Source organism: Megascapheus bottae, chromosome 3 (genome assembly GCF_031878675.1).
Source record: "Megascapheus bottae isolate mThoBot1 chromosome 3, mThoBot2.hap1, whole genome shotgun sequence".
Lineage (NCBI taxonomy): Eukaryota > Metazoa > Chordata > Mammalia > Rodentia > Geomyidae > Megascapheus > Megascapheus bottae.
Genome location: NC_143511.1, coordinates 53,309,723 through 53,453,901, shown reverse-complemented (window position 1 = coordinate 53,453,901; position 144,179 = coordinate 53,309,723). Strand labels below are relative to the sequence as shown.

The window sequence follows — 144,179 nt, the reverse complement described above, 5'->3', positions numbered from 1 at the left end:
CTGGTGTCCGCTCTGTTCCCAAGGGTGGGGCCCAGTGGAGTATGTGGGCTCCAAGGACGGAGCTGTGCCTTTCTGATTCTCAGAAGGCGAGCTTGGCTGCTGGTCTGCCCTTCAGTTCCCTGCTGTGTTTCCACTTTGGCCGAGAGACTGTGACTGTGTGGGGCCCCTTGGTTCTGTCTTGCTGGGGATTCCCAGCTGGAGGGTGCCCGGATCAAGATTTGAGGGGGACAGATGCTGGCTCCCAGACTCCCACACACCCCACCCACTGTTGGAAGGCAGGATCTCAGTGCCCCCAGTCTCCAGACCCAGTCGCCTGGGAGAGGAACCTGTTGGGTGGGTGAGCTGGGACACCTCTGCCCCCTTTGGTGGGGTGCTGGGTCTTAGCACCCGTCTGCCTGTCAGAGTCCAGTCAGAGGCCTGGGAAAGGGGGCTGTTGAGGGAAGGGACAGGATTCTAAATTCCTTGCCCCCATGTCCTTGCCAGTCTTTCTCATGAGGGGTGGAGGGTCTGAGTTAAGTTCTATAGCTTGCCACCAGCTCTGCTTTCCCGATGGGTTTGGGGTCACGCTGGGCTAACCGCTGGGCAACTCAGTCCTCTGCATTTGGCTGTGGGTGCTCCATGGTGTTGGAGAATCATTTACTCCCCCTGGATCTCAGCTGCCGCCTATGATACGCGTCTGGGTTCCGCTGCTTGCTGTTCTGGTCTGCGTTGGTTCCTGCGTCTGATTCTGCTGCTTGCTGGCCCAGTCTATGCTGGTTTCTGCAGTGGTCAGGGCTGTCCAGCCCGGCGCCCTCTGCGACCGCTTTTCCCGGCTTGGAGTTGGCAGAAAGGGGCAGGGGAGGAGTCTTCGTGTTTCGAATTCTTTGAGAAAGTTGGACACAAGCTTTATCTGGATTTCTTTTCCAGTTTGAGTCCTTCTCCTTTGCTTCTTGAGATTGTTGTGGATTTCTTAAGGTAGTTGGCTCGTGGGATTCCCTGGTTCTCTCTTTTTGTGGGAGAGAGCTAGGTTAGTCCTTATTGTCATGGCGCCAACTTTTGCCCCAGTTCCTACCATTTTTAAAAGATTTCATTAGGGACTGTGTCTTGACCATTCTTGTAGTAGTTAGATGATATGAGTTTAAGGGCCATTTCTTTCTCTGTAGTACATATGTGTTGGTTTTCTATGTGTAGAACATCTTTAAGAATTTTCTGTAATGTTGGTTTGGTTGCTACATAATGTTGTAGCTTTTCCCTAGAATGGAATGTTTTTATTGTTCCCTCAGTTATGAATGAGAGCTTAGCTGGGTACAGTATTCTTGGTTGGTAGTTATTTGACTTCAGGGCCTGACATATTTGCTTCCAATCCCTTCTTGCTTGCATGGTCTCTGCTGAGAAATCTGGGGTTATTCTGATTGGTTTGCCTTTATAGGTGATTGTTCTCTTCTCCCTGGCTGCTTTTAGGATCCTTTCTTTGGTCACTATTGATCCTGTATGGATTATAATGTGGCGGTGGGATGTCCTTTTTTGGTCAGGTCTGTTTGGGGTTCTAAAAGCTTCTTGTATCTGGATGGTCCTGCCCTTCTGGATATTTGGGAAATTCTCTCAGACGATTCCCTGAAGTATATTTCCAATATCATTGACCTCTTACTCCAGACCCTCCTCAATACCAATTAGCCTTAAATTAGGCTTCCTAATTGTATCTTGGACCTCCTGAAGCATTTTCTCATATTTCCTACATTTGAATTGACTCATTTTTTCTGTTCTTTCTCTATAACAACTAAATTATCTTCAACCCCAGAAATTCTCTTTTCTGCATTGTCTAATATGCTATCAAGCATTCTACTTTATTTTTCAATCCCCTTGCTTCTAATTGCTCATTTTTGATGCCTTGCATCACTTGTTTCAGATCATGTATGAATTTCTTTAACTCCTTGATTTCCATTTGAGTGGTTAGCTCAGCAGCTTTATTCTCTTTGGACATTTGTTGGAGTTCAGTCATCTTTTTGTTTGTGGATTCTATGAATTTGTCCATTTTTCTTTGAAAAACCTTTATTATGCCTCCTTTATGGCTTCCCCTTTTCCACAAATAACCTTGTTTATGGTTTCCTCTTGTTTAGCTATGGCTTTCTCCCTTATCTCTTTCTTTATGTTTTCATACTTTTCATTAATGATGTATATCAATTGCATTTGTATAGCACTTGGAAGGCTCTCCTCTAGATTTGCCACTGACCGCTCCATTGCCTGTTTATCTTGGGTGGGAGATGCTATTCCTTGATTTGACATTTTTCTTGAGTTTCTTGTTCTGCCCATTTGAAAATGGGAGCAAGGTTAATACTAAACAAGATTATAATTTTTCAGATATAACCGACCTAGACCATTTTAGTTGGCTGACAATAGATGTTCACATTTTTAGATTGGTAATATCACTCTCTCTTTCTTTTTGTGCACTTACATACAAATCTAATATAACCACAGATTACCGATTTGTGACCAAAACAATAAGCCCTTCAATCCAATCTCTATTGTATTGAATCCCTCTGGACCTAGAGTATAATTGAACTCCTAGATACACAGCATTGCTCAACAACCATCAAATGTAGATCCATGCATTTTAAGAGTTGAAGGATGAACAGAGGACCAAAGATAGAAAAATAATATGAAAGACAACAAGGGAGTAGGAAAAGAATAATGCAGGAGTATAAGATTATTATAGTAATGAAGAAAAGGTATAGTGTAAGGATAACTGACCTAAGGTGATAGACAGGTAAAATATTTGAGTATAAAGTTTAGAAGAACTTAGATAAAACTTATGAAAATAAGAAGAGTAATAAGAATATATAGAGAAAAGAGGGAGGTAGATATAGGATATAAATTTTAAAAAGAAAAAAAACAACAACAAAATAAAACACACCAAAAAAAAATGTTGGGGGTGCAATTCCTCACTATTGTGAGTTCTTACCCAAGAGATACTAGGGTTGAGAACCAGGAGATTAAAAACCAGGTGACTGTATCAATATAGATATCATTTTTATTCAGACTGTACCCAGAGCTGTCACTGTGTTTCTAGGAACGACCACAGTGACAGAAGGAATGTGGGAAAAGAGAGGAGAAAAAAAAAAAGGAATGAATCATGACATTTAAAAAAAAGGTGTAGGTAAAACTGCAAAGAGAAAATCAGAACACCTAAAAATGCAAATGAAAAGGGGTAGAAGAACAACAAAAAAGGGTATTCTTCACTTATTTTGGTAGGGGGCAGGATAGGAAACTTGTGTCTCCAATAAATTCCGGATCCAAGCACTTCACAAAATCTTTTTCTCCTGTGATTTGGCTCTGCGGTTTTTCAGATCAGATTGCTTATTTGGTAAAACAAAGCTGAAAGATCCGTAGGCGGCTTTGTTTACCAGGTCTGTGGCTGGCACAGGGGACGGACTTCAGCAGCACTGGGGCCTGATATCCATCTAAGGGATCTCTGGGAAATCCTTTGCCAGTTAGAATGATGGCACCACCTCTCAGGCTCCAATTGCTTTGGCCTGGGTTGTTGCCAGCAGTCAAGATGGCGCTGCTTGCAGCTTGTGGGGGAGGGGCTTCCTCCCAATGCTGTTCTGCAAGCAGAAGTGGAAACTTCTCCTCGGAGGTACTCACAAATTGCTGGATTCTCCGGTTCTGTGAAACTGGCAGGTCCATGCACGGCCAGGTGTCGGCTCTGGGCTGGCGCAGGCTCTGTGTGGCTCCATCTGCAGCCGGCAGGTCTGCACCGCCATGAAGCGCTATCTATTCTGCAGCTGGCAGGGCTCCAACTATCTTCTCATGCTGGTATTCTGCCTTTTTCCTCTGTGACTGAGATCTCTGTGTCATTAAAGCTTACTTAGGATCAAAGAACTGTCCCATATGCTGCCAGAACTTGAATCTTGACGGGAGCTCAGAGCGACTCACACTGAACTGCCACCATAGTTTGTACATTTTTCTGGTCATCATTTTTAAACTCAGAGTTGGAGCATCCCTTTGGATCAGGGGTGCATTTATAGATATATGAAATACTGGGATTCTCAGATTGTTAGTGGGAATCAGAGCATAAATATTTAATATGAGGATTATAGCATAATAAAGACAGCTTTGCAATTCTGGAGGCTCAAAGCCATTTCTGGAAGAAAAGTCTCCATGGTACTCTTATCTCCAATTAAACACCCCAAAACTGGAAATGGAGGTATGGCTCAAAGTGGTAGAGCACTATCCTTGAGCAAAAGAGCTCAGCAACAATGACTAGGCCCTGGGTTCAAGCCCCATGATCAACAACAAAAAATTAAAATAATCCTATCAATAGATTGAAATGCTAGATCTGATATATTTTGCATCTAAGCTATGGGATACATGTTCCTCCTTGAGTGGTTAATATCTTATGCAGGGAAAGTGATGATATGATTCAACCTAGTATATGGCAAGAAGATCCAAGAAGTAAAGTGGCCCTATGGATTTTGATAGAGGAATTTTAAATAAGGAATTTTTTCATAGGAAGAATTAGAACAAGAGTTAGAAAGTGAATACAGAACAATGAAGATATGCTCTGAAAATTATCATGAAACATGATACTTTTTCTTAAGGAAAATTGAAAATATGTTATCTTTCTACCTACCAGGTAGTCAATATTCCTCACATGTCTAAAATAGTAATGCTTAACACAGGACGTGAAGCTAAAGAGAATCAGAACTTTAGGTCCATTACAATCCTATGCTGACTTTTGCTATATATTGAGTTTATGTTGAATTCAAACCCTACATTGAGGGTACACTTAATTTTTTACATAAAAATTGATCTGCCCATTATTAGTCACTAAAAGCACTTCATCCACAAATTTATTACACATGATTTTGACTAAGTGTAGTGGTCAAAAAAAAAAAAACAAAGCAGACAGCTGGGCATAGTGGCTCATGCCTCTAATCCTAGCTACTCAGGAGGCTAAGATCTGAGCATAGAAGTTCAAAGCTAGACTTGGCACTAGAGAATGTGAGACTCTTATCTCCAATTATCCAGTAGAAATGGGAGGTGGGCTGAGGCTCAGGGGGTAGCGTAGTAATCTTGAGCTAAAGAGCTCAGGGACAGCACCCAGGCCCAGAGTTCAAGCCCCTTGACTCACACAAAAAAGGAGATAATATCAAAGAAAAGAAATTTCAAAATATATTTTGTCAATTAAGAATCTCAGTTGATTTGGAAAAACTCTTAATCAGTTCTTCAACCTACAGTTGTGTTTTAGCTATTGGGTGATATGCTGAATATTTTCGTATTCTTAATTTTGTAAAAAAATATAGTATTTCTCTTGGCCATTTTAATTCATATAATTTCCTAGCCTTTTTCTGAATTTCAGACATTCTAAACTAAATAGAAAAAAAAACATTGTGACAAAATAATAACCCACAAAATTAATTGCCTTCAGAATTTGTGGAAATGTTCTGTATATGAACTACTCTTGAGGTATGTAGGTTATTACATTTCTATAGATTTTTGTGGTATAAGATTGGAAATTTAACAAAAAATAAAAATTAGACAAATCCACAAAATATTATTTGCTTTGATTTCTCAAGGTGTAATTAGTTAGGAAAGATTACTATAACATGTAAAAATTAGAAGTAAAATAAATTATTAGAGATAAACATTTTATTATTCTGATTAGGGGAAGATTTTGTTTCACTAGAAAGTTCAAGCATAGTTCCCAGGCTCTGAGTTCATGCCTGAGGACTGGCAAATAAATAAATAAATAAATAAATAAATAAATAAATAAATAAATAAATGGCTGTTAAGTGAAATTGGTAATCAGTCAGTTTTTTAGATAATTTAAATCAAGTCAATGTTTTTGTTTGAATTATAGCGATAATATTTTTTTTGCCCGTCCTAGGCTTGAACTCAGGGCCTGAGCACTGTCCTGGGTTTTTTTCTCAAGGCTAGAGCCCTACCACTTGAGCCATAGCACCATTTCTGGATTTTTCTATGTATTTGGTACTGAGGAATCAAACCCAGGTCGTTGTGCATGCTAGGAAAGCACTCTGCCACTAAGGGCCAAACTGCTGGTCCTAGAGATAATTTCATATCATTTTAACTTCATTTTGGAGCAGAATAATGAGAGATGCCTGCAAGAAATTCACAGCAACATTGTATTTATTTGAAAACGCTGTCCCCTGGTTGAATTTTTCAGAACCTAGTTTAATAGCTACGAGGCTCTATTTTTTTCTCTCTAGGATTGGTGAAATATTGTAATACATACAAGTAGTTAGGAGTCTGAAGATGAAACAGTATGCGTTACAGTAAATAGTGATTTTCTATAACATTAGGAAAGTATTATGGCTAGGAGGCCCAACAATGTCCTCCGTTGCCTTATACTAATCACATTAACACTCCATGAGTTCCCCGTTCCCCAGAGTAGGTGGTAGAAGCAGCAGCAATAATAAATGGGGACTTGAAGTACAATTTTTAGCAATAATCATGTGAATGTCTCACACTTCAGTGAAGCCTGTTAAGAGTAAGAATATTGGTAAGATACATAAGGAAACATGTTCTATAGTCATTTGCCCAAAGTTATCAGTATGATTCTCTTCATTCTAAGTACAGATAGTTGTGCCAGGCAGCAAGTCAATTACCATACATTATTATTATTATACATTAATGTTGTGTCCTTTATCATTATTATGCAAATTTGAGAGGAGAATATTAGGAATATAATTCCGGATTGTTGGCATATAGGAAATAAATAGAAGATTGAAAGTCAGAAACAGGGGACTAGATCTTACTTTTTGTCAGTCTATACAATGTAGAATGTAGTGGTGTGTGGGGGAAGGGTTACAGATGGAGGGAGAAAAGCAAGAGCCCTGGGTTTCAAGATCAGGCCCAGATTAGCCTGGTTAGCAACGCTAATGAAGGCACATAAGTTTGCTGTCACAGGAGTGGGGAACCTGCTTAACGTCAATGCCCTCTTGGATATTTAGAACACTATTTGCAGAACTAGATATATCAAATGTTACTTTGAAAAAAAATGCTGCTAGATTTATTGAATTTTGAGTCTTGCCTATAACTAACTTGTCAGGACCACGCCAAATAATTTTACCAGCCTGATATTGTCCACAAGTGTCATTTGCCACACGTGACTATAAAATAGTCTAAAATAATGGTCATAAAAAACTGCCTAGTCAGAATTATAAATCAATTCTGAGGATAGAATGGGACAAGTGAAATTAGGGAGGAGTATCCCTCACAGCTACGAGTACAGAGTTTTCAGAATTTAATGACCACAAAGTCATTTTCAGGGAGAATTATGAAAATCTGGTTTTGGAAAAGGACTTTAAAGACTAGTATATTATTTTTGCACACTTGCCCTTAAAGCAGCTGCCTAAAAGGAGTAATAATACACAAAACCGTGATATTCCTGAGACCTGGAATTTGAAGGGAATTCCACATTGATAGACAGATGTTTTTTTTTTTTAAAGCAACTACCAATTTATTTATTTTTTTAAATTTTTTTTATTGTAATTAGTAAAAGGGTTACATGATATTTGCCAGATAGAAGGTGCATTAATTCGCATACATTGATACCCTTTCACATGTCTTGGTACCCATTTCCCTCCCCCCCCACATCCCCCTCCATCTTAGTTTTCCCCCCTTCCCTATCAAATTTCAAATATCCAAATACAAATAAATTCAATATATCAGATAACAAAGTGAGATACTATACCAATATGAGATAACCAAGGGATAGCAAAGGAGATGAGAGACAACATAGTACATTAAGGACAACAATTATTCATTATATGGCTTTTGTTTCAATATCCTGGAGGTCCTTTCAATTAGCTTCACATTATATGGCCTTATGTATCAAGATTTTGCTCTATTGCAGATCTCTGCTAGTAGAGCCCAAGGTTTCTACTGATTATGATGAATGAGGGAAACCATTGAGCCTAAGTTCCTTTGAGTCTGGCTTACTTCACTTAATATGACTTTTTCTAAGTCTTTCCATTTCCTAACAAATGGGGCGATGTCATTCTTTCTGACAGCAGCATAGAATTCCATTGTGTACAAATACCACAACTTGTTGATCCACTCATCAACTGAGGGACATCTGGGTTGGTTCCATATCTTTGCTATGGTGAATAGTGCTGCAATGAACATTGTTGTGCTAGTGGATTTAGTATGTCCTTGTTTCTGGATGGTTGGGTAAATGCCAAGTAGTGGAATTGCTGGGTCAAAGGGGAGTTCTATGTTTAGCCTTTTGAGGCACTGCCACACTGCTTTCCATAGTGGTTGAACAAGTCTGCACTCCCACCAACAGTGTAGTAGTGATCCCTCCTGGCCACATCCCCTCCAGCATCTGTTGTTATTAGTTTTCCTGATCCTGGCCATTCTAACTGGAGTGAGGTGGAATCTTAGAGTTGTTTTGATTTGCATTTCTTTTATGACCAGAGATTTTGAGCATTTCTTCATGTGTCTAAAGGCCATTTTTGTTTCTTCTTCAGAGAAGACTCTCTTTAAGTCTTTGGCCCATTTTTTGATGGGATGGTTGTTACTTTGGAGGTTAGTTTTGGAGTGATTCAATTTTTGATCAGGCAAAGTCATCTTTTAGGGAAAGTTGACAATCTAACTTTATCACCTTTGAGTCTGTGTAGATAAAGGACCTGTGGAACTAGACAAAGGATGAACCCTTACATTCAAAAGAATATGAAACCACCAATGGTTTCTTTTCTTTTTTCTTTTTTCTTTTTTCTTTTTTTTTTTGCCAGTCCTGGGCTTAAGCTCAGAGTCTGAGCACTGTCCTTGGGCTTTCCGCAAGGCTAGCATTCTACCCTGAGCCACTGCACCATTACTGCCTTTTTCTATGTATGTGGTACAGAGGATCGAATCGGGGTCTTCATGCATGCTAGGCAGGCACTCTTACCACTAGGCAAAACTTCTGGCTGTCACAAATGTTTTTGAAGCTTGGTGAAGTTATGTGAATGGGAGGGTATACTTGCATTACATGGTTTGGGTCCAATGACTGTTAGTTTTAATGTAGGAATCTCTAATTAGAGGACACTGATTTGTAATACTTATAATGTACCAGTTGTGATGGATTTAGTGTCCTGTTTGGAGCCTCTTAGAGTGAACAAAATTTGGCCATCTGGAGTTACCATCATTTCCTTTGTTGTTTATTCATAGTTTTTAAATGTTTATGGTAAAGAGCATGTCAATTAACTCTCAAATTCCCTGAATTTGAGAATTGCAGGAATAACTACAATAAATACATTAGCTTTTTGTTTTATTTTTGTTTTGTTATGCACCTGAAGGCAAGCTGACCTTGTGAATATTTTGTCTGTATCACTTTTTTATTCCCTTGGAGTTCAAGATAACCTTCCATAGCACATTCCTTAAAAAGAGCTTGTTGGGCTCCTGTCTTATGTAGGGAAATGACTTGTTAACATATTGTTTCTGAAGCACAATTTGCATTTCTGTGAACCAGGGATTAGGCATTGTGTGTAGATTAGGAATAATTTATGTCTAATGAATAATTGATGTTTTTCATAATTCTGACATTTTGCTCTGCATCATATAAAGAGAAGAGCAGAATACTCTAGTGATAATAAGGAAAACATTCAAAAGCATATAACACTGAAAACATTGAACTTAGCTATAGTGAGGTGTCTGACCACTTTGCAGTTAAATAACAGATTCAAGATTTTCCCCCTTTTATTCTTGTCTTCTAAAATTAGAAAATGTATGCATATCATTTAACCCTATTGTTTCCAAGCTTTCTGACCTCAAGTATTTAAAAGGTACTGATAAGCTGAAAAAGGACACTCAGAAGACCTCTGGGTAGGCAGAAAAGAAGCCAATAAAGCTTGCACACTAATATTTGCTAATTTTTTCAAAGGGAGTCCCTTAGGAGGACTTTTCTGCACTCTAAAAGAGTTGTAGATTTATTGTTATGAATTCAAAGAATTCAAAAGTATTTACAGTAAAAGCTAACTTTTTTTCTTTCAACCCCCACCACTCTTACTTTTACTTCCCAGCAGCAATAAATATTAATTATATCCAGTTGCCTTAAAATTCAACTATCAGGACTATTGTATTAAACAGCCAGTTTAGAAAAGCTGAGAAAGGCAATTGGAAAAAGTTCAAAGCTGTGTCTTTAAAAAATAAGACAAAAATAAAAATGCACTAATCACATGACTGTAATAGTACAGTACTTCATCAGCACATCTGTATATGATCAGAAAAAGTTAGAAATATATACATATAATTAGTACAAAAGTATTTTTTCTCTTCATTTTAACTGTTTGCATAGGAATTTTCCCTAGATTTTACAACTCTCCCGCATCCAATCAGCATTCAACTACTAATGTCAGATGCTTCCATGGGAAGGTAAATGGGAGGTCTTCATCAGATAATTTAATAATTTAGCAGATACTTTAAATCATTTTATTTATTTATTTATTTTCTTCCACAGTACTGTCACTGTAATCTCTATAAAGCCTGTAATGCTTCTCTTCTAAGACTTTTGCATGGTTTTCATTGTCTTTCTGCCTGCTAGTATGATCTGCATTCCAGCCAAAATGAATTGGTTAATAACTCACTAAATTGCAAAGAGTTTTACATATCTTTGATTTTATAAAACCACTTCCATTCCTTCATATATACACTCATCTCATTTTACTTCTTCACTTAGACAGCTACCTAAAAATGTTATATCTATTTTACATAATGACAATGTCTACCTTCATAAGAGTCAGCTTATCAAAAGCAATATTTTGTGTGTGTGTGTGTGTGTGTGTGTGTGTGTGTGTGCACATTCTTGCGTGTGTGCACCCCAATTCTGGGGCTTGAGCTCAGGGCCTGAGCACTGTCCTTGGGCTCTCTCAAGGCTAGAGCTCTACCATCTGAGCCACAACAGCATTCCAACTTTTTTTCTATGGGGTACTGAGGAATTGAACCCAGATCTTCGTTCATGCAAGCTAAGCACTCTACCACTAGGCCAAAATCCCAGCCACAAAAACAGTATTTTAAATCTTTTGTGTCAGATGGAACTTAGCAACTTTTTCCTTGGTGGCTAAAACTACTCTGTTACTTTTTTCTATTAAGAGTACATTCCATCTTCAAAACTTGGTTGTACATTTATTTTATAACTAAAGAGCCAGAAACCACTTTGATTGTGACAGGCATTGTTTTGGAGGAACAAAACGTCTACTTTCAGCTGAATATGAGTAGTAGTTTTCTTCCTTTTATGATATAAATGCATGAATCTATATGACATGACCCATCTGTGTCTTTCTGTGTGTCACTAGACCTGATATATGCTCTGGGAGGCATGGCCTTATCCCCTAGTTAGTGACTCTGTTGAACCATCTGTCCCATCTATAAAGTCCTGGTGCATGATCTTTCTGTCATAAGGTAGTCTGTTGAGAAGTACACCTGTTGAGGTGTTTAGATTAACCTGTTAATCTTTAAAACAATGATATCTGCAAAATAATTACCAACATTTTTTTGTGAACGCATCATTTTAAGTCAGATTCTCTAATAGAGTAGCATGTTAAGGACTCCAGCTTTAAAATTTTATTAAGATTATGCCATTGGTTTTTAATCACGATATATAAATTACATTGAACAGCTTTTTACTGTTTTGTTTTTTTTTAAACCGGAAAGTAATCCCTTTACATAGCCTGTGATAGATGATTTGAGGCAGCCAGGAACAAGTTTTAGAACTGTAAGCCTCCTGGCCACTGTTTGAATGCTCTTCTTCTCACCATATACTCTCATTTTTACAGGTGTTCTATAAAATCATGGAAAGACCATACTGTCTGGGCCTCGGATCATCTTGTTTTGGAAAGAAATACCATTTTAGCCAACAGAATCTATGGAAGAATTTCCTAACAAAAAGTAAAATGTAAAAAGACAGAGAGAGAGAGAGAGAGAGAGAGAGAGAGAGAGAGAGAGAGAGAGAGAGAGAGAGAGAGAGAGAGGGAGGGAGGGAGGGAGGGAGGGAGGGAGGGAGGGAGGGAGGGAGGGAGGGAGGGAGAGAGAGAGAGAGAGAGAGAGAGAGAGAGAGAGAGAGAGAGAGAGAGAGAGAGAGAGAGAGAGAGAGGCAGAATAAGGAAGGGAGAGAGGGAGGAAGAGAAGGAGGAAAAGTGAGGATGAAGCAAGGCAAGGAAAGAGGGATAAAAGAAAGATAAAAAGGAGGGAAACAAAGAAGAAAGAAAAGAGAAAGCTTAGCTTATTTTTTTAAGATTTCACATGGTTTAATTTTGTGGATAGTTGGGCAATAGATTAACAGGTACAGATGTTTCGTGATCTGACTAAGATTGGAAGTTCCTTTCAGCAATTTCGAATCAAACTAGATAAACAGTGTTCAGACTAGGAGAACATTATTATATATGAAATTAAGGCAATGCATTTTTCAAAGATTTTTATGCTTAACCTCAATTCAGTTTATTGAAAATCGAAAATTGAAATTTGAACCCGTTTCCTTATTGCACATAGGCCTTGTCTATCTTGGTTGTGTCTTCAAAAGATAGATAGATTGATTGATTTCATTCTTTCAATTTTGTCCTATTGGTTTGGAAACTTGGAAATTTTGCCCAATGACAATATCTTATTCACTTTTACAATTAACCATGATTTGGTTAATGAAGAAAAATAAGTAGTTGATGTTATTATTAATTTTATCAATTCTAAATGTAAATTAATCAGAAAATGATTATTTCCCAATTCTTCATAATGAGTTCTATATAATGGTAAGAAAGACATCCAACAAAACATCATTTCCTTAAAGTTGACATGTCAGATGAGATGGCTTCTTGACAAGTTGTACCTGGGTAAGGACAGAACAATAGAGTTGGGTGCTCAGAGACACTTTGTAAGGCTTCTGTAGATAACTTGTCTTCCTGTCATTAGTGTACCTAATACTGGAAATTGTAGTTGAATGAAGAATCCTGATAGAGGAATGACTGACTTTTTTGACTGCCTGTTGTTGGAAGAAAAACAATATAGAAGTACAAAAATCAAGTGTTAATGAAAAGAGAGATGGGATTATACTTTATCATCTTTTCAATTGAAGCACTAGAACTAATACATGCTAATATATAGTGAGAATTGCAGAAATATATGTATACACATGCACATTTATTAATATATATGCATAAATATACATATATAAATAATAAAAATATAAATAAATACAAATATATCACTAGAAAACAAGGCATCTATGAATGGACTTCCATAAAGAAATCTTTCACTCATTGTTTATTTTTCCTTATTTTTCTTCATATTCTGCTCTGCCTCTAGACTGAAGAATAGATAATTTACTTTCTGCCTCTTTTGATTTCTCCATTGGAGATATTACATACAAGAACTATTTTTGCAACCACTTTATGTAATAAAAGAGCTTCCTTTTTGAAGCTTAAAATTATTTTATCACCAAGATTTTTTAAAAGGTGTACCTACGTTTACATTGTTTCTTTGATACATGTTTTTGGAATCTATTCTTCTTTGTAACATGGAGTATTAAATATGTTCCATAACTAATCTTAAAATAAAATATATAGAGCTATAGACTGATACTTCCATTGTTTGCTTCTGAGATAGCAACACTATATGTTCTGACTCAAAAGTAGCATTTAAAAACTATACCACACCATATAAACACACCATTTAAACATACATGTTGCATAAGCTTATCCTGTCCAAGTTGTATTTACTTTTGTCTGCAGTAGCACTTAGGGGCTATGATAGTAATTAGTAATTGTTTATTGAAGAAACACAATAATGTATATAGATAGATGAATAAGTGAATGAATCATTTTATATTATAAACATAAAATGCTGGGTTGATTGAAGTTCAAAATCATTTTGATTTGAATTTAAAAAATCATTTCAATATCATCACTCCTTTATATGATTTGTAATCAAGACATTTCAAATTTAAAATTCTAGCTGTTTTACTGTCTTCATCAAGGAATTTAATCATATAGGTAAGCCTAGATCACTTCACATCTTTGTTGTGCAGATTTTGTGGAATGATGTACTTTGTGAGTGGTGGAGGAAATTGTAGTATATGACAGGCTGCAATTTGGGAGCTCCATTTTCATATATTGTTATAAAATAGTTGTGACCACGGTTAATGCATTCCATGTGATTCTATGGAGTAGCCAAGCAGTAATAAATAGAGGAATTTACTTGGGTGGTGTAAACTCTTCTTAGACTTAGCTGGCCCAGATGGGTCCTAAAGAAGTTACTCTCCATTGAGGAATTTTCCTTGGCACCTCTGAATTCCCATTGATGTCAAAGCAAATATCAACCAAGAAAAGAAGCTCTTAAACTGTGTTACATTTCAGATGTCTAGTGAAAAGATTCATAGGGAAGAAGAACAGTATCTTAGAAACAAGTAGAGAGAATACAAAGGAAAATCAGAAAAAATACTATCTGCCATGAATCAGAATTACAAGTGAAATGAAAGTAAAAGATCAGCAGCAAAGATAGGTCATTTTATCTCCAATTATTATTAAAGCAAAGTTCAAATCATCCAAAAAGCAGACCAGCCAGAGTGTTACTAGGGTTTCCTAGAATGGAAGAAAACAAAGAAAATAGCATAGGACAACAAACTATCTACACTTAAATAATATAATAAAAGAATAAACATTTATTATTTACTCACACACGTGCATGGTTGAGAATTTGGATGAAGTAAATGAGGGCAGAATAAAAGGAAATGGCAAAAGATAAATAAAAAATAAAACAAAATGGATTTTCAGTATTATACGATGTTCTTTATATATCTAAGTAATATTTTATATTGCATTGAAGTATATATAATGTACAATAAACTATATATTATATATTATATTACATAACTACATGCTATATACTATAAACTATTATCTAGGATATAGAGCCAAATGACCCTGTAGGCAAATAAAAAGGCATGATGTAGGTAAGACAAAGGTTATTTATTACATAGCAGCCACAGGACAGAACATCAGTACATCTTAAGTCATCTTTAGGTAACAGGCTAAGATTTAAATGAAACTGGGGCATGGTATGCATCATAATGAAACATTTCTAGTCGCTAGAGTGGCCTGGTCAATCATTATTTCAGTCCTGGCCTCTGGAGAGGTCTGTAAAGAACTTGTTTTCCTCCACCCCTCCAGTGAAGCAGGAACAAGCTGCCTAACAGGTGTCAACTGAGCTTATGGTTGTCCTCCATTTTCTTTGAGTCATTTTCTCCTTTTTGCCACAAGATGATATGATATGATGGCATTGCCTGTCTGAGGGGCAGTTTGCCTTTTTCATCAGATGCTGATCAGTAAATCCTAAAGCCCAGTATGATTGCAAAGTGATTGAAGGATATCAAAGGACATTCCTGTGAAGTTAAAGGGACAGAGAGCTGGATACCTAGTTCTTATGCTTTCAGTTAATTCACACACCCAGCAAAAGTAATTTTTAAATTGCTACTATAAACAGGTGTTTGCTTAATTGTATGAATACAGGGAAACTGAAGCCTAGTGATAAGGAGAGGATTAGGCTATTATCCATCAGGAAATTCAGAGAAAAAATTACTATCCAGTATTGCTAACTTCAAAATATTGTATCTATTTAGAAATGGCTTGGAAGAGGCAACCACTGGTTGGAAATAGTTGCTTAGAAGGCTCTAGAGACCTTGTTTCAAACCATATTTACATGATTACCATAGTGTTTTTTTCTATGTTTATTTTGTGTGGCTGGGTGTCAAATTTTGACATAGAGGACTCAAGCTCTCATCCCCAAGACAATCATTGCTGTTTACAATACAAAAGGTCTGGAAGAAATGTCAGCAAAAAACAGAATAGGTATCTGTATAAAACAAAGTAGAAGGAAATGATTGATAATTGAATGTGAAGTTTCAGAGCTATAAAGTAAATAGAAGCAAAAAAGGATTAGGAATATTTATATGTGACAAGAAATTTTAGGGACATCATAGATGAAGTAAGAATGACCTCAATTAAGGATTAAAATTTAGATTAAACTGGAAAAAGAAGATAGAAATGTTGCTTTAAGAAATAGAGGTCCCTTTAGACAGCCAAATACTAGAAATAGTTATCGGGATATAAGGCTCTAATTACATTTTTGAGTTATAAAAATATTCATCTGTAGTGTTTGAATATTACATTAATAATATGCAGAATGGCCTTTATAGTCTTTTTTAAAACTTATAAGCCAGGGTTGCTCATGCCTGATCCTAGCTACTCAGGAGGCTGAGATCTGAGGATCAAGGTTCAAAGCCAGCCAAGGCACAAAAGGTCCTGAGACTCTTATCTCCAATTAACTTCTAGAAAATGGGAAGTGGGGCTTGGCTCAAGGGTGGGGCTGTAGCCTTGAGCTGAAGAGCTTAGGGACAATACCCAGGCTGAGTTTAAGCCCCATGAACCACAAACACACACACACACACACACACACACACACACACACAAACGAACACACACACACATTAAAATATAAACATATATACGTGTATGCATGCATGGGTATGTTATTGCATAGAATTTTGTACAGAAACTCAGGTGTTATGACACATGTAAAATCCAGTCTGGTAGATTGCCAATGTCTAATTGATTTCTGTGAGCCATGACCTAGTGTAGCAAGAGAGACATGTTTGAATACGTTTGAATTTTTCTACCCCATGGAAAATAGACACTGAACACTAATCCTATAATCTGAAATTCAGATATAATGAAATGAACATTGTACTTTTAAGATGAGATGTAGGATTGAGTATAAAAACTCTATCACTTTTGCCTGGGTGACTCTGGGTAAGTTATATAATCATGTTCTACAAAATTTGCACATCAAGCCAGATGCCATGGTTCATGCCTATAATCCTAGCTACTCAGGGGGCTAAGGTCTGAGGATCATAGTTCAAAGCCAGCCAGGGCACTAAATTCTGTGAGACTTTTATTTCCAATTAATCACTAGAAAACGGGAAGTGGGGCTTGACTCAAGGGTAGGGCAGTAGCCTTGAGCCTTGAAGAGCTCAGGGACAATGCTCAGGCCCAGAATTCAAGTCCCACAACTGACCAAACAAACAAACAAACAAACAAAATAAAACTTGCACATCAGTGGAATGAAGTTATTCTTGTTATTTTTGGAGCTCTTCTAGAAATTAAATGATAATTTACATGCTGGTCTTTGAGTAAAGCTTTGCTTAGCACCTGAAATATTATAGGAGCACAATATGTACTGGATAATTTTCTAAAGCATTTATTGTATGTATGTCAGTCCTGACACACAAACTTAGTGCTTGTGTGCTATACCTGAGAAGTTTTGCTCAAGGTTTACATTCGAACATTTAAGCCCCAGCTCCATTTCCAGATTTTTGCTGATTAAATTTGATATATGTATCTCATGTATCTTCCTGCTCAAATTGTCTTCAAACCATTATTTTCAGATCTCAGTCTCCTGAGTACCTAAGATTATAGGTTTGAGCTACAGGAACTCGGCTTTACTTTATAACATTTACCAAACACTTTACATCAGCTGTTAAGGAGAACATGAAACTTTGTTTATTAAGGAGTCATATATAAATAGTACATGCAGTAGGATAACTTCTCAAGTTTTCACACATTATCATAGGAAATAGTTACACTGGCTTTCATAAAATGTCCTGTTAACACCAATACAGAAACAACTAATTGAGCTAGTACACCATTTATCTGAATATATTTTTATGATTTATATAAACACAAAGATCAATTTCAGGGATGACCAATTTGCCATAAGTGTTTAATGCAGCATTGCGGAAATATGAATGCATGTTTTTCTTGATATTTCATGTTTTACTCCAATTTGTTAGAGCTGTAAAATTCATTAAAAATTACTAATTTGCTTTGCCTTCTGAAGAACTGTTTAGATTTTATATACCTTAAGACATCAGTCATTAAGTGAAATGAACTCTAGGATATGGAAACAAGAGATTTATCTTTGTGATTTTTCTTAATGTAATATGTGAAGTTATCGCTTTTCTCTTTCTTCCCCTTATGGTTAATCACATGTGATTACTGTATCTGACTTTGTTATGTGGTACATTGTATATACATTTGTTTATATGAAATAGGGAAGGGAAGGGGAAACAAGATGATTGGGAGAGGGTGGGGAGAGGTAAACAGGGACAAAAACATGAGACAGGGCATCAAAATGTTAGAAGTAGTGCACCTACTATCTGGCAAATGTAACTGTAACTCCTCTCCACATTACCCTGACAATAAAATTTAAAAGAAAACAGACATCAGTCATGACCCAAAGCTTCTTCTCACGACTTCATGGCTGACCTCGGACAATACACTCCATGTACACATGTTTGATTTTCCTGTTTGCAATATGGTGTCCTTATTTGTCTAACATAGTATCAGACCTAGAGACGACAATAACCTGACATATTTTTTGTACATAATGATGGGCTGTTTCTTTGTCACTGACATTAATCTCTTTGGGGTCCTTACGGTTTTATTTTACTAGATGATATCAGTGCCAACAGCCAGTTACAAAGGTGAAATGTAAACAAACAATGAAACTAGCCTCAGAAAGTCTGGAATACTGTTGCATTTGCATCATGATTAAAACTGAGAAACCAACTTATTTTAGTTTTTATGTCCTCCACTATTTTTTAAAGAAAAAAAAGAACTACAAATACGTTGTGTTTATTTTTGAAACTTTATGTTGTGACTACACTACTGTATATTTTCCAATCTAGGGAATTTAATGATTTTCAACTAGGAGGAACTAGACAAATGTGTAGTAATGATGACTTTATATAATTAATGGTCTAAAGTTAGTGTAGTAGACTAATGATAGCCTTATTCCTTCTGTGTCTAAAAAAGAGAAGGATTCCTCTGGTGGACAAAGTGATTAATTCTGAAAGCAAAACAGCATGGATAGAAATAGCTTGATAAAGAAATATTTAAAAAAGTAGGGTTTGAGAGTTACTGAAAAGTCAGTTTTTTCTGAGAGGACACAAAAGAGCCCATAAGATTTCAGTGTGGCCTGACAGCAGTGGCTCACACCTGTAATCCTAGCTACTCAGGAGGCTGATATCTGAGGATCAAGGTTCAAGGCCGCCAGCCCAGGCACAAAAGAACCTGAAACTCTTATCTCTAATTAATCTCTAGAAAACAGGAAGTGAGGCTTGGCTCAAGGTTAGGGCAGTAGCCTTGAGCTGCAGAGCTCAAGGACACCCCCCAGGCTCAGGGGTAGTGTGGTAGCCTGGAGATGAAGAGCTCAGTGACAGCACCCAGGCCAAATTCAAGCCCCATGACCCACAAAAAAATGATTTCAGTGTGGAGTCCAGGTGTCTGCACAAGACACACACACAAGAGCCACTGAACAAACCAACTACTGCGAGAAAGGGAAGATTTCCCAGTGAAGAAATGACTAAACCAAATTGATTACTGGTGTCAAAAAGTTACTCACAAGAGGTAATAACTAAGAAAAAAATGAGTTAGCATATTTAGTTTAATGGTTAGCTCTCAGATGTAACTCAACCCAAAGAAAGTAGCCAAGCGTGTGTGTTTTGCCAAAGCTGGAGCAGTTAATGATACCATGGGGTACATCAATGAACATACAAATTCCTGAAGACCACATGGTAATGGCTTAGGAGTCAACAATAAAAGCTTTTTGGGGAGTGATGGAAATCTTAGTAGATGGAGTCTCCTTCACTTGTGACTTAGAAAGGGTGCTGAGACTTTTCCATGTTCCTGTTTGCTAAACAGCTATCGTCCAGTAAGCTACTCTGTCCTGCCATGCCCCCCTTGCCTCAACACAGCACACAGCAAGGGGATCAGCTGAACCTCTGAAACTGAGCCAGAAGAGAGAGCTTTCTTCTCTGTAAGAGGTTTAACCTTCATATTTTGTTATTGTGATGGCATGCCAACTAACACATCAAAAGATCCTACATTTTCTTTTTTTTTTTTTTTTTTGCCAGTCCTGGGCTTGGGCTCAGGGCCTGAGCACTGTCCTTGGACTTTCTCAAGGCTAGAGCTCTACCACTTGAGCCTCAGCACCATTTCCAGCTTTTTTCTATGTATATAGTACCGAGGAATTGAACCCAGGTCTTTGTGCATGCTAGGCAAGCACTCTACCACTAGGCCAAACTCCCAGCCTCCTACATTTTCTTTTTTAAAGAGGAAACCGAGGTCAATATGCTTAGGAAATTTGAAGCAAGTAGTATAAATTATTCACATAGTTCCCAGCTTTTGACTAGCTTATTCCCCTCAAATTTTGTTCACAATTTGGAGTGGTTTTACTCTCATAAAATTATAATTAACTAACTGCGCATTCATAATCATCATTTTTTCTACAACACCCAAGGTATGGAATTAACCTGGGTGCCCATCAGTGGGTAAGCAAATAGAGAAGATGTGACTGAAATTTTATTCAGCCATAAAAAAGAAGAAATAGAGATATACTGGAAATCATCATGTTAATGAAATTTTATATGAAGTATATAACTTTTAAAAATCCATGAAAGTAGAAGGGAAATATATAGTAATGATGGAGATAGGTGGAAGGGAAAAGGAAGACCAGAGAAGATAAGGTATGTGTACATATGTGTGTGTATATGTGTGTGTGCGTGTGTGTCTGTATGAACTTACATTATTATGTTAGCATGAAACCCATTTACACGTACCAAAAATTCATATTTAGTAATATTTAACAGCACCAGTATATCTTATCTGCAAAATGAGAGATTACTCGAATGCATAAACCTATGAGAACAAGTAATGATGGAAAACATCTTTATTATACCAGCAGTGCTTTCTGCTCAGTGTCAAAATCCCCTTTTTGGAGGGGGCTAGTTGTCATTCTTCAAAGCAGAGGAATGTCTTTGTAAACGGACCCCCTACTGAATCAAAGATTGTATAATGCAGGAGGGGAAGTGCCTCTTTCAATTTCCTCTGGTGCTGCCAAGAATTTAGTCTGAGGCTGTTTACACTTTCTTGGATATAAATGATTTTATCTCCATTGCTGACAATGTTGAATTCAATGTCATTCTTTTTGATACAGTATTTGCTGAAGAAATTGTATTGATTTACAGAGTCTCTCTGTAATTCCCCTAACATCTCAAGGCCTTTTAGGTTAACCAGTTTCTTTCAAACACCCTTCAAGACAAAAACATATTGGTTTTCAAAATCTCAGCAGGCTCTAGCAATATGGGAATAAGGGTTGGCCTTAGTAATTAATAATTTATATTTATATAGCTAGCTTTAAAGATTCTGGTTCCAATAGCATTTAAGTTTTTAATACCTCAATAGGTTAGCCTTTTTTCATGATGTATTTTCTTCAGATATATAGGTGAAAGCCATGATTTATTTGTGTGAGGTAAAGAAGAAGCAAGGGAAATTAACTCCCTCCTCCCACTCCCCCTTTAGACAATCAATAATTCCTTTTCTCATCCAGACTTTAATCATTGCCTGTCTAGATTACTGCAGACTGCTTAGGCTTCCTATCTATGACCTCCGTCCTCACTAGAGAGTTCAAAAACTTTGGTTAAATTCATCTTCCTCTCCCTGAAACCATATTACTACTCTTCAAGTGTCTTCCTTACTTTCAGAGTTAAGTTGGAATTTCTTGATTGTGGCCAACCTAGTGGAAACCAATTTAATTTTGTTCTACCTCAAAGTCAGAGTACTTTCAGACCATCCATTTTCTTGAAGTCATCAAAAGTTCTTTTAGAGCCTTTTCTAGATGGTTTGTGGACTGTGAGAAGGGGCTTTTCAATCATATTCTGGTGATAAAATGGGAATCTTAACTGTGAATTTAGCATAGAAACTAGGCAATATTTTTCAGTGTGTATATACTGTGCTTAATAACACAAGTAGCTCCCAGCAAACATCTTATTGGTATTATAAGATGCTTTTCCACATTCATCATTTGCGTTGACATAACTCACATGGTTATGATGACAGCTTGTTGTCTAAAATCATTGAAGATGTGCTGTTTTGAATTTAAACAGCTTTCACCCTGTTTGTGTTCTTTTCAGAGTCCTCTTACATGAAATTTTCTTGTTCAAAGACCAGGAGCAAGAGTAAAGGAGGCTGGAAAAATGAATTAGGAAGGGTCAAAATGAAATAAAAGAAAGAAGCCAGACAATCTCTGATGTTGCAGAGATTGTCACTGCCTGACACTCTTCTTTAGTTTATTGCTATAGTTTGAACTCAGGATATTAAATTTTGTCACCAAGGCCAGGAGTTATATCTCCACTTGTGGAGTTTAAGTAGTTTATTGGAGATAAGAGTCCCACCATTCACCACACACACATATCATGGTGCTTGAACTCAGGGCCTGGGCACTGTCCCTGAACTTTTCACTTAATACTAGCACTCTAGCTCTATGAGCCACCCTGCTACTTCTGGTTCTCTGGTGCTTAACTGGAGAGAAGAGTCTCATAGACTTTTCTGTCTTAGATGACTGAGAAGCACTATCCTCAGATCTCATCCTCCTGACTATCTAGGATTACAGACATGAAAACCTAGTGCCTGGTTATACTTCTTTCCTCTTACAAAGCCACAGGTCGTATCATGGAGCCCCGCCTTTAGGACCTCACTTAGTACTAACTACATTGTAAAGACACAAATTTCTTAACTACGTTCTAAAGGCTCAGATTTCTTATGTTTTCAACCTAATTGTTGGAGTATTAATTTTTAATCGCATGAACTTTTGCCAAACACAATCAAACCATAACATAGACTTCCATTCATATTTAGTTTATGTATAGTTCCTTCCTCATGCCATTTGTCTTTCTCAGCTTATGATCTGATGAATGCATATATTTAAATATTTAGTCTTTCAGTGATTTAATGTACTTTTGGAGGGCCTTTTCTAAAGATATCACTTCACTGTAATCTGCATCCTGTTATTCCACATAGTTGACATTTCAGCACTAACTTGATTGATTTGTTTCCTTTCCAACTGACTCCAGTTTGTTTTAATGACAGGAGATATTTCTGAAATTCTCTCTTGTCTTTCCATTACTGTGTAAGACACACACTCACTATTTACCAATGTGGAAAAGTATTTCAACATTTAAAAGTCTCCTGGGCATAGATCTTGAGATTATCAATATTGTAGTATGTTTAGCTCTTGGCGAGTTAGATGTTTGTCTGAAATAGAAGAAACCATAGGTGATATTGCCAGCTTATGAGAAGGAGAGTTGGGATGATCAAGTGTTCAAATCAGCCTAGTCTTAGTAAGCTGGAAAACAGTCTGCGCTTTAGAGAAAGACCCTGTGGAAACTAGTGTAAAATTGTGTAAATTGAATTTAACTAATCCAGTGCCTTCACCCAGGAGAACAGAAGAGAAAAGGAATCAAAACTTTCAAATAAAACACAATGGGGCTAATTGTAACCATCAGGCAGGACTGAGCTGTTCACTTTCTGGAGGGCCATTAATTCTTGTAGTCACTAGAGTGTCATTTAGTGCACTGAAGCTAGCAGCTAATAAACAATTTGAGCACCAGAATCGTGGCTTCCTTACTGATTGGTAAGCTCTGGCTGGTTCCCAGGGATCAGAGAAAGGAACAGATAGGATTCCAGGTATGTCAAGTAAAATCTTCCTGTACAATTCTAATTGGGCAGGTCTGCCTGCATAGAAGCTTATGAGCTTCATGTGCACAGTTATAAGATTTGCATATGATGATTTGAGGTTGGTCATTGTTCCAGTAGGAAGATTGGAATAAGAATAAGTTCTATTATCAGCAGCCATTTTTGATACTTTTGTTGAATTCTCATTGTATTTTGTTACATATGGCATTTCTATTTTTTCTTTTTTTTTAACTTGACAAACACATCATAAATACTACTGAGGTACTGTGCAACAATCCTTTGGGTACATGAAAATGAATGTTTCAAGATTTCTCTGATCACAGTTTTAAATCAGATTGAAAATATGATCCCTAGTACCAATAACTACATTACAAACCCATACATTTTTGATAGATACTTAGTGCGAAGAATTCAGAGATGTTAGTAAGTAGGAATGGAACTTATAGGACAGAAAGAAACAGATGGATCTATATTTCGAATCAAGGTACAGAGAAGGATGTGCTGGGAAATGTCATTTTGACCTTACTGAAGAAAATGGGAAATCATGATTTCTCAGAGTTAATATTAAAATAAGCCAAAACCTACAAACATTTTCCTGAGGAGTAGTCACATTATCTTATTTCAAGATAAACAGAAACCATGGCTACTGCTTAGAACCTTGACTAGAATAACAATAGAAGAATGCTAGGGTTCCTAGCTACAAGATAAAATTGAAGAGGAATCTACAAGTAGCAATTGCCACAGCCCCCACACACTTTTAAGCCCTTTGAGGAAACTGAGTCATTTTTTAAATATTCTATTTCAAAGCCTAGTTATTGGTATTTTATTTGAAAAGTGTGTCATATTTATCAAATCTCTAAGAGGTGGTAAGGGAGGTAATATATACAGTTAGTTACTCAATGGATTAATAAGAAAATACACTGAGCATGCTGTTACATTTGAAGGAGACACCCAAAAGTAATAAAGCAAAAGTTAGAGGACTTGCATCTCCTGAAAATGGAGGATAAAAAGATAAAGTGTCATTATTTTCAATAGCAGGTCTTTCCCTGTCTTCCAGCCCAGCATTGCTTAATCTTGCCTTTATTTTTAGAAAATCTTTGGGAAGGTTGCTGTAATTTCTTCTAGCATTTGAATATAGACATTATCTAAGAGTTATTACAAATAGCTGAATTGGCTACCAGTTTGATTAATGTGTTTTTACTCATGATATGGCTTTGAAGGATTTTAGATACTTTTTCCCCCACTACTCCATGGTAGTAATGTTTCAATGCAGCATAAGATGACAACAAACACTCAGTTTTCCTTATCTCCTAGTCCTTAGTTGAATGATACTATTAGTCATGTGTAAAACCTTAATGTCATTGAAATTCTTGAATTCAATGATCTGTTTCTAGGAAGAAAAATAGTTATATGTTTAACCGTAGTTGAATGAAAGGTGAGTTATTATGATATTAAAATTCTCCTTGGAGTAGTTATGTTTTTGTTTGTTAATAGAATATCCTTTATTCTTCTCTCTTGTTAAAGTGTCAGGATAAAAACAATTCAGAATTGTGAGCCATCCCTAGGGAACAATTAATCCACTGTTTCATCAGAGGTGTGTACTTTGCTGTTACCTCTAGAAGAGTCAATAGGCACTCAGAGGCAAGAGGAAATTGAACTGTGTCAATATGTTAGCTATCTGTTACTGTAACAAATACTTAAGCTAAAAGAAAATCACATTACAAGGAGAAAAGGTTTTATTTAACTCACAGTTTTGAAGGTTTCAATCCTTGGTCAGTTGATAATATTTCTTTAGATCCGAGGTGAGAGAGCATTTCATAGCTACCAAGACAATTGCTCAACTTATGCCTACAGTGGAAGGGGGATAGGAGAGACAGAAACAGCAACAGAAAGAGATAAACAGATACAGAGATAGAGACAGACAGAGGCTCAGGGAGAGAGAGAGAGAGAGAGAGAGAGAGAGAGAGAGAGAGAGAGAGAGAGAGAGAGAGAGAGAGAGAGAGAGAGAGAGAGAGAGAGAGAGAGAGAGAGAGAGACAGAGAGAGACAGAGAGACAGAGAGAGAGAGACAGAGAGAGAGAGAGAGAGAGAGAGAGAGAGAGAGAGAGAGAGAGAGAGAGAGAGAGAGAGAGAGAGAGAGAAGATCCTACAATCCCCTTCAAAGTACCTCACACCCAGAAGTTCTCCTACTAGGCCTTCACTATAGAATATTCCCTTACCTACCAATAGCACTGACCTGTGGACAAATCCCTTTAACACCTGAGCCTCTGGGAGACCTTTAAATTCCAAACCATAGTAATCTAAAAGAATGCATGACAGACAGACTAAAACACAATGTATAAAAAGGATCAGAAAAATGACAGGGTCTGAAATGTTGGATGAAAGGCCAGACATTATAGGAAGGAAATACTAGAATTTTTAAATTAAAAAGCACAAGCATATTGTTAGCATATTACATGCCTCACTTATATATTGGGAATTTATTTTACAGTCACTTGTGATACAATATTTGTAACTGACAACAGGATTAGGCTTATATTTAAGAATTATATGCATAATGCCAATGAACTAGTAGATTGAAATGCCTACTCACAGAAGAGATCAGGAAGATAGGTAGGACGATGATAATCCTTTGAAGAAGAGGAGAGCAAGTCCAGGTAAAAGAGAAAAGGAACTATTATAAAACTACCTAGAACAGATGAAATGAAACATTCTACACATGAAAGTGAAAAGAGGGAAACTTTGGGAAGAGAGGGAGGGAGGGAGGAGGAGAAGGGAGAGAGGAAGGGATGGAGGGAAGAGAAAAGGAAGGAAAGAAGGAAGGAAAGGAAGGAAGGAAGGAAGGAAGAGAAGTTTTCTAGTAGCATAAAATTCTACAACTGTGCCTGTTGTGATGATTTCAGAGATAGAAAATATTTTTGCTAAAAAATGAAGCAATTCTCTTGTATTTCTAGTTTAATTCCATTTCACTCAGTTCTGAAAGGAAGAAAGTGGTAAGGAGCCACACACCATAAACCCTCACTCTACTGTTCCATTATTCCAAAATTGTATGAATACTTCATGATATAAGGAAGGGATGTAGAGTCCCTTCCTCAAGGATCAAAAATGTCACTGGAAGGAAGGGACATATCATATAACCACCCTTAGTGATTAGATGAGAAGTCTTTCTCAAGAGGTCACTTTTTTTTTTTTGCCAATCCTGAGCTTGAAGCTCAGGGTCTGAGCACTGTCCTTGGGTTTTTTCAAGGCTAGACCCCTACCATTTGAACCACAGCATCACTTCTGGCTTTTTCTATGTGTATGTGCCGAGGAATCGAAACTGGGTCTTTGTGCATGCTAGGCAAGCGCTCTGTAACTAGCTAGGTCACATTCCTGGGCCCCCAAAGGACACATTTTATATAAAAGTGCAGCAGTGTTTATAGTGGAGTCTTTCAAAGATTATTTGACCAAGGGGGCTCTAACCTACTGATAGATTTATCTATTGATGGAATCATAGCTTAATGAAAGATGGGGAAATAGTAGAATACTTTAGAAAATACGACTCAGTTGAGACAAGACACTGACAATGAGCCTTTGAAGGGTGTTTTCTGCTCCTCTCCTTCTTTATATCCTGCCTGTCATGAAGTGAGTGATAAGCTTTGTTCTACTACATGTTCCCAGCCACCGTGATCTATTTCATCACAGGCCCAGAAAAAAATAAACAAAAAAACAAACAAACAAGGTATCTTAATTGAAACCTCAGAATCGGTGACAAAAAGTAAAACTTTCTTTTGATTTTCTTAGGAATTTTGTCATAGCCCTGGAAAGCTAGCACCAAAACTGGTACCAAGAGTAGGGTTGTGGCTGAGACTCCTCCTTATAATGTGGCTCAGAACTTTGGAAGCTGGCAGGCAGGTGGAATTTTGAACCGTTAGAAAAGCCAGCTCAACAAAATAGAGAATGCTGTGGCCGAGTCTAGGAAGCTGGCAGTATATTTGAAAGACAAGGGAGCCAGAGAGCTGCTTTCCCTGTCTCCTCTTCTCCAAGTGTTGATTGAGTCATGGAGTCTGCCAATGCTCCCTCACTGGTGAAGATGACAGAATCCTGTAACAATGGGGCCTAAAATTTGCCACTTAAAACTCCTATGACACTGTAGAGTCATGCTTCTCTCCTTGAACTGATGAGAAGATAGATGAATCACCCAATTACAAAGCAAGCATTTTTGTTGTAACTTTGATTTAAAAAACTCTCAGAACTTACATTCTATTCTATAATTCTTAATAGCATTGTTTTATTCAACTAGGATCATATTATTTAACTCAATAGATTTGAATAAAATTAATGTTCTAGGGAGAGGGTAGTTGTTTTGCAATTCCACACATCCTCTTGGAAACTCAAGATTGCAGAACAACAACTCCAGGTCTAGGTCAAAATGATGTTTGAGTAACAACCTTGAGTAAAAGAGCTCAGGAACAGCAACCAGGGCCTGAGTTCAAGTCCTAGAACTGACCAAAACAACAACAACAGCAAAAGATATTATTATACTGCATCTTATTGAGAAGCTTAATATTGAACTACTGAGGACCTTTAGCACGTTGTCTCACCACTGCTGTGTTCACACACCCAGGGTCACCTGTGTATGCCCTGATATATTAATGAGCAGCTGAATGATATACCCAGTTCACATGACTATATCATTCCTTAATGATATCAGGAAAGGAGAGGAGAGGAAAAGACAGAAGAGGGAAAGGGAGGGAAAGAAAGAGAAGGGAAGGGGAAAGTGCCTACTGAGGGAAAAATAAAACAAAAGAAGGAAACCCACACTTGAACACCTGCTGGCAATGTAAGGAAGCTGCACCTGTTCACTAGCTTTGTGTCTCTTCCTTTGTCATTATCCCCTTCTGTAGGAACCCAGTCCAATTTAGTGATCACTCTTACACAGTGACAAACCAATCATCATATGCTATCGGTTTGTTCAGTACCTTCTAAGTTAAAACACTCAAGGTCCAGTTTTCTTGATTGAGTAGCTATTTGAAGTTCTAGACTGGATCAGACACCAAATTTACTGGAACTTAGCATTTAGCTCTATAAGATTTAAAAAATGTAACACATTTTCCACTTTGTTTAGAGTAATACAAAACTAGAGTATTCCGAAAAGAAAGAAAATATAAATAGTATTTTTACCAATAAGGGCCGTATCTTTTTAACCTAAGATATGTAGACACATTACAACACAACGAAAGTGTGCTCAAGGAAGATTTTAGAAGGGTACATGTTTATGAGTGGGATAAATTCCTTTTTGACCTTTCAGAGGGATACTATGGTAGATCCTTTTTAGAGATCTCAGCTTGATGGTGAAGAAAACTGACAAATCGTAGACTCAGTGATTGGAAGTGGTGATTGGTTTTATAGAGTAAGTTGTGCATACCAGGGGTCAGAAGACCACACCAAAGTTTCATACCACCTTTTAAAGATTTAAAATGCCTTTCACATGCTTAAAAAATTAGATTAAAAAACAAGGTATAGGAATAATTGGTGATGTGAAAATTATAAGTATTTCTTAATTCTTTGTCATAAATACAGCTTCATTAGAACAGAGCCACACCCACTCATACATGTAACTCCAGTTGAGGTAACAGAGGCCTTATAGCATCTATAGCTAAAATATTTACTTTAGCCCTGGAGAGAAATAATTTGCTTACTCCAGAATATGTGATTTGGGGAACAGGGAAGAGGAGTACAGAGTTTGACCTCCCAATACAGTTTGAAAAGATCCTTTAGATCCAAAGCAACTTTGAAAAGGAATGAAACAATAAACTGAAGAGATTCAGTCCTTTCCCACATTTCAAAGGGCCCTGTCAGTGAGACAGGTGCTGTCTTTTCAGATGCAGCTGAAAATACTACTTTGACATGTGTTCTTTTGTCTCCTCTCCCTGCGCCAAGGAGTGAGTGTCTTGTTTGTCTTCTTAGCATCCAAATACAGAAGGAAAACATGAAAATGTGAAGCCTATCACTGGGCGGATTCTTGAAAGAGGTACAAGTAAAGAGTGCACAGGAAACCTCAATTTAGCACCCACATCTGTCATTATGGAAAACGATGCCCCAGGCATCAAATCTGACAGTTGTTGTGTCTGACATTGCTATTTTTATCTGTGCACATGCAGGAAGAATATGTCACCAATAAGGCCTAAAGGAGTTTTATCATTCTATATTATGCTTAGAAATACATTTGGTTAATGACCCTTGGTAACACTGTCAGGAATCTAAACTAAAGGCAAAATCCTACTGTGACCATAGGATATTCTGCTTTCCAGTTGGCTTAGTCAAGTTCCTGGAAGTACCACTGTGGTCAGAGAAGGAGAGCTGTCATGCACACTAAAGTGTTTAAACAGATGTTCTACTTCTAGTTAATTATGCTACATAGTCCATTTTTATTCCAGTGTACAGAGGAATCGGAACAATGACAATAGCATTAAAAAAAGGGAGATAGAGTCTCTTGGAATAAGTGGAACTTTTGAGGGATATTTATAATTTTATATACCTGGAATGACTGAGCTGAGATTACAGGTGTTCACTAACATGTATGGCCTTGAGCATTTGTTTGAAGAACAAGAAGGAGCTATGGAAATAGAAAAAGAACTCCTTTGTAATGTAATAGATTTGAAGCCAGAGAGGAAAGAATGAGAGATGTCATTTTGAGATTTAGCCTTTTGAATAACTGATTTATCCTTAAATTTATGATGATTATGATTTTTAAATAGTAAATGACAAAGGGGAAAACAAGGTGGCTAATTGACTCTAAGAGTGGAAAAATGAAAAGAGGAAAAGCAACAAGAGAAGCAGAAGAAAAGTTATAGTCCTGACTCTAGAATGAATTTTAAGGCTAGTTACTTGAGTGGTAGATACATAGATAGAGATGTCGATTTCTTGTTTTCAAAATGGAGAAAAATACATGATTGCGAACCAAAGACATTTATAATTTCTTTGACATTATACATTTTTAAATTGGGTAAGTAATTAGCTTTTCAATTTTTGTTGAAACAAGATCTCAAAGCAGGCCTCAGAATTAAGATCAGTTTGCTTCTGCCTTCTGCATGCTAGGAATACAGGTGTACAGTACCACACTTGGATCCTTATTGGCATTTTTTTCCTAGTAGTCTATCACACTGATAATAAAATCTTCCATTTCTTTAACTGTATGCTGAGGAGAAAGCAGTAATAGCTTATGTTAGGGAAAAGGATGGATTCGAAAGGCAGAAAGAATAGAAACAAAGACACCAGCCTCAACAGACCAGATAAATTTAATGAAAGTCAAAAATGGATGCAGGGTGGGCTGAGGAGCCAGGAGACAAGAAGAGTCACAGGGGCAGGGATGGAGGAAACTTTAAATAGGTTCACGGGTGGAGGTGGGGTTGCAGGTAGCTGGAAAGTTCAGAGAGATTTAGGACATGCCTTGGGAGTTTATGATACAGGCCTGGATCTGGATGGCAATTGTATAGGTTCCTGGTTCAGCACGGCCTGCTTTGGAGAACTCAGGCGTCGGTTGGGGGTAGAGCAGAGGGCTTTCACATTCGAGAGTAGAGATCACAGATTCACATTAGTTTCCATCATCTGTTTCTGCCCAATTTGAATAGAAAAGGCAGGAGTGCTTGGTCCTGTTTGTAATCCAATCTACCTGGAAAGTCCCAACAGGAGGATCATCCTTTGAGGCCCCTGTGGTCATAAAATTAGTGAGATCTTTTCCCAAAGAAGATATAGGGTATGGCGGAGCATGCCTAAAATCCTAGCTTCTCAGGCAGTATAATTAGGAGGATCATGGTACAAGGTCAGGCCTGGAAAAGTGTGAGACCCTACATGAAAAATAATCAAAGCCACAGGGTTTGGGGGGTATTTTTTCTAGGGATAGGGTTGTTACTAGAGCTTGAGCTCCAAACCCATTATTGCAGAATGAATGACTGAATGAATGAAAAGATGAATTAATTGTGTAGATATTAGAACTGCTTGGTAGAGGTCATGATCAATAGCTTGCCTAGGAGAGAAAGAAAGAATTAATGAAGTAAGAAATGTAATTTGGGTGCTGGGAGTTTATACTTGTAATCCTAGCTACTCAGGAGGTTGAAATTTTAGGCTCAACCCAAAGAAGAAATGTTTGTGAGACTCTTATTACTAGTTAAACACACACACACACACACACACACACACACACACACACACACACACACACACAGAAACATAAAGAAAATCAGTGCTCAATTCAGTAATGAACTCAGAGGAAAGGAAATGTATAAAGGGATACAATGTTTCAAGTTCAAGCCAGAGATATTTCTTAAAGTTGCTGACAAAACACCTTGTCTTGTAGTTGCTCACATTTTAGTGTATCATCCTATACTTACTTCTTTTTGCTAAGCAACTAAAATTTGAGCTGGTCTTCCATTTTTCACCTAGTTTCAGATCATGGTCCTGTCCTTGTTTAGTTATTGAGGTTCGGGCACTCCATGGCCTATTTCTTGATGGTATTGCTCAGCCTTGTTCTTTTTGCATTCAATATTTCAGTGGACTCAGACATTTGTATGCAGTGAATATCAGTGTTAAATTGCCATCTTTCTTATCTTTTTCCCTTCTTTGAACAAAAGCTTATTTTATGGCCAAATCAATTAGAAATCTTTGAGTATAAAACTGTTATCACTGACATGAACATAAAAGGTATTATGGAAATATTCATTGTTTCTATTACAGTTGCTTAGAGGGTAGAAATTTTAAAAATCTGTGCTAATAATAGTTTTTATTAGGTTAAGAATGTGGACTGAATTTGACCAATTTTAAAGTATGTTTTTTTTAAATCTCATGGAGTTATGTTGTTTTCACCTTTATTCTCTTTTTTCAAAGTTATTTTGTATATTAAAATCATTTGTTATTTCATTCATATCTATCTATCTATAATACCCACTCAAAAATGAGGAAAAATTAAATCTAAAAGTAAGTGCAGCTTTGAAATACCTCCTCATAAATTTTGAGAGATACATTGAGTTTGGAGAGAAGTTGTTTAAATGTCTTACTTCTAAATAAGACTGGAGAATAGTAACAGGGATAAATATTCACAAGGTTGATGGGAATGAAGAGGGGATACAATTACAGCCTCTAATTTTCAGCTAAGTGACTTCCATCTTCCTTGTTTGCTTACTTTAAAATATTCTCTCTATAAGTAGTTGTACCACTTAATTGTATTATCATTCATCATGCCAGTTTATGAGCACAACACTTCCTGATCAGTCACCCCTTTCATCATTCTCCCCAATCTCTCCCAACTACACTCATTCCATCAGTTTTCCTAGTCCCATTTACATGTATTAAATATATTCATATGCGTAATATACATTAAATACCATGACTGCATTCTCTTGCTCTTCTTCTCTTCATTGGTCTGTCCCCTCTCCTTGACCTCACACTCCTCTCCGCTCATCTCCAGTACCAACTCCTTTTTATTCATTTTGTTAAACTGTAGGTTAGTTGTTCAAAGGAGTTACACCATGGAATTCTCCCATACACATACCATACTTTAATTTATGTTTGTTTATATATATATATCCCTATATATGATTATATATGTGTTTGTAAATTAGATCTAACTTTCCCATATGAGAGAAAATGTGCATCCTTTATCAATCTGGGCCTAACTTAACAATATTTTTCCAAGTCTATACATTTCTCTGCAAATGATAAAGTGTTCTTATCACAAAAATCACAATAGCTCCCAGGATCATGCCTGTCATTCTAGCTACTCAAGAGGATAAGATCTGAGGATCTTGGTTCAAAGCCAGCCTGGGCAAGAAAGTCCATTAGCTCTTATCTTCAATTAATTATCAGAAAACCAGAAGAGGTGCTGTGGCTCAAGAGTGGTAACCTTGAGCTGAAGAGCTCAGGGATAGAGTGCAGGCACAGAGTTCAAGCCCATGGTTGAGTAGCATATGTGCACATTCTACATACATACTTGGCTGAGTTCATAGTCATTTCTATTATCCTCTCATTTACTTTGAGTTATGTTATTTACTTCTTTATTTATTTTTTGCCAGTCCTGGGCTTGAGCTCAGGGCTTGAGCACTGTCTTTGGACTAGGCTAGAGCTCTACCACCTGAGTCTCAGCACCACTTCTGGCTTTTCTCTATGTACATGGTACCGAGGAATTGAACCCGTGTCTTCATGCATGCTAGGCAAGCACTCTACCACTAGGCCAAACTCCCAGCCCCGATTTATGCTATTTTTAAAATAAAATTGTTCTCAATATTATAGTTTACCTTATGACAATTTGGCTTTGACTCTTTTGAGGTTGTTTGCAATTATCCTATATTTTGTTAAGTTAGCCAAACTTATAAATTGACTGAGAAAGCTGAACTCATCCTTAGAAGCAGGTAGATGTCTAGGTGCCAGTGATGAATGCCTGTGATCTTGGCTACTCAGGAGGCTGTGATCTGGAGAATCACAGTTCAAACTAGGAAGGAAGTCTGAAACTCAGTCTCCAAAGTAACAAGCCAAATACCAAACAGTAGGTGTGGCTCAGGTGTTAGCTTACCAGCAAGTGAGGCCCTGATTAAAACTTAGTAAACACAATTTTATTCTTTCCAGTGTGTTGTCACATTATTTAAAATAAACTTTAATTGTTATTTAAATATCCTATCAGCTCTCTTATGTTTTAAAAAGGTTTATTAGAATTGTATGCATTCATTTCTAATTAGTAACATTTGGGTTGGAATAAAACTTTTTTTAACACAGAGAAATATATTTCATATGAAATATATTTTAATTAGCTTTGAATATATAGAGACTATCAGCTTGAAAATGGCAGATTAAATATTTGAATAGAACATCCAACAGAAGTAGACTTTGAAAAAGTAAATTCTACTAATAAAAGTATAAAAATTTGTAATATAATAATACAAAATAAATAATGATAATAAAATACATGGTAATAATTGAATCCAGAAAATAGTAACAACCCAGAGAACTTGCCTTTTCTAGGAGCAATTTTTGCCTTGATGTCATTTACAGTTGAGAGCTCAAGTGAGTTTGATGAAGTTAAGACTGCAGGACCAAGTGGAAGGTGTGAAATTCTTGGTTTTAGTTGGATTCTATTAGTAAGAAACTTCATACCTGTTTCATATCTGTTCACTGTTAGAATAATTCAGTTCCTGAATTTAGATAGAGATGAAATGAGAATGATTATGTCTTAAGAAGCAATAAGGGGCATTCTTTTCGTGTCATCTTTGTTATCAAGTTATAGCTATGAATAACTTTTCAAATACATCATCCAATATATAATAGGTGATGTATTAGACTTCATGGTTAAAAACCAGCCAAAATAACAGATTATACAAAGAGACCTATAACTTTGTCAAATACCAGAATAATCAAACACCAATTATGAGCTAATATTCAAGGTGAAAATTGAAAGGCTTAAAATATATGTCAAGGGTCGGGAGTCTGGCCTAGTGGTAGAGTGCTTGCCTAGCATGCTCGAAGACCCAGGTTCGATTCCTCGGTACCACATACATAGAAAAAAAAGCCGGGAGTGGCGCTGAGGCTCAAGTGGTAGAGTTCTAGCCTTGAGAAAAGTCCAAGGACAGTACTCAGGCCCTGAGCTCAAGCCCAGGAATGGCAATATATATATATATATATATATATATGTCAAAAGTTGAGACATTAGAAGTTACCTAGAAAAGCTGAAATAAAGCAAAATAAAAATTCAAGAACTAAAAAGTGCAAAAAATATAGAGCTCTGTAACTAGGCTAATAACTGAAGAGAGAATTAAGAAAAGAAGCAAGGGACAAAATTCCTTCTATCTTGTTATGTTTCCATTGGGGACTACAGTGAGGCTTTCTGATATCTATCGCAGTGTAATCTAACCAGTATGAAGGCAAAAGCTAGGAGTATAGGTAGATAAAAATCATAGAGGATGCAAAAGTTGAATAAGAATAAGGAAAGAAAAGAAAAAGGACAACAAATGGTATTAGGAATAAAAATTTTTCCCAGACAAATGAAAACATCTGTGAAGTACTCCATTAAATAAATATAAATAAACAAATAAATAGTAAATAAATTCAGGCCTAAAGGCCAGTTTTGCCTATTAATAGAGTACTTGCCTAGCATGTACAAAGACCAGGGTTTGATTCCACATACCTAGAAAAAGCTGGAAGTGGTGCTATGAATCAAGTGGTAGAGCACCTAGCCTTCAGAGAGCCCAAAGACAGTGCTCAAGCCCTAAGTTCAAGCAGGCAAAAAATTAATTGATTGTATCCACAAAAATCACAGAATATCAAATTTCTTATAAATAGCTTATGAAGAAAGTATGATACTGCTTTTAAAGTATCTTAGAATACATATGAACTACCAAAATATAAAAACGCAATTTTTGAAATTTTCACTCACTCTTTAAGTCTTCAAGTAAACAAAATACATGTATATTTTTTTTCCTGCCCAAGTTAGTTTGAATCATAATGCTCCAGGGCTTGCCTCCTGAGTAGCTAGGATTTTTGGCAAGAGCCGTGACACCCCTATATGTATTTTTAAAGTAATAGGTGGATGCAAGTATTATTTGAAAGGTTGTGTCATATTTTTCATTTAGGAAAGCCCATAAAGAAGTTTCTAAAGCATAGTATATTTATATCAATCTGTTTAAATAAAAAATAATCAGGAAACTCAGAATATCTTTTATATATCTTAAAAATATTAAAAAATAAAACTTTCCTTTGGTTAGACATAAAGATACATCGGCTGTCATTTTTTATTGTAATGTATAGAGGGGTCCCAGTTACATTCACCAGACAGATGGTACATCACTTCTCACATATTTATATCCCCTCTCATGTTTTTGTCTCCATTTCCCTCCCCTCACCTCTCCCAATCATCTTGTTTTCCCCCCTTTGCTTTCCTATTTCAAATAAATAAATAAACATATATACAATATACCAGGTAACAAAGTCAGATACTGTTGTGCTAGTGGCTGGCTGCCATTTTTTTAATCTCATCTTTTCTCTTTGTATACTTTTATTTAGTAAATCCATTTAAAGTTGAGAATCAGTGTAATTTAGTAGGCCCAATAATATATTAAGGATAAAAATAATATCTAGAAGATGTTTTGTCCTTTTGTTTATAAAAACTGTAAACACATACACATGCACATACAATAGGAAATACTTATACTAAATACCTACAGTCTAAAATGCAGTCTTCATTGGTCAGCTGTATTTTATCTGGTAGCCAATCTTCAGGTTCATAAAATCCTTAGAACTAATTTGATCACAGCTAGCCTTTAATCATAACTTCAAGACAACACCACTGGATTTGACTGAAGTAAAATTGCATTTGCCCACAACTTTTGTATTTCTGCAGAGACATCAGAACTTTTCAGATAGATCTACTGACTCTGATTTGGTTTGTCTAAGTAGATAAATCTTTGGTATTGAACTTGTCTCCATCAGCACGACAGTATTTCCCCCTTATTTAATTTATAGTCCCCTCCAAACCCTAAGGGAAAGAATGTTTAAGCAGAGAAAGTATGAAGGTAATTCAGAATATTTTTTAAAGAAGGACTTCAGGAACAAGGTTTTGCAAAACTGTTTTCCTAATTTAACCACTTTTTTCTTTCCCCTGATTTAAAAAATTACTTGACTTCTACAGACTTTGGAATAATGGATAGAGAGATGGTATTTTCTGGGAAAACCTACCAGGTGATTTTATTTTATTTAAGGCAGTCTTCTCTTCGAGAATACCAAACTTTTGTCACTATTTTCTTTTCTCTTATAAATTGCTTACTATATTCTTAGATTATTCCTTAAAAAGGGCTAAAATATATGTCTGTCAATATGGATAGGATCATAGTACAATTATTTAAACATGATTATGTGCCTTGAGTTAGTACTATTGCAATATTTGAAAAAAAATCTGTATTAGTTGGAAATTTGAGCTTGATAGAACTCAACACTGAATTAGGAATTTGATAGTCTAGGCTTTGGTTGTGAGTTTCCATAGTGCATCGTAGAAAATGCCATTCAAATAATTGTTTAAATCTGTGTAACTTGTTTTCAAATATCTTTATCTATCTATTGGCTATATTGGAAAGCTGAAGAAGTGGATAATCATCCTTATTTTGTCTTTGATTTCTACTATGACCATGTTGAATCCCTTTTATTGCCTGAAAGGTGTTTTTTTGTGTGAGTGATTTTTTTCCCCCAATAGTACTGGGATTGAACCAGGGTCTTACAGATGACAAACAAAACTGAGTCTACATCTCCAGCACTTGTCTGATCACTTTAAATACATTTTTTTCAGAACTTATTCCACACTTTTGCAAATGAGGAAATGAGATGGCAAAACTAACATTTTTTTCCACATTATCCGCTCTAACTCATCTGAACTGAAACACTAAGGATTTATTCATGTCCATGTATGTAACTGAAGATAACCACTTTTTGTCCTAGGGCTCCTGGATTCTATTTAGGTCTTTGTTTTACACCAATTGTGATTTATGATACACTACAGGATATTAGAAAATTTAGGAAAATATAGATTCAAGAAAATAAAGAAACGTAACAATGCCTAATAAATGTTCCCAAACAATGTCTTGAATAGAGATTTTCCAAATTTATATATGAATTACTTTCACATGAATGCTCCTAAGGCACAGGAAGATTGTCCTTTTATGTAAGTTAACCATCCCTCCATGATTCTCTTGCATTGCATGGAGTTGAGTCTCTGGGCTTCACAGCAGGTGGTCATTGTGAGACCTGGAACCTTCCAGGGAATCATTCAATCTCTGAGGGATTCATAAACTTGTCTGAAAAAGAAAACTATTCCTAAATTAAGTGTTCCACATGGAAACTTTTATTTAAATACAACATTAGAGAAATTTTTTAAAAAAATCAACCAATAACCATTGAACATTTGCAGATTAAATGTTTTCATGGGCCTGAAGGCTTGAACTTCATCCACTTTCAGGTTCTTCTATACACACACACACACACACACGCACACACACACACACACACACACAAACTATCAAGAAAAAGTGCTAAATACAATTAAGTAGGCAAAGAAGACTTTGTTCAAGACTATTTCAGTAATCAAGACTACTAGAGGAGAGAGATTGAACTCAGGCTTGAGAAGAATTAAACACTGGGGCCAGCTAGTAGCAAAGTACTAGAAACTTAGTCGTGTGAGTAACGCATCTGTACTTGCTGATTGCTGCTTATAAAAAAATTACATGCTTCATAAAATTCAATATATACTGCAAAAGTAGGAACACTGAAGAAGTTAGGAGGGATGGGGGAGAATGATGAAAGAGGTGACACTGGTCAGGTGGTCAGGAATCATTATATTCATAGACTGCTCTTGGTGAATGAAAACTCTTTTGTAGGACTACTTAAAGACAATATTAAAAAATAGAATACCACTGAGGAGAAAAGGCTGAGCTTGTTATGGAGTATTCCAGGAGGGATGGAACTACAGCTTTTAGGCAGGGCTTAGTTTTGCCCTACTCCATTTTGTAAAGCAATCGTTTTAACCTCAGCTACTCTACCTTGAGTACAAATGCCAAAGCTGAGTGCCTTACATCTTGTTTATGCAAACAACTACCATCTGTCATAAACTGATAGCTAGTTTATTGGTGCCAATAAACCTTTACATCAGCAAATATTTCAAAGCATATCAGAAGCAGCATGCATGAAGTTTATTGGACACATAAGACTTTGTGATTTAGGCAACTCCCTAGCTTGAATTAAATAAAATGAGAGACATCTAGCATTGGAATACAATGGCATAGTCACCTCATCCAAGGAAGGATTCTCAGGTCCTTGAGAAAAACACCCCTGGGATTATAGAAGATTTGTATATTAGAGCCCCAAGATCTAAGAATGTGTACGTGCACTTTCCTGAAGTAAATAACTGAAGAGAAAGGAGAGCTGATCTATTGTCTTGTCACGCTCAGAATAACGTCAAGGCCGTGGTGGTCTCCTTCACTTTACCTCTCTTTCTCTTTCTCCACTGAACAACCCTAATGGTCTCAAAAGCCTTCTCCTGCCAACTACCTGATAATTTCTTCTTCTATATTGTCATAAATGACAAGTTAATGAGTTATTAATGAGTTTGTGTGTCACCTGTACTCTGACTACTTGAAGGTCCATATATAGGTTCAGTAATTGGTTTTGTCCACTTTAAATAAAACTATAAATACCCTCATCTAAACACATTTTAATTGATTAATCCTTTATTTAAATTGATTCCATGCTATAAATAAAGTACAGTGAACTGTTTGCTCCTAACATGACTTACTTAGATTTAGGATATAGTCACTCTATGGCCCACGGATGTTTTCTTTTTACTTTAGTGTTTCAGAAAGAATTTAAATTCTAAGCAGTGTGAAATCCTAAATCTATGATTCCCATGTCAATTATAATTTAGTCCCTTGGCACACCTGTTTGTGGTATTGTCTATTACTGTGTAGACTCTTATATTTATGCCTTAATATATACTTGCCTTACAGCCCAGTTATGATTCCTAAGAGAGACATAACTTTGCATTTCATGATGCTTGTTTTAAAATTCTCAGCCATAAAATCACATTAATATATTTTCAGCTGCTGTTTGTTCCCTTTGTTTTAAAGACTATGTAATGGTTATATGCTTCTCTTTTCCTCATGTTTATCATAATGTACTCCAGAATGTGATTCAGAGCTATATTTGAAATTCTCACCTTCCTAAGTAAATACATGTGATTAATCCTGAGTGACAGAAGGACCAACTTGCAGGAATAATTTTGCATAGGTCACACATAGGGCAACAGTTTCATTCACTCAAAAAAATCTGTTGTCAAAGAAAATATCTGGGAAGAGAGGGAACAAAAATCTCTCTTAACTCTAAGTGCTGCTGTGTGGATAAGGTATTGTAAATGCTGACATTTGTGAGTCCCAACTTTAATATGTGATCTAACTCTTTACTGTCCTGCTGAAATGCAGTTTCTTATTCTGAAAGTGTTGGTGGACTCAAGACTGTGTTTGTAACAAGTCTTGGAATTATTCTCAAATTCATTTTACACTTCAGTAGTCCTAGGTATGTTACAGTGGTTGGTGAACTCAAATGACTACTCGGCTTATATAACCAGACAGCATCACTGATAAATTTTTCAGATCTATATGCGCAATACCACACAGCTTAGTTTACTACCTTTTTTCCCCCTGGCTAGCACAGCAGGCAGGTTCCTTCTTTCTTTTGTAATAGCCTCAACTTTAGATACCCCTGTCCCCAGAGGCATCTGATGATGACCTTCCTCCTTCACCATCAGGGACCCATCCATCTTACCTGCCTTGACCTGTTCCCAGCTCCATAAGTACTGATCAAGTTGGTCTTAACAGTAACTTAGACTTTGCTCAACTTTTAGTTAGGCTTTATGTTGATAATACAGTTTTCTTTTTTTGTGGGTCATGGGGCTTGAACTCTGGGCTGGGCACTGACCCCAAGCTCTTCAGCTCAAAGTTACCATCCTACCCTTGAGCCATGCCCCACTTCCCATTTTCTAGGGATTAACTGGAGATAAGAGCCTCAGGTCCCTTTTGCCTGGGCTGGCCTTGAACCTTGATCCTCAGATCTCAGCTAGGATTACAGGTGTGAGCCACTGCACCTGGCACAGTTTCCTTTTTCTGAGAATTTATTCTGAAAATTTGCATATCTCTTTCCTGGCCCTTTGAGATGTTAATCTTTCCCACCCCAGGAAAGTCTTTACCAAGGATTGAACCATCCTTTTAAAAGTCATCATTATGCAAAGAAGGACCATCAGAAATTTAGGACAGCTAAGCTGACCTAGGTCCTTGCATCTGACATGAGAAGAAATCAGGTAAGAGGAAAACATAGTAAAGTCGACAAAAAGTTTACTAGATAAGAAATATGGCAGATAAAGGGAGTACATGGCATAATATGCCTTGCAACAGGAAGGTCATGCATCAGCCCATCTCAGCCATCTGCTGCATTATATACATTGGCCTTGAGTTAGATAGGGAGAATTGGAGTCCTTAAAAGAAACTTTCTGACTGGTGAGTCTTTCCTATATGGTTGTGATTGGTGCCAAACATTTATTACCCTGATCATATTTTTGTCCTTTTTCTGTGGTAGACTCCTGCCCACATTTTATCCTCAGGCCAGTATTGGTTTATCAGCTTAACCTGCTATATGCAAGTTTTAGAAGCCACAATTTCCTGATTGCTTGCTTTGTTACTAACTTTATCAGTAAAGCCTTCATTTCCCAGGGCTTCATTTCCAACATGCCAAAGTGACAAATAGCAAATGCAACACTGCTGTGCACATTTTCAGATCTTGGCTTTGATAGCTCTGATTTGACCCTGGCTCTCTCATTTTTAGTGTGGGTGGTGAATTATTAGGCAAACCAGGAATGACACTGTTTGCAAAGCACATAGGCAAAAGCCGGGGAAGTACAGATATAGTTTCCATGTATCAGATGTGAAACATTCTATCTATAGAGAGGTTAGAATATGAACAGCAATGCTCTTTGTACCATTGCTACAGACATTAAATCACATCAAGAAAATATCCCAAAGCAGTTAAACTCCTCTACTAGTTTATATTAAAGATTTGATCAATAGCAGCTGGTGTCAGTTGGTACAGGATATAAAAATTGTACGATATTCCAATAAGAGATATCTGTTCATTTTCCCCCAAAGACTATCTCCATGAGTCTAGATCTTATTTCTGTTTTTTAATTTAATATAATTTTGTTGTAAAGGTGATGTGCAGAGGTGTTACAGTTACGTAAATAAGGTAGTGAGTATATTTTTTGTCTAAAACTGTTACCCACTCCTGCCCTATTACCCGCCCCAAGTTGTAGAGTTAATTTTCAACCTAGTGTTCGTGGGTATCACTGTTGCATTACTTTTGTACTGTCATAGGGTAATTCGATTATGAGAAATAGAGAAGCTACATCTTGAAATTCTAAATTGGGAGTCCTTATTAGAAAGCCAGGTGGACTACTGTCTCAAAGACCTGTAGCCCAGAATCTCACCTGCAGCAAGCTTTGAAAAATGTAATCCACACACTTGGAGTGGGGAGCAGTCAGGTGTGAGCATTCTCCAGAGAAATATTTCCTGGGGTAAACATCATGATATCTGCATATTCTCTGAAACAGAGTTCTTCTAGCTCTCTTGGAGCTAAACACCTGAAATTCAAAGAATGGCTTTTCTCACCTCTAAGCTTTTCATAGCGGGGTAGAAAGCCCCTGTCACCCAGATAGGCACCAGGATGGCTGGGAGGAGAAGGCCTGTTTCTTGTATCCAATATCCTTATTATAGAACAGCATCCCAGTTCCCAGAACATAAAATCAAGATTCATGAAGTCTTCTTGAAGACGGTGTGAGGCTGCAGGCTCACCTCTCTCCTCAAAAAAAATAATTCAGGAAATGACTGTGAGGAAGTCTGTTCTAAGTTGCAGTTATGTAGGCCACAGAAATATGTCAAGATCTATTTTTGAAAGTTTACCTGTCCTTGAATAAGTGTGCTTCATATATTTTTAAAACCCTCTGTTCTTTTTATTATCAATATTTTCCTGGTGTCTATAATGATGTTTTATAAGAAGGATTATTAACATTCTTGGTGAAATTTGCCTGAAGGCAAACTCCTAATTCAAGAATAATTAAAGTGACAGTTTAAGAGCAAATTATGTTGAGCCAGAGATGTACCTTGCATTTATTGTCACTCTCATCTCTCTTCTTTGCAAAAAGAACGAGATTCAACTTAATTTTTTATCACCTAGTATCTTCCCAGGAGGAATTGTGGCAGAGTGGACTATGAAAACAGCACACATAGCATATGGCATTCATATTGAGCATATGCCAAAAAGAACAGACAATGCTCACTTTAATTGCTACTTTGACAAAATTTGTAATGCTCCTATTGTCTGTTTTAACTAAAATAGTGTTTGATATAGAAGATATTTTTTCCTTCTGAATAGCACCTCTTTATATTTTGTAGTTTCAAGATTCTAAAATGTAACTGCTTTGCAACTTGATAACTAAACTGGTAAAGTTTTCTTTTTCATTTTTAATACTCTTGCAATCACACTCTTTGGTAGAAATGTCAGCACTACTGAAATGTTATTTTACTTGAATTATATGCTTAGATAATTGATCTTTTTTTAAAAAATTGCAATAGAAATTTAAAAGGAAGAATCATTATTTTTCCCTGAATATTCTGATAATATTTAATGTATGTTTCTATATTTTTGGTTAATGTAAATATTTTGTATGAACACATTTACAATGCTAATGGTCAGTCCTGATGATAGATCTGCTGTTTCATAATAAAATTTTATTCATTCTATCCATTTCATAGACTCAGGGACTGGATTCAATCAATAGTAGCTGATGTTAGTTGATATAGTTTATAATATTTGGCTGTAATCCTTTTCAGTCATGGAAAAGCAATGACTCCCTTCGGGTTTAAATAAGATTTTTTCGCTGTGGCATTCAATGTTTAATCAGTTTGGGAGTTTAATGACAGTAAAAGTCAGAACCTATGAGTGTTTCCTCTGTGCCAGGCACTTTATTCATTTTTTAACTTATCAGCTCTCATAGAATGTGAGCAACTCTCTCAGTATATAAAATTATCATCCCTACTGTGTAGATGAACAAAGTGAAGGAAGAACAAAAACAGATGGCTTCCTTCCACATAGTAGACTGGGAATGTCAAGCTCATTTTTAAAATTATATTTTCATTATCTTTTTAGTAGTGTACAAAGGAGTTGTTATTCAACAGACCAGTTAATAAATACAATGCCTCTTGGTCAATGTAAATCTTTTCATCATCCTCCCCCTTCCCTCTCAATCCTACTCATCCCCTCAGTTTTCTTAATTTCATAATATATTTGTTGAATATTATCACTGTATTACTCCTCTTTCTTCACTCCTCTGCTCCCTCCCTTTGTCCTCCCCTCCACATGTTTCATCAAGAAAATGTGGTATACATGCACAGTGGAACTCTACTCACCCACTAGAATGATATTATATCATTTTCAAAGGAATGGCAGGACCAGGAAAAATTATCTTAAAGTGAAATTGTTGGGCCCAGAGAGACAAAGGACACATTTTCTCTCATATATGGAAGCTAAGACTACTTTACAAATGTGCAAGTAAGTATATGGGATTGCATTCAAGTACAAACAAATCTATTAACCAAAATGTCATGTTTGCAAGGGAAAATTTCTTTCCTCTGTCAGATCAAAAATAGACATTCTTATGATATGTGGAGAGGAATTTTTTGTGTTTATTGTGATTATAATGGTGATGTACAGGTGGGTTATAATCAGGTAATAAGTACATTTCCTTTTTGAACACCGTCACTCCTCTCAGACTCTCCTGTCAAGGCTTGCTTTGAGCTGAGATCTTCAGATCTCAGCCTCCTGAGTAGCTAGGATTATAGGAATGAACCAGAGATTTCTGGCTTTAAGCTCACTTGTTAAAGAATAGATTCGTAGTCATTAAATGTATATGTGTATATAAATATGTATGTATATCATATACAATGTACACACTTTTCTAGAAAAAAAGGCCTGATTGCTTTTTAATCTCTCCTGAAGTTTCAAAATTAGATTAAAAAGAAAACATTTTCTAATTTTAAAACATGTGGGCAAATATTTTCTATGTTACTGCTATTGTCTTTCTTTTTGATATTCTTTAAAGCCTGGCTCTACACACACCAAATAATTTGACAGTTTTAAATATCTTGGCCTGTAAAGCATATAAACAAATGAATACTGAAATAATAGTAGAACAGACATGAATAAGCTTTTTTTTTTTTGCCAGTCCTGGGCTTGAGCTCAGGGCCTGAGCACTCTCCTTGGACTTTCTCAAGGCTAGCACTCTACCACTTGAGCCTCAGCACCACTTCTGGCTTTTTGCTATGTATGTGGTACCGAGGAATCGAACCCGGGTCTTCGTGCATGCTAGGCAAGCACTCTACCACTAGGCCAAACTCCTGGCCCATGAATAAGCTTTCTATTGGTGGTTGGTTGCTTTACTGTCTGTGCTGTCAACACCTAGATAAATTGCACTGGAGAGAGAACAGACCTCCCTGATTATCTAACAAGAGAATTGCTATTAAAATCAGAATAATCTAGAAGAATATGCAGAAATTAGCCAGATTTAATAGTAAATTCAGTTGTATTTGTGTTAAACCTACAATTTTCTTGTCATTAAGCATCACAAGATTACTCTTTTAACACATCTCAGAGAACGGAAGGAACAAAATTCAAAAACTAGTCTTTGTGGATTCTTTGAAAATTGAAAAAGAGTATGCCCTCAATGGGAAATAAAGAAGTTTATTCTTTATTTAGAAAACAATTATTTTCTAAGTATCATTGAATGTGGGGATAGAATTACATTTAAGTAGATTATGCTACAGGCTATTTTGGATTTAGAAGGTATTGCTCAAAAATTAGAACATAGTCAAACATTTCCTTCTAGATAATACTTAAAGGAGTGTACTCAAGTCTAATCAGCACTTTTTCTTTCAGAATACTGAACAGAGAACATTTAATTTTACAGATGTTCATGAGTAAGAAACACTTTATTAGATAGATAGATAGATAGATAGATAGATAGATAGATAGATAGATAGATAGATAGGTAGATAGATATCTCACTTGAATCCATTTGAAATAAGAGGCTTTGGAAAATTTCTTTTCTCTGTCAGATCAAAAATAAAGACATTCTTCTGATATGTGGAGAGGAATTGTTTGTGTTTATTATGATTACAATGGTGATGTACAGGTGGGTTATAATCAGGTAATGAGTACATTTTTTTTTGGATACTGTCACCCCTCCCTTCTCTCTTTCCTAGTTTTTTTTCTTTTCAGAATTAGTTGTTCAAGTTATCCTTATACAAGATTCAAGCACAAGCAATGGTGATGAGAGGATGTGGACTTTATTGATTTACATATTTTACTCTGTGCCTGGTATTTTATATGATGTTTATGTAATGTCTCCGTATAATAGCCTTTTATAATAACATTTTTATATGAATAGAAATCAATCCTGCACCAATTTCCAACCTTTTCTCCCACTGAACCCTGTTGGCTGCTTGTCACCTTACTTAGGGGGGAAATATTCAACATAAAGATACAACCAAATTAACCCTTAGTAAACAGATGATGTCCCATGACAGCTACTATACTAACAGGAAGTAATTTGGGTACATCCTCAAAATGGACTTAGTGCTTCACTCTCCTCTGTTACTGACACCAAGAAATAGGAATTGCTCAACACCTGGAAGTATCCTCAAATCAATAGAGTAAAAATGAAAGGCATCTTATTAGTTTGTTCATACAGGCCTCAGAGTCAAGATGAACAAGTACACATGACGTACTCTACATTAATGTTATATTCTTAGTTACTGTTGGGCTCATAGCTTTTGTATGAAAACCCAGCTTACTCAGAGTGTGTTAGTATTTTCTTGGTTTAAAGATCCAAGTAAGTGATATATTTCTATAAAAATGTGTCTTCTCTGGGGACAAAACAGCACTAAATTCTTTGCAGGACCAATTCTCAGCAGATGGGTACATTCCTGATTTTGTGAATCCCAAATGGTACAATTCGTATTGTTCAGCACTGTAGGCACATGCATGGTTGGATTAATGAACATTGATGACTTTACTAATAAACATCCATCACAGGTCTGGAAAGGATGTCATTTCACCCTTACAAATCATCTTGGCAAATTTACTATACTTTTTGGAGCTTTGCTTCTCTCACTGAGGAATCAAATCCATCCTTTTCATGATCATTTTGTTATCAATCTAACTATGTGATTACTAGAATTTACATCCATGTGTACACCACACTCCAAGAGAATTGAAGATTATTAAGATGGCTGTATACTACCCTGTCAAATTGTGTTTGCTTTGAATGTACAGCTTTTTAAAATTTTTGCAAGCTTGCACTAATATTTCTGAAGGGAAATGTCTCGCTGATTGTATTGGAAGAATATGCACACATTTCTTTTTGTAGAGTACTACGATGTTTTACATGTATGTCCTGACCTCTATTATTACTAATGATTACTACTGTTTACTTTCCCTAAGCATCTTGACCTTGTAATTTCAACTCAGAATTTATTTCAAATAAGCAAATAAGCATATATACAATATACCAGGTAATAAAGTCAGATACTATAACAATATGAGATCAACCAAAGGACAACAAAAGAGAAGAGAAATAGCATAGTATATTAAGAACAACAATCACACAAGAAAAAGCTCTTGTTTCCATATCCTGAGGATCCTTTCATTTAGTCGCATCCTACATGGCCTTATTTATCTAGGTTTTGAGCAATTATAATCCTCTGCTACTAATTATTACAAATGAGAGAAACCACTGAACCTATGTAAGTTTGGATCTGGCTCTCTTCACTTAATATGATTTTTTTGTAATTAGTAAAAGGGTTACATGATATTTGCCAGATAGAAGGTGCATTAATTCACATACATTGATACTCTTTCACATGTCTTGGTACCCATTTCCCTCCCCCGCCACACCCCTTAATATGATTTTTTCCAAGTTTTTCCATTTCCTTACAAATGGGTGATGTCACTCTTTCTGATAGCAGGATAGAATTCCATTGTGTATAAATACCACATCTTGATGATCCACTCATCAACTGAGGGGCATCTGGGTTGGTTCCATACTTTCCTATGGCAAATAGTGCCACAATGAACATCGTTGCGCTAGTGGCTTTCGTATGTCCTTGTTTCTGAAAGATTGGGTAAATGTCAAGGAGTGGGGTTGCTGGGTCATAGGGGAGCTCTATATTTAGTCTTTTGATGAATTGCCATATTGCTCTCCAAAGTGGTTGAATGAGTTTGCACTTCCACCAACAGTGTAGTAGTGATCCCTCCTGGCCACATCCCCTCCAGCATCTGTTATTAGATTTCTTCATCTTACCATTCTAACTGGAGTGAGGTGGAATATCAAGGTTGTTTTCATTTGCATTTCTTGTATGGTCAGAGGTGTAGAGCATTTCTGCATGTTTCTATAGGCCGTTTTTATTTTTTCTTCAGAGAAGATTCTCTTTAAGTCTTTGGCCCATCTTTTAATGGGATGGTTGTTTCTATGAATGTTTGTTTTGAAGAGAGTCAATTTTTTTAGCTGTAGGTGTATTTTATATATGAGGCCTTTGTCAGTTGTGTGGTTAGTGAAGATCTTCTCCAACTCTGTGGGCTTACTATTTAACTTGCTAGCTATGTCCTTTGCCATACAGAAGCTCTGCAGTTTAATGCAGTCCCATTCGTCCAAACTTTCTTTAATTTGTTGTGTTTCTGGGTTTTTATTAAGAAAGTTTCAACCTGTGCCAAGGAGACCTAGTGTATCTCCTATTCCTTCTTGTAAAGTTTTCAGTATATCTGCTTTTACTTTGAGGTCTTTGATCCATCCATTTGGAATTAATCCTGGTGCAGGGTGACATAGAATAATCCAACTTATTGTTTTGTAGGTGCTTAACCAGTTCTGCCAGCACCACTTGTTGAAGAGGCTATCTTTCTTCCATTCTTTTTTTTTGGCTCCTTTATCAAAGATTAGGTGGCCATAGGTCTGTGGGTTGATTTCCAGGTCTTCAGTTCTATTCCATTGGTCCTCAAGCCTGTTCTTGTGCCAGTACTAAGCTGTTTTGGTCACTATAGTTCTGTAACAGAGTCTAAAGTTTGGTATTGAAATTCTTCTTGTGTTGTTCTTTCTGCTAAGAATTGTTTTTGCTATATGTGGTCTTTTATTATTCCCTATGAAAATTTGGATTGCTTCTATTTCCTTAAAGAGTGATGTTGGGATATTGACGGGTATGGCATTGGATTTGTAGATAGCCCTTAGTAAGATTGACATTTACACTTCCAATCCAAAAGCATGGGAGGTTTTTCCATTTCCTCAGTTTTGCTTTAATTTCCCTTTTCAGGATTTTAAAGTTTTGGACATAAAGGTCCTTTACATTTTTGTTACATTAAATCCTACATACTTTATTTTCTTTAGGGCTATTGCAAAAGGAGTTGCTTTTCTAATTTTTGCCTTGCTCCTCTCTTTGTTGGTATACAGGAAGGCAGATGAATTTTGAGGGTTAATTTTATTCCCTGCTACTTTGCCAAAGTTCCAAATCAACTAAAAAAAACTTGGGAGTGGAGTCTGTAGGTTTCTTTAAATACAGAACCATGTCATCTGCAAAGAGGGAAATTTCACTTCCTCTTTCCCTATTTGGATCCCCTTTATGCTTGATTCTTGCTTTATTGCTCTGGCTAGAAATTGTAATTCTGTGTTAAAAAGGAGTGGCGAGAGTGGGCATCCTTATCTCATTCCTGATTTTAGAGGGAATAACTTTAGCTTTTCTCCATTAAGTATAATGCTAGCTGTGGGTTTGTCATACACAGCCTTTATTATACTGAGGAATGTTTCATGGATTTCTAGTTTCTCCAGAGCTTTTAGCATAAAGGGGTGTTGGATCTTGTCAAATGCCTTTTCTGCATCTATTGAGACAATCATGTGATTTTTGTCCTTGCTCCTGTTGATGTGTTGAATTATATTAATTGATTTGCATATGTTGAACCAGCTTTGCATCCCTGTGATGAATCCTGTTTGATCATAGTGTATAATTTTTGGTGAGTTGCTGAAGATGATTGACCAGTGTTTGAGATGTTTTGCATCGATATTCATGAAAGAAATGATAGTTTCCTTTTTCAGCCATCTTAGATTTTATGATTTTATTTTGTTTGTTTTGATGTGTGTGTATGCACATGTGGAACCAATACTGGAATTCAAACTCAGGGTTTAGACACATCTTTTAGCTTCTCTAATCAACTTGAGTCACAACTTCACTTCTAACTTGAGATGAGTCTCAAGGATTTTCTTGTCTAGTCTGATGGTCAGTCTAGATGTGGTTTTATTAGAGTATATTCTCTTTAACATTTATTGGCATTTTCCTATTTGTGGATTAACAACTTTCATTAAATTTGAAAATTGTTAATAATTACTTATTCAAATTATTCCTGTTTCATCTTTTATCTCTTTTTCTAGGATTCTGTGTTCAGGTATGTTATAATATGTGATATTATTTTAAGACCACAGAGCATAGAGGCTTTGCTTTGTTTTTATTTATTTTCTCTGTGTTCATTTGTTTGCTTAATTCCCCACCAACCTTCAAAGTTAATGCTCTTCTTCTACCTACTATAGATTTGAGGGAAAATGAGGCCTGGGAACATAATTCAGAAATTAAATGGTTTAAAACAGAAATTCCATTTTGCTATAAAGAAAAGCAGCAGGATGTATTCCTTTCTGAGTGATGCATGTCTCACCCCAAGAATTACTTATTCCTTCCTGAGAGAAATGCTCTCCCAAAACATAAGCAACCCCCTACCGCAAATGTAGATAACGAGAGTCCTACCTTATCTCAAGGAATAAAGAATCCGTTTTAAGGCAGGATACATTATTACCTGGAAGAAATGTCCAAACATCCAGAAACTCAGAGTGTAACATCAGGAGTGATTAGAACAGAGAAAACACCATTTTTTCATAACTCTGAAATAAGATCCCCTACCTTTAGTATACTCTATGTCTCTCCTTCCCTTTGAGAGCACCCACACTCTATTCCAGTGTTCAGTTTCCTTTCTGCTTGTCTCTTTGTCTGCTTTTTGTCTGTTTTCTTACTCACTCAATAATCCTTTGCCAAGTTTTCTCAGCATTCTGACTCATCCAGAAATTCTTAGTCTGCAATCAAAGTCAAGGACCCTAAGTGAAGAGACCCTTCCTTTAGGGGGAAACCTCACAAACCTTCACCTGCATCCAGTGATGGATTCATTTGGTGACTATTCAGTATTGTATTTTTTTATATTTAGGATTCTATTCTTACCCCAATCCCCACCCCCACCTCTTTGCTATTGAAGATGGAACTCAAGGCCTTCTGTTTGTTAGGCAAGTACTTCATCACTTCACTTCATATCCACAGTGCTTGTGATTTTGATGTTTTTTTGGGAGAGTGTGACTAGGATTACAGGGATAAACTACCATCCCCATACCCAGCTTATTTATGAGGCAACCTCACTGATTTTGTGTCTACATTAATAAAATGTAAGCACACCCTCCTGCCTTGATTCTCATAATCTGTGGTCACGTGCCTGCACCACAAGACTGTCTATTCTTAATTATATTATCTTGACTAGTTCCCATCTGTTTAGTGACAATATATTTTTAAATGTTTAATGAATTTGTCACATTACTTTATTATCACATTCTCCTGAGTCCAAACTCTTAGCCTTCTCTCGATCTCTTTCTATTTATTATTTTTTTCTTCCTTTTTACCAGTTATAATTTTTTCTGCTTCTTTTCAGCATTTTAAAATACACAAACACACACACACACACACACACACACACACACATTTGTACTGGAGGGATGGTTCAAATTGTAGAGTATACACAAGAGCACAAAGGCTAAGCAAGAGCAGAAAGCCCTGAGTTCAAGCCTTGGTACCAGAAAAGAAAAAGGAATATTGGACATTATGGGTGCTATCATGTTACAAGTATAGATTTTCTCATCTTTGGAGAATTTGGGGTTATATTCTGGAGGGACAGTTAATGAGTGGATGAGATTTGTGATTTGTGATGAGTTTTAGACTGCATTTAATTAAACACCATCAGAGATCCTCTCTTACACTGTGTACTAGGGCCATTATGGCATCTTTTTCCTTGCAAGTAATGGATCTTGGACTCATGGCCTAAGTATGCTTACTTTACCTTTTTTTCTCCTTTTTTTCTTTCTTTCTTTCTTTTTTTGGCTCAAGCCTGGCATTCTACCATTTGAGCTACAGCTCTACTTTCAACTTTTTGCTGATTAATTGGAGATAAGAATCTCATGGACTATTCTACTGTGCTGTCTTTGAAGTGAAATCTTCAGATTTTAAACTCCTGAGTGTCTAGGATTAGACATGAGCCGCTGGTGCCTGGCCCTTTATGGAACTTTAGTGAAATGACTATGAGTTGGAATACTCTGGCTGGTTCTAATTGTAATGCCTTCCAGCATTCTGTACCCTCCAGAATCTTATTTCAGCTCACAGCTCTTTGTAGCTGTTCACTGCCTTCAATTGAGTCTCTGATTCTTAAAGTGCTTAGAATCTTTATTTCACGTAAGACTATGAGCACTGATTTTGAACTACCTTGTTACTCATGACATTCTTTTCTGTGAAGAGAATAATTATCTTCTGGCTTTCAGAATGATCAGTAACATACCTTAGGATTAAAGGAACATTTTGCCCAGGTATGGTTCTATAAGTAAATCTTTAAAAGAGATTTGGAATTATTCACTGAAGGTCTACACAGGGATTCTTTTAAAAACTTTAAAATACTTGCCTGGATTCCACAAGCTTTGACAATTATTTTACTTTGAAGGTCTTTTTACATGATAAGAACTTTACGAAAGAATAAGCCTATTTAGGAAATATGCTATATATAGACCACATTAATGAAAAGTAGAAGTGACTCACAAAGGATTTATGGTATATTTTTTAAACGACATACAGTAACAACACAGCAACATCAATTGTGAACACATTTACTTTAAGTTAGCCATTGATTATAAATAGCTCACTGAAAATGCTCCACAATTATAATGAAATGTGATGTCTTTTTTGAACAACAAAAAGAAGACATAGTTCTTGTTGCTGTTAAAATTGTTCTGTTCTGTAAATACATTGCTTTTGGTATACATAAATTACTTTGTGCTATACACAGTAGAAAAACATAAAGGAAAATTATCATCCATTTTTTAGAATAGTAGTAGCACTTGAAAAAATAAATCTGAAGTTTATTTCTAATCAAGAACCAACTGGAGATTGCTTTTCCAGCAACTCTAAAGGCCCTCCAAAATTGTTTTTGTTGTTTATTTATTCCTCTATTGCCCTCCCTAGCACCTCCTCATTTATCTATGAATTAGTATTAATTAAATAAGAAATGCTTATTAAACTAAATTATTCAAAGAAGAGAAATGCTAGAACTTGTCTAGTCTGATAGAGGAAATTAGACATAGAGACTAAAATTGAAACTGAGACCCTTTGATTTTAGGTGGTTTTGTCTCAATCTGCAATTATTAGCACCTCAGACTTTGTGTTACTGCAGAGATAAACACAGAGATTTCTCCAACCTAGTTGCTGAGCTCAGTTTAACCCAGATTCATTCCACTGAGAGAGGAAACCAGGGTGTTTTACAGGTTCAATTTTTAGTTCAGTTATTGTAATTTCCTCTCCCCCTCCTTTGTACCTTGATAATTATTTATTTTCCCTTTTTCCTCTTCCAAACCATCAAACTCAGACTACTTCAACTATGTGACAGTGTCTCATGTCCTTTAATCTCTTTGGGGAGATTATGGGATTGACTTTTCTCTGGACCCTAGCACTTTCTGGAGCAATACTGGGTGAGCTCTTGAAAAATGCAGTAGCCAGATATGAGATTCTGAATGTTTAGACCTAAGTTTCTCTAAAAGGGTTCACATTTTATTATACTTTATTTTCATGAGTAAACATATTTGTACTGATTATTTTTTTCTGGATTTGGACTTTAAAATAAAATATAGCTACCCAATATTGTCATGCTTCAAACACTTTACCTCTTCCATGCTCACTGTGCTACCAAAGGGCTATCATCCTTTCACTTTCAACAACCATGTTTGAGACTCACAGTATGGGATGCTGAATATATTACAGTTTCTTGTGATTTGTGTTGTTTGTAAACACACCAAGGGAATCCAAGTCCTTAGCTTTTAGGTGATCTACTTCTGGTTGTTTTTAGTTTTAGTTTTTATCTGGTTGGGGCATAAGTTGCTTTAAATTTAAATTCACCCAAGATATTGAGCTTTGAACTTAGCCACAAGTGAAAAGGCCCTTTAAGCATTAGTGATCTGTAACTAAGCCCAAATGGTTTATTTCATGGAAGATTAAAGACACCCTTAAGCTCTCACTATGTTCTCACAATTCTGTGTCAGAATAAAACAACAGATTAGAAACCATGTCAAATATGACTGAGAATAAAGGGAAAGACAGATGTCAACAGAGAAAGAAAATATAAAGCTCTTTAGTAGATATGTAAAGCAAAACTCACATGCATTTGTCCCCGTATATATTGACAATGGTGAGAAAGAATCACAAAGAAATTGTGACTTAGGTACTTCATTGAAAAAAAGTCTAGAAATGTTGGTGAGTTATTAAATGACTTCTATCATGAGTGGCTAAAATATAAAACAATATTTCTTAAAGTATTATGAATAATTGAATGGAAAGTGCACTGGAATTTAGAACTATTTTGAATGGCAGTCATGTATCATGCTGTACAAGTTTATTTTCTGCCTCTAAGATTTGAGTGGCAGATGAGTCACAATTTTGTGGGGAGCTATCAGCAGTAGCAGGCACAGGTGCTCTGATTCTGTTCTTGTCAGCTAGGTGATTTCTGGCAAAGTAATCAGCTTGAACCTCAATTTTCACATTTGTTTAGTAAGAGTAATAATGATTACTTTACAATAGTGCTTTCAGGTTCAGTACTTTAAGTGTCAAGTATAATCCCTGCTATATAATTGCTGAATAAATAATTGTGATTATAAGAGGTGGTAAAACTTAAAAAATAGTTATAATTATTTTAAGGTAATTTCAGCCATCGGCAACATGTGAATCGTGCAATATGTTTTAAGTAAGACTATCAAAGTATCTGCTGAGTATCAGTTGCTGTTCTATATGTGAAATTATCTCATCTATCACATATTAGAGAATCTCCTATGCATCAGGCATCTGGATATTCCAAGGGAGGGATGATGAAGCACAAGAGGCCTAAGCAACTTTGTGAGACATGGCACATCTATCTGCTACAACTCAGTTCTTGGAAATTCATTCTTAGAACCTTAAATCATCTTTTGGGGCATCTATCTTTTCAAATTAGAACAGGAATGACTCTCTAGTACCTATGTATGTGGCTCACAGGGAAATAGCTGAGAGAATATGAAAGGAAAGAAATTTGTCACTGTGTTTATACACCAAACAAATGACTCACTTATATTAGACATGCAGTTGATCTTGCACAGAGTAAAATGTGGAAAGGGAGCTAAAAAAATCTCCATTCTTTCACTCCAAGGTTACCCTTTGGCAGTACTACCAACTTTAGCCATTATTTGTTTGTCGAAATAAATCACACTTTGTCACCCTCATTTTTTTTCAATTAACTTGTCATTCTTTCACTTTGACTTGACACACAACCGTCTTTTCTTCATATATTTCTTACTTGGCATTCATCTAACCATTAAGTTTTTCGTGTTGCTTTTGAAACATCTCTCAGATCCATCATTCCTTCCATTCTTTTCTGAGATTGGTGCCAAAATCCTTTCCCTGGTGCCCTGTTCTCTCCTTCCTCTCTCTTTGCTATAATGCAGCTTACTATTTTTAGATTAATTATATTTACTTACCTTTGGCACTTGGTTATAGTCTGGTTTAGAACCTTCACTGGATTTCCCCAGGTCTACCATCCATACTGGCTTCAATTATTTTTTTCTTTCCTTTCACATAATTGTTCTTTCCCAGTTCCTAAGGAAGATGCTTATTTATTTTCTTTCTTTCTTTTGCCAGTTATGGGGACTGAACTAGGGCCTGAGCACTGTCTTTGGGCTTTCTTAAGACCACAGCACCACTTCCAGCTTTTTTCTATTTATAGGGTACTGAGGAATCAAACCCAGGTCTTCATGCATGATAGGCAAGCACTCTTAACATTAGGCCAAATTCCCGGCCCAGAAGATGCTTATTTTTTAAAATAATTTTTACACAAAGTTGTTTTGTAATTTCCTAATTTCTTCATCAATCAATGGAAATCAATGGCAAGTTTTTAATCACACCATGGAAACTGAATACTGTATTTTTGTCTCAAAGTACATGATCTGAGTATGATCACCACTGCCTTTATTTTTGGTTACTTTTTTCAAGGAACATGTCTTATTTATAGGCATGCACTTTCAATTAAATTGAATCTTTATTTTCTTAGTCCATGTTGTCATCTTCAGGCTTTTGATTGAGAAGTTAAATTGCTTTCTAACTATGGGAGATGCTTCTGTTATTTTACAGATTCTTTTCTAAATGCATTATAACATCTGCTGTCTCTTTTCCTTTGTTTTATCTTTCTTGATTTGTCTACCCTTTCTAGTGATGAGATTTGATCCCTTTCTCCCACTCTCTCTTAGTATCTTCTTTGGCAATTTACATTGTATTTATAATGGAATGCCTTAAAATGCGTATGATGATCATTAAATTTATTAAACAATTAAACAAAAACTTAAATTGCATACAAGTCCACTGGTACTGTTATACTGACATTCATGGGGCTTTTGTAATCCCTTTATTGATGTTGTTGTGTGATAGAACATGGCAGCTCTGGGCCCGTTCATTCAATTTCTCAATTAGAGATGTTTCTTTCTTTTCTTTCCAAGAGCTCATAAAATCTAGTTCTTTTAAAGTCTGTTAATAATGTTATCTGTTCTCTTGTCCAACAGTAGCAACACTTGCTTTCCTTTTCCTTTCTCTCAGCTACCACTAGGCATCTAAAATATCCCTGCCTTACATTAGCTTTCCAGTAAGGAATGCCAGTTGTGTGTTGGCCCGGTAGAGGTCCAGAATATCAGATGCATATTGCGCAGCTTGTTTCCCATCCCAAGGAACACCTTTACATTTATCTTTTGCGTCAAACTATGCCAGTTATAGGAACAGTTTTATCATCCAAACTATGCTTGACTCCAAACTACCCTGAATGATTTATTAGTTGGAGTTTCCTCTGTAGTCATTGAGTTTGAGGTTTTTCTTGTAGGTAAGTGATCCTGTTCTTAATTATTTCCATGCATCCATTTTCAGTGTTGGGATTTTCCTGCAGGGCTGCAACATTATAAATCACTTTAGTATTTGCTAAACCCAAGTTTCTCGGGATGGAGTCAGAAATGGAATTTTCTCTTCTATACCTCATGGATGTCATTTGCCTTTGTGTTTGAACTTCCTTCTTCAACAGGATAGTACATTTGACACATTGCAATGTCTTCTAGTCAGTCATTTCAATTTAACCTATAGCTTTGTGGCAAGAAGTATTTTAAAGTTTCCTCAATTTGTGAACAATCACTTTGTTTTCAATTTATATTTGATTAAAATTTATATTTTTATGTATTATTTTGATTTAAAATGATCAAAAAGACATACTCACTATTGTAATATGCAGAAAAGGCATTTGACAAGATCCAGAACCCCTTTATGTTAAAAACTCTGGAGAAACTAGAAATCCATGGAACATTCCTAAGTATAATAGACTGTGTATGACAAACCTTGCTAGCATTATACTTAATGGCGAAAAGCTAAAGCCATTTTCCTATAAAATCAAGAATGAGACAAGGATGCCCACTCTTTTCACTCCTCTTTAACATAGTATTAGAATTCTTAGCCAGAGCAGTAAGGCAAGAAGCAAGCATAAAGGGATCCAAATCAGGAAAGAGGAACTGAAACTTTCCCTATTTGCAGATGACATGATTCTGTATTTAAAGAACACTAGAGACTCCACTCCCAAGTTTTTTGAGCTGATTCAAAACTTTGGCAAAATAGCCCTCAACAATCAACTGTTTTCCTATATGCCAATAATGAGAGGATTGAGGTAGCAATCAGGAAAGCAACTCCTTTTGCAATAACCTCAAAGAAAATAAAGTACATAGGAATTAACTAAGAATGTCAAGGACCTTTTTGATGAAAACTTTAAAACCTTGAAAAAGGAAATTAAAGCAGAACTGAGGAAATGGAAAAACCTCCCATACTCCTGGATTGGAAGAATTAACATGGTGAAAATGGCAATACTGCCTAGGGCTATCCACAAATTCAATGCAATACCCATCAATATCCCAATGTCATTTTTTTTTTTTTGGTCATGGGGCTTGAACTCTGGCCTAGGGCACTGTGCCTGAGCTCTTTGGTTCAGGGCAACTGCTCTGCTCCAGGGCTTGGGTGCTGTCCCTGAGCTCTTCAACTTAAGGCTACCCCCTTATCCTTGAGCCACAGCCTTATGTCCTATTTTCTAGTGATTAATTGGAGATAAGAGTCTCTTGGCTTTGTATTACCCCAGCTGACTTTGAACTTCGATCCTCAAATCTCAGTAGCTAGGATTGCCGGCCCCAATGTCATTCTTTAATGAAATGGATGAAGCAATCCAAAAATTCATATGGAATAATAAAAGACCCTGTATAGCAGAAACAATCCTTAGCAGAAAGAAAAGCACTGGAGGAATATCAGTTCCAAACTTTAGACTCTATTTAAGAGCTATAGTAACCCAAACAGGTTGGTACTGGCACAAGAACAGGACTGAGGACAAATGGAATAGAACTGAAGACCCACAGATCTATGGCCACCTAATCTTCGATAAGGAAGCAAAAAAAAAAAAAATAGGATAGAAGAAAGACAGCCTCTCCAACAAGTGGTGCTGGCAGAATTGGTTAAGCACCTGTAAAAAACAACTAAAATTGGACCCTTTTTTCACCCTGCACCAGAATTAACTCCAAATTGATCAAAGACCTTGAGGTAAAAGCAGATACTCTGAAAACTTTACACTAGGTCTCCTTGGAACAGGTTGAAACTTTCTTAATAAATGTCCAGAAACACCAAAAGTTAAAGAAAGTTTGGACAAATGGGACTGCATTAAACTGCAGAGCTTCTGTATAGCAAAAGTTCTTTCATAATAAGGTTGTAACCAATGAATTTAGCCTATAAAAACCCCAATTAAAAGTATTTTGAGGTTTTCCTTCTCATTAGGAGTGTGTCAATTTTTGCCAATATGCCATATTTACAGATAATCTACAGTCTCTATCCAAAGTTTGTAAAGATATATCAATACCTCTGTGATATCAAAAGTACTGAATGTATTACCAAGTCTCTGTTATTTAAATTTTCTATTAGTCTGTTCCATTATATCGTTTAAGTTTACATAGGTTATATAAATTAAGTATCCCTACATAATGGTACTTTTAATTCATGTATTTAGATATATTATGTATATGATATTTTCCCTCTTCCATCTTTAAAATACTTTCTAGTTAACAGTTATTAAAGTTATGAGCATTTTAATTAGAAAATCTCTTATTAATGTGAGTATTAGTGGTGACCTTCTAGAAAAGAGCAAGAAGTTGACCAAGAAGCAGTGGTTAGAAGTTGTTTATTAAGGGAAAAAACAAGTAGTGCTAAGTTTCTTATACCCATAACCCTAACTGCACAAAAAGCTGAATAACTGCACAAAAAGCTGAGATCTGAGGATCGAGGATTGAAACCAGCCTTGATAGGAAAGTTTAAGAGACCCTTGCCTTTACCACCAAAAATCTATAAATAAAGCTTTGTCTCAAATAGGGGAGCATAAAAGCCCAGCTCAGGGACAGTGCCTAGGTCCTCAGTTCAAGCCCCCAAATTGGCACCATCAATCAATCAATCAATCAATCAATCAAAATCTTTCTTTTTAAAAAGAGTAGCTCAGGGGCTGGGAGTTTGCCTATTGGTAGAGTGCTTGCCTAGCATGCACAAAGACCCGAGTCTGATTTCTCGTTACAACATACCTAGCAAAAAGCCAGAAATTGTACTGTGGCTCAAGTGATAGAGCTCTAGCCTTGAGAAAGTCCAAGAACAGTACCCAGGTCCTAAGTTCAAGGCCCAGGACTGGCAAAAATAGATAAATAAATAAATAAATACACAATTTTTTAAAAGAGTACCTCAAAGTCACTGATACAATAATGAGAACAGCTCTACATTATGCGTAGGTATTTCAGGTCTTCTAAATCTAATGATTCCTTCCCACCTCTTCCATAAGAGCTGCTTTCCAAAATCTCTGCTTAGCCATTGAACATATGAATTGCACAAAGTACATGTCTGGCATTACATCAGTTCCCCAGCCTGATGTCTTCTACAGTTATTGAAGAAAATTCTCTCTAGAGTTTTTAATTCTCAAGGAAATTTGATTCTATAAAGGTATTCACTATCTTTGCAAAAATTATAAACTACATTCAGTTACCCTTCTCTGGCACATCAGTTAGATAATATCTATCAATGTGCATTTTCTCAATAATTTTGATTATCTTTTACCTTTACGACTTTTTTTCAACCTAGACTGAGGTTGGACATTGTTTCTCCAGCCTTGTACTTGACTCCTCCATCATTTCCTCTTATCCACTTGGGTGAAAAGGAAGAACATTTGACCTCACTTTGACCATCACAGTCCTGAAACAAACATAAGGGACCTGACACATGTACAAATCCCTGCTTTTCCATCTGCCTGTTAATTCCTTCCTATCACTTGCTTGTGTCACTATTACTGTCTCTCTAAAGAACTTTTACATCACCCAAAACCAAAACCTCCCACAGTTGTCTTTTTTCCTTCAACTCCTCAGAGACATTATTGTCCTTTCTCTCTTTATGAGTTTGCTCCCCTTAGCCTTTATAAGTGGAATATTTGTCTTTAGGTGTATGGCTTATCTTACTTGATAAACTACTTGTTTCTAAATCTAGGTACTTATGTGGTCATTAGGCCATTTGTACCAACTGAAGACTAGTTCACTATTTTGACCTACAGAGCTACGCTTCGCTCTTTCATTGAACTTTCCACGAGGCCTGATGGTAAGAAGGGACTGTAACTAGAAGGGTGTCTCTAGTGGAGTTTATGATGAAATTACTGCCTATCTTGAGGCATAGAAATGATTGCACCCTAAGGATGGTATTTGGAAGTTAGTATTACTGGAATAAAACATTCTAGATATGTTTGTCATGTCAAGAAGTAAGTGGCTTACTAGATTTAAGACTGGAAAGTTTGTCAGACCTACTGACCTTTTGGAGTATTTCCCAATAAGAAAAACTTACTCACATTTCCTAGCAGTATTAATGTAAATTTAATTACTTGGTATGCCTGTGGTATAATTTTTCTTCCCTGTAAAGGTAGGTCAGCACATTAGAAAGGTTAAGAATCTCATTCTAATTGGAGCCACAAAATATCGCTAATTAAATCCCCACAGGAGCTCCTCTGGATTGAACTACATATATTGAACTCATACAAGATTAAGTGGTATAATCCTTTTACTTCTCCAAAAGAATATGTGTAGCATATTTTCTTTTTCAATTATGATATTTAAAATGTACATTTACCTCATTTATTCTAGCTGAGTACAAGATACACATTTCTTTTACAGAAAAATGTCCCTTCACATAAATATTCCATTAATAATACTAATATTACTAAGAGCTCATGTCATATCTTTTTCCCTAAATCAAGGTGCCCTGTGGTTAGATTTTCATTTGCTGTCTTCCTTTGGATAAAACTATAACCAGGTAATCTTTATATCTTTCAAGTCCCTTTACAATGAATCCTGTGCAGAGTATAGTAAAAGGATTTCAGAGTCCCATCAGAGAAATTAACTGGTTCTGTCCTGCTCCTTCTAGCAGAATTGTGCTCATAATATAGTATACACAACTTCCCAAGTGTACTTTGAAACAGTTTTACTGTAGGTAAATTCAAAGTATAATTTTACCTTTCTTTATAGCTCCATTTACCCTCTGGTGATCCATATGAAGTTCAGACAATTCTATACAGTTCTTTAAAAGTTTATGTGGATTTCCCAGGAAAGAATTAGACATGTCAATAACTGTTATCCATTGAATTTTTTATTATAAATTGTAGGGAAGTGTTTCCTATAGAACTCTGCTAACTATTTCTGTCTACCCATGAAAGGCACATGTACATCCATACTTACTGGGAAAAAAATCAATGGAGGGATTGAAGAACACTTTTGAAAACTGGCTAACTCCCTTAGGTTTTACCCAAATGGGAATTGCCTCAAACCATTTTATGGGAACTATGTGTGTGTGGAGGGTTGGGTATGGGGGAGGGCATGATTCAGATTTCTGACCAGAATTGCTTATTTCTCCCTGTTCTTCAATTTTCCAGTTTGTGAGCAAAGGAACCCTACTCTCAACTTCCAAACTCCATTATTACTCCTTCAAGCTCAGAAAGCAGAACACACATATTCAAGGTGCTGGATCTATTCAGAAAGAGAAAGCTCTTGCCCTTTGGCTCACTCAATGCACAATCTCTACCCAAAGGGGAATATGGGACAGTAAGTCCCAGGCTTACAACTATTTGTCCATCAAAGGTTAGATGAGAGTTAGTTCACAACAGTTTTTTTTTTTTTGCCAAACCTACTGGAAAGTAGTGTTTGTCTTTTTGATGGCAAGCACAACTCAAAAGAGAAATAATAGTTTTCCTTAAAGAGGAGTCATCAATAAGCGTGCCATTGTTTGCTTCCCTGTTTGATATTTTAGGTCATCTTTCACAGACACAAAATAAACATCTTGCCAGGCTCAGTGGCTCACACCTCTAATCTTAGCTACTTAGGGAGGCTGAGATCTGAGGATCAAAGTTCAAAGCCAGCCCGGGCAGAAAATGTCCTGAGACGCTTATCTTTAATTAACCCCTAGAAAATGGGAAGTGGGGCTTGGCACAATATCTCTTAGATATTGTTATTTAGTATAATCAATTCATTGTTATCAGGTACCTAATTTGCATGTCCTATTGTACATGGCATGAGGTAAACATCAATTAAGAAAGTCTTTGTTCATAGAAACTCAGGTAAAATACAATATTTCTGAAGAACATAAGTATGACAATTGCAGTGAGCACATTTAAGATAAAAGAAAATCATATATATGTGTGTGTGTGTGTGTGTGTGTGTGTGCAATCCATAAGTGAGAAGAACAATAAGTTGTGTGATCCATCTGACAGAGTGTAGGCATTCTGAGAGGTAAATTGTAAGAGTTGATGCATAGTGAATATTCACTGTACATCAGGTAGTGACCTGAGTATCTGTGACTACTCATTTACCAGTCACTACTTAAGCTGTCTCACACAGGAGAACATGTAATGTAAGATGAGGCTTATAATTCGGTGGCCCTAAATTATGAGCTTAAAGTTTAGTCTACAGTTGGCAAGCCTTCACTTGGCTTGTGTTTTAGACAGGAATAAGGGATATACTTGGTCTCGTTAGCACAGGTCAAAAATTTCTTAATAAAGGTCCAGAAACACAAAAAATTAAAAAGTTTGGACCAAATGGGACTGCATTAAACTGCAGAGCTTCTGTATGATGAAGGACATAGCTAGCAAGTTAAATGGAAAGCCCACAGAGTGGGAGAAGATGTTCACTAACCATGCAACAAACAAAGACCTCCTATCTAAAATATACCTACAGCTCAAAAAATTGAATCTTTCAAAAACAAATCCTCAAAGAAATAACCATACCATTAAAAGGTGGAGTAAAGACTTAAAGACAGACTTCCCTGAAGAAGAAATAGGAATGGCCTATAGACACATGAAGAAATGTCACTACAGTTAGAATGGCCATTATCAAGAAATCTGATAACAACAGATGCTAGCAGGAATGTGGCCAGGAGGGATCACTACTACACTGTTGATGGGAGTATAAAATCATTCAACCACTTTGGAAAGCAATATGGCGATTCCTTAAAAGACTCAATATAGAGCTCCCTTATGACCCAGCAATTCTGCTTGGCATTCACCCAAATGTCCAGAAAGAAGGCCATACCAAAGCTACTAGTACAACGATGTTCATTGCAGCATTATTTACTATAGCTAAGGTATGGAACAAGCCCAGATACCCTTCAGGAGATGAGTGAGTCAAGAAGATGTGGTATATATACACAATGGAATTCTATACTGCCATCAGAAAGAATGCTATCACCCTATTTGTAAGGAAATGGAAAGACTTGGAAAAAAATCATATTAAGTGAAGAAAGCCAGACCCAAAGGAGTATAGGCTCAATGGTTTCCCTTATTTGTAATAATTAGTACAAACCTAGGACTCTCCTAGCAGAGGATTACAATAGCTCAAAATCTAGGTACATAAGGTCATACAGGATGAGGCTAAGTGAAAGGAACTCTAGGATATGGAAACAAGAGCTTTATCTTGTGCGATTGTTCTTTTTAATGTACTATGTGAAGTTATTTCTTATCTTTTTTTCTACTTATGTTTGATAACATGTGTTTGCTCTTTCTGACTTTGTGACCTGGTATATTGCATATATGTTTATTTGCTTATTTGAAATAAGGAAGGGAAGGGGAAATCAAGATAATTGGGATGGGGTGGGGAAGGGAAAGGGGGTCAAAATATGAGAAAAGGTACAAAGTTTAGAGAAGTAAAGCATTCATTACTTGATAAATGTAACCGTAACTCCTGTATACGTTATCCTGAAAATAAAATTTAAAAAGACATCAATAGTAGTAGTGAGTAGTAGAATTTAGCTCATAGTAATTGTCATTTTTAAGTAGAGACCAATTGTATGCAAGAATAAGTGATCAAAGATATAGTAAAGGAGAAAATATCGCATTGGGTGACTCATTTGTTCTGAAGAAGAACATCATCAAAATACTAATATGATGGATTTAGGAAACCAATGTTCCTACTGAGTAGAGAATACAGTCAGTAGAGAGTACTGATACACACACACACACACACACACACACACACACACACAGATATATATATATATATATATATATATATATATATATAGAGAGAGAGAGAGAGAGAGAGAGAGAGAGAGAGAGAGAGAGAGAGAGAGAGCGCCCCCCACAAGTTGTGTGTTGGTGGGGGCACTATTCAATGTTTCTTTCTTGTTTTGTGCCAACATAGGCCTGAACTCAGGGCTGGGCACCATCCTTCAACCTTTTCACTCAAGGCTGGTACTCTACCATGTGAGCCATACCTCTACATGCAATTTTTGGTGGTTATTTGGATATGAGTTTCCCTAACTATGCTTTTTGGGCTGATTTCAAACAGCAATCACAGGCATGGGCCACTGGTGTCCAGCTTAATACCAGCAGTTTTACAATACAATTTTACAATACAGTTTTAAAACAATACATTTAGTATTTAAACTTCTGACAAGTTTTTATGATACCACAATTCTTCAGAATTGATATTTTCCTTAGGCATTCTTTAAAATTGAAAATAAGTATTGATGTGTATTGGTCAGCAAAACTGACACCTCTGAAAATGTAGAATGGTCAATAAATACTTGGCATAGATTAACATTAATTCATTTCAATATTCTTGAATATTCTTAGTATTTGGAATAATTGAGAGACTATAAATAAAAACAGAAAAATATTTGTTTCCTACAAATTATAGATAATTATCAAGTACTTACTCTGTGTGGCAGGCATTTAAATTCTTCATATGCATTCACCTAGGCTCAATAAGCTCCTTTCAAAGACACAGAAGAGGAGGCACAGATAGATTCAGTTATGAGGGAGAGATTCCTTATCACCAGAGCAAGCACTATGGAGGCTGAATTGCTATTGCGAAACTTGCAAGAGCCCAGGCTCTGCTTTGTCAGGAAATAGTCAACAACATTCTCATCTACTAATGATAAAACTATATTGATAGTAGAATGTGAAGGCATTCACTGATAACCATGACAATGTCCAATAGAAATCAAAATGATAAACAGATTTCTTTTCAATGCTTCTTTAAGGATATCTCAAGTGCCAGCAGTATGGCCCAGTGGTAGAGTGATTGCCTAGTGTGCATGAAGACCTAAGTTTGATTTCTCAGTACCACATTCATAGAAAAAGTCAGAAATGGTGCTGTGGTTCAAGGGGTAGAGCTCTAGCCTTGAAAAAGCCCAAGGACAGTGCTCAAGCCCTAAATTAAAGCCTCAAGAGTGGGGAAAAAAAGGAAAGGATATCTCAATAACCAGCCAATCCAGACTCGTGTTTGTTACCTTGAATTTTAACCAGAATAACATATGTCAGTAAAGCTAAAGAACATATGAAGATAAATAAAATCTTATGTCTCTGTAAATTCAAATTTTTGTTAGGAAATCAGATGATCTTAGTATATAATCATCAAGATAATAAACAACCAGTAAACAACACATGTGGTCCTTCATATATGATGTTAGAAGGGACACTTTTTTCATATATTTTTATTGTAATTAATAGAAGGGTTACATTATATTTGCCAGATAGAAGGTACATTAATTCACGTACATTGATACCCTTTCTCATGTCTTGGTCCCCATTTCCCACCCCCCCACCTCCACCCCTCATCTTGTTTTCCCCCTTCCCTATCCAATTTCAAATAACCAAATACAAATATATACAATATATCAGATAACAAAGTAAGATACTGTAACAATATGAGATAATCAAGGGATAGCAAAAGAGATGAGAGATAACATAGTACGTTAAGGATAATAATCACTCATTATATGGCTTTTGTTTCTATATCCTAGAGGTCCTTTCATTTAGCATTATACTGTATGGCCTTATGTATCTAGGTTTTGCTCTATTGCAAATCTCTGCTAGTAGAGCCCAAGGTTTCTACTGATTATGACAACTGAGGGAAACCATTAAGCCTATCTTCCTTTGAGTCTGGCTTACTTCACTAATATGATTTTTTCTAAGTCTTTCCATTTCCTAACACATGGGACGATGTCATTCTAACAGCAGCATAGAATTCCACTGTGTACAAATACCACATCTTGTTGATCCACTCATCAACTGAGGGACATCTGGGTTGGTTCCATATCTTTGCTATGGTAAATAGTGCTGCAATGAACATCGTTGTGCTAGTGGATTTAGTCTGACCTTTTTTCTGGACGATTGGGTAAATGCCTAGTAGCGGAATTGCTGGGTCATAGGGAAGCTCTATGTTTAGTCTTTTGAGGAACTGCCATAATGTTTTCAATAGTGGTTGAACAAGTTTGCACTCCCACCAGCAGTGCAGTAGGGTTCCTTTTTCTCCACAACCCCGCCAGCATCTGTCATTGTCTGAGTTCAAAATCTTGGCCATTGTTGTTGGGGTAAGGTGATATCTTAGGGTTGTTTTTATGAGTACATTTCTTGACAAACATTGTTACTCCCTCCCTTGTTTTCTCCTACTTTTCTTTCCCTCTGACTTACTTTGTGTGAGGAGTTGGCAGTAGGGTCTTGTTCTTGTTAGGTAAGCTAATTCCACTGAGCCAAACTTGTAGCCTTACTTTTTACTGCTTATTTTTTTTTTTTTGCCAGTCCTGAGGCTTGAACTCAAAGCCTGAGCATTGTCCTCGAGTTTTCGCAAGGCCAGAACTCTACCACTTCTAGCTTTTTCTATATATTGAACCCAGGTTTGTGCATACTGGGCAAGCACACTACCACTAGTTCAAACTCCCCACCCTTTTTACTGCTTCTTTTTAGGATAGGGTCTCTCTAATAACCTCGCTATAATATCTGTTTATTGTGTTTATTGTGGAACTCCTAGTGTCTTTAGAACCACAGGAATGTATCACCATGTTCATCTTTCTTCTGCGGAGATAAAGTATTGTGGGCTTCTCTTTTCAGGTTGGTACAGTTATCCTCCTAAACTCACTCTTCATGCAGCTTGGAATAACAAGTGCCATTTCATATAGTTTTGAGTTGAGCAGGAGTCTTGAATAGCCATCAAATGATATCCTTCCATTATAAGTACCCGAAGTAGCTGGGCTAGTAGAAATGAGCTACCCACACCTGAATATTTTTTTAAATTCATATACACACCATTTCCTATTCAGCTTTCTTACTTTTGGGTAACATTCTTTAATTTCACCTATGAGAAAATTCTTCCAGTTTTTTTTCTGATTCTCATTGTGTTGAGAAATTACAAATGGATGCACATCATGGGTATAAACATAAAATACTACAAATAGATGTTGCTGTACCAAATGAGACCCATGACTTATGGTTCAAAGTGAAATCAGATAATAACCAAAACTACTCATGTCTAAAACCCTTGTGACTTCTTACCACTCTTCAGATCAATACCTTCCTCCACTTCTCCATTCTCTTTTAATTAGAACTGTGCCTCTCTGAGCAGTAGTGTTCAGAAGAAATAAGGCACTGTTTTTACTCAAGCTTGCGCGTTTTTCTGTTTTGTTTCATTACAAGTTGCAAGGGAATTATTTTTTCTATCGCAAATGCATCAAGATTCAGCTACATTACTGGTTAAATAACTCTTATGTGTTGGGCATTGGTTATTTTCCTCCTTCCTGCCACTTATTACACTATTTTTGTGGGAGAAAACATTGTGAGTTCCATACAGTAATTTTTTAAATGAACTTGGAGTATTCCTTGTTTGTTAAAGAAGAACTGCCTTTAGGATTTGGACTCTGTCCTAGGTGTTGTTCAGTGTGTAATGGTAGTTCAATGTCTTTGACCAAAAACTCTTAGCTTTACCTCAGAGAACATATCTTCTTTCTCCTCTCTCAGCATGTCATATATAATTCTTACCCAAGAAGTAGTTAAGAAACCCTTTGCATACATATGGTTTTCATACCAATAATGTGGACTTGGCATTTAAAATAATTGTTTGGGTTTAGTGAGCATATTTCAGGTAGGTATGAGTGGACGTGAGGAGTCAGAGGAATGTTTAGCACTAATCCACGTGGGAGGTGTTAGATGAGGGTGGAAGTGTTGAAAAGAGAAATCATTGGATTCTAGATAGAGTTTGAGGAAAAAGCTGCCAGGAATCAAGAATGATGCATAGATTTTTTTTTTTTTGCTTAAAAGACAAAAAAAAATCAAGTTTCTGCAAGTCCACATGTAGAGTAAGTGAACCAAGATTGAATGCCAAGTCGTCACTGTTCCATTTGTTTGGTAATTCTTAGGAGGCCTCTGGGCATGATATTGAGGCAGAAAATGGAAATACGGGTGTTAAAAATTCATCTTCAAGAGGCTGAAGCAGCAGAGATGTAAGACAAAGCTTCTCCAGCAATAGTAACTGTATATATTCATGAACACCTATAAGGCTGATGAACAGTGGTAGGCCACTGTACACAGTACCCTAGAAAAAGAAGAGTGATATTAGAACAACATATTCCTGTTAGGAAATGGAAAGACTTAGAAAAAATCATATTAAGTGAAGTAAGCCAGACTCAAAGGAACTTAGGCTTAATGGTTTCCCTCATTCGTCATAATCAGTAGAAACCTTGGGCTCTACTAGCAGAGATTTGCAATAGAGCAAAATCTTGATACATAAGGACATATAATGTGAAGCTAATTGAAAGGACCTCCAGGATACTGAAACAAAAGCCATATAATGAATGATTGTTGTCCTTAATGTACTATGTTGTCTCTCATCTCCTTTGCTGTCCCTTGGTTATCTCATATGGGTATAGTATCTCACTTTGTTATCTGATATATTGAATTTATTTGTATTTGGATATTTGAAATTTGATAGGGAAGGGGGGAAAACCAAGACGGGTGGGGGGTGTGGGGGGGGAGGGAAACGGGTACCAAGACATGTGAAAAAGGGTATCAATGTATGTGAATTAATGCACGTTCCATCTGGCAAATATCATGCAACCCTTTTACTAATTACAATAAAAAAAAGAACAACATATTCCTCTGATGTTCCTATCAGAGTCAGAGAATTAAACAATAATGATGAATGTGTGGGTTCTATTTTTCTTTTCTAAAAGAAATCATGTAATGTGAGACTAAGCTTGTCACATAGTAGTTGATCAACATTTGGTGAACAGATAGATTACAAGTATAGTAAAAGGGAGAGTCAAGTAACCCTCAACAATGGTAGTTACTAATTGCTGAGCATAATAATAATAATACAAGCTAGGTACACTAATAAATCATAACATATATACTACTATAGCTCATACTGCATCATCACACAACAAAAGCTGTACATTTTATAGAAGAAATAACTGAGAATTACACTGTTTGGCCAAAATCATATAGCACGGTAAAGACAAGATCAAAGTTCAGAAGCTAAACTTATGAGTCAGTTCTTACTCATTGTGGCAAAATGCCTCATAAACTACAGTGTTTCTGTCTTTTTTACTTAGTGCTATTATGGATTCACCAAATAGTTGATTATTTGATGGTAGTTTTTTAGATTGGTTCTCTTTCTATCTACATTCAACATTTCCAGTTCCCTACCAACATAACTACACAGACAAAATTCTCTCTTTTTGCCATGTGAGGGTGAAGCAGGAGGAGGACATCAAAAAGCATGAAGATAACCCTCACCAGAATCCAAGCATTCTAGCACCATAACATTTCATTCTAGTCTCTAGAACTTGAGTATCATTTTCTGTTTTGTAGGATATCCAGTGTGTGGCATTTTGTTATGGCAGCCTAAATTGATAAATGCACCTAGATAATGATGTAGTCTATTCTCCGTTCTCAAGTAGGTCTTATGCTCTGTACTGCCTACAATTCCTCACACATTGGGAACTCTTACATGTTTACTAAATATTTTTCAAAGCTTTTTTCTCAATTTATGTGATCATGTTAATGATCTTATACAATGTATGTGGCTCATTTATTATGACTGTCTCAATAAAGAAAACAAGCTATCGCTCATATTACCTTTGACACCTGGTGGAGGTAGATGACAGTAAAATTCAGTCCTGCTAATTTTATGTATCTTGCTCTTTCCGTGACCGTATGACTGAGGTGTCTTTCTAGATGTCAATCAAACTGTGACTCAGAAGAAAGATATTGAGCACAGTGATTAATAGCATAGATACTGCATTTATACGCTGATTAACTACTTTCTACCCAATTGCTTTAGATTTTTTTAACAATTTTGATTGTTTCTTTTAGACTACATAGTAACAGTACATGTGTTGTGATCATTAAATGAATTAATTCAGGAAAACAATTCAAACACTGGTTAGTACATAGAGAACATGCTATACACATTCATTTAGAGAACATGCTATACAAATAACATAATGCTAACACATTATGTTATTTGATGCATTTCTGCTTTTGGGGAGTGTACTCCTGGATTTGAGCTCAGTGCCTAGGTTTTCTAGAGAGGTGCTCTATCTACCATTTTAGCTCTTCTCCTCAGTCCGTTTGCTTAGTTTTTGGATAGATCCTCACATTTTTGCCCAGTCAATTTTGGATTGCAATCCTCCTTATTGAAGCCTCCTGCATAGCTGGGATAAACAATGTCTTCCACCACATCCTGCTTATTGTTTGAGATCCAGCTTATTGGGTAGATGGAGGTCTTTATTTTCACCAAGTCTGGACTTGAAGTGTGATCTATCACTGCCATTCAAGTAACTAGGATTACAGATGTGAGTAATCGGGCTAATCTAGCTGCTACATTTCACAAAGTATGTATTGTTTAGTGTGTAGTACTAAAAAGCAAGAAGATTTCTTCCTTTTTATCTATTGTTTTTTTCCACACGTATAGCTGCATATGGTATTCATCATCATCTATTTTATTAGAACTCTGAAGATTAATTCTCCCTAATTCCTCTTCTGTCCAGGCTGAGATATATTAGTAATCAATTATGGTCTCATCTAATCATCCTCATTATAGACTGCTTGGCAAAAAAGCAGTCTTTTCTCTTTCCACCTTTGCCCTCTTTCTCTCTGTAGATACATTTTTTTATTGCTTAACATTTAATCATCATGAAATAAATCCTTCTCTCATTAACAAACAAATTTATCTCCTTAGAGATCATTATTTACTATTAGTAGCTTTCTACTAATGAAGCCAATTCTTTGGTTCATTTTTACTTGTCCATGTTATTCTGTATCATATTCTCATTGAAACTGAAATCATTTGCTCTTATTCCTATTTTCAACTGAACAATGTGATTTGTTTGTGTTACCTTCAGACTAAAGTTAGAATCTTTCTAATTTTGAAAGAAATCTTTTCATAGTATTTTTAACTCCCATCACATTCTAAGTGTGCCATGTTAGAAAATCTTGACAGAAGTTGAAACACAGCAGAGTCTATTTTAGTCTTTAGCAGGTATGGTTGGATGGAATTACATTTTAGCAATAACTTGTCATGTTAGAATGGAAAAACAATGGATAATTCCAAATGTGCTCTGAATAATTTTAACACAGAACCTCAAGTATGTACCTTCTTTGTGACTACTAATACTGAGAACATAGCAGATAGTAGAATGGTGGAGTGAGTCTGCCCAAACCCATAACTGACTGTCCCATGATCTAGTTTTAACTTCCTTAGATCTGTTTCATCTTTTCACCATTATAAGATTGCAGATTAAGTAAGGAGGATTAAGTAAGCCACTAGGATATGTGAGAGCATGCTGAAAGATAACCTAAAATCTTACCTGTGGAATCTCATCTACCCTGGTCTCATGGCTTTACTTTCATTAAGTCATCTTCTAGTTCCTAGGGTTGAACCTGATGATGGCAATGATTAAAAGTAGGTCATGGACACTGAGTTTCAGTTTTCTGTACTCTACACTGAAGAAACTTAGGAGCAAGAAGGATACAACCATTAGAATCTAGAATTGGTTTTCAAATGCTAAACAATGGAGCCAATGGGTAATGGGCATTTAGAGAAAGGTAAATGCCATTAATCAGAAGATAACAGGGAAAGGAAAACTAGGTAACTTGATGTAGAGATCTGTAAAGGGAAAAAACTAGAAGAAGCAAAATAATTTTCAGTCAGCTTTTATGTTCAAGGCTAACCAATGCCACCAGCACACCTAAATCATCTAAAGATTACTCTTTGAATTTCTTAAAGATGTGCACTCAGTCTGTTCATGGAGACATTCTGATAATTTGCCAACCAACTGGTGATTTGACAAAAGTAGCCTATCTAGAACTGGGATGTAGCTCAGTGGCAAAGTGCTTGCCTGGTATGTGCAATAGCCTGGGTTCAATACCCAGTACCCTTCCCCCACAAAAAAGAGAAAAGAAAAAAGAAAAGACACAAATAGCCTATCTATTGAAAATTTCCAGGTAAATCCATCAGAAGTTACTTAGGAGTTGGTCCAGAGTCTAGGAATTCTCTATATTGGTCATTTCTCTACTAAGACAGCCAGGCTTCTCTAAACCTCAAAAAAAATATCACTCAAGCAATGTTCACTAGAGTATTATTTGCAGAAAAGCATCTTAATACATGTGTAATCCAGCCCTCAGTTCTTAATGTGTTTGCCTAGCAAACAAAGAGGGTATTCGGAAATGCCTGCAGGTATAACTCCTCTCTACTCCCCTCTTTCCCCCTACCTTCCTCTTCACTGTTTCCCTCCCCTTTCTTGAGCAGACCTTATACTCAGGGTTTAGGCCTGAGTATCTGTCCCCTGAGCTTTTGTGCCTAAGGCTAGCATTCTACCACTTGAACCAGAGCTCCAATTCTGGATTTGAATGAGAATTAGAGATAGGAGTCACAGGCTTTCAGACTTTCTTGCCCATGTTGGCTTTGGACCTCAATCCTCAGATCTCAGCTTCAAGTAGTTAGGATCATAATTGTAAACCCCTGGCACTGCACACAGCAGCATAATTTCTTTTAAGTATGAATTCCAGAGTTAACAAACTTATAGAACCAAGTTGAGCTTGATTCAAATCCTGGATGAATTTCTAACTAAGCCATTTAAGATAGCATTTTAATTCTTTGTGTCTTCTTTCATTTTGTCTGAACAATATTAGTAATAATGTTAAGAAATCCTCATAGATACAAAAGTAAATCAGACATGTGGTTATCTATGTGACTTTGGAGAAGGCACGTAAACTTTCTGTGCCTCATTTCTGTCATTTAGCAGTAAAGGATGAGAAAATTGTTTATTACCAGGTGCTGGTGGCTTACCTATGTAATCCTGGCTACTCAAGAGGCTGAGATCTGAGGACGTGGTTCAAAGCCAGCCCAGACACGAAAGTCCATGAGACTTTTATCTTCAATTAACCACCAGAAAACTGGAAATGGCACTGTGGCTCAAGTGGTAGAGTGGTAGCCTTGACCTTGAGCTGAAGAGCTCAGGGATATTGCCCAGGCTCAGAGTTCAAGCCCCATGACAGCCAAAAAAACAAAAAAAAAGATTGTTTACCCCATAGGATTACACACCGTAACATGTATATTAGAGAAGGCATAAAATATCATATGAATGTTAGGATTCAAGAATTAGGCTTTGGCTTGAGTTTGCCGTTAGGGGTCATGAAAAGAAAGAAGGAAAATGGATATCCAAAAACTTTTATAGTTTACTCTTGTAGTTCAATGTGGGGAGTGGTGAGCAGTACAACTGAATCCTTATGCTGTAATTCTGCTGCCAGCAAGATTAAATCATTTGCCAATTTCTTCAAAAGGAGGGAGAGAGAGGGTGGTGGTTATATTGGAGCCTCTGCCCTCTGTCCCCTGTTGCTTCAAATAAGTGATCATCTTAGCTGCAATGTGTTCACATTTAAGGGAAGTGACTGTATGACTCGATTTCTGAATTTCAGGTAGTTTAATTTGTATTCCATACAAGTTCGTATCTCAGTATTTGTCATGTATCTTAAGAAACAATTTTTGTTTGCCTGTTCTGGGCTTGAACTCAGGGCCTGGGGACAGTACTTGAGCTTTCTCAAGGCTAGTGCTGTACCACAACACCACTTCCAGGTATTTCTGTGTATGTGGTAACCAAGGAATATAACCCAAGGCTTCATGCATGTTAGGCAAGCATTCTACTAGTAGGACAAACTCCTGGCCCAAGAAAAAAATTAAACATAATTTTAGAAATGTTTTATAATCGGAAAGATTAGTCCAGAACCTTGCCAGTCAAATATTTATATACATTGAAAACCTGGTAGGTAAGATCAAATTATAGGTCCATGTGTTGCTTTATTAGCTCAATTTCTGCCTCGCAGATGCATTTATGAATTTCACATTTTAGCCTTTCCTATTCTTTTCTATTCTAAATAATTTTTAATGCTTGCTTTTCTATTTGTGAACTTCTTGTTTTTCCTTCTCTGTACCTATTAAGAGATGTTTTAATATCTAAGCATAAAGCTATATTGTTTTATGTAGATGGAGAAAAGAGGGAAAACAGCAGGAATCCTCTCGTACCTTTTTGTGTTACTGGGACATTTTGAAGCATTATTTGGATTGCCTTCTTTGAAAAAGATGGTCCAGGTCAAGTGTTACTTACTTTCTGCTTTTTATTGTGAAATTACAATTTCATTAGACTCTAGGAAAAAGAATCTCTGCTTATTGTTTCTTGTTTTTGTCATTGAAAGTTTCTTAAGAGCTGTACAAACTCCTTGGAAATCTAAACAGGGCAGAACTAAATTATATATTTTAAAGCCCAGTATTACAATTATGCTAATGTAATTAAGCTTCATGAATATAGTATGCAAATAAAACTGTCAAGAACTATACCAAATAGAATTGTTCTTAAGATAGAATGGGTCGGTTCTGAAAGTCTTTCTAGGATCACCATTTCATAAATTTTTAAGCAGAATATCATCAGTTAATGCAAAATGTATTTTAAGTACAACATTGTTCAATAATTTGCACAATTTTTTTCTTGGAAGTGACATATTTTGAGGTAAGTATATGAAAAATGATGTTGTTTGCAATGATAATGTTTAAGAAATCCATTTGTATATGTGTTTAGGTATCATATCTTAAAAACAGGTTTTTCTCCAATTAGAAAGTAAATAAGATGCACTATAATTTTTGGAAAGCAGCTTAATAGATGGCTATTATGAGCCATCAGTGTCCTGAAATCCCTTTAGTGGTTATTCTCTGAGGTTTAAAAGAGGCCATTTGAGGGGCGTAACAAGGAGGAAGTGAGAACTGACAATTTGCTCATAGGCCTTTATCCTTCCTGTTCTCCTTGCTCCAACTCCTATATCAGTGCATCTTCTATGACTCCTCTTCTGCTCCTCATGCACTCTATCCTTCACTGTCTAATCCCCTTGGAATGCTGCCAGAACAGAATCGTGGAGGAAATAAATATGGACTGAAAGGACTAAGTTGTTTCTGTTTGGGATTTTAAAAAAATATTTTATAGTCACAAAGTAATATGCCTTTCAATTGGCAGAGAAAACTAAATGAAGAATGCATGAACCAAAAGCCCCCAAAAATCCAAGTCCTGTAACCCTATCAGGAAGAAATCATCTTTGAGAATATATTGGTGTTCTGTCAAATGTTTATTCTTTACTTTTGAAAAGCAGCATTTTTGAATGTATAATTTTTTTCCTTTGCATTGCTGAAAGTAACACATTGTTTTCACAGGCTATTTAACATCATTTTTACCATCACCATCCTGTTCTACCATACAGCATAGCATTGACATTTGTAATGACCTCCTTACCTGGAACAGTGAGACTAATAAGACTGTGATAAACTGCCCCTAGAATTCAGTTTCAAATGGCAAAGACATGGCAGGAAGGCAAGTAAGAAATAAACCTGTCACTTAAAAAAACTGTTCTCCATTCACCAAAGTAGATTATTAGCTTTTGGGTTTTGTTTTGTTGATTGTGGGGCTTGAACTCAGGGCCTGGACACTGTCCCTGATCTCTTTCTGCTCAAGGCTAGCTTTCAATCACTTGGAGCCACAGCTCCACTTCTGGTTTTGAGTGATTAATTGGAGATCAGAGTCTCACAAGGGATTTTTCTGCCAGGCCAGCCAGTTTCAAACCACGATCCACACATCTCAGCCTCCTGAGAATAGAGAATTATATGTGTGAGCTACTGGAGCCTGGTTTCAAGTAGAATATTCTTTGCAATGTTCATTCAAGAATTCTTAAGAGTTAAAATGAAGCTGGGCACAGTGGCTCATGCTTGTAATCCTAGTTACTTAGGAGACTGAGATTTGTGGATCAAGGTTCAAAGCCAGCCTGGGCACAAAAGGACCTGAGACTCTTATCTCCAATTAACTTCTAGAAAACAGAAAGTAGGACTTGGCTCAAGGGTAAGCCTGTAGTCTTGAGCTGAAGAGCTCAGGGATAGCGGACAGCGCCCAGGCCAAGTTCAAGCCCCAGGACTCAGAAAAAATAAAGGGGTTAAAATGATTCTTTAGGTAGATCAAAAATAGGTACATTGTATAGTTTTTTACTATAATTTTACTAATTATAAATTTATCTTTGATAAGAAGAATTCAACTTATTTTTCATATTATCTTCCTGATCAAAAAGTGTAATTGATTGATGGAAGTGGGTGGTTGTTGAATTAGCTATTTCATATTAGCTTAATTAAATGAATGAGTGAGTTGGCACTCAGCTTATACTGATTCCTTTCTGCAAGATAAACACAGGCTTGCACACCTTGGCACTTAACTCCCTCCCTTCAGCTATACAATGAGATCATTTTTAGGGTGAGTCACACACTGGCTGAGGGTCTGTGCTCAATAACCACTGTCTAACCTTTCTGTGAGAGGAGAATACCTCACCTCATAGCTCCTTTGTGCTGTGGCTTCTCTTTTATCTGCAGGTTTCCAGAGGCCTAACTTCAGTAATTTCTATTAAAGCATTCATTTATCCTGTGCTATTTAAGGATGGTAATCATGGAAGAGCTTTCTTTCTAAAGGGACTGTGTATAGTAATACTAAGAGCTTTATACTCTACTGGGGCCATGACAGGCATAACCAGAAGAAGCAGATGTGAGACACAGGTGACATTAGGGATTTTCTATTTCTTCCTCTGCATGAACTATCTGGCCCTGATTCTTTTCCTGTCTTCTATAGCCAACTGTAAGCTGCCCATTTCCTTTGGGTTTTTGCAATCTGCAAGCAGAAAGCCAGCATGCTGAAATTCATCATCACAGCTACAAAACCACCTCTGGATTGTTTTTCTCTAGATCGGTTGGGGGCTTCACCATCTTGTCAGTCACCCCTGCTAGAAAGCTGGATGTCACACAGATTCTTCCTACTCTTTACTGCTTATCCTCAGAACTAGCTGGAAAGGCCTAACATTCCCAGCCCTTTCTGCTCCTCAAGTCTGCATGCTATATTTCAGACCTGTTTCATTATTTGGTTTTTTAAAAATAGCTCTTCACTGTTCCCACATTCTCAGATGCTTCCACTTTTAAGTCAGTGGCTCCACAAAGACTTTAAACAGAGCAAATCTCATTTTTTCTGGATATCTCATTTTCTGTTCATTCTCTTTGCCAAACTTCTCCAAGGATTGGCCACTAACCATCTGTTTAAAAATCCCCTAGGGATGGGGGATAAAAATATGGATTGCTATGCCACATCATTCAGAATCCAGATCTAGTAGAGAGAGAACCCAAGGTGCTAGGTAATAAATGAGCTCTCAATGTGGTAATTACCACCTCATGATTGTAAGTCTTGGACACACAGAAAATTTAAGCTCTGCCGTGTATCTAGTCATCATGAATGCTTTTCTGCCCAAATAAGGTTGCACATGGGCTGGCTCACACTCTTAGTTTGCTTGGTATTTCCTTTGTGAAATGCCCTCTTCTATTCTGTTTAGCCAACCATGACATTTAGACAGGGTGAACTCCACTAATGTTGAATGTCGGGTTGTGGTTGATCTTCAGGATGGGAGTTAACTTATTGGAAATGGAGGATCTCAGGTTCTATCCCATACATACAAGAATTTATCAATGGATGTCTCAGGCAGCAACACCCAGATCTCCTCTCTTTGAACAAAGCAGAAGTTTTTGAAGAGCACAGTACATCTACTTCAGGACCTCATCTATCTTTCACTGACCAATCCATTGCTGACAGGCAAGAAGCATTTCTAATCATCTCCATTGTCAGTCTCTTTGTTCCTGGCACAGGAAGTGGCTCAACAAATGTTTGTTTATTTAAACTGAACTGACCTACAGGTCAACCTGGAACTGAAAAGCTGTATCCCTGGTGAATGTCCTTTTGCACAGATTGCTTTGCACTTTCAATTTTGGATGCTCTTGCTTTTGGCTGAGTGGATACTGCTTTTTGCCTCCTCTTCTGAATTCACAGATGGTCTTGAGCATTTACTCACAGAAAATGGATTGCTGCCCTATGTGGACTGCTGTGGGCCAGGCAGCTGGGGCTTCCCTGTTGGGTACCAGCCAGGTCCTGTTGATTAAAGTTTCCTTCAGGGACTGTGTACTTGTTTCTCCTTCCAGGAGGAGTTTCGCTGGAGTTCAACGGAGTGTTTGTGGTAGCAGGTGATAAGAACAGAAAGCTTAAAGTTTCGTGACTTTCTGGATATTGTCCATGTTACATAAGTTGCTTGTGGTGCTCTCAGTTCCAAGTTCTTCAGCATGAAACCTTCCTGACTCAACTCTAAGAATAACCTTCTAGTCATTGATTAGAAATATTCTTATGTTTCTTTATACTGCAAATCACACAAAGGCAGAATGTGTTTTTAGTCTATGTTTTATTCAAGGTTATATCTCTTAATATCTGGCACACTGACTAATGTAAGTATGGCATGAAAGGTGCTTCTAAGAGGTAATGTGGTACACAGTCTCAGGTTCTATTTCTCATGTATTCTTTACATATTATATTTATTTGCCTGCAATAAGCATAACCTGCTTTTAATTTTTTTGCAAAATATTATTTTTTGGAAGAAAATGACTCCAGTTTTCTAATTCCAGTTTTTGTATAATGCCATGTATGGTATTACTGGGATTGTTTTCTATATTATTTTTAAGTAGTGATGTGATGGGGTTTCAATTCAATAGGTCAACATATGAATATAATACATTTTGACCAGTGAGATAATTTTGTTAATTTAAACTTCAAAAAAAATCAACTCAATCATTAATTTCTTCGGTTTGAAGTCTTATATAAGAACCAAGGAATGCAGGTGCTATGATATCAAGGTATATGCACTAAGCTTGACTTGTGTGTGTACATGTATGTGTGTGTGCATTTTTGTGTGTATATGTGTGTGTATGCCTCTCATAGATTTCAACCTTTCTGAGCTATACACATTCTGCTTTTCTCAGTACCTTGTGTTCTCAGTATCTTCTGAGTTGCTCAAATTTGCAACTGATGATTCGGATAAAACATGTTGGTTTTGGAGTGAGACCACCAATGTTCCAACCCCAGCCCTGGCATTTACTAGTTTTACCCAAATATATTTTATATGTCAATTAGAATAGCGGGTTCATCTGACAGATTTTAAAGAAACTAGACATGGAGGTCCTTAACTATCATCCCAATTAATTGGAAGAATGGCAGTGTGATACCATCACAGGCAAAATGTTAATGTGATATTTCCAAAACCAAGTCAGGCACGGTGATTCATACTTGTGATACTGTTTGCCCAAGAAGCATAGTAGTGAGGAATGAGATCTAAGCAAAAAAAAATTAAGACTCCATCTAAAAAATGGCAGTGAAAAAGTAAAATAGCAAAAATGACTGATGTGCTTTCCTAGCTAGGATAAATTCACAAATGAGAGAGGTGGGGGGGAGAGGGAGAGGGAGAGGGAGAGGGAATGGGAGAGGGAGAGGGAATGGGAGAGGGAGAGGGGATGGGAGAGGGAGAGGGAGAGGGAATGGGAGAGGGAGAGGGAGAGGGAGAGGTGGGAGGAAAGGGAGAGAGAGAGAGAATCTTATCCTTGTATTAGCCACAGACACCACTCTGGCATTTCCTAAATAGTTCCTGCCTCCTGTTTTTTTCTTAATTTTCTTTGTAAAAGTTGAATGTGTCATCATGAAACACAAATGTTTCCTAAAGATTTCCAGGGGGAGCTTATCCTTCTGGCATCTGTCCTCCTAACACATGTTGTCCACTTTTCATCTGAGAAGCAGCTACATGGCATCCCTTAATCACCGAAAAGCTGGATATAAAATTGGAAACAAGTGGGTGACTTACAAGCCTAGATGACAGGAGACTGACATGTACTCCACATGCCCCCTGCCTTGTCGCTTGTGACGTTGACCATGGTAACTTTCATCTCTACGCTGAAGTCTTCTACCTGGGAAAGAGTAAAGTCAGGAGAACCATAAAACCTATCTGCAAGTGACATTGATCAAGATGTACTGTCTTCATAAATTGATTTGTTGAATGTCACCACTTTTGTACAACTACTTAAAGATAATAAAAATATTCAGGAAAACCACTATCTCTCACAGATGCATAGGTATTAAATAATTGAAAAGGCTAATGCTGAAGCATTCGTTTATATATATTTTTTGGACATTCATTTTCAATCATTCTATTTCCTTTGTGTACAGTTAGTAGCTAAACAAGCCACTATTGAGGAAACTGGCTTTGCCAACCAACTCTAAACCATACAATTTCAGTGGACCCCATAACTGATGCTGAGTGAAAATCGGTGTTGGAAGGCAAAGCTTTAACTCAAAAACCATAAAAAAAATTTTGATGGAGATTTTAAGATGCAAGTGGTAACTTGACAGTCAGATATCTGGGCTGCAGTTCATGACAAATAAACCTGTTACAGATAATTTATGGGGAAGCTGCTCATGTTGCATGGAAGAGGGTTCAATTTGCGAAGCCCATGCTTCTTTATTACCAAATGATTCATCGAAAATCACAATTTGCGATGATCTGCCTAGTGCAAGGGTTGTGGATCATAAAAACATCACAGATGAAAATTCAAAACTGAATATTATTTATGCCAAAGACATACATTTGTATTAGCTACACACATATCTATGTGTGTGCATTAAACGTATGACAGAACTGACGATTCAATTGAGACCTGAGGAAAAATGTCAGCATTTTTGATGAGTTATACAGGAAAGTAGGTTTTGATACAAAGATGATTTCAGCATTCCATGTACCAAAGGATGTGTTTTATAACAAAAAAGTCATATTTAGACACTAAACATAACAAAGAATAAAAAAAGTTTTTTAAGTTGGGTTTTTGTATTGTCTCCAATTTTTTGAATAATTTCCTTCCAGCTTCATAAGCCCCGGGGGAAAAATTAACTCATTCAGGTCTCACTGGTACAATGACATTGCCTCCAGAAAAAAGCAAAGGTGTTTAAAAAAAGAATTACATTTGTTACTCAGAGTGTTCACTCTGAGGGGGCCGAGAGTTTGGCCTAGTGGGAGAGTGCTTGCCTAGCATGCACTAAGACCTGGGTTCAATTCCTCAGTACCACATACATAGAAAAAAGCCAGAAGTGGTGCTGTGGCTCAGGTGGTAGAGCTCTAGCCTTGAGAAAAACCCAAGGATAATGCTCAGGCCCTGAGCCCAAACCCAGAAGTAGCAAAAAAAAAAAAGTGTTCACTTCGACAGTGGATTGGCAGGAACACAAACCTGATCAAACTTCATCTGAATAAATAACCTAGGTGTGTCAGAGGGAAATAAGGGATTTGTGAGAAATAGATGTTACCAACCTCTTTATTAATCTCTTACTTTTCTGTAGATATGATTGTAGGTTCTGTCAAGTAGAAAATGATATAGCTTTACTGTAGGTTAATTGTGTATTCTGTAATTGCTTAAACTTAAAAAAATCATTAGTGACCTTTCTGATATGTAAATATGAAGTAATGAATGTAAAGTCAATTTTCTTTTATAATATTTAGCATTTTTAATTTTTGTATATTTTCATTTTTTAGTTTTGGTAGGTCTTGGAGCTTGAACTTAGCCTGGATGCTGTACCTGAGCTCTTCAGCTTAAGTCTAAGGTCCTATCTTTGAGCCAAGCCCCATTTCCCATTTTCTAGAGGTTAATTGGAGATAAGAACCGCAGGTCCTTTTGTGCCTGGGCTGGCTTTGTACCTTGATCCTCAGATCTCAGCCTCCTGAGTAGCTAGGATTACACTTGTGAGCCACCGCACCTGGCTATAATATTTAGTATTTATTTTTGACTAATGTTTAAAGTTTAAATTTTACCACTATTATCACACTTAATCCTCTCAACAGGCCTTTAGAATATATATATGTATATATATACATACATACATACATACATACATACATATATAGCACTTTGCAAAAAACAAACCAAAACAAAGACATAAAAATGTGAAGTGAAAGGACGCCCTCCCTTCATTTCTGTTCTTTGGTTTCCAGAGGGCACTAGATTATCTATGTTAGTGGATAACCTCCTGGGCCTTTGTGCTAGTAAACTTACTATTGTAATAAGGAATATTGCACTTGTGTTCTTCTCTAGAAGCAGGAAAGCATGAACAGTCTTGATTCTGAAAAGTATATATACATTACATATTTTAACATTGCTCTAACCTTCCACATGAGAAACTTAAAGAACAAATTCTTTAAGCAGTTTCCTTGATACTTTAGCTTCTATCTGTCTTTTTTTTTTTTTGCCAAACTTGGGGTTAAACTCAGGGCCAGAGCACTGTCCTTGGACACCTTTTGCTTAAGTCTAATGCTTTGCCACTTGAGCTACACCGCCACTTCTGGCTTTTTCTGTGTATGTGATACTAAGGAATAGAACCCAGGGCTTCGTGCATGCTAGGCAAGCACTCTACCACTAGGTCAAACTGCCAGCACTGTTAGTCTGTTTTATAACCCTACCTCTGGACTGGGTATATGTGATTATCCAAAGAGATGATCTACTTTTGCTTAAGATATCCTGAGATCTAGAAACGTATTTAAATATTTTGCCAATTATTTCATATTTCCTTCTCACTTAAATTCAAGAAGTTACTGATGGCTCAGAATAAAAAGCCCTCAGTCTAAATTACTTTTATTTCTGCAGAATATATTACAGAATGACATTGATCTACTCATGGAAAACTGAAACTGGTTTATATATGTTAAGGAACACTTTGTGGGGAAAAACAATATTTTTAGAACAGTCTATTCTTTTTATTTCTTGTCAGTTCTGGCATATGAACTCTGGACTTTGTGCTTACAGAACAGAGTCAATAAAAATTAAACTACATTTTATGCTTAGTTGGTTTTGAGATGACAGTCTTGATTTATTTTTTTTTGGGTCCTGGTTTTCTTGGACCACAATCCTCCTATTTATGCTTCCTGTTGTTGCTAGATGCCAGATGTTATTTACTATGCTCAGCTTTTACTATTGCTAATTCTTTTATACCTGGGATGGTCTGCAACCACATCTTGCTATTCTCAGTCACCTCAGTAGCTGTGATGACAGACATATGACACTGTACACAGCTATTTGCTGAGGTGGGGTCTCATGCTTTTCATCTAGATTGGTTTCAAACTTTAATCCACTCAGTATTCACTTCTGAGTAGCTAGAAGGACTGGTGTCTAAGGCAATGGGTATATTTCATTTGATGAGATAACTTTAGTCTTCCCTTTATCTTTGAATTGGATGGAGAATAAATTGACATAGAAGCCTTTGGAGAACTTTCTTTAGAGCTAATAGAATAAAAGGAATTAATTCATCCAGTGCTTTTCCATTTTGTAGTCACTAAGCTAGTTTTAAACAATAAACTGGACAATATTAGAGCTCACATCTCATTTAGCAAGAGTATTCTATGGGGAAGACTTGGAAATTGGTTAAAACTTATTTACAGCACATTCTGAAGAGACAGTGATATAAATCACAAGCAACTTACGTAAATACAAACTTTGTCATTAACTATTCTTTCTTCCGTTGCATGCTTTTCCTGGTACTAAAAGTCTTTGAGGATCTCTCTCTCTCTAATAGACAAAAATAGATCTAATTCCCTGAGCATTTTCTCTTCATTTGTGCCAGTGAAGTGACTAAGACCCGCTACTGACTTAATTCTTAATTTGGTGTCATTAAAAGAAACCCAGTCTTTATTCAGGCTTAATTCAGAATAGAAAGGCCAGTGGAACTTCATTTTTCTTCTTTCTCTTAAAGCTTCTACAGAGGACACAAAATGATTGAGAGCTGCAATCTGAGAAACTCATCAGCATGAGCTCTGCTGCTGTAGATGATGATTGGGGAAGCTGTTGTTATTATTTAGGGTCAGATTGAGACCTGGTGTTTTATGCAGCCAAATCCTCTGTTTAATTATAGAGGTGAGATAATTACCAGGGGAGCAGTTCAGTTAATAATTAGAGAAATCCCAGTTTAGTTAGAAAAACAGGATAGAACAAAGGCTGATTTCAGTCAAGCTGATTGCCAAAATTTTTGAAGGTTGAAAATTATTTATTCACTGGAGTCAAACAAAGTTGCATAATGTCAATAGCAATGCAGTACTAGAAGTTCTTCCTCTGACCTGTTATTACGAATATGGTCTGATCTATAAAGTAACTACACAGGCAAAGTCTTCATAGGAGTAAGGCTATACTATTTCCTTGACAATATCTATGATGTGCCAAACAAAAGTGGAGCAAATGTTTCTGATTGAAAAGGAGGAATAATTATTTACTCTGGACCTTTTCTTAGCACATTCTAGACATTTGAAGAGAAGAAAAGTCAAGTGGAACCAAACTATGCAAAATATGGACTTTCTTTTTTTCCAGAAAATTAAACAGTCAGCAAGTGTGCAGGCTTCATTTGAGAGACAAAGTACTACCTAACCTGTGTTCTAATTAGGGAGCAGTATTATGAGGACCATTATTATTATTGACATATAGTATAGAGGCTTCTTTTCTAAAAACCCTTGCAATTCCTATCAGTTAACTCTTTGAAGAACTGACCAAATTGCCCTTTTGGGTTCATGCTTTCGTTTTAATGATTAATATTCCTATACCTTCTGTAAATTTTCAATATGACAGTGCATTTGCTGGGCACTTAACTCAAATTCTGTATCTTGTCCAATGTATAGCTTTAATAAATACCAGAAATATGTATTTAAATAGGAGTATATCCATTTACATCTATATATATTTTTTGCCAGTCCTGGGGCTTTAACTTAGTGCCTCGTCACTGTACTTGAGCTTTCACAAGGCTAACACTCTATCATGTGAGTCACAACACCATTTCCAGCTTTTTCTGTGTATGTGGTACTGAGGAATCAAACCCAAGCCTGCGCGCATGCTAGGTAAGCAATCTACCAGAGGCCAAACTCCCGTCCCTCAAGAATACTTTTTTTTTTTTTGCCAGTCCTCCTTGAACTCAGGGCCTAAGCACTGTCCTTGGGCTTTCTCAGGGCTAGAGCTCTACCACTTGAGCCTCAGCACCATTTCTGGCTTTTTCTATGTATATGTGGTACCGAGGAAATGAACCTGGGTCTTCGTGCATGCTAGGCAAGCTCTCTACCACTAAACCAAACTCCCGGCCCATAAAATACTTTTAAAAAAGAATTATAGGATTGCTTGAGGCCAGCCAAGGAGAAGTCAGCCATAAACTATCTGAAAAACTAGAAGCCTGGCTCAAATGGTAGAGTGTTTGCCTAGAGAATGTGAGGCTCTGGGTTCAACTCCAGAAGGGGGAAGGGAAGAGGAGGAGGGAGAATTTAGAAAATACAAGGTTAGTGAGACTACATATGTGATACTATTTATTTTGAGCATAAGAGCAAGAAAACCTAAAGAATATATGACTTAAAACAGTTGAAAAAAGTTGAATGACAAACCAAAGTTTACCTTGGTGGTTGCCCATGGAAAGAAGAAAAGGAGCTGGAGAGAGTGAGTGAAGTTGGGAGATAATTCTAGTCCTTGGGTAAAGGGTTATGGTGTTTTCTGTATATTGTATTTTGCTTTTTAATAGTTTCATATGCTGTATTTAGTGTGTCAAGTATATTGCAAAAAATAAAGGCAAAATGAAATAAAAAAAAGAATTATAGACTGCCTTTGTAGATTGAAGTAGTTAAAATGATTTTTTATAAGTGGAAAATTTAATACATGTTCTCTGTTCTTAGGACCCAATTAATCATTGATGGATTTGCTATATTTTTCCAGTTAGGTTGAAATTGCTGATAATATGTTTGAATATTTTCTTTAAAATTTCAAAGTCAGCTGGGCACTATGGCTCATGCCTATATTCCTAGCTACTAGGAGACTGATATCTGAGGATTACGGTTCAATGCCAGCCAGGTATGAAAGACCATGAGATTCTTATTTCCAATTAACCATTAGTAAACAGGAAGTAAGCCTGTGGTTCAAGGCGCAGGGCAGGAGCCTTGAGCACAGGAGCTTAGGGACAATGCCCAGACCCAAGGGTAAATTGGTATCCTTGAGCTGAAGAACTCAGGGACAGCACCTAGGCCCAGAGTTCAAGCCCCATGATCCACAAAAAAATAATAATTCAAAGTCATAGTATAAATAAGAAGGGAAGAGAGGGAGAATGTAGTCAAGAATCCAGTGTATATCCTACAATTTTTTCATATATTTTTATTGTAATTAATAGAAGGGTTACATTATATTTGCCAGATAGAAGGTACATTAATTCACGTATATTGACATCCTTTCTCATGTCTTGGTCCCATTAACCTCCCCCCACCCCCACCCTTCATCTTGTTTTCCCCCATTCCCTATCCAATTTCAAATAACCAAATACAAATATATCCAATATATCAGATAACAAAGTAAGATACTGTAACAATATGAGATAATCAAGGAATAGCAAAAGAGATGAGAGATAACATAGTACGTTAAGGACAACAATCACTCATTATATGGCTTTTGTTTCTAAGTGATGGAAGAAGTGGTTAGAGAAGGGGTGGGTGAGAGCGTTAAGAGGGGTGACATGGTGACATTTATAAAAATATATTGCATTCATAAACTGCTTTAAAAAAATTCCCATTGTGGGGCTTGAACTCAGGGACTAGGTATCTTCAGCTCAAGGCTAGCAATCTATCACTTTGAGCCAAAGTGCCACTTCAGGTTTTCTGGTGATTAATTAGAAATTAGAATCTCACAGAAGTTCAAAGCCAAGCTGATTTTGAACAATGATCCTCAGATCTCACCCTTCTGAGCATGAAATATTGCAAAAATTAGCCACTGCTACCTGGCCATAAACTGCTTTTTTAAATGACAACTCCTTTGTAAAACTACTTAATGATAATACAAAAAAATATTAGGCTATATAGCTTCCTGTGATGCAGACAGAGAAGGATTCATTGTATAAACAAATTGCCCAAACTGAAGCTTGAGAAAGGGAGGTGTTGTTTTCCAGAAATTTTGTGTGGAGTATTTAGGCCAGGGATGGGGAAGGTGAGTGAAAGGCAAAGGATGCATTTGCTAATGTCTAACTTTATCTCCTGATGATATTTTCCTTTCCTTCCTCCTTCACATGTAAATCTAGCTCCTCCTTTCCTCATCAAAAGCTCCTCAGGGAATAAGGCTATTGGAAATACTTGTGATGCAGCTAGCTGAGAGGAGATAGGGTATAAATCACTCAACCATACCTACTTCTGTGTGCATGACACTTCTTTTCTTGAATGTACTTTGCTTTCTCTCCTTTTTTACACTGTTCATTTTTTTTGGCAGACTATTTCCTTTTCATATACTTTAGAGATCAGTTTTATCCACTTTGGCCAGTACTTTTTTTGTAGGCTTTTCTGTATCCAATTTTCACACAGAAATAGAAGAGTAAAACATTGCTAATGTCCAAAATAGGTAAAGAACTCACATATCCCAGCAATAAACAACCAACAAACAAAAACTAAAATGAACAAAAATCCTAGCATAATTTTAAATAAAGGACCAGAAAGACTGTTTTCCAAAGAAATCAAAGAAGAAACAGGCATATACAAAAAATAATCCAATACTTCTAACAATCTGAAATTGCAAAATAAAGCATAATGACCATAGGATGTGATGATGGCTATCATTTCAAACACAAAACCAAACCAAAAGATAATAGATTATCTGGTCACAAAACTGTTGACCTAGATCATCTTAAAAATGAAATGTATTTTCCTACCTTACCACCAATTTCTTATTTTGAGAAAGCATGAATGTAAGTGAAAGTTGAACAAATAATACAATGATATATGTCTCACATTCACCAGTTAGTATTAGTTTGTCACATTTGTTTTATCTTGTTATTTGTATGTATACAACAAACAAAACATTTGGAAGTATTTTATACCTATCAAAATGCATTACTCCAATATATTTCAATATGTATTATATAAAAACCTGAAAGGGAGTGATTTCTCCTGAAGATCTAGCAGTATAAGAAATATATAGAAAGAAGTGTAAAGTATAAAGTTAAGGCTATATAGAAAAAGTGTAAAACAAAATCCAAGGAATCTTTCTAGAATTAACAGCTAGCTATCATAATGCATACCTGAACTCCCAACACTCAAGATGCTGACATAAGACTGTTTCAAGTTCAGTGGTTCAGTGCTAGTCCAGGGTTTATAATGAGTCTGTATCTCAAAAGAAATAGTATGATCTCTATATTAAAATCAACAGAATACTACACACAAGAGAAAACTTGCATAGAAGAATAACTCAGAAATATGTTCTAGTGAAGCAATTAGATTTTAATGATAAACAGAAAAGCTCTAAAGCCCCCTTCATTTACAAAGTAAAGAAAATAATTTTATTTCCAGATTTCTCAATAGTAGTATACATTAGTTAGATCACACTGGAGTAGCTGTTTCTTAAATTAAAAATAAAAGAGTAGAGCCAATCTATCTTTTTACTGTAAGACCATCAAGGAAAAATCCCAAACACTTTTGAAATGCTCATGGATTTGGGATTGGTTTGCATTAGCATATTATGGGCTTGAATGGATGAAATTTGTGAGTGGGGATGGTTAGGAAGAAACATTTACTGAGTGTGTGTGTGTGTGTGTGTGTGTGTGTGTGTGTGTGTACTGAGTATTGAAATTGGGGTCTTGAACTTGCTAAGCAAGCACTCTTCTACTAAGCTAAATCCCTAACTCCCTCCTGAGCATTTTTTATGAACTCTATGTACAAAACAGTCTTGAGTTACCTTCATTTTATTTATTTTTGGGGGGGGTAGTTGTTTTATTTATTTATTTTATTGCAAAGGTGATGTCCAGAGGGGTTACAGTTACATAAGTAAGATAACGAGTGCATTTCTTGTTGAACACTGTTATCCCTCCCTCGTATTTCCCTCACTTCCTCTCCCCCCAGTCTCTCCCCACCCAAAGTTGTAAAATTCATTTCCAAAATATTGTCTTGGGAATATCGCTGTTGCATTGGTTCACCCATTGTCCTTGGTCTCACCATTCTTCCCTTCCCCAAATCAGATAAATGTATATACACAACACAGGGTGCCAAACTCAAAAACCATGATAACAGAAGATAAAGTAATAAAATAATGCTAATTTTTTTACTTACTGCTAACAATTAATACTAACATTTTTACTTACTAACAAAACTTTTAAGACACTTGAAGTTGAATTCAGTTACCTTCATTTTAGAATGGAGAAACTATTTTTGGAGAAAATTTGGCCAATGTTATTTGATATTTATCTAAAACAGAATTCAGGCCCTGTTTTGTCTCTCTTAACACTTTGATCTTTTCTCCATATTATGATGAGTGAATGCTCCATATTCATTTTCTGTTTTAAAAATGCAACTATACTTTCGTGTATTGTTTTTAATTAACAGGCAGAAATGATCCCCTTATTATTCTTCAATACTTTTATCTGACGGTAGAGCTATTCATAATCCTGTTCAACTGACAAGTTCTTCTACTGTTTTTATAGTAACTTAAGCTCAGAACACTATAAAGAGCATTCTGATTTAATTAAAGGTTTAAAAACAATGAATTGAAAATATGCTAGTTTTTCATGCTCAAATATCCTTTCTCAAAACCAATCACATTTGATAATAAACACAAGAGCAGAGAATCCAAAAAGGGAGCGTTCATTCACTGCATCTGTTTTCTGAATACATGTAAAATAAGCAACTCTTTCAATATAACTACTATCCCCTAGAGGAAATTAGTAGAGCATATTAGATTACAAATTTTAATAAACCAGTATTAGCATTATCACATTTGAGCAGAGGACAGAGAGATCATTTGCTGCTATTTCTGACACACTATATTGTCTTATCAGCTTCAGTGACAAACAACTCTGTGGTATCTACTGCCCATGCTAATTATTTTATAGCCTACCAGCCATGAGTCTATACAGAAGACAACGAAACTATTAAAAATGCTCCTCTTTCTTATAAAAGTCAAATAGAAGCAATTCTCATTCAGTGTAGTTGCTAATGCAGGCAAACATAATGATGTCTAGCTTTCAGAAGACAAGGGAAATATATTACCTAATTAAATCTCGCATATTTTTGAAAGTGTGAATAAATCTTTCTGTCTATCTAGAGCTACAAAACACAGCCTTACCTTACTAATCAAATAAATGGGGGAAGGAATCCCTGGGAAAAAATAGAATGCCTTCCAGGTTCAGGCAATGGCAGTCCCATATGAGCCAGCTTTGTATGGCCAATATATATTTTTAACTGATATAGAATTTCTCTTACATTTTAAAGCAATTTATTATAATTAGGACATTTTAATTCTCACCATCCAGGAACTCAATAGAAATTGTCAGACCAAATGTGCTTTAAAAAAAGCAAACAAAACCCATACATCTATATTGGCTCACTTAAAATACAACAGTTGCTAGGTTGTATCAATTTAAATGTTTTTCTTTGTTTCAGCAATAAGTCTCTATTCCTAATTTTAGATGATTTCAGTAGTATATTTAACCCTTTATATGCACTACACTATTTACTGCATCAATTCCTTGCAATATGTCACTTGCTTTGTTACGGCATAGTAGTTGGAAGGATTTTTAGGACAACCATTTCTTTTTTTTCTTTTTGATTTTGCTTTAATGAAAAGAGCTAAGAAAGGTTAGGTACCCAGCTCTTGGCAAGGCTGCTCATAGATATTTCATTCATATTAAATTTCTCTTTGTCTCTAAAAATGGAACTCCATTGCTAAGTTTGTTTTGTGTCATTGTTGTTAAATAAAAGAAAATATATCTGGCATGATAATATATGATTGAAATCTTAGTACTTGGGAAGCTGAGGCAGGAGGATCTTGAGTTCTAGACATGTCTGGACTTCATAGAGATTAGGTCTCAAAGCAAGAGATAAGACATGGAGAAGGAGAAGAATAAAGAGGAAGAAGATAAGAAGAAAGAAGAAAAATAGGGAGGAGGAGGACAGAAGGAAGAGGGAGTAAGAGAAAAGGGAGAAGGAGGAGAGAGAGAAAGAAGAGGGAAGAAGGAGCAAAAGGAAGAGGAAGAAGAGAAGAAAGAATGAGGAGTAAGAGGTAAAGGATTAGGAAAAGGAGAAAGAAGAAGAAAAGAAAATTGGAGGAAGAGAAGAAATAATTCAAAAGACAATGAAGCTATCATGCTTGATAAAAGGCACTGCCACATTTTAGTTAAACTAGAAAATATGTAGAAGAACTTGGAAGAGAAGATGCAATTTCTAATAGACTAGCTATTCACTATCAACCATTCCTTCATTAAAATCATTTCATATGTTTTACTACATGGCCAAAGTTGGTGAATAGTTAACAAAAGCAATTATGAATACAATGAAGAAGGCATACAGTATCCTAAAATTCATTTTTCAAGAGTGCTCAAGTGATTTGGATTATCTCCCATAATTTAGTGTGTTACAGCTCTTGGTGATTTTATAGCAGTGTAAGAGCCAGCAAGCTGCCCAATCAAGGGGCATATACTTTGCAAAGGAACTAGGTGAGATACCATAGAGAAGCTAGGGTTGTATTTTCTAAAGAGGTTATTTCACAAGAGGATTGATACTCACTGCCATTTTCTTACTAAATGAAGAATGGGTAATATATAGTTTACCTTGTATTTGACCAGAAGAAAAAAGAGGACAATATTAGCTACTTAGAATGGATGGCTCCTGCTTAAATTTTGCCCTGTAATGGCAGAATATAAATTTTTTAATTTTACTAGGAAATGGGGAAATGTCACAATCTTCCAAAAAAAGGTCAACTGCCTAATGATATGAAAGTAACCAGATCTGAGTATCCTCAGATCCCAAATAAATAGAATTAACTATCATTTTTGGTGGCAATGATTCTCACCTGATAAAAGGGAAAATTAAAAAAAATTGTATCTGTGGGATATAAACTCCATACCTTGGTTTTCCTCAAGGGAAAGAAAAAAACATTTTATTGGGGAGAGAAGTGAATAGTATGTAACAGAAACTAATTCTTCATAGTTAAGAGATAGTAAAATAAGCTCCTAAGGAGTAAGAATAAATAGTTTGATTAATTGAATATTTTGATCTCATAGTGCCAAACAAAGGAAATAACTGATGATTTAACAGCAGGTTAAGTTGCTTATAACTATAGGCACAGATGAATGGTACAAATTTTGTATAGATCAAAAACCCAAACTAGAAAACATTTCAAGGCTTTTATGGGTCTGATCAGCTCTTTCCCAACGTTGGAGGAAATATTAGTCAGGCAAAGGTGAGAATATATCAGAATAAGTAGAGGATGGCTGAGTGACAAAATAGAAAAGGAACTTTTATAAATATATTTAATTTAAAAATTCTTTTATTATCCTATCAGACCTACATGCTTTTTTCCCTTTGTAGAGAAAATAACAGATTATCTTTGTTATATTGCCAGATCTCTGAGAAGACTTGTTCCTTTGTAACCTTATGAATTTTTAAAAAGACAGTTTCATATACATAATGGTCTACAAATATTATGCATAAAATTAGCCAGCTGGTTTAGTATATGCATACAACCTTGAGTCCTGTATGTAACCCTTGCACGTAGCCTTGAGAGTGGTTTGCACATGTTTGGCCTTGTGTGATCAGCCTTTGCCAATGCCGCTTTTTGTCTAGAAAGGATATAAATAAGCAACACTGAAGGTCAAAGTGCAATTGGATAGTATACCAGTGTGCTGCCCCTAAAGAGAAGAGGTGCTGCTGCTGGGGGACAGAATGTCAAGGTTGTACTGATGGACAGAATGGGAAGTTGTGAGCAGAATAAAACTGATGCTTCTGGGTATTCTGTAAATCTATGCTGAGATGGACCAATGAACAGTGTGCTGTCAGCACTGTGGGCTTTTCTTGTTACTGCTAGCAGTGAATCTATGGACAGAGAGCTAGGCATCAATGTTACCTCCATCCCAGTCTGCCTGGCATCGTTGTCTTTGACCTACTTGAATCAAAGGAGAACCTGAGAACCACTTGCTACACAATATCTTCTTTGAAAAAAAATGTAGATTAGCTGTAAGTTCTTGTTTGAAAAGCCTTGAGACATTTTGACATTCAAGAACCCATCCTGACTCAGTATCCATTTGAGAAACCTGCTTAGAAAGTGAAAACATTTGAACTTTCTTGGCTCCATTTACTTCTTTTCCTACGTTGGGTCTGTGATCATTTTAGTGAGAATTCAGTTTACAAATGATATTGGTCCTTGTTGTTGCTTTGCAATGGTTGAGAAAATGACTCGAGGAGCTTTCAATATAGCTTTGTTCACTGGGTTGTATCAGATAAAAAAAATAGCAACAATAACTGGGGTGTAGTTTTCATCTTGGTTTTGTACTTAATGAATTTTAATTCCTTGGCAAGATTCTTGTTCAGAGCTAAAAAATAAGTTTGTTAATTTGACAGATTTTATTGGATGAGGACACTGGAAATGCGTACTTTTAAAGCACAAATATCATCAGTTTTACATGATTGCATTAGGTACACCAGCTACTGTGGTTCCTCTTCTAAGATCCTTTCTCTCTTTTTCTAAACAAGGGCTTGGAGCACTCCTCAAAATAAGAATTTGAAAAAGTTGGTGTGTAGTCTTGGAAGGTAGTTGAATAAGGTTATGACATGCATTTGCTCTCTCAAGCCACTCAGACATTCGACTGAGTACACACTGGCATCTACCCTCTCTTCTATTCCATCTTTTAGTCTCGAAAGCAAAGCAGTAGGTGTGAGGAGCAATTCGTAGGTCATGAAGTATGGAAACTAAATGCAATACCAGGTCTACCACTATCCAAGATTTCACTTCTCCATTTAGAAGGATGTTGTAAAGGTATTGCACTGACTTTTTCAACTGGTTGAGGATGAAGGGGCTTTGATGCTCACAGCTGTCAAGGAAGCTACAGGTGTGAGCAATTATCCGGGTTGGGGAAGCATTGAGAAGAAAAAAAAATATGGATGTGTTCAGCTTAATTTGATGATGCCCTCAGGTTTCTGGATTCTTGCCAGGACAATTTCCTGAGATATAAGAACTGAGGTACCTGGTTGTTAAGAGTGAAGACACTTTTGCATTATGCTTGTAGGCTGTCTCAGTCTACAGGGAATGCAGGTAGAACATGGCTTTCTTAAAGGGATGTTTTTAATAATCTTTACTATAAAAGCTTAATTGAAAATTCTGTTATGCCATGCTGATAACCTTAACTCTAGCTTGTACTATAGATATTTTGTTCATATATATTTAATATTAATTTATCCAAATCGAAAACATATATCTGCAAAGTATTTCTCCTCAGGTATCTCAGATAGAACTATGCATACAAAAAGATATCCTCTCCTCCTGAACTTAGCCTAGAAAGGAAGGAATCTGTACTCCAACACATGAATGACATGACCTTTGAGGAAGTCATTTTGTGATTGGAGACATAATGTGATTAGGGAGCTTATCTAGGATAAAGTTCTATAGAGAGATGGCATTTAAAACAGAGATGATTAATTTGCCACATGAGTGCTATTGTATATTCCCAGCATAGACAAGGCCCTGTATATAACTATAGATACAGTAAGTTGGATCTTGTCACAGAGGAGGAAATAAGGAAGGTCAGTTGTGACTAGAGCAAAAAGTAGGATGGGGAAGTTGGCTCAACAGCAAGTTGATGAATATGACTGGATTCTATAGACCAGGTTAAGGATGTGGAGTTGATTCTAAGATAATAGTTAAAGGCAAAGAGATTGGGCATGTTTGATATACTACAGGATCTAGCCTTAACTGGGATTTGATCATATACTATTGGCAGGGGTACAGTTAAGTATGAATTCTTCCTGGTCCTTCAAGGAGCTGACCACCTTAATATGGAAACAGATAACAATCTGCCACTACAATAAAAAAATTAAAGAATTTGGTTTTAAATAGAGGAATCCATCACTTCTTTAAGGTATCAGAAAAGAAGCTCAGAGAAAGGTCACTAACCCGGCTTTGACTGAGTGCCAAGGGTGTGTGCAAGGGGAAATGATATTTAACTCAAGTTGAGAACTTATAGAGCTAGGAGAATGAGCCAAAGGTGAGAGAACTTTTCAGATGAAGGGAAACACTATGTGCAGAGAGGAAGATTGTCTGAAGAGTAGAATAGCTGGAGAAAAAAATCTGGGAAGATTAAGACTGGAAATCATGGCTCTAAATTTTACTTAGCATTTCTTTATTGTACTAAGAAATCAAGAATATGAAAGGACTGAGTGTGAGTGGCTCATAACCTGTAATTCTACTTACTAAGGAGGTTGAAATCTGAGGACCAAGGTTCAAAGCCAGCCTGCGCAGAAAAATCTGTGAAAATCTTATCTCCAACTGACCACCGGCTAGCCCAAAGTAGAACTGTGGCTCGAGTGGTAGAGCTACACTCTTGAGCAAATATAGCTAGGAGAAAGTATCTTGGTGTTCTTCAAAAAAAATATTCAAAAGAATTTGTTGTCTCATTTTTCACTTTTTAGAGAAAAAAACTTTTGCCAAAAAAAACTCCAGACTTTGCCTATGTGGAGAAAAAGAGCTATTAAAAGAACCAGTCCTGAATAATACAGTTACTATCCTAACTATTTCTGTCAGTTTCCAAAAGTCTACAATAATTTTTACCTATTCAACAAAATGTTAATTTATGCTTCAGGAAAACACACACACACAAGCATATATATTGGTCTTTTCTTTTCATTTTTGATCTAAGTTCTACACCAACCTACAAAATGAAATAAATTTTCAAAACAGACATCAAATACTCAGCAGAAATGGAGAAAAACAGGTCCCTATTTATCATGATCTGGCAATAGCAGCTGAGTGATGTATTGTGATTACAGCCTTTTTTTTTTAAATTGATATGCTTCTGGGATGCCGTGGGGATTGGTGACAAGATGATTGATCAGGCCCTCCATATTGGCTGGTTGATCCAACAGACCTAAAGCACATATTGACATTTGTCACTCAGCATTGTAGCCCTACACAATACTCTGTCAATTAGTCAAATACTTCATCTCCTTTTAATTAATGTTTTAAGAGCAGAGCTTCACAGACATGCTCAAGGGAACAAAATTTTATACTATCTTGGAAAAGAGGGGTTACACAGTACCAGAAAAATAAAAAGTTAGTGTGGGGAACAATCAATGACAATATTTTAACAGCTTAACCCTGTTGGCCTGTGGATGTTAATAGATTATTTATGCATCACTTTGCCAGTGTGGAGAAATTAGTGTGATTAGCATTTTTCTGTTTATTGACTGCTCATCACCAATAGGAAAAAAAATGTTTGCATGTATTTTAGCTTATTACCTTGAAACATCATTGATGAGAATGGGTAGAGCAAGAATCCATCCTCTCATATATAAACTCAAAGGATTTTTTTATCCTAAAGAAGAAAAGTATAAATGAACAGAAATATATTCCTCGCTGTGTCATGAAGAGAAAGGGAAACTATTTTATTTCTAGAGAAAAGCCCTTTAAAATAGGTGGTTAGGAAGAAGCTTTGAAGTTTGACGTGAGCCTAATCTCATTCTTTAGTTAATAGCCAAGGATTTTCAAAGGGTCTTTATGATGTTGGCGGAAATTGTTCATCCTCTGTGCCCACTCCCTCCCTGATCAGTTTGAAGTTCCCTTTACCTTACAACTTCAATTGTGCCATGTTTTAGAAAAGAGTTGCAAGCTAATCCAATGATAAAGATAGTGAAACAGATGATTAGGGAGGAATGAAAAAAGTGTTTACATTCCTAATGATAGAGCATGAGCTCTTATTCAGGGGAAATAAATGTTGGTGTCTAGTCTTAGGAATAACCAATCTTGCTGTATTTAGAAACCATAACAGCCAAAATGAAATGTAGGATTACCAATCTGAGACAGATTTCTAATCATCCTTAGTTGGTTCACAGTAAACTGAAGAAAATATGGGTTACGGACAAGGGCAGATCTTGATTTTAATCCCTGGTTCTCTAATATCCAGTATACAACCTTACTCACTTGTATAAGCCATAGAACATTGAAATATCCTAACATGTTGTGAGGTTATACACACACACACACACACACACACACACACACATATATATATATATATATATATATATATATATATATATATATATGCTATAGAGCTACCTGCCTTCCTACTTGTTATGGTTCAATTCTGTTCCCCAAATGTTATATATTGAGATCTTGGGTGTTTAATAGGGGAAGGCCCTCCAATCAGTGGTTTTGTGTTATGCAATGCTATTAAAAGAGTAAATTTGTTGTAAAATAAATTTAGGGCAGGTAATGTCACTTTTGATTGTCTAGCATGTATGAAGCCCTTAGTTTGATTCCTTGGTAAAATTAATAAAATTAAGCCGGGAACTGGTGGCTCAAGCCTGTAATCCTAGCTACTCAGAAAGCTAAGATCTGAGGATTGCTGTTCAAAGCCAGCCCAGGCACACAAGTCCCTGAGATTCTCATTTCTAATTAACCACCAGATAACCAGAAGTGGCACTGTGCCTCAAAGTGGTAGATTGCTAGCCTTGAGCTGAAGAGCTCAAGGATAGTGTGCAGGCCCAGATTGACCAAAACAATGACAACAAAAACAACAATAATAATAAAAGAATAAAAACATAAATTATTATTTTTTGTGGGTCATGGGGCTTGAACTCCACCTGGCTGCTGTCCCTAAGCTCTTCAGCTCAAGGCCACCACCCTAACCTTAGGTCTGGGCATTGTCCCTGTGCTCTTCAGCTCAAGGCTACCGACCAACCCTTGAGCCAAGTCCCACTTCCCATTTTCTAGGTGTTAAATGGAGAGAAGACCCTCAAGTCCTTTTGTGCCCCGGCTGCCTTTGAACCTTGATCCTCGGATCTCAACCTCCAGAGTAGCTAGGATAAAAGGTTTGAGCCACCTTGCCCGGCCATAAAATTATTTTTAAAAATGTAAAAATCAGGTTGCATGCTCCTTGCTATCTTCCCTCCCTCTCATTGTCCTCACTGTCTTCTTTTTTAACATCCGAAGACCCCTACTCTCAGACACAGTAGAAAGTAAGTTTTTCTGTTCTTCATGAGTTATCTACTCAATGGTAGTCTTTTGTAGCATCATTATACTTTTCCCTCTGTTTTTCTATACCTCTATTTCTCTCTCCCTGCCCTATTTGTTTCTATTGTTTAGCCATCATCTATATCCTTAGTCCTCCCACTCCATTCTTTACTCTTGGTCCTTTCCTTTTTTCTTGGATGGTTTTAATCGGATTGCAAGAGTATAGAAAGACCTTTACAATTCCTAAAACCTGTTTAGATTCTGAAAATGAATAGTATTTAATAAATATAATATTGATTTTTATTTTACTAACGAACTAGGCATGTATCTTCAAAAAGCTCTAGGAACATGAAAACACTGCAAAAGTCATTAAATAATGTAATTTTCAGTGGTGGCATTTTTCACTTTTGTTTTCCTAATTATGATTATATTATAATCATGTATTGATTTTTCACTGTAGAATATCAGAACTTTGATCATTTATTGCACCTGTACACACATACTTCCCTTTCACTTACTATTAAAACATATTCATGCTATTTTTGGCTAAATCAATACTGACTTTTTGCCTTATTACAACAATGGAATTCGTATATACAAAGGTGCTACACTGTCTATTATGGTCCTGTATTTTTTTCTAGCACTGTAACATTTTGTTACTATTTATTTTCTGCTACATATGCAAGGGCATATGTATGCATATGCATACACATTTAGTTTTCTCTGTACTGGCCTCTGATAATTCTGGTAACTCTATATTTAACTCCATGTTTCACAGTAGTGGGGTAAAATCCAGTTTTCAGATAACGTGAGAACTTTTTCCCAATCCTGACCAAGTCCATTGCTCTTCTTTGGAAGAAGAAACCTATGAGGTTCACTTTAGTATTTAAGTCTATGGGAAAATCAATTCCCATTCTTTATAAGCCAGATGATCACCCTTAAGTTCCTACTGTCCAGAACTCCAAAATCCCATGAGTTCAGTGTTTGGGCGTGGTTCATTTATTTTTTGTGTCCCCATTGTTGTTTAGACTTGGGTAAGAGACAGCAATTCTCTGTGGCAATTTAGATTCAGGGAAAAGGCAAAGGATTTATGATGTAGCATGGCCATTCAAGACCTCACCCACAGTTGATGCAGGAGCATCAAAGTTCACAGTAAACCAGGGCAGCTGTCACTCCTCCAATATCTCATCTGCTGTCTTTTCCATGTTCTTTACGTGGAATTCATTGCTTGAAAGTTTCAGCTTCTGGTAGGTAACCTAGCTCTATCGGGTCATACCTACTACAGCTTGAAAAGCTCAGTTCTCAATAGGTGTATAATGGATGGCAAACTCAGAGAAAAGCTGAATTTTAAATACTGCTCCTTACCAATATAGTCAGTGAAAAGACAGTAACTCTTAGCACTAGGTGGAGGGTGGGGAGGGAAGGAGGGAAATACAATTAAAAATATAAGAAAGGAAAACAGAAGTTAGGTGCTGATAGCTTTATAATTATAATTTGAATCCTATTTTAGAATCCTAGTTTATAATCCTATTTAGGAGACAGTGCTAGGGATCAGAGTTCAAAGTTAGTCTGAGAAGACAAACTCTGAGTGAGACTCTTATTTCCCACCAACAAACCAGCACAAAGCTGGAAGTGAAGGTGTAGGTCAAATGGTAGAGCACAAGCCTTGAGTAATAAAGCTGAATGAGGGCTCGATATCACGACTTCAAGCCACATCACTAACACACACACACACACACACACACCAATAAAGGGGAAAATATCTGGTATGTATTGAACTTGGATAATTCAGAATGGTAGGAATTAATTACGTCATGAATAGGATGAATCTAATTTTAACTTAATTTTATTGTCGAGGTGATGTACAGGTTATAGTTACATGTGTAAGGTGATAAATCTTGATGGAGATAAGTGATGATTTCTCTTGCGGACTCTCTTTCTCTGTGGGTTGGCAATATGGCCTTTCCATTCTACTGGCTCACTGCTAGCATTACTTCCTTTACCTGACCTATGATCTGTCAACCTTCACTATCTTTTCAAAGAAGCCTGTCCAAGTAGATTTATATTCTGATGATGTTTGGGGTCTCTATTTGTATGTTGTCTTCTGTGCTTAACAATTGTGACAGCCAACAGTCAAAGTATCAAGAACTCTTCAAGTATATCAGCTTAGTTCACCCTCACAAAAGCCTATAACATAGGTACATCCAAAGAAGACAACAAAACACAGCAATTCTCACTTAGATAGCTACTGAAAGAGAAGATTGAGTTCTCTGCCTATGATCAGGCAGGGAGAGGAGGACGTACCAATGAGGCAATATTCAAACCCAAGAAACTTAAGCACTGGTCCCTAACTTCCTTCCTCCAATTCTTTCTCTACAGGGATTTATTATGACTATTCTCAATGCACAAAATCCTAGTTGAACTGAAATCCTTTGTGCAAAATATTCACTATACTTACTTATTAGACTTGCTACTTACTACACTTCCTATACATACTTAACCATACTTACTATAATTTTATCATTACCATATAGCACATATTATATTTATAATTTTTATATAATGGAATGCATGACATATATTGTATATAATATTAATTGAGTAAATCACTTGGCAAATAAAGGCACTAATTCAAGCAATTTTGACTACATTTCTTTCTTTGCCTGAACAGAGGGTTATTTTTGAGTGACCTTCAAGATGAGCTTGCTTGATGAAAGCAGCATCCTGTATAAGATACCACACAAAGTCAACTCACTTTGAAGCAGCAACAGGCACAAAGTCAGAGCAAGTTTCTTTCTTTTTTTTTTCTGTTTCATCACCAAAGAAAGTGAAAATGAAATTTGTGCATCAGAACATAAGCTCAGGAGCAGATCAAGGATGAGTGCTTTCAGATGGAGATAACTAGCTCCTTCCTTACTCCTGCGACTCCATTTGGTCTAGAAGTTCAATAATATTCCACCACCACAAAGAGTTCAGTGAGGCGCAGTTTTAAGGAATGTGTCTTGGGAGAGGAGATCTGAGAGAATTCATTTGTTGTTTAAAAGTAAAGATCAGTTCCTGTAGGTTAGTTGTTCTATTTTGAGCTTGGAGGGAGACACGATAAACATTTCTCTCTGATCTAGCAGGGAGTGGAATAAGATTTAGGAAATAAACAGAGGGAAGTATCAGGCCTCTTGTGGAGTGAAATCAAAATGAAATAGGAGCTAATCCCAGTGAAGATGACCATTCAGTCAGTGATTGCTGTGGCTAGAATAAGCAAAAGATTATCTGCTATACTTCTAGAGAAAGATTGCTATGAGGTGCTAAGAAATATGCACATTTAAAAGCACACACACACACACACACACACATATAATTGTCATCAATTAGTTGTACAATGTCATTTCCTTGTAATACAGAATAGTCAATTTAAACATACCACTTCCTTTTTCATGTCTCCTCTTAAAACAATTTCAACAGATTTCTTTGCTCTGTTTACATATCACTTAGTCTTTCTAAATCTTCCCATCCCCTATTACATAGCAGCTTTCAGTGAGATTTATATATAATTAACACATATTATATATATATTATACAATAGAATAGAATATGCATTATTATATTATTACTCCATCATTGTTTTCCTTCTCTCCCTTCCCTTACCCAATCAGACCTACAGCTACAATTATTTTCTACATGCATATACATATATATATATCCTCACACACAAATGTATATATGTATATATATGTGTGTACATACATATATATATACACACATATATATGTACCTATATATAGAGATATATCTACTCTTTAGGTCTAGACTAAGGGAAATAAGTGAAAATGTGATATTTGCCTTTGCATCTATCTTCCTGCAAATAACGTATTTACATTTTTCTTTATGGTTATGTAATATTCCATACATGTAGTATTCCATATATTGTACATGTACCATAGTTTCTTTATACGCATGTTGTTTGTTGGGAACTTCGGTTGCTTATAATTTGGCTATTATGAACCAAGCCACAATAAACATAATTATATAAGTATCTTCGTTGAATACTGATTATCTCTCCTTTTAAATAACCTAGTTTAGAAATATATTTTATTTGATATAGAAATATTAGAAAAGTACTATGAAAAAAGTATAAGAATTAGGGGCCAGGAGTTTGGCCTAGTGGTAGAGTCCTTACCTAGCATGCATGAAGAGCCGGGTTCGATTCCTCGGTACCACATACATACAATAAAAAAGCTGGAAATGATGCTGTGGCTCAAGTGGTAAAGCTCTGGCCTTGAGAAAAAGTCCAAGGACATTGCTCAAGCCTTGAATTCAAGACCCACAATTGGCAAAAAAAAATTATATATATATATATATATAAATGTTCCTTTTCACTCCTCCTGTAATTCTACTCTTCTTCACAGGGAAATAAATAATTACTAATTTTATGTACAATTCTCTGATTAATTTTCTATGATTTCATTTAAATATATACAGATCTACTTCTTTTTGTTTTTTGCCCATTGTGGGGTTGGAACTCAGGGCCTGAGCACTGTCCTTGGACTTTTGTCAAGGATAGAGCTCTACCACGTGAGCAACAGCATCACTTCTAGCTTCTTGCTATATATGTGGTACCCAGGAATCAAACCCTGGTCTTCGTGCATGCTAGGCAAGCATTCTACCACTAGGCCAAACTCCCAGCCCCTACACAGATCTACTTCTTAAACTTTAATAAGTCCATAGGTTAATGTTGTTCCTCAACTATCTGTTTATACTTGAGAATTTTTGTTATCAGTTGTAGGGCTTAAACTCAGGGCCTGGGCACTGTCCCTGAGCCTCTTTGTGCTCAAGCCTAGCATTCTAACACTTGAGCCACAGTGCTACTTCCTATACTTGAGAATTTTTATATAATTATTCGCAATCATTTTCCCAGTATCCCTTCATAGGGTTGACCATGCTTTAGTTAGCAGTCCCCTATTGTTAGATATTAATCCATCTTTTATCCAAATTTGACTTTTCTTATTCAAAATTATACTTCATGAACACCCACATAAGAGAGTTCTAGAAGTTAATCAATAGAGTCAGCAATATAGGACAATTTAAATGTTGAAATAAAAGGCCCTACTTGATACTTTTTTACTAAAAACCCCTATGACACAGTGGGTAATACAGTCCACCCTAGGGGAGATGCCAATCTACCATAAAAAGAAAGTAAATATTAGTATTTATGGAGCATATACTCCTTGTACAGCAAATTATTTATACTACTGAAGTGTGAAAGTAGTGATACATATAGTGTAAAATTAGTGAAATTTTGTTTTTTAAAAGAAGTATAATAAGCTAAATTTGACATGTCTCTTCTAAGCATGATATACCTCTCCAACTTCATTTCCTCTTATGAGTACCTGTTTAGTTCAAAAGTAAAATCTAAGCCACATATAATGAACATGTACTTTGTGCTTGGTTGAACTTGGTTGAAGTTCAGATGTTTTGAAAAAATATGCAGCTTGCTATCAAGAAACTCAAATTCATCTTCTATTATTTCCACAGCAAATTTTCCTTATTTTTCTTCTACAATTTAGACTCAAACCTTTATTTAGTTGCATTGATTGCATGTCTTATTATTACTTATGTTTATCAGACAATAGTTGCAACTTCATTTTTTCCATGTAGTACTTTAAGTCCTCTAAATCCTGAAATATCATTAAATAAAAATGTGCATTAAATGAGGAATATAGCATATTTTAATGAAGACAAAGTAATTAACTATAGACATTTCTTACCTTTGCTCTGGTTTTAATTGTACCTTGTGAAGGATGGTTAAAAAAATTAAAAAGGCTGAATTCTTTCTTTACATGGATTCATCTACAATTCAACCTGGTGGTTTGCTATTATCAAAGTCTTTTTAGAAAGTCTTAGTTAATACATATGTATGATCTCTTTGAGGACAATGTTAATTCATCCAGCAACCAGCTTACTTTGCATATGTAACTTCAGTGAGCTTCTGAGGATAATGAGTTGGTGTGGTCCACTGGGTAGAAGAACCATTACTAAGGGAATCAAAGAATTTGCTAATTCATTCTGAATTTCCAGGCAAACTGTTCCTGGGTCTTTGTCATTGGTGACTATACCATGCTCAAAATAGTCCAGAGCTTGCGAATTCTTGGTGTTATTCTACTGTGCAGCCAGAGTCCAGCTCAAAATCTAAGGCGAATTCTAAGACATTCTGCACACAAAACCCTCCATGTAGCTTTGCTCTCAGGCTACTCTCAAAAGCAATGGAAAAAATAAAAAGGTTTCAATCTCCATAGAGGATTTCAGCTCTCTTGCTTTTGTATGTTTGTGTGTACCTTTAGTAAGACATATGAAAGTCTTCTTTCTTATAGACTCACAATAAAATGACCTACACAAACTTCCTCTACAGTCTCAAATACTGTGTGGGCTTCCATCATGCAATACGTTTATGCCATTGACCAATGTCAAACTGAGTATAAGATTTCTTCTTGCGTGATAGTAGTGGTGGTGGTGGTGGTGGTGGTGTGTGTGTGTGTGTGTGTGTGTGTGTGTGTTTTAATGGAATTATTCTGCACATGGTTACTTGAACATGTATCAATATTGCTCAAGATATAAGGAAAATTAAAGAAAATTGGTAAGAAAGAAGGGCAACTGGAGAAACTTAGATGTGTTTTAAAGAATTCTGTATGTGGTTCAGCATTATTGTTCTGTTACTTTACCTGTTATCAGATATTATTGATTTTCAGTTATATTTCTCATAAATAAATGTTCACAGCATAGTTATTCTTTATTCACAAGGTACAAGTACAGCTATTAATGCTAAAAATCTCTGCTGTAGGGATATTGCTACAGAAATAACATAAATACATTTAATACTCTATAGAATTGTAAAATATAATTATAAAGGTAGACTCACAAATGTGATATGGCAGACCTGCAATAATGTTAATGACAGTATTTTGTACTGAGTTTTAAAACAAGAGCATGAAAAGAATGTTGAATGTATATAAATGGGAGGTATTATAGAAGTTTTACAAGAGGGTAAGTTGAGAACTCAAGTTAGATAGGAATTGATTAGAAACTGTGTCTGTGTGTGTTTGTGTGTACTAGTAGTGAGCCTGAAATCAGGGCCTGGGTGTTGTCTCTTAGCTTTTTTTTTTTTTTTAACCAAGGCTGGTACTCTACAACTTGAGTCATAGTTCCACTTCCAGATCAGATTTTGATATTTAAATGGGGAAAAGAGTCTCATGGACTTTCCAGGCTGACTTCAAACAGTGATCCTCAGATCCCAGGCTTTGAAATAACAAGAATTGTAAGCATGAGACTTTTGCATCAGGCAGAAAATAGCCTTTAAACAAAAAAAATCATGTATTTGGAAGAAAGAAAAAAACACTTTGCTCATTGTGGAAGAGCAAATATTTCAGTTTAACCAGATGTGAAGGGCAGAAGGACTTGAGACTAATGTCGTTCAGAAGGGAAATCAACAAGGAAAATGTAATGTTTCCAGATGCTCCACTGTGGGCTTTGGTGTTAACTCGAAACACAGTGGAAGCTTGGACCCCAGGGCTGCCCTACAAATCAGAAATTACATGTGGTTTACAAGTGGGAGATCCAAGGTTCAGAGATCATGCACAGTGTTATAAATTAAGGGATGGTTCATGCTCTATTACAAGTGCCATGATTAGGCCTAAAATTTTGTTTTTCTGAGAATAAATGTAGACAAGAAGTATATCCTTTATTTGATGCAAGCTTGTGTCCAAAGCAGTAGGTGAACTTCCTGCTATGGAGGGATAAGAACGTACAGATATAGATAATGATGGCTCTGCCCTCCTTGCCAATGCTTCCCATAAGCTTAGCAATGGAGCATGTGCCACTAGGATCAAACACCTTTGCATACAACCCATTCCCTACACCAGAGAGATTCCAGCCCAGCTTCTGCCAAGACAGGGTGAGAAATTTTTATATTCTGTCTCTTCCACATTTTAGGGTATATTTTGGTATGTTTTATTTTTCTTTCACTTTGGGGAAAGTTTAAAAAAAATGCCTTAGATTTCACGAATGTTTCTAGAGAATGTAAGTTAAAAAAATTCTATTCAAAAAAAAATTCTATTCCAGCTCTCTATTCTGATTACAAATTGTTCCTGAATTTATTTATCAGAAAGGAAGAAGACATGAAAGAATACAATAGACTATCTACAGACTCTGTGGTCCTGTATACTGAGTGTCATGTGAGTTATGTAATTTAACTGACCATTGTTAGTAGAAATACACACACACACCAAAATGACATTCTTGTGGGAGTAAGTCCCACAATTCTTGTGGGTTTGACTTAGTGGTGCTGTATTTGACAGGAGAATGAAAAAAATGAATCATGGTTTGAAGAGCAGTTGTCTTTAATCTCCATTGTTGTATCTGTTTGACTCCAAATGACCTTGGTTCTTTGGCAAGAATGTCAGGACACTTAGCTGTGGAGCAAAGGCAGCCATGTAGGAATAAGCTTTTCTTACACTGACTGCATGGAATATCAAATGAGTAGTGCTAGGGCCCAGGGCTGTCAAGTACAGGTTTAAAAAAAATATTCATGTTAACTTTGAGAAGTACACTATTCATTTATCAAGACACTTTTCCAGAAAGGAAAACAAATAAGAGTTTGTCAAGCTCATATAAAAAGTCTTTTATTTTCTACTCTGTGTCTATTTTACAGGTAATGCATCAATTTTTTGATGACTAGGGTTTGAATTTGGGACTTCGTAACTCTATGAGTTACTCTTTTATTGCTTGTGTTATTTTTTATGCAGGGTTTAATGTTTCTCATGGGAAATATGTTTGCACTTATACTTTCCATCATAGCTTAGGATAGACACACATATGTATGTAAGTATGTAGATAGATAGATAGATAGATAGATAGATAGATAGATAGATAGATAGATCACCACATGCAGCTTTTCTATTGAGATGGAGTCTTGCATCTTGCAACCATTTCTGTCTGGCCTGCCCTTGAACTGTGATCTTCCTCATCTCAGCATCCTATGTAACTGGAAACATATGTTTTATATCCAATAGTACCAGTTTTGATTACCTTTGAAATTTCCTCATTCTGCTATTTCACAACTTGGTTAAAGCAGGCCCCCATACGTTTATTCCACTGGTAATTTGCTGTGCTAGGTAAGACTGACAATTGATTTCTTTTTCATCAATTATGGAAATGTGTCAGCAAAAGAGGGAAAGAGGGGGAACTCACAGAGGGAGTAGATTTGTTTTTGGAAAATATTGCAAACACGTGAGAATGCAACAGTAAAATGGTCTGTCCTCTATAATCATGAAGTAAATTTTATTTAAAAAATCATGTCAGTCCTTAGCTTTTCTAATGTTGTGTCCATCATTGCTTTTCATTGGTCTTTAATTCCAACTCTGTCTGTTTAAGGCTTTCTTTTCCTGTCTTCATGTCGCTCATATCTTTAACTCTGTTTGAGAAACAACTTGTGAATTTCTTTTGATCACCATTGCAATCCAGTCTTTGTCTTGAATTCTGCCCCATGTATTGATTATATTTAATGTACATTATAGTTCATCCCTAAAGTTCCTATTCATTCTTACTATATCAGTCTGTTTCTCATTTTTGATATTTTATTCTTCTTTCAAGATTTGATAATGATATTTTACTCAAATATTAAATATTGTTATGTTATATTATATATTAAATATACTATATTCTATATAGCATATAGTATATATTAGAGAGACTTGTTGCACTGGATGATTTTATCAGGATTACTGTGAGATCTCATTGTCCCTGCTGTCCTTACTTGATTAGGCTTGGTTCCCTCAGGCTTTTTGTTTTGTTTTGTTTTCCTTTGTGTATTGTGAATTCATTGTTGTGGAAGACTCAGCTGTGGGAGGGTCTTTTTCTTCCCCCCACCCTCCCAAATTCTGGGGCTTGAACTCAGGGACTGAGCATTGTCCTTGGGCTTTCCTCAAGGCTAGTGCTCTGCCACATGAGCCATGCTTGGTATGTTGTACCAAGGAATCAAACCCGGGTCTTTGGGCATGTTAGGCAAGCACTCCACCGCTAGGCCAAACTCAAGCCCTGTGGGAGAAAACTAATTATCGTTAGTCAACCTATACTAGGAAAGGTCTCCTATATTGAACTTTAGGATTGGGAAAAGTTTGTTTATTCCCTAACAAATGTCAGGTTATGATAAAGAAGATTTTATTAACCTCTGTTTTCTAATATGTGTCTTCAAGTCTTCGTGAAACAGGAGCATAATGCTTCCCAGTTCCTGACCTTTTGAAGCAGTCATTGCTCTCACACATCCTCTGGCTAAGGCTCAAAATCATGTCTACTGGGCTGGCATAGCCATAAAAACCCATACCTTTTTTTTTTTTTTTTTATGTTCACAAGCTTCCCTAGGGTGTCTGTCTGACATTGAATCTGGCCTATAGGATTATCCTTACTTTCTAGTGAGTTCAGTTATACATTTAGAAGCATATTTACTAAATTTTGCCAAACATTTGTAGGTCTTTCTCATTTAGAGGTTTTGGAGAATCTAGTTTAAACCATTGCCAGAAAGTCAGAAATCAAAAATAGGAGGATTTTGATGGGTCTTCTGCTCTGGAAAGTTTGCACATCCATTAGAAGCAGTGCCTCCAGATAGCTGCCAATCAGCTCAACTTTGTGAACTAGAACTCACATTTGCCTTTTTAATGTCTCTGCTCATTCACATTTCCTAGATCATAGGGACTACAGAAAGAATATTTGGTAGCAATAAGATTTTTTCCCCACAATTGCATAGCTACTCACAATTCACAAATGCTGGTAAAATGAAATATGGAGGCAGAGAGCCAGTAATGTATCTGTTTTTGTCTTGAAGTAATTATTTCCTTAGAGAAAATCAGGGGAAAAAAAATCTAACCTATTTCTAGTTGTATGTGTATTTAATCACATTTTCTTTTAATATTCATTTTGTAGATCGATGGTATTAGGAGGACATTGATGGAGAATTTTTCCTAGGGGGGGAGGGAAGGGAAAGAGGAGATCTGAAGTGATGGTTTCCTGCAGAGAATGAACAGCCCTGGTTTGTCCTGTTCTCTTCTGAAGAAGGATCACGAACCACAGTAGGAGTGCTGAGAAATGTAGAATCAGTATATTGTCCCCATTCATCAGTCAGCAGTATTCTATGGGAAAGAGAGCATAAGCAAATAACAATATGATAATGCATAGGAAAAATGGATAGCTTATGTAATGATATATGCAAATGTGGTCTACTCTGTCCATTAATAGTCTATCCACATAGACTTTTCCATCCAGTTTGATTAACCAAAACCTGGCAGTGCAGACTTGAGGATCTGGGGGAGACTGAAGCTTCCACTTCATGACAGCAGATGGACTTTTTTCTTTTCTACAAAATAATGATGGCAAACAGAGCAACACAGGCAATGTACTGGAAGAGGAGTAAAGAAATACGTTTCCTGACATCTTTAACTCAGCATATTTGATATCTATCAGAATTATGGTTTCACAAGGAGATCCTTCTGATAATTTTCTACAAAAACAGACATCTCCCCCAAAGTGACATGTAACTAGGACTGAATAGATATGTCTTGCAACATTTGAGTGTCACTGTCCTTGAGAAAGAAGTATACAGCAAAAACAAAATGGGGATAAAAATAGTTTTACTTCACTAGGTACCATGTAGGAGGAATGTTGCAGATGCTATCTGCTGTCTGTTCACTCTGTGCCACAGAGATCTCCTTAGGAAGAGGCAAAGAAGCAGGTGATGTGGTGAGTGCCTTGTCAACAGTAACCTCGGATAAACAACCTCACGGAATTTGCTGTAAGGAAACATTCTTATCTTCAGGATGGAATATGTACTTATAAAAAAAATAAGCCCCTAGTGTAAGAGAACTAGTGTCCCTGAGAGTCTCTTTTAACCTATGCAATGCTATGCATATGAAATAAGACATTTTTTCACAACTTAAATGTGTCCTATTATAGGAGCAAGCTTACAGACTTCACTCTTATTTCTGGGCTAGACAGCATGTATCCAACATTGGCAAATAGAGCCAAGATGGCCATCCTTGATGTCCCAAGACCTCTGCCTGCTATGTCCTTTTCATTGCACATGTCCTTGAATCTATTACAGAGCCTTATATTTGGGAGCTTCACTGATCATATGAATCTACTTTAATAATTTAGTTATTTCTGTATAGTAAATAGTAAATATCATGTTTTGGAAGATAAGGAGTCAAGGAAAGCAAACAAAGCTTTGTACACACACACACACACACACACACACACACACACACGTGTGCATTTCTATAGACCACCCCCAAGCACATACAGAGAGAGAGAGAGAGAGAGAGAGAGAGAGAGAGAGAGAGAGAGAGAGAGAGAGAGAGAGAGAGAGACAGACAGACAGACAGACAGACAGACAGACAGACACAGACAGGCAGATAGGCAGACAGACAGAAACAAGCAGAGACAGACACAGTGACACAGAGATAGAGTTACAGAGAGAAAGACAGAGATAGAAAGACAGAGACCGGGATAGAAAGGAAGGACAGAGAGAATTGAAAGTAGATGCTAAGACCATTAAGATGTTATAAGAATAGCCATTTTCTCTCTGTATTCATATATTCTGTTTTATCCCTTTATTATTCCAAATTTAACATATTCCAAGTAACATCGAGTCCCAAGATAATTTGGTCAGGGTAAAAGAAATCAAAGTTTGGAATCCTTATTAAAATGGCTTCCAGCAATGTCACATTATTATTTTTTAAGGACTAAAACCAAATGTACCATAGCATTAAACTTGATTTTTTTAAGACACAGAATGTCATATTAATATTCAGGCAGGGATATCTAGACTTATTCTGAAATACTGTTGCACTAGAACTCAAATCCAATAAAAGTAAATGATGCTACATGGTATAAAGTTCAAAAATTTTTTGCCATTTGCTTTCACATTCTTTGGGATCATTCTTGGAAAACACTTAGCCAAAGCAATAAATGAAATCAAACCATCTTTCTGTGGTCATGACCTTCACCAAGCGACCTCATAAAGATCTCTCTGAGTCCCTAGTTGAATATGAATTCAACAATTGTATAAGTCTGGAGTAACAAATTCACAGTATTTGAAAACAGGGAGTTTAGAGATGCCCATTCTGGGATTCAAATCCCAATTCTGGAGTTTAGGGGAAGGGTACAATTTGAATAAATATTATTAACTTTTCTTCACAGAGTTTTCTTCAGTAAACTTGAGGTACTATCTTTAAGAAAAGAATTGAGTAAAGCAATGTGTTAAAGTTATTATTACAATAAAGATTACTAAATTAATATTTATGCATATATACATATATATGATAAAAAATGGCTTTTATCTGTGAAAAGTTCTTCACAGGAATTGAGCACTTTTAACAAAGTGACAACAATGAAAGCCCATCGATGGGTTGAATACAACCATCCATCTTCCTCAGTGATAATCTCTGGTGTCTTTTATAGTCACAGTGCTCTTTTCAAGACAGACCATTATGGAATGCTCACAATGTTATTGACTTCCCTGTTTGGTGAGGGGGCTGGTAGTACCTTTGGATTCCCTTGTGAAAGCTGGTGTAACTCAGCAGAGTTAGGGACTGTGCAATCTGTAGAACATTGCATGTAGCTTTAGTTGCTAGTTTCCTAGACAACTAGAACTTTACAGGAAAGCCAAGGCACTATTATGTCTGACATTTTCTGAACAAGTAGGATTTCAGTTTTATGGTGCCAGTTTATGATGATGAGGTTGATGTCCTAAACTTCCCCCCTATTCCTGCCATTTGAAATAGATCTACTTTGTCCTGGTCTTATTTTATTTGTATACCAGAATTTAGGCTTTACAGTAAGTGATATATAATTGTTTCCCGACTCGACACTTATAGAAGCTTATGTTATTCTGGTAACAGTAAAGCAACCAGAATAACCATGTTCATTGCAGCAGTATTCTCAGATTTTGTCAGTCCTGGGGCTTGAACTCAGGGCCTGAAAACTGTCCTTGGGCTTTCTCAAGAATAGCACTCTACCACTTGAGTCACGGCACCATTTTTGACTTTTTGTATGTACCAAGGAATCTAACCTGGGTCTTTATGCATGCTAAGCAAGCACTCTACCACTAGGCCAAACTCCCAGCCCTGCAGCAGCATTCTCCATGGGCAAGGTTTGGAATCAGCCTAGATGCTGCTTGGTGCACAAATGGAGATATATGGTATGTGTACATAAGGGAATTTTACTCATCTATTAGAAGGAATGATATTATACCATTCACAACGAAAAAAAATATATTAAGTGAAGTAAGTCAGGCCCAAAGAGTGAAGGTTGCATGTTTTCTCTGATATGTGGAGTCTAGAATTATAGACATATAAATAAAAATACTTGGCAGTGTACAAGTGTATACAAATGTATTAACTGATATATGGTAGATCCAAGGGAGAATTCAAACAGTGTAATCCCTTAGAAAGGCAAAATCCAGGAAATGGGTTTATGGAGTCAAGGGGAAAAGGGTAGAAGAACGAAGAGAAAGAAGTAGAGGAATAACGTAGACAAAAATTCAATGTTTATGCTACAAAAACCAAGAAAAGCCTAGGAAGAGGTGGGTTGGAAGAGATGGGTAAGAATGTTGATCAAGCTGCATAGTATTCTTAAAACATTTTGTTAAATGGCAACTCCTTTGTACTTAGAGATTTAAAAAAAGAATACAAAGCTTTATCACATTTATTGTTTCTTAAACAGACTTTAGTTATGACACAGTGTGTCTTTCCATAATACTTAGAGTCCATGAACATAATCCTTAGGTGTTCATTCCTGCTCATCTGTGTCTCAACATGAAATATTGTTCAGTGCTACATTTAGTGTATGATATTATTATATTATCAATAGAATGAATAATAAATAAGTGATTTAAAAGCAGTACTAGAAACACTGGATCAGGTCAGAGCTAGAGATGGTTCTGAGGACATCCAGTGCTCTGGGTAGTTGACTAGGAGCAGATGTGAGATGCCTTGATAGGTGGCTGAGCACCCTGATTTCTTTGGTGGGACTGGAATTTTAATCATGAGGTCTTACGTTTGGTAGGCAATCATTCTATAACTTGAGCTTCATCTATCACCATTTTTGTTTAATTATTTTTATATTATATGTATATATGGATATTTAATTTTGGTTTATTTATTTACATGCAGTTATATTTAGATAAGGTCTTTCATGTTTGCCCAGAGGAAGCTTCAGGCTGCAATTGTGTACCTATAGTTTCCACAGAGCTTAGTATTTTTGTATAAATGTGAAAGGTAGATATTATATAACTATATTGACTATAATTATTCAAATGAGACAATTATATCATCTAGTTAGCTATCATAAGTACCTTTATTTCAAAATGAGGTATAAAATCTATAGATAAACAGAGAGATAGCAAATTCTTTATACTGCATTATGAAGGAATACAAGGATGTCACTGAAATCATGGGACAAAACAACTTTTAAATTAAGAAAAAGCAAACCATTTGAACTTTAAACTTCTATTTTCACAGTTTTAGCTTGTTTGAATATTTTAAAAGTTCTAAAGTGTCATTTATATTGTTATCATGAAATGTCTAAGATACAGTAATGGCTCATAGGTAAGACCAAGTTATCTCAAGATAAGATCCTTTTAAAGTTCAAAAATGTATTTTTTTTCTAGTGAGAGGTGGCAGCTCAAACCATAGGCTCTACATGCTATCTCAATGGGTAAAGAAGTGAATTATAGCAAGATTTCAGGATTAGCCCAAAGATGATGTGTGAATAGTATACACCAGCAGAGCTCAGAGAACCTGTATTACCTATTTGATCCCTCCTATGCTGAGCTGAAAATGAAAATCCTCTGCCATGAAGGACAAAAAAAATCCAGGTAAAACTTAGTTCTTTCTTATCAACTTACCACTGAACAGTAAGAGGAGAGCAGACCTGTGAAGGCAATTTCCAGAAAGGCTAGCAGAGGGAAGGAAGCATGAGATTCCCCCACTTCTCCCCCACTTCTGTCTTCCAGTCATGGAAAAGACAAATGAATTTTCTCCCTGATGAACAAGTACAACCCAGTTCACAGAATCATTTTATTAATCACTGACAGGATACACCTAGTAAAAGTTTTATACTGGGGTCAAGGAGAGATTAGGACATTTTTACAATAGATGAGTCAAGACAGACCACTGGAGGAGCTATGTCAGGATATAAATCCAGCTTCAAGACATTCTTGGATACTGTGATGTGTCCAGGTCTCTCCCAGGTCTTCTAAGAATTTTTTTCTTTTTACATTAATAGGGTCTTAGGTACCCATTCCTGTCCAGTGTATTTCCTTCTGCATTCTTCATTTCTTAGTTGCATTCTGGTTTCTATCACCACTTACTTTCATTGAGAAATCAATAACTTGTTATAGACTATAGTAACACCTGAAAGGTCAAGGTCTAATTGTACTCCTGAAGAAATTGTGCCAGCTAGGTTTGTAAACTATATCTTGTTCTCTTCTCCTTTTCAGAAAAGGCCACGGATCTACATCAAGGACATAAAGAAAAGTGTTTTGGCTGAAAAGAAAAAATAAAAAAAGAAAGTCAAGGAGAAATGCAAGAGTTTTAAAAGCACTTGGGTAGTTTCTTAAGCAATGCAAATGTATTGCTTTTATGGCTGGTTTTGTGTTTGAGACAAAGAAGTGAAATATCTTTTTTGTTGTTGGTGGTGGTCCTGGGACTTGAACTCTGGGCCTGGGTGCTGTCCCTTAGCTATTCATCTCAAGGCTACCGCACTACCACTTGAGCCACAGCCCCACTTCCCATTTTCTAGTGGTTAACTGGAGATAAAAGTCTCATGGTGTTTAGTGCCCAGGCTGGCTTTGAACTGCGATCCTCAGATCTCAGCCTCCTGAGTAGCTAGGAATACAGGCGTGAGCCACCAGGCCTAGCTCAATAAGTGAAATATCTCAAGATATAATTATGTAGTTAAAGAAATGTCCACAAAATAAGCAATGTAGTCCGATATGTACCTCATTTGGGGCCACTTATATTTCTGAGAATATGCTTCATTCAGAAGTAGGGATATAAAAGTAGATAGCTTAAAATAATAATATTATAATTTTGTCCCATTATTAGTATCCACTGACAACTAAAATGAAAACAGATGAGAAATGTATTTTTATGTGTGTGTGTTGGTACTGAGGCTTGATCTCAGGCCTTGTGTTCTCACTTGGATTTTGCAAGCTTGGTACTACACCTTCACTTGCAGATTTTTGTTGGCTAATTAGACATAAGTCTCATGAACTTGTATGTCCAGGTTTTAAACCTCTATCCTCAGAAGCTAGCCTCCTGCATACTTAGCTAGAGGATAACAGGCATGTGCTACCATCAAGTAGCTTGAGAATTGTCTTTCTTCTTTCTTCTTAGAAATGAACACTGGAGGGCCAGGAGTTTGGCCTAGTGGTAAAAGTGCTTGCCTAGCATGCACAAAGACCTGGGTTCCATTCCTCATTACTATATACATAGAAAAAAGCTGGAAGTGGTACTGAGGCTCAAGTGGTAGAGCTCTAGCCTTGAGAAAGTTCAAGGACAGTGCTCAGGCCCTGAGCTCAAGGACTGGCAAAAAAAAAAAAAAGAAATGAATACTGGAATTGCATACCAGATATTTTTTTCTAGCAAAATAACAAACTACATACATGGAGGGATGGAATATGGAAGCAGACATCATGTCCTGCTGGTGCACTTTAACAATCCCAATGCAAGTCATCTCTTATCTGCTGTCTAATTGTGAAATGTTCATTGCTGACTTCATCCTTTTCATTTTCTAAGGTGACCCAAGGTACACATTAAGATGCCAGTTATTAGAAATTTCTCTGTTGTTGGAACTGGAGAGATTGCTGTTGTATGTCTTAGTATCCTTCTGTTTGGGGGTATTTTCACATGACCACTGTTTGGTTTTCTTTCTGCAGATTTGACATACGTGAATTTATCTTATAGGGAACCTGAAATTATTGGGTTTGGCCTTCTGCCTCCCCCCACACACTCCATTTCTCTCTTTTTCTGCTACTTTTCCTTTACTTCTTATTTGGAGTAAAATAAAAATCCTGTTTTCCTCCTAGTTTTGGATAAATACCCACCAACTAATCAATTTAAGTATAAAAGGTGTCATTTTCATAGATCACAATGGTCATTTATTAGGAGGTTTATGTGGCTTAATCTAACTCTGATTTTATCCCTTTTTGTAACCAGCAAGAAAATGATAGATACTCACTGCAAAGCCCACCAATAGAGCCCAGTGCCCAAAACTTGCTATTTTTTTTCCTATTTCCCAGGTGCAAGACCTCACCTTAGGTTACTGTTACCTATTCACCATCTGAATTACTGTCTGCTAATAACTTTGGGGCCCACAAAGCCCTAACCAAGTGCCTTTCTTCCCATTGTCAGATGATTAAGCTTCTTCTCTCAATTATAGGCAACCTTCATTGAACTCATTGGACCATAGCTAGAGTTAGTCCTTTCTTGCTGTTGTTATTTTTACGGCTGAATAGGTTTCATTCCATTGAAATGGAGCTCACACTCTCATGAGTTAGGGGTAAAAAGACTGTGTGTCTAGGGGGGAAAATTATCTAACCTCAACTTCCCTTCATATAGCCACTGGAAAATTGTATAAATGGAGAGTGTGCTGTGTCATAATAAACATCGTATAGTTGTTTAAGTCAGTATGCTGTTTTCATGCTTTTGCATATGCCTGGCCTTCCGCTGACAGCACTTCTCTCTTTCTCTTTCTTTCTTTCTTTCTTTCTTTCTTTCTTTCTTTCTTTCTTTCTTTCTTTCTTTCTTTCTTTCTCTTTCTTTACCTTCCTTCCTTCCTTCCTTCCTTCCTTTTTTCCTTCCTTCCTTTCTTCCTTCTTTCTTTATCTCTCTACTTGGCAAACTCCTGTCCCTCTTGCAAGTGACAGATTTCATGTCTCTGGGCAGATATTCCTGGATGGCTTTCATGCTTACTTTCTATATAAAGTCATCTTAGCAATTACTGCTCAATATTTCTGATTATTTTTATAATTCAATTTTAATCTGCTAAAGAAAAGAACTAATATCTTTACCTAGAAGTGGTATCAGTTCTTGCCACAATAAATGGAACACAACAGGCATGCCTTAATCAACTAATAAGTCAATGAATCAATCTCCCTTTCCAAGCCCATAAATGGATTTTCTATTTTCTTCCTTAGGTATTAGTTATCTGTTTTGAACCTCCCTTTCTTTCTCTGTTTAATTCCTACTATTACTGTATTGTAATTTAGGATTATAAAATTCCTATTTACTTCCTTTACTTCCTATTTATTAGTTAGAAACTTACAGGAATCTGATGTGCATAGGTGCATGGAATGTGAAAATAATCACACATATAAATGAAAAGATTCCTTGGCATCTTTCAACTGACTGGTATATTATCTCCCTTAATAAGACATCTCAGACTCTGCACGTTTTCCTGATAAGAATAACAGCTGTCATATTTTTTGTCTCAATTTGAACATTTTAAAGGCATTTACTATTAGCACTAATTAGATGTATAAGAGCCTTCCTGAGCAAGGAAGATAGTCACAGCTAATTCATAAAGAATTAATGATAGGAGCTAAATTGCCTTATAGATTTGTACTTTCAGTAGGGTTAAATTACCAAATAATATAAAAATGTTTAAAACAAATTTTGTATTTAAAGCAAGTCATGGTTTTATTAAATTCATAATTGTATCATTTTCCCAATACTGTTCCAAATGAGTATTTGTATAAAATCACTTTAGAGTAAATAAGCTAATAATATGATAACATGAGTACAGGGAATAATAACTTCCATTTTTAGTGCACATTTTGTAATTAGAACTATTACTGTTATAACTGAATTCTTTCATCTGTCACACAAGCAGTTCCAACAAGAGGTACTTCCATTGAAGATGTGAGACATTTGAGACATTTTAATCTTGTTGATTCATAAATGTATTAACATAACTGATGTGATGATTTGTTAAATTATTTCCTTATAACTTTGACATGGCTGCATAAGTTTATGTGCATCTCTGCATGTTTCTCAAAGGTTACACCATTTTCCCTCAATATAGTCAATACATCAACAATACACCAAGAGATGATATCTGTTTTTGAACTCTTGTTGGATAGATGTTTCAGTCTAATTTGTGTGTGTGCGCACGTGTGTGTGTGTGTGTGTGTGTGTGTGTGTGTGTGTGTGTGTATCCTGGGGCTTAAACTTAGCTTCTAGGTGCTGTTCTTGAGCTCTTTTGCTAAAGGCTATTGCTCTACTATTTTGAGCCACAGCTTCGCTTCTGGCTTTGGGGTGTTAACTAGAAATAAGAGTCTTATGGGATGGGTATGGTGGCTCACACCTGTAATCCTCACTACTCAGGAGGCTGAGATCTGAGGATAGCTGTTCAAAGCCAGACCAGGCACTAAAGTCCATGAGACACTTATTTTCAGTTAACCACTAGAAAACCAGAAGTGATGCTATTGTTCAAGGGTTAGGATGGTAGCCTTGAGCTGAAGAGCTCAGGGACAATGCTCAGGGCCAGAGTTCAAACCCCAATACTGATAGGAAAAAAAAAAAGAGTCTCATGGACTCTTCTAATCAGTATGGCTTTGAAATGTGATCCTCAAATCTCAGCCTTCTGAGTAGCTAGGATTATATGTGTGAACCACCAGCACCAGATTCAGCCTATGATTTTTTTTCTTTTTGTTTTTTCAAAGGAACATCTGAGGGGTGGTTTTAAGTGAGAGTGATTTTCAAAGTTACTCTGCCAAATGAAGCAGAATGGGAAAGAAATGGAATCCTTTTGAAGAAGATTTAAGAGCTCTGCTACGACTTTTGAATCTATACTTGCAGATTTCTTGATTTGGAGAATGCAAGTATTTCAGGAAAGAAGATTCAAAGGCCTTTTCTTTTCACATACTAGATATAAATGATATTGAGAACAAGATAAGGGAATGCAATAAAAGTGAATTTACATATATTGTCTAGATATAGATAGAGAAAACAAGATAAAGTGATGAAATAAAAGTGACTTCACATATATTGCCTAAGTAGTAGGCCAAAGTGTGTGCTGTATTGACACAAGGAACAGGTTACAGTTATTGATAATGATGTTGATGTCTGCTCTTACTTCTAACATTTGTGTAAGACTAATTTTCTCTGGGTAAATACAAAAATAAAAGCAAAGCCTTCATAATAAAGATCCATATAATATATTTTTGAGCTCTTAACATATATTTACATTTGGAGTAGTTACATGGATAAAATATTAACAATGAGAATTTGGGATTTATTCAAAGTTTTGAAGGTAGCAAGTTGATCAAAATTTCCATTGTTGTATTGTCAGGAAAAAGATGATATTCTATTAGTCAATAATGGACAGATCTAGAAGCATGTATGAAATTATGTCCTGTAGCTGCCAGAATAGAGTGATTATGAAAAGAAATGAGGGGGAATACCTTTTTATCATCTGTTTTCTATTTTTTCCAACATGGTAGAATTATGGGGTAGAATTTCATCTTGTGACTAGACTGCAAAGCTTACACAAATATTTCACACTACGACACATTATGGCACAGCACAAAAAAGCAGAAAACTTCCTTGACTGTCTTTACATATCTTCTATTTCATCTGCTTTGGAGGGTGGGGCCTTGTGAAAGCTAAATCCAAAGTCACACATGACACATGTGCGAATTATAATGCAAGTTAAATTCATAGCTTTCGATTTATCAGGAAAGGGTAGAATTCTGAAATTAGATGGTATATGAGTGGAGTTTTAAAGAATATGATTATCTCAACAACCCAGAATCCTACTGAGTCTTCTTTGGCAACAATGCAAGTCCTCATTGTAATAAATAAATAAGTGAACGAACTATACCCTGGGAACCTTGAGATGGATCTTAGCTATCACTGAAGGAGGATGTTCTTAAAAATATTCTGGGGCTTTTGATTTAGTCTTCTTCATAGCAGAGAAATACATAGTGATGTTATAATTAGTCATGAGGGATATTAGATATGTCATACATTTGCATTTAAAATGTATGTGTGTGTGCACATAGATCTATATCTATTATCTCTCAGTCTATCATCTAAGTTTTAGAAAATGCATCTTAAGCCCCTGGCAGAATACCATAGGCTATCTGAGTAAAGTCTTTATAATAATGGACATGACATATAGAAATTTATTATGCCATCTCACCATCTCAAAGTGTGGGTCATTAAATGTAGACATGATGTTATCTGTATATTTGTAAACAACTTATAATTACATAATTATTTCATTAAGATAATTCTATAAGAGAACATGAGAGGGAAAACCATGAAAATTCAAATACTTGAAAGTTTACAAATAGTACAAAGGCTTCTTAACAATCACTCAAAAATTAAAGGAAAAGTCATTTATGTCATCTACCTCTGTGATAAAGACAGATTTCTAATGAGTGCTTCATAGTCTTTAAGTTAGATGTAAATTTATGTATATAAACAAATGTATATATAATGATTTAAGTATTTCATAAAATAATTTGGGCTGGGAGTTTGGCCTAGTGGTAGAGTGCTTGCCTAGCATGCACAAAGACCAGAGTTAGATTCCTTGGTACCACATACATAGAAAAAAGCCAGAAGTGGTGCTGAGGCTCAAGTGGGAAAGCTCTAGCCTTGAGAAAGTCCAAGGACAGTGCTCAGGCCCTGAGCTCAAGCCCAGGACTGGCAAAAATAAAAAAAAATGAAAAATATCTTGTGCTCAAGGATTCAGATAATTAATGCTGTTGTAGTATACATACAACCCAAAGTGATTTCCATACTCAGTGTGGACTTGAACAAAATTCAAATGGCAGTTTTTCATAAAAATCTAGGGAAAAAAACAAACAAGGAAGAATTGATAAACTGAGAGCTGAAGAATGTAAAAGATTTGGCTGAGTAGATACATTACAGTGGGAAAGGTGTGTTCAAAGTCCCTAATATGAAATTCAACTTAGTGGTAACTGAGATTTTTAATCAGTTTCCTCAGTTCCTTCATTTGATTCTCAGGTCTTCACACCCTTAAGTTTTTAAATTTTGTTTTCTCATTTTTTTCATATCACTTCATTATATTATAAATTATTCATTGCCAATAATGTGTTTAGCATATGCCTCTCCAATCATACTATGAACTCCAGAAGAGCTAAGAACTTTTATATAAACTGTTGAAGGACAAATCCTAGCAAGCAGTAACAATACAACAAAGGTATGTTGAATAAAAAAATGAAAAAGTAGTGAAAGCAGAGGAAGTAAGAGACAAAACAATTTCCTCCCTCCCTCCCTTCCTCTTAAGTTTTTTTTTTTTTGTCAGTCCTGGGCTTGAGCTCAGGGCCTGAGCACTGTCCTTGGACTTTCTCAAGGCTAGAGCTCTACCACTTGAGCCTCAGCACCACTTCTGGCTTTTTTCTATGTATGTGGTACCGAGGAATCGAACCCGGGTCTTCATGCATGCTAGGCAAGCACTTTAACCACTAGGCCAAACTCCCGGCCCCCTCTTAAGTTTTGAACTCAGGGCCTGTGTGCTTCCTTGAGCTATTGTGCTCAAAGCTAGCACTCTACTACTTGAGCCACAACTCTGCTTAATGCTTTTTGGTAGCTATAATTGGAGCTAGGAGTCTTACAGACTTTGCCCAGACTGGCTTCAAATCACAATTCTTAGATTTCAGTCTTTTGAGTAGCAAGGCCTAGAGTCTGGAGCCACTGACACTCAGATTATTTTTTTTAATGAAGAAATCAATGTTTTTGTTTCCTTTCTCACAGATATCCACAGCCAAAAGTCATTAATGTAAACCAACAGGGTTTTGGCTGTTTTTGTTGTTTCCCACGTGGCAAGAAGACAGAAGGTCAGCATTTTACCTTAGTGATAGATGGACCATTAAAGTAGAGAGGTCAAGAAAGGAAATATTTTTCCTATCCACTTACCCATCAGTTCCTTTTTTTTCTTTTCCAGGGTCTTTGATATAACATTTATAAATATAAAGGTTGTATACATTATTTATAAAGTTCTTCCATACCATTCCATAACATTAAATATGTATATCTGCCAGTGTTACATGTGGAAATTATTTAATTAAGGCCATTTGGTTAAAGATTTTTAATTAGAAATTTTTGCCTAATGAATGGAAACCAAAATAAAATCAACAATGTTTTGATAATTTCATGACATTTATAAATCTTATAAAAAGAGGTCTTTCAGTTTGAAGCTACACTGATCAATGCATTGACCTCTATGTGGAACTGCAGTATCCTTTTTGTTTACCCTACATGGTAAATTTTTGAGAGCTTAGCTATTTTTCTTCTTTTCAGACTCATGCTAATTTACAAAGCATTTTTTGGGACAGGTGCATTATTTTCGGTCTTACCCAGTGAAGAGAGAGCTATATGCACATTTGCATTTAATATAAAAAGGTAAAGTTTGTGTAATCCAAAGTGTAATACAGGAAAGATCATATAGAAAATTAGAGCCAAAGCACTCATTCACAGCCTTGACAAATGGAGGTTGTAGGGGAATGGCATTAGTCATGTATTATAGTAGTAATCTGGATGACTTGATTATTCAGAAGGGAAACTTGAGCCTACTTTACACCTTACTAATAGATTGCTCTAAGAAAATACCATGATATATTGAGTATCATGCTGAAAGATTTGATATTTATATTTTAAGCCTTCTGTAACCATTGTATTCTAGTGGCCTGTTTGAATCTGAATATCTCTTTGTGTGTGTGTGTGTGTGTGTGTGTGTGTGTGTGTGTGTGTGTGCTGTACTAAGGCTTGAACTCAAGGCCTTGTGTTTTCCTTTTGGACACTATGATCTTCAGATCTCAGCTTCCTAAGATCACAGGCATATGCCACTGGCACTTAGCTCATAGTAGTAGTTGTAGTATTATCTGTTCAAGTCACTCTGTAGTTCATGTCTAGATGCTCTCATTTATAAGTGCTGTTAATAATCCAAACACACATGGATTCTCTACTTTCTCATCTTCACAAAGAGCATAAAATGGTACCCATGGTGCATAGGTTAATGTTTGAAGCATGGGAATAGTGCTGAACCCTTCTGTCCTCATTGCAAGTGATTAAAAGTGTTGTGTACAATCATTACTGTGGTCAATAAAAAGGACCAAGTACAATTTACACTTCCAAAGTCCCATCATTCATTTTGAATTGCTCTAATGAGAGCTTTCATAAGCACCAAAGGCAGAGAGGCTTCCATGTGCTAAAGAACTTAGCATCCAAGACTGCTGTAACACAAAAGACTATTCTATTTATTTCCCATAACTTGCTACAGGGAATTGGCACTCTGATCGTTTGTAGGTAAATTTAATATCTTGATAAGCTCTCCTGAGATACCTCTGGAAACTCTTCTGTGAAGTGGGAGGCGAGTGGCTGGGTAATACTTGTGGTGGTTCCAAAGTATCCAGCAGAGGTCTGGTTGCTTGGGATTGTAAGACGTTTGTTGCCTTGACAACCACAGGCAGCACAGAGAAATCTCTGCAATTCCTTATGGGGATGAATGATTTGTACGTCTAATCAATGGGTAGCAAAGACATGTTATTTAATAAGATTAATGATGCTTTCATAAAGTATTTTGTATGCTACACCCAGTGGCATGGCTGTTTTAGAAATGTAGTTAATGCTCCTTAAAGAGTGGTTACCATCTCTGGACTATAAACCACAGGGCCCAAATCTTTGCAGTGCAGGTAAAATTTCCAGCTGGAGCATAGCAGTATTTTCAGTTTCCTAGGATATATATTCTCAGAATTTGACCTGAATTGTATAAGGAATTTTTCCCCAAAATCTGCTTGATGATCTGCGTAACTTTGGAGCACTTCTACATCTATTTCTCCTTAATAAGCCACTTTTGACCCTGTCTAATAGGATAGGCAGTAAAGAAAACAAGTTTTTCATGTTTCTTAATACTCTGTTGAGTATTTTGTTTTGCCTGAATTCTTTGCCCCTCACTGGTTTCATCTTCCACACTCAGGCTCAAATTTCCTTTTTTAAATTTGAAGAATATAATCTCCTCATTTATCTACCACTGAAATCAATTTCTAGGTTGTTGTATCTGTCATTTGCTTCTATATAACATTATTTTGGTGCTTAAAATAATGGTGAGTGATTATCAAACACATTCCTGAGGGCTAGGAGTCTGGAAGTCTCTTAACTGGGTGGGCCTCTCAAGTTTCTGTAACACTGCCCGGTGGAGAGGAAGTCTGAATGACTTGTTCAAGATTGATAGATCTGCTTCTACAATCTCTCATGAGGCTTTTAGAAGGAATCAGTTCTTCATTACCCATGCTGTTCTTTGGTGGTGGTTTTCTCAATGTGGCCTGCTTTCTTTAGAATGAACAATGTGGGAGACAGCAAAAAAAACATTTTGTTATCTGATCTCAGAATGCATTACCAGTCACTTATATTTTATCTTCTCAGTCTTATGCACCTACCTCAATACAGTATGATAGACCATGTAAGAGTATAGAGACGTGAGCCATGGCTGGACATATTTTTCTCCCTTACTTTGCAATATTTCCATGTCAATCACATGTTGAAACATCCTTTAGGTATTTGGGGTTAACTAAATTATAGAAATCAAATTCATCCAAATTATATTAACTTAAAACAAAGGACAGTTACTCAAAAAAGTACTATTGCTTAATTCGACTTGAATTTGGGGCTCACCATATATTTCTGTTGGATGGAGTTAATCTAGATGCTTTGATGGAAGATGAGAAATGGAGGAAGAGCCTTCCAAACTCTTCAAGAGCCTGAGCTTTTTTAATAGCAGATATTTGGTATAAGTAAGTAATAATGATTGACTGTAAGTAGGAAAAACTACAAGTAAAAATCATTGAGTCAGCACAATGCAGTGTATAGCAGATTCTATGAATACTTTGCCCATGCATCCATAAACAATGCCTGTTTCCTTTTGAAAACACTTGAGCACTTTCTCAAGAGTGTTTCCAATAGTCAAAGTGATATGTAGAACAATGTGCCATTTAAAAGCAGAATGGAGATGGGTCTGCTTTTAATGTCCTTGAGTGGAACCTTCAAGCAGCAAATTCATTGGTAGGAAAATGTTCTGGTTTCTTTACCCCACATGTGAGGTTACACGAGTGTGTTTCACATCTTTGCCCACAGGAATCCCTACCAAACTAATGAAGCCCCAGTTGCTTGTCACATTAGTAACTAGCCCACTAGCATACTTTTTTTTTATTAAAGCATACTTTATTGCAGCTTTCTCTCATTCCTTCTTTCCTACTGGTAATTTCTAAAATCAGTTTCTGAAAACATTTTTCCTCCACCTTTTCTACAGATTCCAGTGCTAGAGAAACAGCATCTAAGTTTGTGTATTAGAGCTCATGTCTGCACATGGGAATGAGTAGCTTCTGGTGGAAGAATTTCTGCATAGTGGAAATATTCGTGGGTTGTCCACAAAATTTTTCTAGCCACAAATATTCTCTAGTATACTTTTTGTGTTTTATTGTTCCCTCTTTGCCTCTGGTTTTATCCTAGATCTTCTGCTGGAGGCAACATCCTTGGGGTAGCTATATGAAAACCTTTACTACTGCCAAGTTGGGGGTGGGGGCTGTGCTCTAAAATTATAGGTTATATATGACAACCTAGAAGTTTTCCTTCTGACATTTCTTGAAAGGCAAATAGCATGAGAATGACACTTTGCCTTCCAGTATCCTTATATTGTGACAAGTTGATAGGAACTCTATATCACCCTCCTATTTTCCTCATCATAAATAGGTCTCAATTTATAACCCATAAGTAGTTTTACCCAGTAGCACAGCAAGGAAGCATGCTGCCCTATTTCAGCTCAGCAGGGAAAGAGCCTTGGAGATGATAAAAGGTCAGAGTTACTTACCACGAACATTTCTGAATGATGTCTTGAGCAAAGTCAATGTGCTTTCCTGTGGCACAATGACCTTGAGACATAGCAGCCATGCTCTTTTGATGTCTAGATTGTATTAAAACAGACACATTAATAATAACAATAGCCACACTTCTCTCAGGTAAAGTGCTTTCAGCTTTGTGAAACAGCTCACAAATATCTTCCTCTTTCTCTTTGATTCTGCCAACAGCAATGCGAGAGAAGCAACAGTTATTCTGGACTTAACACTGAATGCTTTGGCACTACAATCCCACCCATCTGTACTCTTGCAAGAATTAATTTGTAGAGTCTGGTTTTATGGTTTTAAGGACAAACTCATGTCTAGTGGAGTGAGGAAAATTGTATATAAAAAACATTTGATGTGTGAACATTTGGTATTTGCAACATTAATTTCAAATTGGCATTAGACCAACTCACCTCTATTTATTATCTCAGGTCGTTCTATCCCAATCTCTATTTTCTTTAACTTTTTCTCATCCATAAATTATGCAGCCTTGACACATACTTAATGTATCCCATTAGACTGGAGTTAGATTTTTTAGAGTACTGGATGATGGACCTCTTTCTTATGGTTTCTGGACTGAGCTTTGTGCATTTCTCCTACTCATTGGTGTATTTGGGGAATGTGACATGGATTTCTGTGAGCTGAAAACAGATACACACGTTTTTTGTCACTATGTTGTTGTCAGTTGCTATTCAAATAGCCAGTGATAAACAGAAGCAGAAATGCATTGAGAAATTAGCACTGTTAGAATACCAAGCTTTATGATAATAAGCACAAAGTAAGTGACTGAGTAAATGGAAAATGTAGAGTTTGAAAAATATCACATGAGGTGGAAATTCAGGTATCATTGATTGATACGAAGCCAGGAAAGTTCATGGGGTTCTCCAAGAATCAAGGTGCCAGTCAGCTTTCCTCCTGGAAGCAACAGGTTGCGTGTATGCAGTACAGACAGTTACACTGGAAGTGAGACCCTTCAAGGGCAGACTTTGTGATTTTCCCCCTCATTTTATCTCTAGTTTCCATTAATGCCTGAGAAGAGAGAATGCCCATGTACATTTGGATTAAATAGATACTTAACTGATTCAATCCATTTGGCATTTGTTTATAATAAACTCATTCCTATTCTGAAGCCATTGATATCTTCATATGTCCTAGAAAGAAAAATTATAGGCAGGATTTAAGGGAGCAAATTAAGCAGTCTGAATTTTCTCAACCCCAGCTAATGAAGCAAAGGAGAATTCACTTATATTTTGCATTTCTCAGGAATGTTCTAGCCACAGGGCAGAATGATTTTATTTTTAAGATGCAAGGAAAATAATCCAGCAGTTCAATCTGCACCATGTTTAACACAAATATCCTCTCCATTAACAATATGGTGCAAGAGAGAGAGACTGAGGTCATTAGAGGACCTGAAAACACCCTGCAATGTGTTTGTACAAGATTAGCCCTTCATCTAAAAGATGTATTCACTCTCAATATGGCCTTATGTCAGGGTTGCTGGCCTTAATGTGTGGAACTTTTCCAGTTCATCAAGGCAAACATGCCTGGAGCTATTTTCTGGGTTTGAAATTTTTTAGAAAATCAAGCTGTTTTAAGCTGGAAACCTTTGTTACTGTTTCTGTTGCACACTTCTCTCTCTAATGCCTGCTCTCTCTTTTTATCCACCTGTTTCTGCCATTCTTAGTGTACAGAGAAAACCATATGGCATGTTGTGATAATACCAACCCACACTCCCAGCCTGACACCCATGAATTTGGCTTGGTTTTAATAGCAGGGAGTTTCCAATATTGTAACCAAAACAGCCATTGTTTTCCGCACATTATTTTCAACTCAGAGCTATTTCCTCAAAGATATGAATGAATCTAAATTCTCCCTAGTGTTATTCCAGGAAGGCTTATACACTGTTTTCTTTGCCCTGTCTCCAATGCTGAGTCTCAGAAAAGGGTACCCAAGGCAGGATGCTTTGCCATGCTGAACACTTCAATCTGCAAGATATTGGAAGGGCATGAAAAATCAACTGGACTTGTTCCTGCCAGCTTATTCCTACTCATCATTCTTGCTACCAAAGCAATTTTTTAAAATTCAGAACCCCTCTACTCCAAAGTAGCAATAAAAACTAGAAATAATCTTCTAATTTTATTCCTGTGCCCTCTGTAGTGTTGGGTATAAAGAATTCTCTGTCTCACAGTGTTTGATGATAGGTCACAAGACCTCATTGCAGAGTCCATCTCTTACTCAGGGAACTGAAGAGAAGGCAGAGAAAACAAGAAGCATCTAAACACGAAAGCCTGCTGAGTTTCCTCTCTTCACTTAGAGCATTCAATCATTTCTTTTTTTTTCCTCCACCTAATCGCATTTCAATGGCAGCCTTCCATTCTTTATACAAGTGGACCTTTTCCCCTGTGTCTCTGGATCTTCATTTCTTTTTCTTTTCTTTTCTCTTACTGTTCTTTTTCTCTCCATATTTGGGCTTGAACTCATACTTACTTGCTAGGCAGGTGCTTTACCACTGATGTCATATCCCCCAATCTTGTTTTCATTTTAGTGTTTGTGTGTCGTAAAACAAGGTCTTTTCATTTTATCAATGTCTTTTCATTTACTGTGACCCTCCTGTATATGCCTGTTTCACAGTTGGAATTATGAATATGTACCACCATAACTGGCTTTTTAGTGTTTCACATTATCTCTTCTTCCCAAGTAAATGAGATTAGATATTTGGACTTTAAAGAATTATATATGAGAAGGGGTATCAATGTGTGAGAATTAATGCACCTACTATCTGGCAAATATAAATGTAACCCCTCTATACATTATGATAAAAAAGAAATTAAACAATTAAAGAATTAAATTTAAACTTAAATCAGAATTTAAAATATTAAACAGTTAAAATTAAAAAATCAGAATTTAAAAAGCTTGAAACAGGGACTCTCAGCTTTTTATTGAATGTATAAATGCACAATTTGAAGAATGCGTTTAGTCATCAATATTATCTGCCATAAATCAGTGAACTCCACAATAAATGTGATTATATTTAATTATAGTCTAATATAAGTTTATATTTGTGACAAAAAAACTTTAAAATTTCCCAAATAATGTCATTTTACTGTGTGTGTGTGTGTGTGTGTGTGTGTGTGTGTGTGTTTTATGGCTTCAATGCAGGATCTGGGCACTGTCCATAAGCTTTCTTTTGCTCAAGGAAAGTACTTTACCACTTGGTCCACAGTTCTACTCTTGGTTGGCTTTTTTTTCTTTTCTGGTGCTCACTTGAAAATACTTTCCTGCCCAGTCTAGCTTTGAACTACAATCCACACTTCTCAGCCTTCTGATAGGCTAAGGATACAGACAGAAGCTACTTCTTTTTAATTTCTATTAATATTCAAGAGATGGCTTTTTATTTTGAAAGATTCCTATATTACAGTTATTAAAGTTATTCAAATTAAAAAGTACTTAACTATATGACATCTCCCCAAATTTTAATTTATTCAAGTTTTTGAGATGCAGAAAGAAAGAAAGATAATTAAGGATAAATGGAAGGCAAATTAAGACACATGAAGGAAAGGAAGGAAAGAAGGAGGAAGCGAGAGAGAGTGTGAGGAAGGGAAGAAAGGAGGAAAGATGAGAAGGAAGCATTTACACATTGCCTAGAATCACAACAGCAACCCTTAAATACAAACACTAAAGCAGCTAATGTGGAATTGAATTCCAGATCCTAATTGTAATGAATATGAATATTACTAATGCTTCTTGTGCAATTTACTTAATTTCTCCAAAATTAAGTTTTCTCATGCGTAAAATGGAGAAAATAGCAATCTCAGAAGTTTGTTTGTAAACTAAAGGAGAACAGATACAAATTTTTTAGTTCTTTCACATTATTATTTATCACCAGGGGAGGTTATTATTTCCATTGGCCATATAGAAGTGCCTCCTACATGACTCTGATGATACTAATATTAAGATAATGCCTCTCTCTCCATTTTCTTTGAAACTATATCTTGTGCATAAAAAAATTATATTGTCCTTCATAGCTTATGTCATTGAATGGTGGCATCGTGTGTAATTAAAGATGCTATGAACATGTACATAGTTAATGAAATGCATACTGTACTTCTAGGACAGAAATGATACAGTTATTTGGATAAAGGACACAGAAGGGCAAAATGATGTCATAATCACCTCTACCTCTTCTGTCTATTATAGTGGTTCACAAAATAGGATCATGAATATCAAATTTCACTTCCTAGGCACACGTCTAGGATCAAGACATTTACCTTTTCTGGGTGGATTTCTTCTTCCATAAAGTAGATGCAAGACTTCCAGAAGGCCTTACATTTCCCCCCAGCCTAATAGCTTTACACAGTTTCTTCCTGATTCTTAGGCTTCTGAGCTTTCTGTTCTTAGACCATTAAAAAAAAAAAGAAACAACCTCTTATTTGCTATTCTTTTTCTTCCTTTCTCAGATATAAGTCTTTTCCCGGGTTCTTAGTCAGTTTTACAACTCAGAAGTATTTTTCTCAAGAAGCTGGTAGCCATCCTTCCTAATTGTAATCACAACAAGCAGCTCCCTTGTCTCCGAGGCTCCCAGCTCCCCAGGGACTAAAGAAGTCTACCTTCTGTAACCATCAGTTAGCAAACACAGGTACCTTAATTGCATTGATGATATCTCCCTATAGCTCAATGACTCTCTCCCACTAGTTTATCCCAGGTCTAAGAACTATTCTGCTTTTTTTCCATATATTTTTATTGTAATTAATAGAAGGGTTACATTGTATTTACCACATAGAAGGTGCATTACTTTACAAACATTGATACCCTTTCTCATGTCTTAGTCCCCTTTTCCCTTCCCCACCCCTGCCCCTCATCTTCTTTTCCTCCCTTCCTTATCCTATTTCAAATAACCAAATATACAATATATCAGACAATAAAGTAAAATACTGTAACAATATGAGAATACCAAGGGACAGCAAAAGAGATGAGAGACAACATAGTACATTAAGGACAACAGTCACTCATTACGTGGCCTTTGTTTCTATACCCTGGAGGTCCTTTCATTTAGCATTATACTATATGGCCTTATGTATCTAGGTTTTGTTCTATTGTAAATCTCTGCTAGGAGAGCCCAAGGTTTCTACTGATTATGACAAATGAGATATCCTGCTTTTTATTTCTCTGGAGTTGAATTTAGTCTTCTTTTCACCCCTGTTGCATTATTCTTGACTCCATCTTCAATAATTTGAATGAAGTTGACTTTGCCTGCTCAAGTCAGGCAGGTGCAATTTCTTTTTTACACTTATAATTTCTTTAAGACTAAGACTATAGGCACTTCTTCACAATTGTCAGTATTTCTCCAGCCCCAATTATAAATTAAAATAATAGATGTTTAATGTTAAGGTTTAAAGTTGAATATTTCTCATGTCCTACATAGGCAACTAAAAAAATCATAATAGCTCTACATTAGTTTGGTATTCTTTGTATGACATCATTTAGATGTAAATATTAAACTATTAGATTTGCCACATTTAAACTAGAGCAAAACTAGAATATTAGGCCATATTCTCCAGGGGAAGCCTGTTTTCTCATTATCTGTGGAGAAAATATCAATTTCTTAACTCATTTTGTTAGCATGCATTAAAATTTAATATCAAGAACACAATGATAAATAATGAACACCTTGCTACATGAGGCCTTTATTTTATATGGCGTATCATTTCATACCTAAAAATAGGCAAATGTCAGTCGCTCTAAAACTAAAGAACTCTGATTTAGTATAATAATTACAACATTAGGAATGCTTTTTTTATGAATTAAAATACTTCTTTTTGTAAATTAAAAAATATTTGGCAGAGATGTTTGAACTTTTCTGCTATTTCATTTTGTACCTTATTTTAACCAGAATTGTTGAATTCTCAATGACCAAATGTTTGGGAAAAGCAGTATGAATTGTAAGAGTGACCTGTTTTTGTTTTTGTTTTTGTTTTGGTAGATGGTGGGGCTTGAACTCAGGGCCTATGTGCGGTCCCTGAGCACTTCAGCTCAAGGCTAGCATTCTACCACTTAAGTCACAGTGCCACTTCTGGTTTTCTAGTGGTTAATTGGAGATAAGAGTCTCATAGTTTTTAATGCCCAGGCTGAGTCTGAACCATGATCCTCAAATCTCAGCCTCCTGAATAGTTAGGATTACAGACGTGAGCCACCTTCTTGACAGGACTTTTTTGCATGCTTTTTTTCCCCCTCCAGTTTCTCTTTCTATGTTTCTTCCTGTGAGAATCCCATGATGGTGTGGATATAAAATGTGCCCTCCCCATGAGGATTTATATATTGAAGGCATGGTGCCCAATTGGAGGCATTATCAAGAGGTGCTTGTATCGTAAAAGTGCCGCCATCATTAATGGAGTCATCATTGGCCAGTTCATGATCAAGTGGCTTTTAAGAGGCTGTATTAGGCAGGAAGAAGTAAGTCTCTGGCAGCATGCCTTTGAAGGAGGTATCTGTCTCCAACCTGTTTCTCCCTTATCCCTTCTGCTTCCTGGCTACAATAAGGTGACTGACTTCTCTCTACTACATGTTTCTGTCTTATCACAGACTCAAGAGTAATGGAGACAGCAGACCAGAGACTGAACCTCTGTACAATGAGCCAAAACAAATCCTTCCTTCCTAAGAGGTTTCATTAAGTTACAATCACAAAATCTGAGTTCCCTCAGCCAGTACATTCCCTTATCCCTGTCATCCCCCCCCCCCCAATTTGAAAGCATAGTTTGAATATTATCATGGGTTCCAGGAGAATTTATATGCCATAATTCTTGTTTATTTTTATATTTATTCATTAAGTACTTATTTACCATTTGTTTTATAGTAGCTATTATATGATGGGTAACGAGTCATACCTTTACTTCTAGCTCAAAAATCTGTCTCACAAACTATTGCTCACAAAACAATGATCGTTTTTTTCTTTTAAATTTTTTGGGCAGGCCTGGCACTTAGACTCTGGCCTGGACACTATCCTTTTGCTTTCTCAAGGCTAGTGCTCTACCACTTGAGCTACAGCACCGCTTCTGGCTTTTCTGTGTAAGCAGTATTTAAGAATAGAATTGAGGGCTTTATGCATACTACGAAAACACTCTACCACTAGGCCACATGCCTGGCCCAAAAGTAATGGTTTAACCAATATACTTAAAAAAACTGTATGAAATGTTGAAAGTCTGCTTTAAATGTTTAAACACGAAGAAATGATTCTTTGTGTTACAAGACCTCGCTATACGAAATATAAAATAGCTAGAATTAAAAACTTAAAAGATCTAAATAAACAGATGGATATCCTGTCTTCTTAGATAGCAAGATGAACTCTTTCTAATAGGTTCAATATAGCTAGAATAATTTAATTTCTGTCAGTTTGTTGACAGAAACACAAAGACAATCTGAAAGAATAAAATGGAATATTTACCCTCTCAGATTATCAAACTTATTATAATTTTCTAGTTATCACTGATAGTTTGACACAAGCAGAGAAAACAAACAAAACAGAAATTTTATTTCTTTATTTATTTTTTTATATTTAATATATTCTTTTTTTATTTTATGTTTATTTTTTATTGTAATTAATAAAAAGGTTACATGATATTTGCCAGATAGAAGGTGCATTAATTCACATATATTGATATCCTTTCACATGTCTTGGTACCCAGAACCCTTCCCACATCCCCCCACCTTGTTTTCCCCCTTCCCTATCAAATTTCAAATAACAAAATACAAATAAATTCAATATATATCAGATAACAAAGTGAGATACTATAACAATATGAGATAACCAAGGGACAGCAAAGGAGATGAGAGATAACATAGTACATTAAGGATAACAATCATTCGTTATATGGCTTTTGTTTCAATATCCTAGAGGTCCTTTCAATTAGCTTCATACGATATGGCCTTATGTATCAAGGTTTTGCTCTGTTGCAGATCTCTGCTAGTAGAGCCCAAGAGTTCTACTGATTATGACAAATGAGGGAAACCATTGAGCCTAAGTTCCTTTGAGTCTGGCTTACTTCACTTAATATGATCTTTCCTAAGTCTTTCCATTTCCTAACAAATGGGTCGATGTCGTTTTTTCTGACAGCAGCATAGAATTCCATTGTGTACAAATACCACAACTTGTTGATCCACTCATCAACTGAGGGACATCTAGGTTGGTTCCATATCTTTGCTATGGTAAACAGTGCTGCAATGAACATCATTGTGCTAGTGGATTTAGTATGCCCTAGATTCTGGATGGCTGGGTAAATGTCAAGTAGTGGAATTGCTGGGTCATAGGGGAGTTCTATGTTTAGCCTTTTGAGGCACTGCCATACTGCTTTCCATAGTGGTTGAATGAGTTGGCACTCCCAGCAACAGTGTAGTAGTGATCCCTCCTGGCCACATCCCCTCCATCATCTGTTATTATTCGTTTTCTTGATCCTGGCCATTCTAACTGGAGTGAGGTGGAATCTTAGAGTTGTTTTGATGTGCATTTCTTTTATGACCAGAGATGTTGAGCATTTCTTCATGTGTCTATAGGCCATTTTTGTTTCTTCTTCAGAGAAGACTCTCTTTAAGTCTTTGGCCCATTTTTTTAATGGGATGGTTATTACTTTGGAGATTAGTTTTGGAGTGATTCAATGTTTTGAGTTGTTGATACATTTTAGATATGAGGCCTTTGTCCGTTGTTTGGTTGGTGAAGATCTTCTCCCACTCTGTAGGCTTCCTAATTAATTTACTAGCTATGTCCTTTGCCATACAAAAGCTCCGCAGTTTAATGCAGTTCTACTTATCCAGCCTTTCTCTGATTTGTTGTGATTCTTGGTCCTTATTAAGAAAGTTTCGACCTGTGCCAAGGAGGCCTAGTGTATCTCCTATTCCTTTTTGTAAAGTTTTCAGTGTGTCAGCTTTAACACTGGCCAACCGTCTACAACAACTCATCAAAAAAGTTATACACTATGATCAAACTGGATTCATCACAGGGAGGCAAAGCTGGTTCAACATACGCAAATCAATTAATATAATTCAACACATCAACAGGAGCAAGGACAAAAATCACATGATTGTCTTAATAGATGCAGAAAAGGCATTTGACAAGATCCAACACCCCTTTATGTTAAAAGCTCTGGAGAAACTAGGAATCCATGGAACATTCCTCAATATAATAAAGGCTGTGTATGACAAACCCACAGCTAGTATTATAATTAATAGTGAAAAACTAAAGCCATTCCCTCTAAAATCAGGAACGAGACAAGGATGCCCACCCTCTCCACTCCTCTTTAACATAGCATTAGAATTCCTAGCCAGTGCAATAAGGCAAGAAGCAAGCATAAAGGGGATCCAAGTAGGGAAAGAGGAAGTAAATCTATCCCTCTTTGCAGATGACATGATTCTGTATTTAAAGAATCCTATAGACTCTACTTCCAAGCTCCTTGAGCTGATTCAAAACTTTGGAAGGGTAGCAGGCTATAAAATTAACCCTCAAAAATCAATTGCCTGCCTTTACGCCAACAGTGAGAGGAATGAGGCAATAATCAGGAAAGCAACTCCTTTCACAATAGCCTCAAAGAAAATAAAGTACCTAGGAATTAGCTTAACTAAGAATGTAAAGGACCTTTTTGATGAAAACTTTAAAACCCTAAAAAAGGAAATTAAAGCAGAACTAAGGAAATGGAAAAACCTCCCATGCGCCTGGATTGGAAGAATCAACATTGTGAAAATGACAATCTTGCCAAGGGTTATCTACAAATTCAACGCAATACCCATCAATATCCCAATGGCATTCTTTAAAGAAACAGAAGAGGCAATTCAAAATTTCATATGGAATAATAGAAGACCCCGTATAGCAAAAACACTTCTTAGCAGAAAGAACAGTGCTGGAGGTATTTCAATTCCAAACTTTAGACTCTATTGCAGGGCTATAATTATCAAAACATCTTGGTACTGGCACAAGAACGGGCCTGAAGACCAATGGAATGGAACTGAGGACCCAAATATTAAACCACAGACCTATGGCCACCTAATCTTTGACAAGGGAGCCAATAAAATAGAATGGAAGAAAGCCTCTTCAACAAATTGTACTGGCAGAACTGGTTAAGCACCTGCAGAAAACTAAAGTTGGATCCTTCTTTGTCACCCTGCACTAGAATTAACTCCAAATGGATCAAAAACAGAAATTTTAGAAGCAAATTCATGTCCAAATCCTGTGTTCTAGGTAGAGGAAAGAGGAGCTTTTTCTCGTTATGCAAATCTGACAACCTGGAAACACATACATGGTTGCTTAAAAATTCTACATACCCAGCAGAAGTGTATCTAATGTGCCCCAAACACACATGAACAAGAATGCTTATAGCAACCTTACTTATCCTAGAAACAAAACGGGAAAACCAAATGGTCATCAATAAACTTTAAATTTATGCATGTGGATAAAATACGTGTATTGTTTAAGGCATATGTTATATTTACACACAAAAAAATGCTATGTGCATGAAGAAGACCTAACTATTCATGCCTGAGAAATGTGAATATAGTTCATAGTGTATGCTGAGCAAAAGAAATCAGACAGGAAAAAACTACACAATGAATAATAACATCTATAGATATTTCAAATACAGAAAATCTGAATTATGGTGAAGGAAAGCAGAAAGAGGGGTTCCCATTAAACACTACTGTTTAAGTCTAGCACCATTCAACAGTGTTACTAAATAGAGTTCCTGGTTCTAAATATTCATCAGCCTCAACATCTGTTGGGGCTTTTATTTTTTCTATGTATATCTTAACATTTTCTGTATGTATTCAGTAAGGTTCATAAAAGCACAAATATTACTGCAAAGTATTTCACAGAATAGAAATGACTTGTACATAGAAACTTATAAAGTGGAACAATATGCAAAATGAGTATAAGACTAAAAATAATTATCTGCTGGTTACAGATGACTCATGACTAAAATTGTAGTAACTCATGAAGCTGAGATATAAGGTTCATAGTGTGAGTTCAACTGAGGCAGAAAAATACTTGAAACTATTACATTCAACTGGAAAAATGCTGACTAGAAGTATAGTTCAAGTGTCAGAACACCAACCATGAGGGGAAAAAAATCCAAGAGAAAACATAAGCCCCCAAGAGCGAGCCTCATTACATTATTAAATATGAATAAATGACTATTTTATAGTTATGAATAGGAAATGATTGACTCCTTGGAGAAGACTGGTTAGTGAAAATAGGGAATTAAAGAAGAAAAGATAAAGGGACTGTAATGGAAAACTAGTAGACTGAGAAGCAGAAATAAGGAGTTGGGTGGACTTTCCAGTCAGGGAAATAACAGTAACTCCCTCAAATTGGTGTGAGTGTAAACAATATCACTAACATTCCTATTTGGTTGGATATTTAACAATAATGTGAAATTAGATTGGAAATAAATAAAAGTCATCTTTTTTCCAAGATTTTTTGGAAAATCTTGGGCTTGAGCTCAGTGCCTGAGCACTGTCCTTGGACTTTCTCAAGGCTAGAGCTCTACCACTTGAGCCTCAGCACCACTTCTGGCTTTTTTCTATGTATGCATGCTAGGCAAGCACTCTACCACTAGGCTAAAGGGAATATTTTAAGCAAGATGTTTTGTTTTAAAAGTGGTATATATTATCCACAGTCTTATTTCAGTTATTCCCACAAGTCAGGGGTCCAGATAAAATGAGGGTTATCAGCTAACTGATATGATATCATTGAGGTTCATCAATGAATTTGTACATTTCTAGTTCCCTTTGGTGAAGAGAAAAATGATAATTTTTGCAAGACCTAGATTTTTGGCTTGGTTCCTTGCCTCCTTTTTTGGCAGCCTTCATCTTCTCATATAAAGCCCTTGAGCCTGTAGGGGTTTCATAGTGGACAAAGACTTGTGGTCTTTTAAAACTGGGACTGATTTCTGTGGTAGAAGATTATCATGCGCAAAGTATACTGTTCTACCTCTTTACTGATGACTAACTTTTAACTCTATTCAGTCCTCTCGATTTTTGGACCAAACAGACACCCACAGTGGAGGCTTATCAGGGTTGCATTGGGGAAAGAAGCCTGTTCCTCACTGTCAGCATCAGCTGGTGAAGGTGACTGTGCAGATGTGCATGTTCCTTTTGATAGAAATGGTCCACAGCACTAACTGTAAGGCTTATTGTACAGTATATTGTCAGTATTATTCTGGTTCAGCATACCTTATAGCTCATATATAACCTGTATTAATTGTATAGATTGAGCATTTAAAGCTGTTACCAGGTTGTCAGAACATAAGAGCGAAAACGAAGTCATACTATGTAATATTTTGTTTGTAAGTATCCTTTGTATCATAGCAAAGGAAATGTTTAAAAAATCAACTGTAATAAAGTAATTTTAGTACAAAAAAAGAAATAAAAGTCATCCTTTGGTTTCTAGGAGATGTTAGTTCTAGGAATTTCCAATGACACTCAATCTCTCCATACTCAAATATCTTATGGAATGTAGGGCTGCATTTATACAATTTATATGTGTCTTGCATACTTTGAAGGAACTCTAGATTCCTTACTTCAATGCAAATACTGAGAAAATGTCACACCACGAAGTCTGTGTGTTCAGATGAATGCAAATTTCTCTTCAGGATACTGTCCAGCCTGTGGCTGTAGATACAGATGTAGCACCCATATACTCAGAGGTCTGACTGTATAACATTAGATTTTTTTAATGAATTCAAATAACAGAGTAAGGAATTTGGATTTCATAGACCCTGGGGAGCCATTTAACATTTATGAGCAGGAAAGTTATCATCAAAATTATGCTCCAGAAAACTAAATCCATTGACCTCAAGATTATTGAAGGGGGAAGAGAATTTATGTAGCAAGAAAACAGAAATGGATACTATGAAAACCTAATTCACTTTGATTTAGAAAATGGCTATGAAGGGTCTACTGCCTGGCTCCAGCAAAAATTAGTGAATAGTAGCCTCAGGCCATTCAAGAGGGAGGGCAGTATGTACTATACATGACATCTTTATTAAGAAGTGATTTGAAAATTTATGTCATGATATTAATTAGGAAAGCCTTAAAGTTGTCATATGAATAATTGCCCACAAAGAGTAGCCTGAATATGTTGTTCTTTGTTTTCCTTACATAGTAAGGAGGCCAAACACAAGTATTTCTAAATTATTTCAGCTCAACACCACTCTCATACCCAGGGTCATTTTTCCAGCTGGGTTGATATATGATTGGCAAATACAAATTATATATATTGAAGGTATGCATTCTACGTTTTGAAACATGTATATATTATTGAAATAGTTTACATAAACAAGTTACTGTATCCATCTCCTCACATCAGAAGAGAGGTTTTCTTTGTGTGAGAAACTTAAAATCTATTTTGTATTTTTAACAAATGTCAAATATACATTATTATTGACCATCATGGACATGCTTTACATTGCTCTTCAGAACTTATCTACTTTCTAACTGGAAGTTCATCTCCTTTAATTGACATTAACTGCACCCATGGCTTTCAACCTTCTTCCAGCATTTCATGTTCAGGTACATCCCTTTTATCTCAAAATATCTGCCATCCCTTGATAAGTTAGGGGAAAACAGCCAAACAATTATGGGAAACTTTTATGCGGGACAAGCTTGTTCAGAAACCTTGCCATTGTACGTTTTTACTGGCAGAGATTAAATCACATGACTAATCTCTACTGAAATGGAGGCTCTGAAAATGGAGAAGAGGAACAATATACACATGCTACACTGCCCTGGACTGGATGTTTTGTCACTCACGAATTCATATCATCATATCATGACAAACATGAAATGGAGAACCAAGATTACTCTAGCAAAAGGGAATTTTTCTAGGTCACAACCCATTGGATACACATTGGATCTAAAAGATAGAAAGTGTTTGTGCTCTTTCAGGACACATGCACTGACTATGGGAATGTCATATGTGTTCATAGGCAATAACTACTTTTAATAAAAGAGTGAAAGGTTCTACTTAATTGGTGAGATCCAATTTCTATTTGCTTGCATGTTTTAAACAACATTAACTCTACCTTTCTAGACATAAACTTTTTTATTTGTTACCTTTTGCTGTTCTGAAAGGCATGACTGATTTCTAATATCAATGATTTAACTGTTATGTGTCAGGTCTTAGACACATAGGTGTGGATTAGTAAATTCTGTCCTTTAGACTGTCTCTAATTGCTTTCATGTTTATGTTTTACATTTTGCTACCATCCTCTTGATACCGCATTCTAAATTAATCATGTCTCTACCAAATTAGTCATTTTCTTCTATTTCTAGGAACTGATGTTAAGCCCATACACAATGCTCAATTTTAAATAAAAAATGATCAATAAAATCACTACCCATGATAATAAAAAAAGTATAGAAATACATGTGATCTGAAATTATGCAGAATGAGCTCTGGATTTCATGACAATTTGGCCAAAAATAGTATTATAAGAGGTTTTCTATCATTGCCCTTTATTGAAGTAAACAGTTTAGAAAAAAGCATTTCTCATCATTGAAAAGGGGAAGGATATGAATATAAACTTTGTATAATTTATTTAAGAATCATTAATAGTAGGTGTATAAGAAGTGTTATGGTCTTCACAAATGAAGCTCCCTTTGCACATATTAACCTTGTGAAGGCCCGAAAAAATGAAATAAAATTTAAGAATCAAAAGCAAGTTTTCTGCAGGCTAAGTTTTCAAGTTTGATTAATTTTTCCTTTCTTTATCTCAGTATCAATGGCCACAACCTGATCTTTACATTAAGAAATTTAATGTGAGCTATTTACTTATTATCTGCAAGTAGTTGTATAAAGGTGCTGCAGTTCAACATGAGTTGATTGATTTGTGAAAACTTTAAAATATTCAGTCGACTTAAAGTTTATAATATGACTATTTCTCCATTTGTAATTTTTCCAAGATTTTTTGATGCATTTTTTCTTGATGTGGGATTATGTTGCCCTAGTTTCTACCATATTTATTTTATACACTGAGATAAATCAATGAATATTTACTGAATGCATAGTGACTGGAGATTAGAGTAAAGGATATTGAGGCAGCAGTTCAGTGTCTTTCTGAGCGCTTGCCAAGATACCAGTTCTGGCATCACGGGGGAAAGTTCATACCCAAAGGTTGATCCTAAGTAAGCTTTAGCACCACAGAGATCTCAGTCAGAGAGGAAAAAGGCAGAAAACCGGCGCAAGAAGACAGGGTGGAGCAGCCTCGGAGACAAAGCCTCTCTCCTGAACCTGAGCAGTCAGCTCTTCTCAGCAGCTCAGACCCGCCAGATCCAGACAGAGCCACACAGAGCCTGTGCGAGCCCAGAGCCTTCACCCGGCCATGTCGCGGACCTGCCACCTCCAGGGAACCGGAGAATCCAGCAATCTGTGAGCACCTCCCAGGAGAAGTTTCCATTTCTGCTCGTACAACCGCATTGGGAAGGAATCCCCTCCCCACCAGCCAAGAGCAGTGCCATCTTGACTGCTGGCAAAGACCCTGCCAAACCAAGTGGAGCCTGAGAAGTGGTGCTGGCAGCAACATCATTCAAAAGGGCAAAGGATTTCTCAGAGGCAGCTTAGCCAGAAGTCTGTCCCAGCACTAGCTGAAGTTCCTCGCCCTGGGCTGGGCCACAGACCTGGTAAACAAAGCCGCTTGTGACTCTTCCAGTTTCTTTTTTTTTTTCTGCCCAATAAAGCAAACTGATCCGAAAAAGTGCAAAGCCAAATCACAAGAGAAAAAGATTTTTTGAAGTGTTTCAATCTCAAATTTAGTGGAGACACAAGTTTCCTATCCTGCCGACCCCCCCAAAAAACCCAAAATGAACTATACCCTTTTTTTCTATTTTTTCTCTTTCTATTGTTTTTTGCTTTTTCTACCCTTTTTCATTTGCATTTTTATGTGTTCTCATTTTTTTGCCATTTTACCTACACATTTTTTTTATTGTTATGATTCTTTCCTTTTTTTTTTTCTTTTTCTTTCCCCACCTTCCTTCTGTCAGTGTGGTCATCCCTAGAAACATACTGACAGCACTGGGTACAGACTGGATACAAATGATATTTATATTGATACAGTCACCTGCTTTTTAATCTGTTGGTTCTTAACTCTAGTATTTCTTGTCTAAGAACTCACAATAGTGTGGGATCTCCCCCCACCTTTTTTCCTTTTTTTTCTTTTTTGTTATGTTTTATTTTTATTTTTTAAAATTTTTATCATTGAACTCTCCTATATATACCTTCCTCTTTTCTCTATATATTCTTCTTATTACTCTTCTTATTTTCATAACTTTTATCTAATTCTTTCTAAACTTTATACTCAACTATTTTACCTTTCTATCACCTTAGGTCAGTTATCCTTATGCTATCCCATTTCTTCATTACTATATTAATTTACACTCCTATATTACTATTCTTTTACCTCCCCTCTTTTCTTTCATATTGTTTTTTTATCTCTGCTCCTCTGTTCATCCTTCACATCTTATAATGCATGGATCTACAGTTGAGGGTTGTTGAGCAATACAGTGTATCTAGGTGTTCAATTATACTCTAGGTCCAGAGAGACTTAAATACAATAGAGATTGGATTGAGAGGTTTATTGTTTTGGTCATAAAATGGTGACCAGTAGTGGTATTAGATTTGTCTGTAAGTGCACAAAAAGAGAGAGAGTGATAATACCAATCTAAAATTGTGCACATCTATTGTCTGGCCAGCTAAAGAGGTCTAGGTTGGAAGGAGGAAGTCATATCTAAATGAGATGAAACCATAAACAAGAAGATATGTGAATGAGAGGAAGCCATAAAGGTGGCCATAATAAAGGATTTTCAAAGAAAAATGGATGAATTCATAGAAT

At 36.3% G+C, this 144,179-nt stretch overlaps 1 long non-coding RNA gene across 1 annotated transcript; it reads left to right on the top strand.

Moving 5' to 3' along the window:
- The first annotated feature begins 52,680 nt into the window (after positions 1-52,680).
- LOC150065495 (uncharacterized) lies at positions 52,681-115,953 on the top strand. The gene is made up of 3 exons (XR_016534782.1): positions 52,681-52,862; positions 115,060-115,266; positions 115,891-115,953. It is a non-coding gene; the product is annotated as an uncharacterized LOC150065495 (long non-coding RNA).
- Positions 115,954-144,179: the final 28,226 nt, after the last annotated feature.